The 123,244-nt window shown below is 41.3% G+C and overlaps 6 protein-coding genes and 1 pseudogene across 6 annotated transcripts; 5 read left to right on the top strand and 2 right to left on the bottom strand.

Annotated features, from left to right (window-relative positions):
* Positions 1-2,748: 2,748 nt before the first annotated feature.
* focad (focadhesin) lies at positions 2,749-49,063 on the top strand. Its single transcript, XM_061066400.1, has 44 exons — positions 2,749-2,793; positions 9,655-9,726; positions 13,001-13,075; positions 14,903-15,057; positions 15,558-15,656; positions 20,440-20,541; positions 21,589-21,814; positions 23,075-23,284; positions 23,422-23,509; positions 24,011-24,204; positions 24,706-24,966; positions 29,199-29,303; positions 29,561-29,662; positions 29,767-29,894; positions 30,956-31,082; positions 31,625-31,759; positions 32,122-32,172; positions 32,597-32,680; positions 33,158-33,299; positions 33,865-34,053; positions 35,560-35,681; positions 35,770-35,862; positions 36,487-36,575; positions 37,193-37,234; positions 37,572-37,680; positions 38,294-38,410; positions 38,669-38,907; positions 38,996-39,085; positions 39,542-39,689; positions 39,861-39,980; positions 40,566-40,688; positions 41,276-41,353; positions 42,233-42,304; positions 43,508-43,610; positions 43,849-43,929; positions 44,047-44,175; positions 44,272-44,387; positions 45,414-45,674; positions 45,937-46,026; positions 46,286-46,463; positions 46,760-46,857; positions 47,323-47,574; positions 47,782-47,857; positions 48,754-49,063. The coding sequence occupies exons 2-44, from the start codon at positions 9,673-9,675 to the stop codon at positions 48,825-48,827; spliced, it is 5,427 nt and encodes a 1,808-aa protein (XP_060922383.1). The 5' UTR covers positions 2,749-2,793; positions 9,655-9,672; the 3' UTR covers positions 48,828-49,063.
* Positions 48,444-53,866, bottom strand: hacd4 (3-hydroxyacyl-CoA dehydratase 4). The gene is made up of 7 exons (XM_061066404.1): positions 53,605-53,866; positions 52,397-52,503; positions 51,662-51,789; positions 51,458-51,567; positions 50,722-50,828; positions 50,220-50,324; positions 48,444-49,316 (listed from the first exon to the last, which is right to left on the bottom strand). Coding segments are annotated over exons 1-7 (642 nt in total). The 5' UTR covers positions 53,607-53,866; the 3' UTR covers positions 48,444-49,233.
* A 10,882-nt stretch (positions 53,867-64,748) lies between these two features.
* Positions 64,749-69,392, top strand: c22h4orf54 (chromosome 22 C4orf54 homolog). The gene has a single exon (XM_061095628.1). It carries the CDS (start codon positions 64,749-64,751, stop codon positions 69,390-69,392), a length of 4,644 nt encoding a protein of 1,547 aa, XP_060951611.1.
* Positions 69,393-72,743: 3,351 nt separating this feature from the next.
* LOC133028861 (zinc-binding protein A33-like) lies at positions 72,744-74,150 on the top strand. Its single transcript, XM_061095888.1, has one exon. It carries the CDS (start codon positions 72,744-72,746, stop codon positions 74,148-74,150), a length of 1,407 nt encoding a protein of 468 aa, XP_060951871.1.
* Positions 74,151-79,578: 5,428 nt separating this feature from the next.
* Positions 79,579-80,983, top strand: LOC132996343 (zinc-binding protein A33-like; annotated as a pseudogene).
* A 5,201-nt stretch (positions 80,984-86,184) lies between these two features.
* Positions 86,185-91,418, top strand: trmt10a (tRNA methyltransferase 10A). Its single transcript, XM_061066240.1, has 7 exons — positions 86,185-86,620; positions 87,746-87,917; positions 88,485-88,556; positions 88,635-88,709; positions 89,220-89,369; positions 89,507-89,612; positions 90,867-91,418. Exons 1-7 carry the CDS (start codon positions 86,469-86,471, stop codon positions 91,052-91,054), a joined length of 915 nt encoding a protein of 304 aa, XP_060922223.1. The 5' UTR covers positions 86,185-86,468; the 3' UTR covers positions 91,055-91,418.
* Positions 91,419-104,186: 12,768 nt separating this feature from the next.
* slc1a1 (solute carrier family 1 member 1) lies at positions 104,187-121,024 on the bottom strand. Its single transcript, XM_061066182.1, has 12 exons — positions 120,771-121,024; positions 117,264-117,404; positions 111,599-111,691; positions 111,357-111,471; positions 110,733-110,775; positions 110,493-110,588; positions 109,877-110,061; positions 108,631-108,738; positions 107,530-107,652; positions 107,123-107,317; positions 106,733-106,867; positions 104,187-106,634 (listed from the first exon to the last, which is right to left on the bottom strand). The coding sequence occupies exons 1-12, from the start codon at positions 120,868-120,870 to the stop codon at positions 106,394-106,396; spliced, it is 1,575 nt and encodes a 524-aa protein (XP_060922165.1). The 5' UTR covers positions 120,871-121,024; the 3' UTR covers positions 104,187-106,393.
* Positions 121,025-123,244: the final 2,220 nt, after the last annotated feature.

Below are 123,244 nucleotides of genomic sequence, written 5' to 3'. Positions count from 1 at the left end.
GAATGCTTCCATACTGCTCCTGTGGTGTTATCCAAGTGTCTATAAGCCCGACATTCGAATTTGACACGAAAAAATTGCAAATTTACACCATGTTTTTAGGCTAAATGTCCGTCTTGATCCTCCTATGGAAACCCCAGTCGACTCAATTGTATTGGATTTGGCTGCAACTCTGCTCAGTGCTGAAACTCCAAAAGGGTTTTGACGACCCACAACTGCATCATAATGAGTGTATTTTCATTTTTGGGCGAACTCTCCCTTGAAAGAATGTTTTGTTTAAGCAAGATGTTCATTATTCATAAATGTGTGATGACTTCCCATAGGTTTAATTATGGCGGAGCCGTGGCCAGGATTTAAAAGACCACCTTTGAATATTTCACATTTATATTTGCTGTGGCGATGATTTCATTGCCTTAACACTTTTAATCTTTAGATGAAATTCTATTGTTATTTATCATCATCTACCGACTAAAATTCAAATGCGTTTTTTGTTTATTGCTGCTATTTTATAATTTTGTGTTCCGCAATTTTCCGGAGAAATGTAGAGGACTCAATGATTTGGCTCAGTTACTATTTTGCTTGTCTGTTGAGCTTTATGCTTTTATTTTGAACTAAATCAATCTACTTCCGTTAACATCTGGGTGTAATTCTGCCGCCTTCGCGGCTTTGAGGTGTAAAGCGCACGCGCAGCCTGGTGTACCCGCCGGGGCCGTAGAATCAGCACGAGACGGAAAGGTACCAATCACAGAACAGTGGACACACGGGCAACCAATCAGGTGACAGCGACTCTCTTCTGTTGCCTTCAGGTCCCGGAGGAAAACCGGCAAACGAAGCATGTGCGAGCAGTTTGAATGATATGGTGAAACTTGATTCTGCAGTCAAATGCCAGCATCCGTGTGCAGTCAATGGGACCAAAGTTACAACGACACATGATGTCGACTTGACTTAAAACGATTGAACTTGCCTATCTTGCCATTGTGTAAATGTCCTATCATAAATTTGACATTTTTTGTATTTGTCTTCCAATTTCATAGGCTATTTGTAGTGGTGACATTACCAGTAAGTGACACTAAAGCCTTTTGTTTACTTACATTATTTATCACCTCATTAGCAAAATGAGGTGATTGCCATCTTGTGAAAACAAAAACAAAAAAGAATGACTTGATTTTTATAATTGTAATTCTGTTTAAATGAGCAGACTTACAACATTGAATGATTAACAGCAAATATATATACTCAATTTGCATACTCACATATACCACACCATTATTGGTTATACCTCTACCATTGCAATTATCATTACTGCTCCCGCCATCGCTGTCAGACTTTTTCTTTCGTAGAAATACTTCAAACATTGATACACCTCTCCACTTATATTAGACACTCACGGATGTTGTAAATATTGGTATTTTGTTGATGTTCTCAGTTACACGTCACATCTATTGCACCTCTGTCCGTCCTGGTAGAGGGATCCCTCACATGTGGCTCTCCCTGAAGTTTCTATGGGGCTTTTGTCCAGTTAAAATGTTATTTGGTGAGTTTTTAATTACTCTTGATGAGGGACATTTCACCTTTTTAGGCCTAATGATAGGATCTATATTTATATAATGGGCTCCTCTAAACACACTCAATATTTTTCATTATTCATAAAAATAATATATAATAATATAGATTATAACCCAGATATCGGTCTCAATGTCATAACAATTACGTTTGAAGACAGGCAGTCATCGCCTACCAAAGGATCCTATAGACAATAATGAAGGATTTATTAACCCACTGCTGTATTGCTGGAGTGCTGACTGGAATAACTTTAGGAGCATTAGTGAACAATAGATTGGGAAACTTAATATAAATGTGAATGTATGTTTGCAAATGAGTATCAATACTCATCTGCAACTTTTTACATTGCATTGTTTTTTATCCTTGTTTAGTTTGAGATTCTATTGTTTTATTTCATTGTATTTATTTGCAGCTTCTAATTAATCATTAGATTCTAGTGTTCTATTTCTCTGCTTCTATACCTGGACCTCAGTACTTAGCTTTGTTCCCTTTTATCTGCGTCGTGTTTTGGAACGACAATAAATCCCCTTGTATCTTGAATCTTGAATCTCGAGTCTTGAATCTGGTCAAGCTGTTCTAGAGGCTGCAAAACAGTCCATGCAGAAGATGGGCGGTAATCACCAAAAAAGTTGATTGTACTTTGGTGGACAAAGGAATGTGTAAATCTAGAAATAAAACTTTTTAAGCACTAAAAAATAATCACAGTTTTCAGAAGCTTAATATATGGATATATAAAAAGCTGCGAGCGAATGTAAGGAGGATTATAAAAAATACAACAAAATAAATTTTGGTGAAGTGTTTGTGACTCAGTTGGTACATAGGAAGACAACAATTGATTCGATGATGATACAAAATCATGAATGAGATTAAACGAGAATTTGGGTTTCCAGTTTTACATTGTAGTGAAAAATGAGGAGAAAGCAGATATGTTGGCAAAACATAAGTGAAGACAGTGAAAGGGGAAGAGAAGAGGAGGATGAAGATTTATGACAGCCAGAGGAAGATTCTACTGAACTGTTAAACAAGCTGTGCTGTTAATGTCTGTTTATGTTAACATGCTATCAAAAACGTCATTATTGGTTTTGTATTTACATTTTATTGGCTAAACCAAGTTACACAGTGACTGGTACATTTCAGAGTAAACATCACGGCGCGCGACAGTTTGGTGTTTTGTCCCTTTTGGTCCTCGGCGCTCGCCGTAGATCCACGCTGCTTCTAAGGAGGATGAGTGAGGTAAAGTTTTTTGCAGCAACACGTTGAACTGTGATTAACATTTAAATGAGATTCTAATACACACAACACGCTGCTGTGAGGCTGCAGTCCACCTGTCTTTAGTGTTACAAACGATCTGTTAGATAGCTTCTTTCACTAACTCCTGGTTGCTATTATTAGCCGGTGAAGCTAACTTACTTTGCTAGCTTGCTTGTGTTTAATCGTTTTATACTTAAACATTATTTCTGGACGCAGAGAGTTTGAGTTCAACGTCTTTGTGCTGAAGTTCACGTGTCACTGACGTGGACTGAACCGCACGCAGACAGCAGCAGGTGCTCGACTAGCGTGGAGGAAAGCCAGTTGAAATATCTGTCAATTTAACATCCGTTTGCTCTGTAACAAGATATCGTGGCAAGCAAAACGCATTTGGAAGCAGGGTCCGACGGATCAGAACGTATTCTTTAATTCGGCACGAATAGAATCCACCAGTCGGCTGGTTTGAGGGATAGAAATGACATAAATGCTGCGGAAATGCAGCACAGTAGGCGGCTAAAGCAGCAGCAGCAGCATCATGGTGCTGATGTGAGATCAGCTGGCTGGAGTCCAACTGAGTCATGTAGTACATAACTCATTATATACTTTATTATACCCCAGCACAAAAGCTCTGGAGTAAGTGTGATTGTTTTAAGGCTACAGCACTTAATTTGGTATTTTTGTTAAATGTTTGAAGTGTTTTTAACACTGCAATTGTAGGTTCCACAGAAATGTGCGTGTGAAAACTTGCTGTGCATCTGTCTTTACTTGTCTGATTGTTCATGTTTTTCACTTTCATGCACAGTCAATGGCTCACATGATGGTAAAAACATAACTTCTTTTTTTTAAAGATAGATACATTTTTGATATAAATTCCAAAGAAAGACCCATTTTCTCCTCTCCCAAGCTCACAAAGCGTTTATTACTGAAATAATGCCTAGTAACATCAGAGTAATAAGACTATAAAAAGTGGATTTATCATTAAGTTCAAACATTTTAAAAGCATAATTTACTGAAAAATTAAAATTCACTCATTATCTACTCACCACTATGCCGTTTTTGATTCCACAAAACACTTTTGGAGTTTCAGGGGAAAACAGCGTTGCAGCCAAATCCAATACAACTGAAATAACTGTGACTCTTCAAACGTCCCAAAACATCAGCCTGGAGCCACGTTCACACTCTGCACAAGCTCGCACCTCTATGCTCTCGCCCAAGGGGCACGTGACGACAACAGTGATACTCCGCAGTAATTGGTACTAGGGTTGCAAAACTCCGGGAATATTCAAAGTTGGAAACTTTCCATTGGAATTAACGGGAATATACGGGACTTAACGGGAATAAACAGAAAATTTTGTGGATAATTTATACTAACTGTATTTACCTTGTCATATACAGACATAAATATAAACCTTTTGTTTTGTTAAAGGCTGATTTGAGCCCTGAGCAAACTTTGGGCACTTGACTATACGCTTCTGCATCTTTGTGTCATTCTTAACATAGGTCTTTGCACAGTATTTGCAAATGTACACAGCCTTTCCTTCTACATTGGATGGGGTGAAATGTCTCCACACATGAAAAAGTTTGTAAAAAAACACTAATGCAATGGCAGAGATATAAATAGTAAGCCAAACAATTGGAATCGTCTGTGAAAATATTTTACAATTGATGGATAAATTAATGGAAATAGGCTAGATGAACAGATGAACAATCCTCAATTAGCATGCTAATATATTTTCCCCAGTAATATCATCGAAACTTATCTGACTCGTCCTGAACACTACAGCAGGCCTCAATAGCCCTGCTGTAGTGTGCAGGATGCTGGGAGTTATCTGTGCATGTGATGGAAGAATGAACAGCTGAGGGTTGAAACTCAACGTGCAGCGTGTGCTGCATTCCATACATCTTTAAAATAGAGTTTTGAATGATGTTTTTATTGCTCAGCCTTTAATTTGAGTAGTTTGTTTTTTTGTCAAAATTCCCAAAATTCCCGAGCTCAACTTCCCATGGAAAGTTTCCGGAAAGTTTCTGGAAATTTACCGGAAACTTTCCGCCCCTTTGCAACCCTAATTGCTACTCGAACTAGCGATGCAACCGCGCGCACCCCTTAGATGAGAGCTTGTGTGGTGCACATGGCTCCAGAGGAGGATCACAGAAAACTAAACTAAACTAAAAATATGGTGAAAATGGCACTGTTTCGAGTCAAATTTGAATGTCGGGCCTTACGGACACTTGGATGACATCACAGGAGCAATATGGAGGCATTTTATTTTTTTCAATTGTATTGAATTTGGCTGCAACACTTTTTTCCCCTGAAACTCCAAATATGTTCTGTGGACTCAAACCCTTCACCTGACCCTCCAACGGCACAGTGATGGGTAGATAATGAGGGATTTTTCATTTTTGGGTGAACTATCCCTTTAATCTGCAGATGAGCAGTCACACAGGAACCTTCCCTCCATGAAGTTCAGCCTCAAAGCCTCATGGGACTTTTCAGCAGTCCGAGTCAATTCCACAAAGTGTCGATGTTCTTTCTAACCTCGCCTCCGTTAATGCAGAGTGGTGTAAATAATCGGAAACCACGAACCGGCGAATATATCACCCTAAGAGATCATTTGTGTTGTCAGATCACCACGGTAGTATAAATATAAGTTTAAGGTTTTCGTCATCTGGCTCAGACAGCCCCTATAATATACTGTCAGGAACAGTTTTCTCATTATCTCAAAGGCCGTTTTCAGACATTTAGAATAACGTCCGAACTTTCTCCGCAGTTTGCCTTTTTACACATGAACACCTCAGCGGTAGATTCTCCCTGAGATATTTGTTTTTCTAAGTTTTGCGTCGGTTGCTTGTAAGAAGCGCCATCACCCCCCGACCCCTGTTGTTGTTCATCTAACATTTTGTCGTAAGCTTTTATTTTGAAATCTACGTCGGCAGGACTGCATCCGTGAAATAGACGGTTGTTGATGCTCCTATCGGATAATAGCGGTGGGGGAAAAAATCGATTCTGTTCAGCATCGCGATATTTTGCGCCCGCGATTATATCGATATGTAGCACAAAGTATTGCAATATTTTTTAATACTTTATTTACAATTATATATGTAACAGCCCCTGGCTGGCAAAGCATGACGAGGAGAGTTTCAGAGTTTAAAAGATAACTAGTGTGTATGCGGAAAGGATGTTCTCCACTGCAGGAGATATAGTAACGGCCCAGAGGAGCACTTTAACATCTGAGCATGTTGACCAACTCCTTTTTCTGAACAAAAATGCCAATATTCCCAAATGAATTTAACATTTTGGGTCATGACCTTGCAGCCAACTGGACTGGACTCTAGTAGTAAACATTTGTTTATTTTTCTCAATTTGATTGAAGCTCTAGGTTACTCTTATTTATATGATTATTCTCAGGTTTATGTTACTCTATTATGTCTGCTTGATGTTACTCTATTATGTCTGCTTTATGTTACTGTATTGTATTTAAATAATTGTAAGTTATGTGCTGGGAGCTCAGCGTTCATGTGAGAGGTCTCCTATTCAGAAAATAATTGCAAAGGTCCTGTGTCCTGAATGTTCAAGGACAAAGTTTTTGCATTACCCTTTCTTAGTTTTTGCACTTCAGTTAATGAGTAGAAGACAATGTTGTTCACAGAAATGTGACATTTGAAGTGAGTTGAGCAGTCTTATTTTCCTCATTTTTTGTAATGCCTTTGAATAATATAGGGGACATGAATCGCAATATATCGCAGAATTGAATCGCAATACTTGCAGTATCGCAATATATCGCAGAATCGCAATACTATTGAATCGTGGCCCAAATATCACAATACTATTGAATCGTCACCTTTTTGCCAATTCCCACCCCTATCGGATAAATGACTATAACTACTAACAGATTGCTGTCGATCAGTTTTGATCTTGATTGATAAATTGACTAACTGACTTATTGTTTTGTGACTCACAGCCCCGATAAGATGTGTGTGTTGGGGCGTGAAACTGAACCAATGAGCAGTTTTATTAAAAAACCTGCTGAGGCACCTTTCTGTGTGGTACGTCAGCTGTCTGGGTCCCGTGCTGCCACGATCTCAGGGCCTCCCAACGTGGCCGGGAGGGAGAAATCCCACGTGCCCGTCCGGCATGTGCAGCAGCAGCAGCAGTGTCACACAGTAAAGCCTCACCGCTGTCATTTCTAAAGCACTGTTGGCTCAACACTGTTCCCGCATTGTCCTCACTTGTATCGCTAGTGCAGAGCTGGCAGTACGCGGCCGCCTATATTGTTTTTTGCTGTTAAGGTAAATGTGCCGCGGAAACCACTGGAAACGGTTTGCCGTGTGGACTTCTGGAGGTTTAGCTGAACACAGGTAGCATTTGAGTCAAAGTCGAAGCCGGTTTTTGCAAAATCACAAGCACAGCACACCAAACAGTTGCTGAATCCTTAGTTTCATCTTTGTCAAACTCCTTCTCTCTGTTAATTAATTTTAAAGAGTGTTTTAAGACTATAAACAGCTCGATATATATATGGAGTGCCAGTTCTGTTTGTCCTGATCAACACCTGTAAATAATCTCTGGATGAAGTTGCGAGTCAGTTGTGAGCAGCTGACTTACCTGTGCATGTGTCAGTGGGAGCTGCTGTCAAGTGAGAGCAAGCAGGGCGGCGCACAGGGAGGGAGGGCAGGCGGGCTTATCAGTTAGATAACAGCAGGGGGGTTTGGATTGGTTGTCTGTGTTTGGGGAGGGGGGGGGTGCTGGTGGTGGGTCAGGCTACATGAGGCTCATACCCCCCTTTACCATGTTTATGCAATTGTTAGAACAATAGATCAGTTTAAGCAAACACTATCTTGAGTCAGGGAAGTTGAATAAAAGGAGTAAAATATTCTCATTTCGGTTCTTTTCCAAATTTGCAGTGATATTAATCTACTGAAGTTTTTTTTGTGGCTTTCCCCACAGTATCCCAGACTTTAAACAGCTTTTTTAAAAGTAGTAATAATAACTTCATCTATTGAGATTTTTTCAACAGACAATATTAATAATAGTGGTAATACAATAGTAGAGATAAAAGAGCAATAACAACCTAGTACCCAAAGTAAATTCAGGAATATATGCAAATTCAATTTTCTATTTCCTCAGGCAGAGTCTTGGGGCCCTGATGGCAAACGCTCTGCCCCATACTTTTCAGTGTAGATTCAGGAAGTGATAGCAGTCCCTTGCTCGAAGATCACAAGCTGCACAGTGGTAAATAAGGGAATGAAAGATCAGCGATGCAGCCTGGAGCCAGGTCATGACGAGCCTTAAAAGTAATCAATACAATTTAAAAATAAATCCTGAAACAAACAGGAAGCCAAGGTTTAAAGGATGAAACATCTGAGGTGATCATATCGCTTGGTTCTAGTTAAAAGAAGAGCTGTTGAGGTTCGGACAGAGTGCAGTCGTTTCATGGTTTTCGGATCAGACCCAGAGAAAAGACTGTTTGCAGTAATATAGACGTGAAGTAATATAAGCATGTATGATAGTTTCTGCATCTCGATAACTTAAAATGGGTTCACATTTCCTGAGATAGCAACAACAAGAATGGACATCAATCTTTTTTTGATTGAACAAAAGTCCCAAAAAGTCCCAAAAAAACAAAAACCTTGTTTGGTTTTCTTTATACATGACTTGACTGACTTACAGACACAGACACAGACACACACACACACACAGACACACACACACACACACACACACACACACACACACACACACACAGTAATACACTAAAATTGAAGTCAGGATGCGGAGCCACAGAAAGTGCAGATAAGTCTTGGTGGCCACTGAAAGTACTTTACTGTACAGTTTTTTCCATTCACACACAGCACAAACTTGTCAGGGAGGTTGTTTCAAGCGTCTTGGGGAATGTTTCACAGCTCTTCTGTGGATTTAGTCCGTCTCAAATTCTTCTGACTCCATGATGCTGAGACGAGATCGGGACTCTGTGGGGGTCAAACCATCTGCTGTAAGACTCCTTGTTGTTCTTGTCTCTAAAGATAGTCCTTCAGGTCTCTGGATGCATGTTTGGGCTCACTGTCCTGCTGCAGGATGACCTTAGGCCTGGTTGGCAACCGATCCTCTCAACTCACGCTTAGAAGAGGAAGCCAAAGAAAGGGTTGCTCACTAAAATATCTATCTATTCTAAATTTCTATTTCTCTAAACCTTGTGTTCAAAGTATGACACCTGAATTTGCTACACATTCAAAAAGTCATTTTTGATAGCTTGCTTTTAGAAATAGAAACATGTCTAATAAATGACGTCCCTGTTGATACCCGTCAATGGTCAAATCTTCCCAATGCCTCGGAGCAGCTGTGGAGTGGAGCCCATGGACAGCTGGCGCCTGCACACCACAGAGTCAGGCCTAATGAGACAACCTGAGATGTGCCGGTGCGCCTGCTAGGTAACCTGTGAGTCAGAGAGCAGGGAGCTATACATGTGACTTGTTAATAATTCAGAGCAAAATTATGTCACGGCTACAAGACGATAATGTCAGGTATCGTCTTCCAAAGGGTCGGGCTCTGAATACCTTCAAGCAATGCTCCCCCCCCCCCCCCCGCCTCCACAATGTGTGACCCATTAGTGCCATGAGGCAACAGGTGGCTGCATCACTGTGCTTTTGTCTGAAACGCTGACCTCAGCACAACGGATATGTGATATTCTTGAGGTAAACAAGCTCACCAAGCTGCCCCTCGAAAAAATGTTCCTTCGTAGTATTGTCTGACATTGATTTATTGGGAGTTGAGAGAACAAAAGTATTAGTACTAACACTGTCTACCCGTAGTGCGTTTTGTACGCTGACTCTAATTGGGTTTCTATCTCTCAGGTATGACTTGCAGCCGCGATGGAGGGTCTGAAGATACGGTTTGATTTTCCCAGCCCCGTCGTACAAGCACAGGTAAGCTGCTGAGTCATGGACCCCGTACACCTGATATCAACACGTGGGTTTTGTGATCCATTCACAAGTGGACAACAACAAGTACAGGTGTGAACACACCTGCAATCCGATCATGCCAGACCACAGTCGGAGGTAATCTGTGCCACGTGTCCACGTTATTTTTGCTGTGTGTGTGAACGCGAATGTGTCCTTGGCCACAAATGAATGGCCTCCTGCTCAGCTGGCGTCTGCTGAAACACAACAGTAGAGGGTTGGTTATGAATATTCGAATATTCGTCATTAAGAATTTATTCGAATAAAAATCCAAGCCTAATGAATAATCGTTCTAGTCCCGCGCATTATGAGAACAACATCTTCTGGTATCTTGCGGACTGACAGTGAATCAACTGCGCACACATCTTACCCCACAACATGTGAATATGTTGATGTTCATGAACAAGAACACATAGATGGGCCTGTGATAGGTAATCCATGCAGGCAGTTGTTTAATAGCCTAATGTTTGTTAGCCATTTCTCAGAGCCTACAGTGGAGTAGCCTGTAAGGTAGCTATAGCCTACATCTCACTAATAAGTTGCCATGACTGTCAGTTTAAAACAATTATCTAATTTGGCATTAAGCCAGGTTCTGTATTATTCTTGTGTATTTGTGTCCAGTCTGATGACCAGTCACCTTTGCTCATAGTTTTACGTTAAGTAGCGTAGGCTAAGTTAAAACTCCAATTACTAGGCTGCCGCCAGCGTCGGGAAGCCTGACGTTTAAAAGGATGGATGTAAGTCATTAGACTGTGTTTATTTCTTTTTAAAATTATTTTCCAATGTTATTATTATTTATTCATTTTTCAAAGGTCTATGCTGTAGCCAGGCAGTGATGCGTTGCAATCGCTACCTGTTAAAATCCTGTCGGAAGTGGAGATTGTTAATTTTAATATAGCATATACAATAGATATAAATTTAGGTATGAGGCAAATAAGCGACATTAGGCATAATGTCGCTAACACATTTTCCAGTCTCTGGTATGTAGATTATTATATTGATCCTGCTTTTGCTTGAAATTGAATAACAACATGTTTCTGTACAATCATTGCTGTTCCATCATGTAACCCTCGCTTCCCGTAGAACGTTGATGCGTCCATTTAGTTCTGCCGTCAATAAAGGGCAGAAATTGCATTTATATCCTAGCATTATATTTGTATTCTGTTTTGCACATAATTCAATGTTGCACACTTACTCTGCACAAACAGTTGTACATAGTCTGTATATCTGCAAAGTTATATTTATTTTGGTTTGATAAGGACAATGCACAGCTCCTTAGCAGTACCAGAGTAAGCTATAATCCAATTTTCATCTGTAGTCCCTGGGTATTATACATTATTATATATATTATATATATTCGATGAACCAAACATCAGATTTACAATCATATAAGAATACTTATACTTATATTCTTCAAAAAATGTGAAGTATATGCACAGGAATTATATTTTATACGATATTTTACCTAAAAAAAAAAAGTCTATTTTTAGCCCCAAGTGCCTGATGTAGCGAATTCGCTACAAACCGAAATCTGCTAATTACATCATCAATTTTCATCACATGCAGTCTATTTCAATATATATTAGCATAAGAAGCAACCAATGAGCTGGTATGTATTTTTTATTTTAGCACAACTTTGTGCAACTCAAATTTGCTCAAATCCCCACATGTAGCAGGCTAAATCTACACAGTCTCCGGAGCTGCACTTCCGGTTTCCTCCACCGGATGTATTATCCACTCCGACCACTAGAGAGCGGCAGAGTGGTTCCAATACCTTCCTAGGTATGTGTAGTATCTGCACCATCAGGCATTAGTGGGATACAATCATCACCTCGGCGGCACTCAGACCGGAAGGGGTTTGAGGCGAATTCGCGACATACGTCCTTAAGGGCTTAATAAAGCTATTTTTGAGAAATATCAGTCCTGTTGTGTGCGTGTTTGACCTAAAATGCGTGTGGGGGTGATGGGTGGGGGAAAAAACATGGGGGGGGTCATGAATATTCGAATAATTGCTCAATAACGTTATGAATACTTGAACATGAAAACTCCTGTAAAGTCCCATCCCTACTACAGTATCACTATCCTATCATGATCCTAGTTTTGCTCTTATTTGTGTCCATGGGACTGATTTGTTTGTTGCTATTGCTAAAATATCAACAGACCACAACATCATGACTGATACTTTTCTTCAATTGGTAAGGTCAGATTGGGTCAAAACAACACAATTTGGTCTCAACTTGCACACATGACACGTGTTGATTTGCATAAAGATGTCAGGCTGAGCCAGGAATCAAACCATTGACATTCTGGTTTGTGGACGACCTGCTCTACCTCCTGACATACACAGAGGACGAACACGTTAGTTTTGTCTTCTTCACAAATTTTTACACTAACCAAGCTTATTCACTTTGACTCAGCTTGATTCTTTCAACACTTGCAAGAGATCTGGCTGTGAAATCCTGTCATGGTGATGTGTATTCTCTTAATAATCAATCAACAATTTTCCACTATTTAGCCCTGTTATTAGTTGTTATTTTTGTCAGTAAATGAATGGTCTGTCACCAGGATAGACCCTTTCAAATTAGTTTTTACCATAGTAACCATGGACATGGTACCCGTGTCTTAGGATGGGAAGAAGCAAACGCTCACAGTGCAGGTGCCCCTTTAGTGTCACACTGGAGAGGCAAGTCACTTAATTAACCTAAGATCGTGATTATAATTTGTTACCTCATAAAATGTTTACACCTGTAGTAACTTTTATGAAAGTTCAATGAGGGTTAAATAGGCGCTGCGAGCAGGAGGACCTACCGAAGTGGGCAGTATAAAGCAGTGTTAGCTTGATGAGGATCTCTGGCCCTGTTCAGACCTGATATTAACGTCTGTCCCGATAGATCCCATCACACGCAGACAGCTTCATGTCTGTTGGGTCACATGTGATCAGATCTCAAAGGCGTCTTGGATGCATTCACACCGGTACTTAGAACTGCGTACTTGTGATCGGATCACTCAGCATGGAGTGTAAACCAGATCTGAACAGGGTCCAAGCTTCTCTAAAAGCTTCTTCTATGAATTTTCTTCCATCATGATCTAACCAGCTCACAGGTTTCTTTCACAGTAAGCATCTCCCCATCGTACTCAGGCAAAGGTGCTGTGAGGAATCGCAGCCCCTGGGAAGACTAAACCGCACGTTTGCTCAAAAAATATTTTAACTGTACATTTTGGGCGTCGTTTTGTTTTCCAGGCGGTGAGAAATCTTGTTGCTGCTGTGCTGAAGGAGAAAGGGCAAAATGGGCAAATCACACAGTCGTCCCCTCAGGTGAGTTACTCATCGAAAAATTGTTTGGAGGTGGTGAACAGATGGGAGTGAATCTTGGGAGGATTCCATCTGAGTTTTTAGTTTTCTATATATATCAGCTTGTGGAAGTAGGACAGAATCTGTTGAAGCAAGTGTAAAGTAATTGTTAATGCAAAGTAGATCTGTTAAGTAACATCAGCAACCAAATAAATATCCACATTGTGGTGCCTTTAAGCTAAGCCTTGTACGCTCCTGATCAAAATCTTAAGACCAGTTAAAAAATTGCATGAATTTGCATTTTGCACTGTTGGATCTTAGGAAGGTTCTAAGTAGAGCTTCAAAATGCAAAAAGAAGAAATGGGAACAAGAGACCAAAAGTTGTGAGCAGGCAATTTATTGAAAACAACAATTTAACACAAATAGGCTGTTCATCAGCTGATCAAAAGTTTAAGACCACAGCCTTTAAAAGCCAAAATCTGTGCAAAAATTTGGATTCCATGTAATTTCCTGTCAAGTAATCACACTGTGAAGATCTCTTGATGGCAAAGGCAAAAAAGTTCACCGTCTTTGAACGTGGTAGGATTGTTGAACTGCATAAACAAGGCCTCTCACAACGTGCCATCGCTGCTGAGGTTGGACGCAGTAAGACAGTCATTTTGCATTTCTTAAAAGATCCTCAGGGTTATGGAACAAAAAAATCAAGTGGTAGACCCAAAAAAATCTCACCGGCGCTGAGCCGGAGGATCCGAATGGCTGTCCGTCAAGACACGGGACGATCCTCGTCCCAAATTAAGGCCATTACTGGTGCTGACTGCAGCCCAATAACCATCAGAAGGCATCTGCGAAGGACGGGCTTCAAAAACAAGAAACGTCTTCAAAGGCCACGTCTCCTTCAACGCCACAAAATTGCCCATTTAGACTTTGCAAGGGAGCACCAAACATGGGACATTCAAAGGTGGAAGAAATTTTTATTCTCTGACGAGAAAAAATTTAACCTTGATGGTCCTGATGGCTTCCAACGTTACTGGCATGACAAGGAGATGCCACCTGAGATGTTTTCTACGCGGCACAGTGGAGGGGGCACCATCATGATCTGGGGTGCTTTTTCCTTCAATGGAACAATGGAGCTCCAGGTTCTGCAGGGGCGTCAAACAGCAGCTGGCTATGTGGAGATGTTGCAGCGGGCATCCCTCATGACTGAGGGCCCTCGTCTGTGTGGTAACGACTGGGTTTTTCAGCAGGACAACACTCCAATTCACAATGCCCATCTGACCAAGACTTTTTTCCAGGAGAATAACATCACTCTTTTGGACCATCCTGCGTGTTCCCCTGATCTTAATCCAATTGAGAACATTTGGGGATGGATGGCAAGGGAAGTTTACAAAAATGGACTTCAGTTCCAGACACTGGATTCCCTTCGTGAAGCCATCTTCACCACTTGGCGCAACATTCGCACTAGCCTTTTGGAAACACTTGCATCAAGCATGCCAAAACGAATTTTTGAAGTGATCAACAATAATGGTGGAGCTACTCATTACTGAGTCAGTTTTTGACACTTTAATTCCTGTTTTAGGAGGTTTTTTTTTTTTTTTTTGAGCTGTGGTCTTAAACTTTTGATCAGCTGATGGACAGCCTACTTCAGTTAAATTGTTGTTTTCAATAAATTGACTGCTCACAACTTTTGGGCTCTTGTTCCCATTTCTTCTTTTTGCATTTTGAAACTCTACTTAGAACCTTCCTAAGATTCAACAGTGCAAAATGCAAATTCATGCAATTTTTTAACTGGTCTTAAGATTTTGATCAGGAGTTTATGTAGACCTTGGTTGACTGTGTTGTTGTGTGGATCAGGGCCCGGCGCTGGAGGCTCTGTGGCAGCAGTGCTGCAGTGACTGTGCTCTGGTGCGCTCGTCCTGCTGTGATGCCGTGGTGCTGCTGGTGGACCAGGGCCACGCAGACCTGTACTACATCCTCAACTGTGTCCTCAACCTCCTGCCCTCTGCCAGGTACACCAAACACACCCACACCCGGTCTCGATCGCATGATCCTTTACAAAAGGGAAATTCCCATTAATGTACTGACAATACTGGGTTCTTCAATTCTAAAGATGATCTCTAACTACTGATTCCACAAATGTCTGTCTGCGGGTGAAGATCTCTTCCATAGCAACAACGTTCACATAATGACTTCCTGTTAGATCAATTTTCCTCAAAGTAAAAGCACAACATTTTGTTTTGCTCTTCTTAGGGTTAGGGTTATACTATTATTGGGGAGATTGAGATTGCGATTTTAGTAGAAGTAGTTTTTTTTTACATTAGACATGTACTGTGCTAGCTTTCCATTAGTTTTGCTAAGCTGCACTAACCATGTCCTAACTTCAGCTCTTAGAATTCTCTCAGCTTTCTCCAGAGAACAAAGAAAAAACATTACTGTTCTTCTCAAATTATTCCTTTTTGATTTGATAACCTTCTTCTGTTTCGTGTTTTTGTACTTGAACTGTGAACAGAAATGTCCAGGGGCTTATAAAGGTCATCGGACAGCTACTACAGATGCAAGCAGACCAGAGAGACCGAGAATCCCACTTCGCCTGTCCTTACTCCATCAGGTCTGTCGCTGTCATATGATTTTGTATTGATATTCTTTGTAGCATGTTAAGCTGTGCACACACATGGGGTAGCTAAGCTCAACCCATTAATGCACAACACACACACACACACACACTCCCCCCGCAACCCATTCATGCCGAGCCTTAACAATTCACATCTTACGCCTAACATTAACCACGACCTGAGAAATAAAGTTTTTCCTCATTAGGACCAGGGTTTGGTCCCCATGAGGTCTGCTGGTTCTGACAAGGTCAGTATGTGTGCTGGAAAAGGTCCTAAAATGTAACAAAAACATGCACATACAGTATAATTCCAGTTTCTTTGCTGCAACGTAAAAAAATATATAAATCTTTAATAGCTATGTTTTTTGGCTTCAGGGTTAGATAAAGTTCGGATAAAGGTTAGCTCATTTAAGCCAAACCAAACCAGTTAGCTTCAAATTTTCTTTGGAGATTGCATGCTTACATATTTTACGCTAAGCTCGGCTAACTATGTCTGTTAAGTGTTGCACTTGGAGGCCATGAGATTGATTAATTGGTGTTGATCTTCTACTTTCACGCTCAGAAACCAAATAAGCCAATTTCTTAAAATACTATTGAAGAATCAGATGTCACACCTTTCATGAATGAATGAATGAAGGATAATTGGTGCCATTTATTTGTTTTCTCATTATTTGGTTTAGATAGTCTGTCTAATTGTTAGCTTGTTAAGCTGCCTGATTGTTTGACCTGCCCTGTCAGAATTCTTTACCAATTCCAATAACCACATTTCAGCTGTTTGGTGAAACAGTATAAGTGTATGCCTTTGTTACTGTTGGGGTTTTCAGTGCAAAAGAGAACAGGTGAAACTTGACAATACAGATAGATACTATACAGAGTAGATGGATATCCTCAGTCCTGATATAGTGCCGCTCTGTGCTCCTGCTGAAGCCTGTACGCAGCCGCCTCCTCCTCCTCCTCCTCCTCCTCCTCCTCCTCCTCCTCCTCCTCCTCCTCCTCCTCCTCCTCCTCCTCCACCCTTATATCTGCACCTCTGCCAAGATCCTGGGGCCTCCTTAATCAGTTACAGCGGGTGATAAAAAGACTGAGCTGCTTTGTCTGTTTTCTTTTTCTTCCCCCCCCCATGTTTCCCTTCCTCCCTCCTTCTACATGTTTTCTTTCCTCTACCTCTGCCACCCTCTCCTCCCTCTCTCTGTTTGATCCCTCCTAACCTCTCTTTCTCCACAGCTCTATCCCTTCTTTCTCTTGCTCCTTCCTTCCCATTGTCCTTTTCTTTCTCATTCTGTCTTCATCGCTGTCTCTGCTGTCTGCGTCTGTCTGGCGGTCTCTACCTCCCCGGTGGGAAGATGAATGTGTTGTGGGCAGCAGGGTGGCGCCGTTGGCCTGGCAGTCTGGCCCACCATTGGTTGTTGGACCTGGCACTGCTGGGTAACTGTAAATGCTGCGGGATTAATGGAGGATGCACACTGGTGCCCATTGTTGACCGTCTGCTTGCCGCTGCCCTGTGCAATCTGCCACGGAGACTCTGAGCCACTTCAGCACCCAGCAGGATCAGGGAAGGTTCAGGGCTCAGTCCGCCACACCAGCTCATTTCTCATGTGATGTTGATCTAGCTGTAGTCGTGAAGTTGTCCCTTGTTGTCCCCTGCAGGCTTTCCCAGATACTCTGTGTCCCTGGCCTGCCTGCTCAAGTACAGTGACAAGGTCATCGCACATTTGAAATGAAATAAAGTTCCCAATTGCTATGCTGATAAAGCCTTAGTTCTTTGGAACGTTTTAAAGAAGGTACCACGTATTTTGGTTGGTTTATAATAAGCCTAGGTAAATAGCTTGAGCCAGAATATCACTCGCAGCTAAACAGACAAAGAAGAGGTCACACACAGAAACTCAACTTTGAATAGACAATCCTTTGTCTCCACTCCATAGTTACCTGACTAGGCTGAGAAATGCCTTTATCAATATTTGACTGTTACAAAGTTTTAATATCAATGCAGTATATCAGCTGATATTGGTAAACTTTCTTGACCTAAACATATTTAATAAGGCTACAGTCAGAAACCAGGTCAGTTCTGGCTCTGAGTCAGACATTTTACAAATCAAAACATTTTGTGGCTTTCTGGACAAACTACTGTATGTAACTGTGACACTTTCTAAATGAACTCTGCCGTGTTCATCTGCAGCCGGAAAACACAAACATTGTTTCAAAGATGCTCTGGTTCATACCCAGTCTGGAACGTCACCCTCTCATTCTGTATATACATTGGGTGAGCTGCATCTTGAAAATATTAAAGGTCCAGTGTGTACAATTTAGGTGAAAGGGATCTATTGGCAGAAATGTAATATACAAAATCCAAGTGAAGTTTTTACTAGTGTGTAATCATCTAAATTGTATGAATTATTAACTTTAAATTACATTACATTACATGGCATTTAGCTGACGCTTTTATCCAAAGCAACTTTACCCTAGAATGAAACTCTTTATATTTAAATACTTTATATTTACATCAGGAGTGTGTCCTCTCTACGGAGGCCGCCATGTTTTTTACAGTTTTGTAAACTGGACAAACTAAACACCTTTTAAGTTTTTATGACAACTGAGGCTACTACAGGATCTCTTTCATGTTTGGAAGGGGAGGGTGAGGTGAGGGGGGTTCAGCTGCAACATGCAACTTCACAGCTAGATGTCACAAAATTCTACACACTGAACCTTTAACAAATCAAGGATGAGAATTTTATTTGGTAATCAGCCTTAGTCAACACAAAAGTTGGGCTTTTAAAATACATACTTATGCTTTTCATTTAGATCTTAACTTCCTGGTGGTTCAAAGAATTAAAAGATTAGAAACAAGAAGATATTTTAATTGTGTTTGCCTGCTGTCATGCTGTCAGATAATGAATCAGGTCTGTTGTCCAACCCCAGCTTCCCCTAAGAGATCGGTGTAACCTGCAGACATCCACAGGAAGCTCGGCGTTTCAATAGATTCTACCTGGCTCATTTGTCTGCCAGCACTTTTATTCAGCTGTGAACTTGGAGTTGAACCAAAAGGAGGGAGGTCTCTGTCTTCCCTTCCTGCCTCTTCCTTTGTGTGGCGGCTGAAAAGTAGTGAACGGTGTGAGAGGCTGATGGATGGGAGTTGTATTGAAGCCGAAGGTTTGAGACGGCCACGGGGAACCTGAGGAGGCGGCGGGGCGGGGGGGGGGGGGGGGGGGTTAGAGATGGTCAGACAGATAACACCATATTCATGTGGTGTTATCCGGGAAGACAGGAATCCAGCTCTTACTGCAGGCTGCCACAGGCACAGACAAGCTCAGTCACTGAACTTCCCTCCCACACCTAAACATGATGATTGATGGAACACACTGGTTAAGTGGAGCTGATGGTGGTGTCCACCCCCCAACACGCTGAACCTCTTAGGTAACCTCTGGCCTGTCTGTGAGCTGGATTCTTAACAATACGCTCACACTTCACCTTGGATTTGACCCCAGTGTTTTGTCTGGACCTAATGGGTTTGCATATATTCAAGAATAATGGAGGCTATCGTTCATACTCACAGGAAAGCTCGAGACTGAAAGCCTGGTACAGGTGGGACTGAGGATTTTAGGGTTAGGGTTAGGGGTCTATTTTTAAGTCCTATTTAATTGTCAGAAACATAAACTTCCCTTTGCAGTTATTTTCTTCTTGTTATTAATTTGTCTGAAATGTTATGTTTATATGTCCAAATTAGGCACTATCTAAGTAGATGCACTGTTTGAATCAATAGCCTCAACTGACATGTAAACATTAGTGTTGGAGTCAATGTTATTTTTATTTATTGATATTTTTTTACAGAAAGGGTTTATATATGTTTGTTTATCCTTCCATAAATACGAGGAAAAAAAACTATTTTTTCATGTGCTTAGAACTAAGATGTTTTATAAATCAGCCTTTGAGTCACATACGAAAATAAAAACTTGTGATATGTATTAAATTTGAAAAGCTACAAATGATAAACAAAAATATGTTTCCATAGTTTCCACAGCACAATTATATACATATAGTAAATCTTAGGCAAATCAATCAAATCTAAAATTGTTTTCCATGGTATATTGACATGAATTGAAAACATGTCTGTTTAGGAAACAAAGTCTTTGGAAAATACTTATTAAAATGTTATTTGTTTAAGGGCTAAGAGATGCTATCCACTGACAAGCCATTCAAGACGAAGGGGGCTTTAATCAAGAAGGGTAATGGTTTTCCATGATATGACCATTACCAGAAATCCGTAGACTACTTTCACATAATGGTGTCACACTATCACATGTATTGTTTCAACTTGAAAAATGGTCCTCTGTTTTCATACTTTGTCTTTTCAGCTGTTTGTCACATGCTCTGTGTTTATATAAACCTGGACCTAAGCTTTACAACACTATTCTCCTTTGAGCTTTCCAGCCTGAGCATGAATGGCTTCCGTGAACATGGTTTATGGTCGCTAGAGGATGAAACCTGTTGTTTTATTGTTGTCAGGTCAAAATGTTCCCTTTATAAAACTTATTTTAAAGTTTGCTACTGTATATTATGATGTCTCTTAAGGGTCAAGGTCCCCAAATTACTTCGACACACCTTTTTAACATTTAGCATTCATGCTCCCCTCAGAGTGAATGGTAGTAACTCGAGTGATTACTTATCTTTTTACCTGACACAATCTGGTAACGTCGGTCACATGCACGAGAATGAAATCAGACCTGGGACACTGGATCTGTCTGTGGTGTGAATATGCTCTTTGCTGTGTCCTGTTGTTTTACAGGAACAGCCCTCACCCGTACATCACGGCCCTGGAGAACCGAGTGGACTGCTGGCCAGTGCTGCTGCTGGAGATGGATGATTTCATTCAGCAGGCTGCTGACAGGTCAGCCGCAACAGAGGCCTCGAGTCTCCCACTCCTTCAGTCAATACCTTTCAGAGTCTCCATCCCAAATCACTCATCACACCACTGGTAGCTGTTATTGTGCATTAATGACAAATACATACAGATACGACCCACAGCACCTACAGTATGGAAAATATTCTAACATTCACCAATGTTTCCTTATCTGGGATTTGTTCTTATTTAAGAACAGCATCCATGCAATATTAAGATTTTTTTTTCCTACAGTTGTATAATAAGATTTAAATTACTAAAATATTTTATTATTTTTATCTTAAAAAAAGACAGACCAAGTTACAGTGCACATTTAAATTGGAATTTTTGAAGAGGAGGACGCACACACAGATAATATTTGGTCTTTACTGCAAAAGACAAATTTCTACCACTTTAATAAGTTCAACAGTATAATCAGGCTATTTTCAACACTACATACTGATGGTGGTACAGTGGTGATTTACTTTGCTTTGTCGTCTCACTGTGGTTGCATATTGTACATCTGGAATGGTTTCACAATAAAACTAAGGGTTTCTGTGGTCTGAAATAATCAGAAACTGTTACAGGAAGTGTTCTGTTTGTATTAACAACGTAATGGGCAAACTGGAGCAGATCAAAAGCAGACCCTCCAACTGCAATATGACCAATTATATTTATCAAACCGAGGCCTGTTGAGGAATAAAAGAACTTGGTCACTGTTTGAGGGTATAGAATACCTCCTATTTTTCACGAGGTTTAATGAAAAGAGCATCTGCATATGCAGGCTCTCAGTCAAAGACCTCCACTGAGGCATGACCAGGTTATGAGTGAATGCAGCAGCACTTATTTTAAGGTGTCTGACAGAAAAGCTTTTAAAGGATTTTTTTTTTTTTTTTTTTTTTTTACAGGTTTGAATGTATGGGTGCTCCTTTCATTAAGATTTGCTCCAGCATCTTTACTTGGTCTGACACCAGCCGAGCAGTGCATTGATTGATATAAGCCAACGTTATGTGATGCTACTGATTATGTCTCATTATGTTTATATATGCACCACAGAAATGAACCAGCCTACATTACCATGCTGGCCCCCTTCCTGCAGTATCTGTACTGTGAACCTCAGCAGCAGCCCCAGCACGCCCTCCTCCGACACAGTCTCCTGCGGGTGCTGCTCTCCGTACATCCAGGAGCTGCATCGGTCCTCCAGGCAAAGGAGGAGGAGAAGCCCTGCACGGTGTCCGACAGCCTGCTGCACCTCCTCTGCCAGCTGGTTCCACGTATGCAGGTGACGCAGGGATGGTGGAATCGTGTGCATTCAGTCAGTTATTCACGAGAGTTTGTTTTGATTGGTTTGTTGAAGTAAAGCGAGAAGCGAAAGGTTTCCTCTTAGTCACATCACCTGTGTCGACAGAACATTTACTGAATTCAAAATTAAACTTGGTTTTAAACAATTGCACCAGCCTTAATAATAACAATGCAGTCTGTCTCTTACTTTTTTGAAAAAACACTGGTGCTTTTTAATGATATTTTTGGGGGATTTGTATCATCAGTTTAATGGCATCTCTCAAATATTGCTAATTATGAAAACTTTCCAGGGAGAGCGGAAACAGATTAATTTCTAAGTGTCACCTAGCATTTCACAGTGGTATTACTGACAGCACTTGCTACGGAGGTTGATGGTACAGTTGTCTTTTATGATTTGGTTTTGATGAAACTAAAAAACAATGATACCTCAAAATCCTGCGAGAATTAACAAGTTTTATTTTGTAGAATCAACAAATGAAATCTGCTCAGTTCTTCTGAATTAACAAAATAATCTGCTGCAGCAAAGACCAACTCATTCTCTGTTCTCAATGCTTGGACAAAGGTTGGTAAAACTAATAAAGCTCCAATAATACATTGGTTTTGAACCTCCTTCTTCCTCTAAATATTTTCCTTTGCCTCCCCTGACAACAGTTATTTTTCCATGTAGTTTCCAAAGCTACTCCAGTGGATTCCCTGTCTCTGCTATCTGGGGAAAGCTAGTGATAGCTACCAGGGGAAACAAAAGCATTATCATCTTCCTCTTCTGGTTGAGCAACAGCAGATGCACTTCTTTTGTGCTGTAAATTGAGCCGTCAGAATCCCAGAGAGATTTCGCACCTGGTGGCTAGAAAAGCATGGCAAAATCAAAGTGACTTTTATAGGGAACCGATTTAAACATTAATGGTATAATTATTATTATTTATTTGTTTAAAAAACCTTTTCCATTACCACTTAAAAGCACTCGGGTGTAGGCTTTAAGAATCTCCAAATTTGGTGACTCCCAGTGGAAGTTTCAAAAATCATCTTGAAAAAAAGCAGTGATTTTCTTCAAACAAATCTCATGCCATTAAAACAACTAAAAGGATGCCAGATACAATATTGTAGTTTTAAGAATTGCCCCGAGAAAAAATGTTGAGTGAAGAGAACCTTTTTGTGGAATTATTGGCCGATAAATAAAGCTTGACCATCATTTCTAGTTTTGTCTGATCTGGTTATGGAGGTGTTCTTTCTGTGCTGACAGGTAAACAGCGTGGAGGCGGTGCTGGAGCTGTGTGGATTTATCAACGCTCTGCTACAGGTTCTCCTTCGGGCCCCGGAGGAGCAGTGGAGGACTGAGAGAGCCCGGCTTCTCCTGCAGCTGCTGTGTGCCTGTCAGCGCTGCCTCAGGTTAAACAGAGACTGTCGGCCGCTTCTCAAGCTGCTGCTGCAGCTCCTGCCCGCCTGCCAACAGGTGACATTGCAACGATCGCTCTCATAATCCAGAATTTATGATAATTGTTTGGACCCAGCTATAAATATCACTGTCTCAACTGGTAGTGTGTTCAGAATGAGTACCGTCACTGTCTGAAGTTATTTTGTAATGTGTAGGAGCTGCCATTGGACGAGCTGATGATGGGTGTGGCCCTGCTCCTGCTCGAGGCCCCTGCAGCTCAGCAGACCAGCCTGCTCACTCTGGGTAAAACTGTCTTCAGCTAAATGAATTTGTGTCTTTTGAGCGGCGAAGGGTGACACATCTTATCACTGCACAGAGGATTATAATACTCGCAGCAATGAGTTTGAAATTGTGCAATATTATCACAACAGTAAAAATAATTATCTTTGATAATGTCAGTCACGAGCTAACCAGCAGAATTATAGCATTCGTGTTAGAAATGTATCTGCCAAGAGAGTGCTAACTGGGCAACGGTGGCTCAGGGGATAGAGCGGGTTGTCCATGAACTAGAAGGTCGTCAGTTTGATCCCTGTCTCCCCTTCTCCACGTTCCAAAGTGTCCTTGGGCAAGATAGTAAACCCAGTGCACGGGTGATGTATGATAGAGAAAGTGCTTCAGTATGAATAGATGCTCTGTGTGAATGTTAGTGTGAATGAGTGGATGGCAAAACTTTGAGTGGTCATGAAGACTAGAAAAGTACTGACTATTGACTTATGAGATTTGTTCTTGATGTCTTCTTGTCAGCGCTGAGTTTGGCTCCTGAGCCGGCTGAGCTGTCGCCCTGGTTGAGTCCAGTCCTGGTTCTTCCTGTGCTGCAGCTGCTGTCCTGTGCAGAACTCACTGAGCCTCTGGCTGATCGGAGGACACACAAACTCAACCACAGCCTGGCACACAGCCTGCTCCGCAGCGTCAGCAAGCAGACGAATAAACCCCGACAGGTAACGCTGAGCAGTTGTCATTGGTTACAGACAAATGTGTTTTTGTCTCTGGGCGAAATATCTTTGTTCGCCACAGTCCAGCCTCTCACACATTTACACAGGATCAGGTGCAGTCAGTTACAACAAATCAATCGCAGGATATGTTGGGAAAATTTGAATTATGGCTTTAAATGAAACGGCATGAGAAAAAAAGGCAGACAGTGAAAGAATAAGGAGGAAAGGTAGAAGACGTTGCTAGTTTTGCTGTCGACAGAGGACTCCTGTTTCTGTATTGTTTCCAAACTGTTGTTTCTTAAACACTTTTTATCGTATTTTTTAAAAATCCTCTTCACGTCCTCACTTTAGATGGAAGGAACTCCAAATACATGTACCTGCTGTCATTCAGATTTTCCATTTTCATATTCATTTACAATTCTGAGATATGGGAGGTTGAAGTGTAGAATTGTACTTATTTGCATCAAGGAATGTTCAAATTTTACTCTTTCATCCTCTTCTCTTCAGCCTTGTCCACCATTGGCTCTTCCTCTCAGCTCCTGGTACAGTGAGCTCAGCGTGGCTCTCTCCATACTGCGTAAAGTTGCAGATGATCCAGCTCTGGCCACTGAATGGCTGCTGTCTGTTCGCTCGGCCGTGTCGTCCACCCAGCGCCTGCCCTGCTCTCTCACCCTCATTGTGACCTATCTCATCCTCACGGGCCGGGAAGACGTCTGCCAGCTGGCTTTGGACGCAAGCCAGGCCTTCGCTGCAGCCGACCCCTGCCAGGTAGCTAATCCACACGGCTCAGTTCATTACGAGGCGACACCTCAACTTAAAGTTGTCCTCATAAGCTTTTAAACAGACTAAATATTTGACCACGGTACTTAAAAAAAACTAAAATACACCTAAAAACAAAACAAATGAGTAATGTCCTGCTTTTCTCGCCTTTTAAAAATACATCAAGCATGAACCCAAATACTTGCGTCATCTGAATATGTAAAAGTTGGTGATATGTGTTGGGACAGATCTGATTGTTTGTATGGATAATTGGGCTTAGTGGAAGCAAAAGCAGGGAAGTGAAAAAGACATTACAGTGTACGTCAATTACAAACCTTTGTTCATTATGCTGCTGCAGACAATACAGCCAGTTTTCTCTGAGACTTGGAAATCTAAAATAAATAAGAGGAAAAGTGAATATATTTAGAATTATACAAAGGTCAAAATATAAGCTATATTCAGGTTTGAACGGGAAATATCTACACACACATTATTAATAATAACAATTTAATAATAGCTGATGTTTTGCCGTGGTTAATTGAGGTTCATGAAATCAAACCCTGAGACTTTTTTCAACTGCTGGATTCTTCAGCTATTTTAGTGACAGAGAGAGAATTATTACTTCTAGCTCTCGCTTGTAAGTGACATGTGGAAACACTCCCCGATATCACCTCAAGACCTAAAGAAGGAAAAATCCTTCACAGACCTCTTTTTGAATAAGAGTGACTTACAGAACTGCCACTCTAAACACCCATGGTCAGTTCAAGATAACCATCAAGAAACAAAAACAAACAATTAGGCATCATTTGTCATTATTGTGTAGATCAGCAACAAAGAGACATCATACAATCAGTAATGCATACTTAAAAGTGCAGTAGGTTAAAAGGTCAGTAGAAACATATCTGTTGTTGTTTTCAATTCACACAACCTCAATGAAAAGCTGCACTTTCTGCAGATTTTTTACATTAAGTCCAGTTTTATTAAAGGGAACTACTGTAATTATTATCGTGATAAGTGTTAGTTACACACTGCTTATTTGTAAGCAAGCTATCTGCTAAGATACCAATAACCAAGGGTTTTAAACCACCTAAAATAAGTTGTTAAACTCCTTCACCATTGCTAGTAGAAGAGTTTGCCTCTGCCCCCCCCCCTGCTGTCTTGCCAAATTAATGCGTTCACCCGGGTGTCACGTTTTCATCACTGCTGATCGGAGCCGATAAAACCCCATGTCTGCTGTATAGTCATTGAACCCGAGAGTGATTGATGATTGAATTTATTCCCACTGCCGACAAAAGCCAGATGTTATCAGGTGTTAGTGGGTTATTTGACCAGTGGAAAAGGGGATCAAGATAACAAGTTTAATATACAGATTAACGTAGTGGCAGAGCTCATAGGGATTCATTAAACTAGGTCTGTATCCATCCATTCATTTCTTACACCCCTTATGCTTTGAGGGTCACAGAGAGCAGACTGGAGCCAATCCCATTTATGCAAGACATTGGGATCTCACTGGATATCACAGGCCTGACACATGTTTTAACACTTCCATGTACTGGCAATTTTGAAGCAGCTAATTAACCTGCATGTCTGTGGAAGGGATCCAGCATACAGAGGGAAACCCCACATTGACCAGGGGAGAGCATGCAAACTCCACGTAGAAAAACCATGGAATCTGTTGTGAGACGACTGCTCCACTGTGCCGCCCTGATATGTGCTTAACTTGTGCTTCTTTATTCCTCATGTGAGCAATAATCTTACTAACAACTGGACACATAACAGACAATTGGAAACAATATAACAAATAAATGACGGAGCTAAGACACAAAACGACCAATATGGCTGCCGCTGATGAGTTCTGTTAAATCCGCTGCCGTGACCGCATTCAGCAGTCTGGACGGTATATTTTCTCTAAATGAAGAAACAACAAATGCACTATGTGGGTTTTCCACTGACCAGCAAGTCGCTGGTTCGATGCCTGGCTTCTCCAGTCCACATGCTGACCCTGGGCAAGATACTCTGTTCTATCACATACAGGAGTCAGAAAGGAAAGTAGGGAGAAAAGGTGACCTAGTGGTTCAGAATGGATAAAATATCTTTTTAAATCTTTGAGTTTGGTAGGTATTCTTACATTCCTTGGACATAATTTGCTATTGATATTAACTTTAAAATTCAGCCCTCACCTGCCTTCAGCTGCTGGATGTTCAGCAGTTGTATAAAGACAGAGAGAAAGAGAGAGAGAGAGAGAGATAGAGGTTTAAACTGACAGACTACCCTGTGGCCCTGTGGGACTGTAAATGGAGTCACTAGCTCCAGAAGATGATGTGAAATATCACATGGTGTTATGGGCTCCTCATTACTCGGGCTTGTTAGACGCCTCGGAATATTCCCCCCGCTGGTCTAATTGCTCCCAGAGTGCCTCTTTGTGCAGTCGTTTAATGTGTTGGTAGAAGGTTATTGGCATATTTGAATCCATTGAATTTCCCTCCTCACGGTATCACATCCCTACACATCTGCCTTCTGGCAACCACAAGCACTCCAAGCACATCTGCAGTGTCTCTTTGTTACAGGAGATGGTGCCAGTAACAAAACTAATCGAACTTTAAGAACAATATATTCTTAAGTTTGTATTATGATGTGTTAGAAAATCATTTCATTGATTTAGTATCAGTAGCATACCTTTCAGGGATTCAACTTGATGAAAAATCCCCAGTTTCCTTCCTCTCTGCCCCTCCCTCTTCCTCTCGAGCCGTGCAGGTGAAATGGTTGCTATGCAACAGCCAAGATGCAGGGCAGCAGTAAGTGCATTTTGTTAATTTAAGGCTGTGGCACTGCGGAGATGTTTGCTGCATGTTTCCAAGGACCCTGACTAGTTTGTTTTTTGACACCAGCACTAAAGGGAATTATGTAGTGTTAACCCTGCGTGGCTCCTCATTCCAACTTGTGTCTGTAAGGATTTCATTGACCAGAGTGTTGTGAGCTGAAATGAGCGGGGGGCTCAGCAGACCATGACCGAGGGTCAGACCATCAGGGAAAAGGGAGGGGGGAGAGCCCATAACCTGGGGTGGTAAATCTCTATACCTTGATGCAGTCTCCACAGCTCAACCTGCTGGTCTCTGTACATAAACATACCAGTCTGTGTGCGTGTGCACACGTGCATCAGTAAATATTATTCTCTTTATTATTTAAACTGCTATTTAATGTGTGTGTCTGTTTGTGCACTCAATTTTGTTACCTCTTAAAGACCCCTTCCAGCATAAAAACTGATCGTGTCAGCACAAGTAGACCTCATGGAGACCGAAGCCGGGTTCTATGTCCTGGTAAATGTGGTTAGGTTAAATTTAGGGGTTCAGCATTAGTTGGTCAAAGCTAAGGTTATAGGGAAAAGGTTTTGGTTAGACCAGCCACAGTGAATGGAAGTCAATGCAGTTAAAAGGATTGTAAATACAACACTGGCATATTATCCTCCTCATAAACTAAGCAAACATCTGGCCATATACACATCCAGCAGACAGAGCAATATTAACATTCATTTTAAGTCTCTGATGAATATTAAGTCTTGTATTTTCATTTTTGCTCTTGTTTAGTCTCCACCGACTCCTGCTAAAAGCTCTGAGGGTTCACGCTTGTTGCTTACCTTTTCTGACTGTTGTCTGGTGCAGAGCAGTAGTGGACATTGGCTTTCTCAGCTGCCCGTGACTGTACTGACCACACAATCCTAAACAATGAGCTTTAAGAGGCTGTAAAGCTCCACTGAGCCAAAGAGTTGTTTGATATTTCCCCGTGGGTTCATCACTTTGAATCTTTAACACCTTCTCTGAGGAAATATATAGATTTTTTGAATGCAGTACATAAGAAACAGAGAAATTGTCAACCTTGATATAAGACCTGTAACTGAAAATGATTTAACAGAAAAATGTAACGAGTAAGTGAAGAAAAAACTGAAGTGCCAGTAAACCACAGGCTAAAGGAAAAGTCTTGAATCCCTTCAACTCCAGGACAAAGGACCTTTTTTTTTGGGGGGGGGGGGGTATTGAAAATTAAGATGGCAACCTTGCCTCTCTTGTATTGTGTTGACTGTAATTGGCTCCTGTTCCCATCGCAACACTAATAGATATAATTGATGGATGGAAGACGCTGGTTTACAAATATAGCGTATTGGGATTTAGGAGGCTCCTGGAGAATCCTTCCCCGGTTTAATTTTGATGTTTCCTTTGTCTGAACAAGTGGGTTTGTGTGTGCAGGTCCCCTCCCTCATCCCTGTTCTGTTGTTCAAACTGGGGAAGGACAAGAATCCAAACGTGGCTCATGCTGTGCTCAACTGCCTGCCAAACCTCGGGACTCACAAGGTACCGAGCACCTCTGGCCTTTACAATGAAGATGACATGGCAATATAAACCACTGCACTTCCACATCTCTTTCCTCTCCACATACCACCATTATTCAATTCATGCATCCTCTTTGAAGATTCTGATTCTTATTAGAGTGTAGTTCTTATTCAGAAAATACAAAACAAAAGAATCCTTGTATGTGCAGATGTGAGGATATGCAGAAATCTTTGGATAATCGTATCCACTAACACACACCATGTGCTTGAATGTTCCAGCTCTGTGTCCCCATGGTGCTGCAGACTCTCCACATGCTGGCCAGCGCCCCCAAGCTGAGAGCGGTGGCAATGCGCCTCATGACTGCTCTCTGGAAGAAACAGGTCTGTGATAGTAAATGATCTCTATATGATATTCATATATTTAGACCATCTTTATATTTCCTTCCTAGTCTTACTGACACCTCGTGTGTATTCCTCCCTGTAAGGACCGGGTTTACCCGGAGCTGCAGCGTCTGCTGGGTCAGCAGGACAGCAGGGTGGTGGTGGGGAGGGACGCCCAGTGGGAGCAGATCCTGGCCAGGGCTGCCTGCCTCAGGGACATCTGCAGAGAGAGGTGGAACACCAACACATGCATGCACACACATGATGAAGTGGTACTTACATGGCATTAGGGTCTAGTTCAGGGTCATTTATAGGTGGACCGATTTGGACACAGACGCTGTCCTTATCAAACCCAAACCTGTAACAGATAAATCATTGGGAATTGTCAAATATCGAGAGATTGTTTTTATTATAACTGGCGCAGGTTTTTTAGACTTGGCGACACTGGTTTAGCGGCACAGAAAACTCACAGACCGATTGCATACGCTGTAAATCAACTATGTGACGTCACTCAGCCGATCAAATCAGTGAAATCAAATTCTGACCATACGTGTGTGTCTCACCGAAAAGGGGAGAGGCAGAAGAGGAAGGATGTACAGTGTTAAGTGAGACAGAGAACAGTGAGGAAAGCCACTTCACATTGTGTGATCCATAAAGAGAAACATACACAGTGAACAGAGTTTTTTTAATCAAGACTGGAAAGACTCTAACATGTGTATTCCACAGACGTTTAATCAAAAACACTCATGATCCGAGACCATGGCGATTGTTAAAAGCAGCAATGTGAAAGAATACTACACAGCTCTAGCCCAGATTTTAAATCCTGGCAGGACAAACTAAAACTCACTGAACAAGAAAAGTTGTGGTTGGACATAAGAGGAGAAGAAAGGAAGAGAATTGAAGCAATTTAAGCTGTTCAGTTGTTAGGATGGGTTGAGATTATAATAAGATGAATTTGGGAAACTTAATTGAACCTTTTTATATAAGCTTTTTTCTCAAATTAAGCACTTTATTTTGCACATTTTTACCCTGTTTTACGTGATTCTCATGTCACGTATATTTTATTACCCCTGATTGTAAATATTATTACAATATTATCGCTTTGTTAACTTTCTATCTTTCTTTGACTTGATAGTCAGTTGTTGACAACACATAGACGTTGATCCATCTCATATTTAATATATATTGCACTGAATCATAATGCCAGTTAGACATTATGATACATTTTCTCTATCTGGACCTCCTCATTTTAATTGAATACCACTGATCTGTGTGGGCGTGTGCTTCTGTTAGGCCGTACCAGCATGGAGGTGACATGTTGGCTGCTATTACGCAAACTCTGAACCAGTGCACCAGACCAGATATGGCAACCCCAGCTGCTCTCGCCCTGCAAGGACTACAGGAGCTGTGCCGGGCAGAGGTCGGACACACACACACACACACACACGGACACACACACAACACACCATTGTGCTTGGATAGCACCATTTAAAACAAAAGGCAATTCAGAGTGCTTTACAGATATAGGACATTAAAAAGGCATTAAACTTGCACTTGAAAGACAATAAAAGCAAAAGTAATAACAAGATAATAAATGGCTAGAGATTATGAGTGTAATTTTTGGGTTAGCCATAAAGAATATATTTTAAAGCCCTGGTTGAAGTGAGCAGACCGTTTCTGCATGTATTCAGGAAGCTCGTTTCACAGGTGGGGTACTAAAAGCTGTTTTTTTATTTGTTTATTCAGCTTCCATAGGATGGTTCTCCAGACTGTGTGTGTGTGTTTCCTGTTAGTTGTGTTGCACCTGTGCAGAACAACTTGTTCCTTATATCCTACTTTAAATTAGTATTGTGTTTTCAAACTGTATACACTGTTTCAATAAGCTGATCTAACCTTAGCTGAGATTTTACCAATATCATTATTAGCTGCATTCCACAGAATTTAATTAGGTTTATTTTCCAGGTCGTGGACATCATCTCAACATGGAGGCGTCTCGGGCCAGAGCTCAGCTGTGAATCCCGTCCACTGATGGTCAAAGCTGTAGCTGAGCTTCTGGCTCTGGTTCCTCAGCTCACTGTTAAATCAGAAGAGTATGAGGTATCTGATCTATTACATTAAAAGTTCCTTTTTTTCTAATAATTCTTTAATGCACGTCCAGAGCTTTTGTTTGTGTGTTTGTGTCTTTTTGTATATGTGGGCTTCCACATGTTGGTAATCCATAATTAAAGTAGTTCTGTCTTTTTCTTGACATTAGTTGACATGTATATAGTTTTCTCAAGGTTTTTCATCTAAAACACTCTACGCGACACTGCTATTCCAGTTACACCCTGACCATTGGATAAGTGGCTGTCGAGAAGATGTTAATAGTTGGATATCAGACTTTTCTGTGAGCCACGATTAGAAGATGAAACTAAGAAAGTTACAGTTGACTTAAACACTCTTTTTTATCTTTTTCTCAGAAACTGAAAGAGGAGGTGGTCAGCTTTCTGTGGAATTATGCTGTGAGCAAGGTCTGTGTACTGAAGATATCTGCTGTGTGTGTCTCTGTGTGTGTGTGTGTGTGTGTGTGAGAGAGAGAGAGAGAGATAGAGGAAGTGTTCTGAGGTAGAATATTTTTGCCATGATTTATGCAATTTTGCAAAACTTTTTTCTCTACTTTAACTCCACATATTGTGTCTCTTATTTTGATGGTTACAAAAATGCTGATGCTAGAAACGAAATTGAAAAAAATCTGCCAAATTGAAATAAAATGGCAGAAGTAAACATGTCCACAGGTTTAACAAAGGCAAAGACTTTCTTGAAGCTGCACTTATCACGGTCTTTATATCAACACTGGGTCAGAAGACATGATCATTTAAATCCTGTTGCTCCAGGAGACATACCCACTCTGTGTGTGTGTGTGTGTGTGTGTGTGTGTGTGTGTGTTTGTGACAGGATCCAGAGGTGGCCAGCTGTGGCTACAAGGCTTTGGCAGAATTTCCTGAAGCGGCTCACACAATAATTCTCCTCCCTGAGGCAGTAAGAACCACTGCTTCAATCTCTTGAGTCTATTAATCAAGATTTGCCTGTAAATTATATTTCTGCACGTAGGGATCACCTGCTTTTCCTTCCTAGAATTACATGCAAAGCATTATATGACAATTTATGTGAAAAATGATTATCATATTATACATTATAGTGCCTTGTAAAAAAAGGCCAAAAGATGTTTTACATTGAATTATCAAAATGTCCAACCTTAAAAAAAGACATTGAAATCGTAGAAAAAAAATTCAAATTTACCAGTAAATAATGTGAACGTGAGTTTGTTTAGCTTTAGAACACCGGCTAAACTAAGTTAAAGATGAGTGATTTGATTAAATTAGCAGCAGATTCATGGTAGATGTACTTTTTTCTCTTCACCGTGCAGTTGTTAAAATGTGTCACAGTCGTAATGATCTTTTAAGCTTGTTTTGACATGGTCTTGTTGTATCTGCTGCTCCTCTGTCTCATGTGAAGGCCAGGCCAGCTATAAAGCTCCCTGAAAAAGATGAGGATGAAAAAGGGGAGGAGAAGGAGGAGGAGGAGGAGAAGGATCTGTCCATCCCAGGATCATCTTATGTGAAACTGATGGCTCTCACTCCTGTATCTGTTCTCCCAGGTGAACAACACTGAAACTCTGCTCAAAGATACCTCATACATTTCAATTATGTTAAAAACTTTCTTCTAATTAATGTTGTTAATATTGTTATTTTGTTTTTGCTGCATCTTTTGCACTTCTGTTTTTTCTGGGAGAGCGATCCCTCACATGTGGCTCCATGAGGTTCACCCTATTAATAGGGTTTATTGGTAATTTTTCCTGACTCTTGCTGAGGATAAGGACAAATGAGTTTGCACAGTTTTAAGCCCTATGAGACAATGTTTCATGAATATGGGCTATACAAGTACAATTTAATAGATTGATTTATTAAAAAATCATGCGCCAGGATGATGCCATAGTGTTTCCTGCTATGCCCGGCACCCCATTAAACACAATTGCAGTGTATGATGGGAAGCCAGTGAGGGTTTGTGTCAGAGAACGGATTGTGTGAATATTTGCTGTTCTTTACCATTGCCATTGTTTTTACCTTACAATACTAGAAAGGTAACTGACGGCACTATAGTTTTACCTTAAATGTTTAACTCCTCCATACAGATATTTATCTTGATGCACTTTTTCTTCTCAGCCTTCGAGCTATTCTTGACATCCCTGGTGAAGCAGGAGATGAGCAAGATGCCACGGGGGGTGTACTTCTCTGCCCTGAGGGGGGGGAACCTGCGTTCGGACCAGGGTAAAACGGTGGCTGGAATCCCCGCGTTCATGCTGAAGACCTACGAGAAAAACAAGCAGCCTGGGCTGAAGCCTGGACTAGCAGGTGATTCAATCCGTCTGCTCTACCTGTGTGAAGCCCAATGTGTTACATCTTTCAGTTGACATGAGTAGCCGTGTTGATTATCCTTTGTTTATGTTGGATGATGTATTCATATTTGTTTCCTTGATTTTGCCACATGAACTCTCTCCTCTGTGTTTGAGACTCTCGTCCATAAGCAAATAGCTTTTTAAGTCACTTATCTGAGATTTTTTACTAAAGCCTCCTAAAGTGCAGATTTTACCTTCCACATGCCCACTTTTGCTTTGTGAATATCATAGTACGCTAGGCTGTTTTGAAGTGACTACCATCAAAGGAGAATAAGAATACTCTCAATTTTCTTTTCTGGTATTTAATGAATCGTTGATGTGAACGTTATTGCCATCTCTTGGCCCAGCAAGTTTGTAGAGTATTTATAGTCGTTTTTGGTTTCTTGTCTGGACGGAGATATTTTGTGACACCATGTTCAAGTGGAAAGTAATTATTTTTAACCTCATGAGTGTTTGCCAGGAAACTGATGTCCAGATGATGTTATTATTCTATTTAATGAAACATTTATCTGTATCGGCCGTAGACTACACACGTTGGCTGATAAGTAACAATCATTGTTACTGAAACAACCTTTGAACAACTGCTGATCTTTTAGAATCAGCAGTGCCAGTTTCTACTTTGTCCACCAGAGAGCACTGACATTTATTTTTCATCTTAAACAGTACTTACAGTATCATTGATAATCTGCCATTATCTGAATTGCATCAGTGTTGGTATATTGCACATTGGTTGCACAGATTCCACATTTGATTAATTTATGTTTTGTTTACGCATCAAGTATGTGTTTATGCAAATCAGTTGCTAATGAATCTTAAAATGAAAATGAAATGAATCTTATATAGATATTTTCTAGTCTTGATGACTACAATGTTTTTGCGATTCACACACACATTCAGACAATTCATCTATATGCAGCACTTTCTTTATGGTACATCAATCACACACTGACGCCACAGCTGTCAGGGGCAATTTGGGGTTCAGTATCTAGGCCAAGGCCCGTGGAATGGGGGAGACGGGGATCAAACAGCCGACCCCTATGGTTATTGGACGACCCACTCTACCTCCTCGGCCATTACCTCATAACCACAGCCACTTTGAAAGCTAATCCTTTATTCCACTTCATTTTGTGTTTTCCATTTTGCATGTACCTAAATGAAATTGTGTTCATAAATTTGTGTTATTTTTTTTCACACACAAAAAATGCTAGACATTTAATGTGTTCACTTCACTTGATGGGGCAGCAGAGTTATACTAGAAGTTGTAGTTTGAAACTACAGTGTAGCCCACCCTGACTCTGTGTGTGTGTGTGTGTGTGTGTGTGTGTGTGTGTGTGTGTGTGTGTGTGTGTGTGTGTGTGTGTGTGTGTGTGTGTGTGTGTGTGTGTGTGTGTGTGTGTGTGTGTGTGTGTGTGTGTGTGTGTGTGTGTGTGTGTGTGTGTGTGTGTGTGTGTGTGTGTTACAGCTGGACTGCTGCTCAGTTATGAGCTGCCTGTGCAGACGGACCGCACCGGCAAACCCATTGATCGCTTCCTTATCAGCCGCTGCCGCAGCTTCCAGCAGACCCTGACAGCCCTCATCCACGAGGTACACGCAGCAGGAACCTGTCCTTCCTCTGCCTCCCACACCTGGAAAAAAAAACTCAAACTTCATTCTACCTTATTCTGGTGTGTAGGTGAACATCCAGCCGTCTGAGTGGCACAGATCCCTCCTGTTACCCCAGGCCTGGAGGGGTTTCATGAGCCGAGCGTTCCATGCTGTCTTGCAGGTGTGTGCTTCTGCCAACTGACAGACTGATTACATATCAGAACTGACTGGATAGGAAATGTTCTCCAGGCACTGTTAATTAGAGGTGTATTAAACAGATGACTGGAAAATGTGTATTATAAGAACTGGCTGCAGAATTGAAAATCCAGTAAAGTTGTTCCCTCAAATCGTGAAATGATCATTTAAACAGACCCAGAATGCAGAATATTTAAATAACCATTACGACTCCATTGTCATTTTAGCTTTTTTCAAAGGCCATACAGAGCATATACAGTGGGAACTGCAGACTTTTCCACACGTTTTGTTTTTTACTTCTCAGACTGACCACTATCACATTCACATTATGAATCGTCAACCATGAAGAAAAAAATTGTTTTGAAATAGTTTTTTAACACACATGGAAAATGGAGATGATATTTCATGACATACTGCTGTGTAACAGTTTATCTTTGCGTTACTTTTACTGTTCATGTTTTGGAATATCATACTGTAATTTAAAAGTTTGCCTGCAGTGTTGACACACAGTGTGTTGACTGCACGTGTTGACTTGCATAAATCTATAACTAATAAAAACAATGTTTTGTTATCTATTGTTTCCTGTGGTTTTGTTTGTGTTTGTGTTCAGGGTCGACGTGCTGACATGGAGATGCAGCAGAAACAAGGCAAAGAAAATCCAGAGGAGCTGCAGTACAAACAGCACTGTGCCTGGCTGTGGTGAGAATCACTTACACAGACAAACTGCTACACACACACGCTTAGTATTAAAAAGAATCTAACACAGTCAGGTGGAAAATCCAGAGGATGGCACACTGTGTATCTGTTTCAAATTAAAATGAATGAACTGTACATTTGTTAGAAACAAGTACACAATGAATTCTCATTAATACAATAAATACAGAATTTAGCACTTTGCATCTTTTGATGTCTCTTAAGGCACAATTATTCTGTGCACTACTCACCTGTAAGGAATGAGGTCTCATTTTTTTTAATTATAAATGTTTGGAATGGAAATAAATGATTTTAAGAAAATGCAATTTTATGTATTGATTCAGAGCATCAGTCGAATATAAATAAATATACTGTACTACTATCAATTGAACTTACTGGCCTTAGCCTTCAAATTTGTCAAAGTACGTCAGACATCTTTGAAGAACAAAGCACTGCCAAGTGATGGATGTACCTGAGATGAAAAGTGCGTTTGTGCGTGTGCGCGACTTTGAACACATTCTGCTCTTCATTCATAAGTACATTAGCAAAACATCCTGTCCTGACAATCAAATGAATGTTTCTCTCTTTTTCTTGTTTCCTCTTCTCCTTTTCGTCCCTGACAGGGCCAGAGATCAGCTGACAGACGTCATCAAAGTCGCTACAAAGTGAGTTATCTTGCTTGTGATCACTGCTATTTTAGATCAACAGAAAGGTACTGTGATGTATAACCTGAGGCACAGTGTGAAGTTAAAGCAGAAAACCAAAAGTATTGGTATATTATTTAGTGACCATTTACCACATTGGCCACTTGGGTTCACATACAGATTTCACCTTGCCATAGCACTGCACGTTTGCACATTTGTTTTTGGGGCATTTGCTATTTTACAAGCGGGAAACTTTAGGTCAGAACTGCTGCATCATTGTCTGAAGTGGCTCACATCTGTATGCTGTTTGTACTGAGTGTCGAAACTAACAGTGGGACACGTGCTGTCTGTTCTTCAGGGACAGTCCTGTGGTTCAGGGAAACTCCATCCTGGCTTTGAGCGGCCTGGCCGCTGTCCTCGCCAAGTATGAGAGCAACCTTCCTGTTGACAGCGACGGCAGCCTCGGGGTGAGCGACTCAGCATCTTACTTTTATAGTATCTCTGTCATTGTATAACCACCAAATGTGAAGTTTTCATCAGGTGGGGCAGGGTGTTTACTGGTGAGTTTGTTTTGTCGAAATTAATTCATTTTTTCATTTTGCCTGTGTTGAATTGTTGAAGTCATATTAAAATAGCCAATCTATATTTTAATTATTAGCCAAAGAATTAGTATTATTAAATAATTTAAGGATTAGGACCTATGCTGCAGCCAGGCACCAGGGGGTGATCAAGATGGTTTGGCTTCACTTTAAGAAGCTGCCATGCCTCCATGTTTATATACAGTCGAAGAGGGTTGTGTCTTCACATTAGCCCTCAGGTAAGTTCCTATGGAAGCCCAACTTTCATGATGAGAATTCATCACGTGGCACTGCCCTGTTCGATTTTCCTCTGTGTATCTGCTTTGGCAGTGTCTCTAGAATGAGACACTTTTCATGAATTCATTATATCTCTGTCTCACCAAACAAACAAACAAAGAACATGGTTTCAGTAGGAGGTTGTGCAGGTAAGTCTACGGGGTCATCCAGTGGGGAAATTACAAGGATGTAAGGCGCCCGACAAATGTTGTTCCCTGACTTGCAGGCTGGACCAGAGTTTGTGCCGACGGCCAGCTGGTTGTCCATGGTGCTGGAGACGCTGCTCAACATCATCAGCAGCAGCTACAGAGCCAGGGGACAGGTTTTCCCATGGTTCATGCATGTAAGTCACTGGATGTTGTAGTATCTTTTGACTTTCATAATAATAATAATAATAATAGTAATAATAAAACCTCTTTTCTATAGCACTCGGTTTCAGGTAGAAAAAGTGCTGAATATAGAAGCGCTGTATGAATGGGTTGATGTGACTGGTTGTGTATTTTAGAGCTTTGCCTCCTCCTTTCTGACTACATGTTAGTCGTGCAGTCTCTTGTAAAGCACTGAACCAGTAACAAACATTTGATATCCTCCTCTTCCTCAGCGCTCCTATTCAGGTGAGAACACAGCGAGTGCCATCGCTCGCTCCTGTGCCAGCCTCGCGTTGTCCTTGCTGGTTCCCGTGCTGGTGGTGTGGCAGAGGGACGGCCTGGTCCAGGTGCTGACCGCCCTGAAGGCCGGTCTGCCGGGCTCAACCACTGCTGACGACTCGCAGGCCGTCCAGTTCCACTCTGGCCTCGCACTGGGCATGGTGCTGACCAGTCTGCACCACCAACGCCTCGGGTAGGGAGTGAATGCTGAGAGCACTGATTCAAACACACTGTAACTGACTGCTGTGCTTGATGAAGGTCTGTCTGTCTCTGTTATTCAGTGACGTCTCCGTGCAGAAGGACACTGATCTTCTCCTCAGCTCTCTGGATGCTCTAAAAGGCTGCTCCTTCAACTCCGACCTGGAATACAAGTCAGTGCTTTGTCTTCAGACGTGATGTACTTGTGCGTCCTCTTGGAAGAACAAAGAATTCAATTTTTTTCAGTTCAGATATTGAATCAATGCCATATTTGCCTCAATTAAAATATAATGTGGCCTTTTTGTCTAGAGTCTGGTGTAAATGATTATTTTGGTCATTTAGTTAAATTCATTGTGAACTACCTTGCCACTGCTCTTGTAGCCGATTTGCTACAACAGCATGAATAGGAAGTGGACAGTCACTGTAGAATTGCTATGATATTATAAAATGTTCGGCTGTAAATACAATCTATTTATATTGTATTAAAAGTAATTGAGTAATTGAAAGTAAAAGTATATATTGAGCAAGGCTAAATATTTTGCCACAATTTGAATAAAGAAGATTTGATAGCTCATTTTTAGTTTCATGACCCATTCTTCTTCTTCTACTTCTTCATTCTTTCTCCTCAGTACCGGCTGCATGTTGGGTCTGGGCCTGGTGCTGGCAGCTCTGTGCAGCAGTGAACAGAAGGACCAACACGTCCATGTCACCCAAACTCTGGACAAACTGCTCTCAGGCCTGCAGGACAGCAGTGGGCAGGGGCGCATGATGCAGGAGGTGCAACAGCCGCACACAACAAGCTTTATTTTGCTTGAATAAAGCATAATGTAACAAAATCCAAGGCCAAAGGCCAAGGTTTCATCTGTTCAGCAACAAAACTGAATAATGTTTTTTTACTAAAATGAGTTGCAGTTGTGGAAAAGTATTGAATATGAGCTGTTGTTGCAGGTCTTGGCGTATGCAGTGGCGTGTGTGGGTGTCTCGGCCTTCAGTGGAGGCCTCATAGATGCTGCCAAAGCTGAGGAAGTCATGAACACTGTGCGTACCCTGACTGAGGAGAGCCAGCAGGTCAGTGTGTGGTGTCGTGAGGGGTTAGGAAACAAAAAATCCATGTATTCATGAACACACATATTAGTTAGTGTGTTTTGGATTGAAGATTCTTCCTGTCTATTTTTATACCTCCACTTATGCCTCCACTTCGGCGACAGTTCTCAGTTCATTCTTGTCGTGAATGCGATATCCCAAGAAAGCCTTACAGGAATCCTTTCACATTTGGGACAAATATGCATTTGGACTAAAGGATTATCTCATTTGGTTTTTAGTAGTCCAAGGTCAAGGTCATGGTCGCCTCCCAAAGTACCTTTATGTTTTTCTTAAATGTGATATCTGAAGATCAGCTTGAGTAAATGTCTTCAAACATTTTCTCGGACGCAAAGATAAACTGATTAGATTTTGGTGGTCCAAGGTCCAAAGGTCAAGTGACCTCACGTTGTTTGGAATATAACAGGAATGCCGAAAGGGAACTTCATTACATTTGGGGCAAACATTCTTTTGGACGCAAGGATCACCTGATTCTTACATGCTGATCTTGTGTAACAGCCTGTTATAACATCCACTTTATCACTGACATTAAAATAAAAACTCTGTGTCCAGACCCCAGGGTTCTCTCTGGCTCTAGGGCTGGTGGTCCATGGCCTGTCGCTGTCCGGTCACGGTAAAGCAGCGGACATTCACCCTCGACTCCTGGCTGCTTGGATCAAGATCTTACTGGCTGAGGTACTACAGTTTCTTTCCTGATTATACCTGCATTAAATATTTATACAACACTAGCAGGGTTTTTCTTGGCCGAAAATGAGGCGGGGGTGGTAGGTCCGGCCCGGGGCAAACACCCAGGGAGCCATGCACAGCTCCATTGGCTGAGGCCGAGCAGACGGAGTCGGGGAGCTGACCCAGGGACCCCGGGCAGCGCCACCAAGCCCGGGGTAGACGCCTAGAGAGCCATGCACAGCTAGAGGGATCATTTTGAGTCAGTGTGCATGTGGCGCTGATATCTCTCCCTCAAGTTCTGGGACTATCACACAGAAGCTATGCAATTATTTTATAGTAATCAACCACTTATACACTTATAGTGATGAAATTTGGCCCATACGTTTCCACTGTCGGAAAGATTTTGTCAGCAGGCGGCAGAAAGAAATTTTAAAGAAAAGCCTTGTCCAACCCATCTTAGTTTAAATTAAAATGGAGTTTGTAAACGTAAAGTCATCACTGTTGATGTGTATACCTTAGATTCAATCTTCTTCTGGTGCAAGGAAAGGATTTGCACCGAGTGACAAATAGATTTGAGCTGAGTCCTTGTGTTTCAGGGTTGTCCTACTATGCAGCGACTGGCTGCTGTGAACGGCCTGGTGGCTTTAGTGGGATCTGAGAGTTACCTCATTCAGGTAAGAAACCCCCCCCAAACCTCACTTGTATTGTTGATGAGAGCAAAACAATAAGAGTTCTGTTGATAAGCAGATGTTACTCACTTGTATGAGAGATTACCGCTTGCAGGCTTTTTTCACAAAGACACTTTGACTGTATGTAAAGCACTGGTGTGAATAATAAAATAAATGTATGGCTGAATTACATTTAGCTGATTCAGGTTCAGGGTGCTGGTTCGACTTACAAGTCAAAATGTTAGTAGCTGTAATATTTTATTGAATCTTTTCTCCATAAACACTTATTTCTATGAGGGAATATAGAAACCTAGAGAGGCAAGTTTTTCCAATAGAAAAGTTAATTGTTTTTGACATTTTCTTTCTATATACTGTATACGTATCAAACTAAAATAAGGAAAATAATTACAATATTTCATATTACAAAATATTATTATGAGTGAACTAAGTCAGATGTTGAATTGGGATGTCTGTACCGTGGTCTACTGAGTGAAAGTCCTGTGTTTGGCCCATGTATCCACCACTACCTGCTCAATGTGTAGACGTTCCTGACTTCCTACGACCTCTGTGGCAGAAATTAAAACACAACTCCAGACAAAAGAAAGACATTGCAGTAGTGTTCCTGAAGTTAGACTGGGGTAGCGGTGCACTTCAAACTCTTGTGGCCAAGATTTGCATTAAAACTACCAAAAAAAAGCAGGAGGTAAAAAATACCATGTTTAAGGTTTTAAGGGAAACAAAAAAATATTAAAGGCACTTTCCTCTTAGGGTTTCCACAGGGCAGTAATCTGATTACATCTGATTAATGTGTGTGTTTGAGTGTTTCAATGATTGCGACTATGACTTTTGTTACAGTTTATCCTAAACCTTTGTCTTGTCTTACAGTTCAAAAGTGAGTTGGAGCTTTCCTCCCAGCAGCAGGGCCGACTGAATGAGGTCATTCGAGCCATCACACAGGTATATCATTTATTTTATCAACAATGTAAAATCATCCCAGTGTCATTATTATAGCTGAGCACTCGTCTGTCTCTGTCAACTTATATCAGACTCGTCACTCTACCAAACAGTGATAAAAAACTCTTATTACCTCTGTGAATCACCACTAACTTCACAAATTTCACAATGTTTTTGTTCTGGTTGACCCATCATCGTATTCATTTTCCTCAGAGGATTAACCTTCTGTTCTGTGTTGAGCTGTCGTATAGTGCCACCCTCAGGAAAATGTTGTGTACTCATCCCCAGTAAACTTTGTTATTATAATTAATATTCCGATGATTCTCCCTTTACACCATGTTTCCTACTTACACTCAAAGTCTTGCGTAACATAACTGGATTGTTGACATGATGTTGGCAAAGCGATTTAAAACTTCCCATCAATCTATCAAATTTTATTTCAATAGCTCATATTAACAAATCACAATTAATCTTATATACAAATATGTGACATCATCTGCCCTTGACCCTCAGCAATGAAAAATTGCCCCCAAAACATCTGAAACATCTTGACATCTAGTGGTGAAGTTGCATGTTGTAGCTGAATAGCCCTCACCTCACCCTCCCCTCCCAAACATGAAAGAGAACCTGTGAAAACCTTCAGTTGTCATAAAAACTCAAAAGATGTTTAGTTTGTCAAGCATTGGCTACTGTAAAAAACATGGCTGCCTCCATTGAGAGGACCCGTCCAGATGTAAATATAAAGTATTTAAATATAAAGGGCCCATTCTAGGGTAAAGAAAACAACAATTCATACAATTTAGATGAAACACAGAAGTGAAAACATCATTAGTATTATTTTATATTCAGTCTCTGCCAATAGATCCCTTTCACCTAAATCTTACACACGGAAAAACCTCAGAGAGCCACATGTGAGGGATCCCTCTCCCAGGACAGACAGAAGTTCAAAATTACAATATTTACAACATTCATGAGAAGGACAAGGTCTAACTCAAATTATTACAAACTATTTATATGTAGGGAATTGTCTGACAGAAATGAGAGAGGTAAAGCCACTAACAGTAGTATTTCCGAGTAGCTCCTGTTGTATGCTGATACTGGCACCATGATCCACCATCACGATCCACGATGTTCAATCCACTTTCTGCCTACATTTGTTTTATCGAGTTTTCCCTTACTCTGCCTGTCATGCATCTTGTCTCACAGATCATCACGTTCTCAGGAGCCATCGGTTTACAGTCCAACAGTGCCTGTCTGGTGGGTCACTTGCATTTGGCCCACATGTCCACCAGCCACAGTCACACAGCAGGTCGGTGCAGCGTTCACGACATGAACAGAATTGTACTGTAATCAGCACTTCAATCATCTCATGTGGTTTTCTCACGTTCCTTCTTTTACTCCAGCCCAGCTGTTCAGTATTTCAGACCTTTCTTGTTGAAAAGTCATGTGATGTGTAGAATACCTGAAGCCCAGTTACTGTCTATCCACAGAAAACAGCAACTTCTTGTTTCTGAGATGTGTTTTACTCTTCTTTTTTTCTCTCTCAGTCCCACAGGACTTCAGTTACCTCCCAGAGAAAAGCGTCATCAGATCCATCATTGACTTTTTCTCGGAGGCTGGAAAGAAAGGTTTGTAAACTTTATCATATTTCTTCTTTAAATTTCATCTCGGCAAACTATACATTGATAGTTAACAGTATCTCTGTAATTTTAACTGTCTGAAGCTCGCTATCTTTCTGTTTCCAGGTCCAGAGTTCTCTCCTCCGGCTCTGGTGAGGACGGCTCTGACCTCACTTGCATCGGTTGGAGCCAGTTTCCAGTACCCCCCCATTAACTGGAGCGCTGTGCTGTCTCCTCTGATGAGGCTCAGCTTCGGTAAGAGTTCTCACTGATTTGGTTAGGGTAAGCCTAACCCTAACACTAATTGTGCAGAGTCAAAGCACTGTGTTGAGATGTGTTGTGTTCCAACAGGAGAGGATGTACAGCATCAGTGTGTGGTACTAGCAGCGTGTCAGGCTCAGTCTTCCCAGAGTGCATCTCTCTTTCTGGCCTCCTGGCTGTCACCACCGCTTGTGCACAGTCTCAGTGTAAGTTCCACCAGGATCTACCATTGAATATATCCATACCATAAAAAAACGTTTTGAGACATTAACTCTGGAAAATGTCCACACAAAGTTTGTCTTTCACATATGAAGGATGCAACTGGAGATACCTGTGTCGGATCTTAGAACTATAATCTATTTCCAAGTTGATGACTTTGTCTGCATCTTATATGTGTGACTCCTCTTTTTCATCATGTTTCATTTCTATCCTTTTTGACTCGTTTTTGCGTTAGTCACATGTTAGAAACATCATCAGAAACACCCACTTGTTCACAGAGAAGCCTCCTGCTGTGTTCTCACATAGGCATGATAAAGAGTTTTTACATTAGGGCTGCCAGGAGAAACTCCGGAGAATGTTCGCCACTGACTCGGGACATTTGTGCTCTCACATACAGGCCCTCCGAATCATATCAGGAGATTATATGGAGTTCACTGCAGGTCTGAAAGCAGCAATTTGAAATAAAATAATCAGTTTAAATGAGTGTCTCCACTGAAATTGCAGATTGAGGCTTGTATCATCTTCAGGGAATAACATGATTAGGGACGAAGTAGGCCTAGCTCTGAGTAGGGTCTTTGATTGGTTCATTTTCACTTTCAGGCTCATTGTGGTGCTGCAGATGAACTCCAAACAATATCATTCCTCAGGCTTTTTTTTCCTGTGTTCTTGCAGCATTACTCATTACATATTCGATCTTTAATTAAATTATAAAATCAATTATTTGACATCACAATTTTAACTCAACGTTTACTCACTACTGCATCAACCAAAAACTAAAAGTGTATTCATTAGTTGGGTGATCAAGTTTCTAAACCAATACCAATTTATGAAGAATGATTACTGTGAGAGTTAAAATTATATTTTTCTGCAGAAGTCCTTCGATCTTATATTTGATTCCAGATTTCAATTCTTGACAGTTTTTGATTCTTAGCTTACCAAAATGGAAAAAAAAAAAAACATTCTAATACCAGAGATGTTTTTGGCTTTGAGCTTTACACCCTATTCTCCTGCAGCATCAGACCCGGGCTCACCTGTTTGAGACCCTGGGCATGTGGATGAAGCACGTCGCCGAGGACAAGCTTCAGATCTTCGTGGAGAGTCTGGGCCTGCAGCAGTTCCAGGAGGACCTTCGACCCCAGCGTCTGTCGCTGTGCCGCTCTCTCCTGCAGGGTCTTGCCAAGGCCATGGCCCTCCCGAACCCCCCCAGTAACTGCTGGGCAATCCTCTGCTCCACCACCGAGAAGATCTTCAGCCTCCTGCCCAATGAAATCCAGGTATGACACTTGTTCACACATGTTCATCTTCCCCTGACTGCTGCCTCGGCTCAATCCCCAAACCAACACAACAGTCCACACACTTCAACTGCTTCTAGTGCTCACTCATCAACTTCCACCAAATAGGATAAACATACCTACCCTACCTACCTTTTAACTGAAATTCCAGTTCTTTGCTGTAATTGTACCATGCCCTAACAATGATCTCTTCTTTCTATTGCAATTCATTTCATTTTTGTAATGACAAATTCATCTGTTTTAGGATGATGAAGTGGACCTGTACATGGGAGTGGCTAAATGTCTGTCTGAGATGTCCGATACAGAAATTGACCGAATTGCCCAAGTCACGGAGGTACAGTATGATGAGGGTGCTCATGAACCAAATACATTTTAGTGTCCAAATCCACTTTAATGGAAAAAGGTTGCTGGGTCAGACTTTGGTCCGTCTCCTATTATCTTTAAAAGCCATGTGAGCTCAGCCTACTATGGCCGATTTGCCTTGTATTAAGAGAACACTTTAGATTCATATATATAACACTTTATATTGCCATAATTGGTCAATCAGAATCACATGATCACATATCGGTCTATTTTTTTTGGTCTTTCTTCAGAGTCAGATGGAGAAAACGTGCTTCGTCTTGGCTTACCTGACTTCCCAAGGGAGAGTTCCCCTGCTGGGTCTCAATGACATCATCGCTGGCGTGCTTCGTGGTTGGCCGAGCCGCAGAGTCGGGTGGCTCCTCCTGCAAACGTTTTACCAGTGTCGCCTGGCCTCCGGCTCCAACACAGGTCAGGGCCGAACATAATCGTGATCATATCATATGAGAGAATGGAAAACACATCCATAATCAATCAAATTTACCATAACTGATATTATACTTCTCTGCTCATATAACAAATCATAAAGAAATACTTTCAAGTGACAATAGAGGACATAAGTGGGTACATAATACCACACACAGGTTTCAGCATGCATCATTTGATATTTGAGTTTTTCCGTACATGCAGTATATTAGATGTGTGGCATTGCTCTGTTCTATCATCTGTCCTTGAGTTCCATGTAGATGGTTTGTTCTTCGTCGCAGGCGTCTCCAAACGAATGGATTGGCTCCTGGAGTTGATGGGCCACATCCGAAATGTCGCCTACGGTGTCACCTCGGTCTCATGTGGAGACAGCAGAATGGTAGGTGTCTGAGCCATGCTGACCAACTGTGGTGTATGTGTAGAGCTGTACCCGTGTTGTTGCCACAGATGACTGTGCTGTGTGTTAGGAACTATGGGTTACAGCGGGTAGCTGATAGTTGAGTCTGCTCACCTCTCAGTGCCATTGTTTTGGTTTCATGGCCTGAAAACTTACTGTTTGCCTCACTCTTCAGTCTCATGCCAGTTTTTCAGGTGTGAGGAAAACAGATCTAAAAATGAAAAGGGTAAATATTGGATTTGGATTCACCAGGTGGACACTGAACACCAAACCAATGCTAATATTGCTCTGTGCCTGCTGCATGCGTACATCTTCAATGGTTCACTAACACATGAGCAATGACTACTTTGTACGGTGGTATTGTTACTGGAACCATTCTTTTTTAAATGATGATAATGAACACATCACAGAAAATTCACTCAATAGATTCCAATTATTTTCCTGCAGGCCACAGACTTCCTTTTCCAGGTCTTTGCTGCTGCTGTGGTTTCCTGGGGGGACCACTTCATACCCCTCCTGCTCGGCATCAGGGCCCAGTGGTTCCCGTGGCAACTGGGCTCCAAGCCTCAAGCTCTGCACCATAGTCTGTACGGACAGGAGTCGCTCACTGAGCACGCCCTGCCACAGTGCCTGCTGGGAGTGTCCCACAGCTTGGCTCTGCTTCTGGACAAAGAGCCTTGGAGCAGCCAGACACAAAAGGTTAGTGTTTCCGCTTCAGTCGACAAAACGAAAGTCCACATTCTCAGCCTGGAGCTTAGGGCCGTACCTGGAGGATGGAGAGGCACACAGTTTCATGGCTGATCGGATTGTTTGATTAATACTATTTCAGTTTTAGGATAGTTTTTCTGTGTTTGACGAGACAATGGCAGGATGTAACATTTCTGTTTGCTTCTGTGTGTGTCTCAGTTCATAGACTGGCTTCTGAGCCTCACAGAATGTCCTGAACAGAGTCTGTCGACTGAAACCATCAACACAGCCAAAGGTGAGAAATACAGACGTTAACAGCCCAAACACAGACAGTGCACACCGTAGGGGATCTCATTTTATAAAGGACAACAGGGACTTAAGGGATTTCATGTGACTCTTTTCTAACATGCAATGATGGTCTAAGTTTTGCATTGATTAGACAAATATACATGAAGGCATCCTGTGGAGTCCTTTGTTTGTTGATGAGCATCTCTCAGGTCTATTTGTGTGACACATGAGGACAAAGGTTACAATGCTGCCTGATGCTGTTGATACGTTGAATGGCCAATTGTAGTCCAAAAAGCATTTAGTCACCAAGTGTTCAGTTTGTCAAAGAAGAAATGTATGAAAAATATTCATCGACGACCTGTTTCAACAACAGAAACCCAATATTAAGTTAAAACAAAATCCAATCGAAATTAAAAATGTGGAAAATGGACTAACTTCTGTTGGAAAGTCTTATTCAGTATCTGCCGAAATCTCACATTGTATCTTACGATTCAAAGTACACAGAGAGATGGCGACGGCTGCAACCTGAGAAAGCTTCAAATTCATGAATAAAATCAAGTTTTAATTGAAGAAAACATGTTAATGTTGACTCAAACTAACAATAACCGATTGACATCAAACAAATGCAGTCACCACGTTGGTTAGGACTTCAGGATACACAGTGGTTGATTGGGATGAGAAATGTAAACTCAATGGTAAAACTTCACAGGGGAGGAAATACTGACATTTAGCTTTGTTATGGTACAAGAATCTAGAGAGAACATGAAACACGCTGCACCTTCCTGTTAAAGTAACATCATACATTCAAAAAGAGTATGAAACACATTGTTCGGTAGGGGCAGAAAAAGTCATTGTTTGATTATAAGAGTGGTTTATCAGGCGGTCCTTGTGTTGTGGTTTCAGCTGCCCTGTTGGCCCTGAAGTCCTCCGCTGAGTTTGAGAAGAAAACTGTGTGGACCCGAGCGTACGGCTGGTAGCCCGGAGGAGCCACACCATCCTACGGGAGCTCTAACGTAGAGGCTGCATCTCCCTGAGCTTGTTGGACATGGATACAGCAACGGCCTTGAATGTTTTGAGGCTCAGTGCAGCTCCACACTTTGAGCTCGGATAGAAACTGTCATGCCACTGGAGCTCGGCTTCAGTCTCATATGAGAACAATGCAGAGAGGAATGTGCTCTGTCAAACATTTCTATTAAAAGCCTAAATGAACATATTTTATTTGGTAGTTTCTACATCTTTGAAAAATTTCTAGCAAATCAAACTCAAAAAAAAAAGTAACAGACTTTGATTTTTCAAGTCCTCGTTATCCTCTGAACTTCTGAAGTCTCTGGGAGTCTGAAATTGTCCTTTAGCCTTTTCAGTTCCTCAATGGTCTTCAATGCGTCATCTCCTTTTCTTCTTATAGTTCCATTTCTCCAGTTGGTGTTGTCTCTCCTTCAGCAGCTGCCAGACTGATATGTAGGCTCCTAAAATGACAACACTGCTGTCACAAAGTTGGCAAAAACTAAACAGTGTCTCTTATGTACTGCTGTGTCTATGGCGCAGATCTACCAGCTATAAATAGATGGGCATTGCAGAACTGTCCCTGGAAATATACTTTATGTTTATTAAGTATAAACAGAATGCGAGATGGTAGGTTTGCCTCCAAATGTGCTGGTAGTAAATTGTTAGGTAGTCACTCGTCTTCAGTTGAGACGGTAAGCAACAAGGGACTTTAATTTCTGCCTTTGTCAGGATGTGATCAGTCCGAAAAAAATGTCATGGAAATTCGTACTCTCTTGCCAGGCAATTCAGTGTGAACCAAAGAGTTGGATTAACCATTGACCACTAGTGTGGGTATGTTACGTGTTGGGACTGTTTTTTTTTTTGTCAAACAAGAATGTTTCCATCCACCCTGTAGTTATTTAAGTTTAGGCCGCAAAACTACTGGGTAAGCGTTAGGTGTTGAGGGTTAACAATGGATGTAGAGGATTTTTTTTTAAATGCAGAAGACATTAACAGTTCATAATGGGACAGTTTATCACTTAAATAAGTTATATGTTTTATTATATTTTAGCATTAGGGGTATTATATATTTTTGAGGTCTTGAGGTGTTAATGTTTGTGCAATGTCTAAATATGTCACTAGATGGCCAAAGCATTAAGAAGACCTTTAGCTATTCCAATTTGCACAGCAGGTTTGTCACTGGCAGAAAAAAAGAGCCCACAGAATCCATCCCATGATAGCCACAGAAAACAAATATATATCTGCTGTCTGCACAACTAATCCCGTTGTGATATTTTGCAATATAATTAGGTTGATCCTTTTAAAATCCTGTATGGCTGTGTTTAAATTCTGTTTTTCTGTCATTATCACATCATATATCTTACCAAGAGTGAGAACAAGCAGGTACAGCAGCAGGAAGAAGGGTTGGTGAACGTACGAGTTTAGTGCCGTTGACTCAATGTATGGTAGTGCCTGGTATATGGTGATACCTGAAGAGGGTAAAACAAGGAGTTATTTTAAATACATTGTACTGTTCTGTCATGTCCTGAAGCCACATAAGGATTACTCCTATTGTGACTTGGCTGACAGTTCCAGTGATGCCTGATTCTCTGTTTGTCCTGAGTGTCACTAGATTGTGTTTGTTTGTAGTGAACAGCAGTGCTCTCTCAAACACACACTCAACTGGAGGGAGCTTTCCTCACACACTTCCTGGCATTTTATCATCGGCTCGGCGCTTGCCAACTCATTTCCTGTACGCGCACCACTGTCCTTGCACAACACCAGTCTGTGACTCATTCGAATGAACTGAAGCTTTTGTTGTTCAGAATTTGTGTCGCCGAATGTATCGATGATTCAGGAAACAAACGTCGAAACCAATCACGTCACCTTCTGTGGCGACTGACAGGATGTACAGGGGGATCCAGAGTGTGTAGCGGGTCCACAGCATGGCGACTGAGCGTTTGTCCATGACTCGCAGCATCTCATGTGGGTATCTGTCAGCAAACAGCACACATCAAAATGTTGACTAAGGTCATGAAAGGCCATCGTATTATTAACGATTTTAACATTTTTTTCTTGATGTTTGACAGGACTGTTTTAACGTTACACTTGGCAATGCTTTGTTATTTCAATGGAACTCTTCATCCAGCTGCATATTTTACATGACCTGTGCAACCAGTTTATTTACAGACTTTTAACAAACTTGGGAAGGTTGCTAGTATCGCAGCAACAGAGAGCAGCTGGGAATCACTGTAGAGCATTTAACCACTACATATATATTTTCCAGGAGATGGTGGAGAACAAAGACGGAGCTATAAGGAAATGCTGCTGGCCCTGCTCAATATAATGGCATTTCCCCAAATGTTCTTAAGTCAATATAATTTTCAGTAAGGTACTCTATTCACTACTCATAAATGGACATCCCTCATGACATCATCTATCATTTTATAGCATCTTTGCTGTAAATGAAAAAGTATGTGTACTAAATGAAAGGTCCAGTGGGAGAGCAGCTGGTGTGCCTACATTCTTGACAGTGTCAGTTGACATAAAAAGTTCACCTGTCCTAAAAAGCACAGACGGAATGGGTGAAGTGAAATGCAGAGACAAGATGTGACGCGCCCACCGCAAGAGGTCCATGCTGTTCCACAACACGAACTGGAAACACACAACCGGTTTACTCTGGACCTCCTCCAGCATGACGACCAGGACCAGCAGAAGGTTCTTCTCCATTACCTGAAACGGCAAACGGGGAGCACAGCTCTTTCAAATACATTTTTTAACACCATTAATAATGAGATGCCGTCATGGATGAGCTGTGATGACGCACGTGGATGAAACGAGGAAGGAGTCTGGCTTTCTCAATCCCATCTGCGATGTGGAAAAGCTCGAGGTTGGAGAGCAGCTGGCACAGACTCATCACAAAGCCAACAGAGTAGAAGGTGTCTGCTAAGGCATCTGTAAAGTTAAAAAACATGTTTTTTCATCCAAGCATATTCCCTTCAATGAGAGCTATCCCTGCTGTCCCTCCACTCACCACTATGTAGATGGAGGGGATGGGTGACGTGTTTGAGTCGACAATACACTTTTGGAGTTTCAGGGCTAAACATCGTTCCAGCCAAATCAAATACAATTGAAGTAAATAGCGACCAGTTCCTCAAACATAAAAATAACACACATGACTCCTGTGGTGTCATCCAAGTGTCCATAAGCCATAATTCCACACAAAGAAGTAATTTAAACCGTGTAATTAGCTTAAATGTCCGCTGATAACCTCCTAGTTACTGCAGCTGTTGCAACTTCTCTCAAGTTGGTGGCTTATGGACACTTGGATGACACCACAGGAGCAGTATGAAGTCATTTAATGTTTTGTTTCCGTAGTTTCTTACATCTAAAGAAGTGGTCGCCATTTACTTCGGCTCCAACGTTGTTTAGCCCTGAAACTCCAAAAGTGTTTTGTGCACTCAAACACTTCACCCAAGTAGATAATTAGTGAGTTTAAACTATCCCCTTAAGACTGATCCTGGTTTAGTCGTGCGTGTTGTTCTGTTAAGACAAATCCTACCTTTACCAAACATGAGGTACCTGGCTATGGTATTAGCCAGTATCCATGTGTGTCCGCAGAACTGGAACAGGTTATATGAGAAAATGTAGACAAGCCTTAAGCTCAGCCTGAAAGGTAAAAAAAAAATCACAAATTAATTCTTCATCTGACGTCTGTTTTTTGTGAATTGGGTCTTTTGCTATGTGGACATTACACTGTTTTATTCATTGGAACATTGTTTATCGAGTTCCCTCTCTTCCTTGTAAGCAAAAACTATCTGTTTACTGGACAACACTGATTTACTTGGAACAGAAAATTGTCATCATAGATCATTGACCTGAAACTATTCTGAGTAAATTTAAATTACATAGAAAATACAGTGGCCCAAATACTGTAAGCATGTATTAAAGATACTAATCATTCATCATTATTGATTTCTGCATTCACTGGTTACGTAAAGCAGCAATTATACATTTTGTGTCCCCCAGTGCTTTAGCAGTCACTGAAGATTAGGTGATCAAAAGGGGTTGGACTGACAGAGAGCAGAGACGTTGCAAGACATCAAATCAAAACAATGAGATAAAAGAGGCTAAACGAATTGCAGAGTTGGAGACAATCCCCTGAGGGTTTATCACTGTTTCATATAACAGATTGCATCCAGTGTTGATAGTGATTATTGCAGCTGTAATTACATTTTAATTTATTGTATTTCAATAAAAAAAATATTGTGGGACCACCTTGTCCACGAAAAATACAGTTTATGTCGTATTCCTCGAGGAAAAAGGTATATACGTATACATACTGTATTAAGGAATAAGGGGATAAAGTTCCAAAGTAGTTTCCTTCATAAAACTGGAATACAACTATCAGTCTGAAGGCTTTTACATCTAAAAATAAGCATTTGAAGAGATTGCTTTCTTGCAACAAAATTCATTTTATGGTACACACTCCTATACATCAACAAAGACAAAAGTTCATCATGCAAAATTTTTGATTTTCACCAAAGACTGCAGAAATCTTTTTCAGTTATTTAAAGGAAGTACCCTGGGTATTTTCATATCATGGTGCGTTTGTCTTGTGAGCTTATCTAGAGGGATTTAGTTGTTAGTGACTGGAAAGCTGACTAACCCGTCAGATCTCAACACGCCCTGGAACTACAGAACATTCCTTCTACCCCTGTAAACTCCCATTCTTGCATACTCACGTATTTAAGTTACATACTCACGTACATTCTTCCTTTAAGATCCCTTCTCTAAAGGTAAGCAGGAGCAGCTTATTTCTGTCTTAGTTTGAGGAGATTCATTTTTCCTCGTGAAGTTTGTGGCTCCGTGCAGAAGTTTCCCCTCAGCAAACTCAGACCTGCCTCTTTCTTCATTCTCCTTCACAACTGGAGGCAGAAGAAATGCTGCAATATCTCTGTTTGGCAGCGTTTCCTCAGGCCGATTGTAACAGTCTTTACGTCAACTAGGAAGTGAGCATTCCATGTGTGAATGTAACAGCCCCCTCTGAGAAAACTATGAGCTGTGTGTCTGTCAAGAGCACACAGGTCAGAGGGAGGAGAGAGAGGCAACAGCAGGAGGAAGACACACGCACACACACGCACACACACACGCACACACACGCACACACACTCAAATTACATGTCTACCAGGTTGTATTAACAGCAGGAACAAAATTCAAGTCCTACTGGGATAAAAGTGAAACATAAAGAAGGGAAAGCAAAATTCTGCGAACTTGACAACACAAGTGATGCAAATGTGCAGAGAAAAAATGAACTACAGTTAATCACAGAAAAATTACTCTACAATAATTACTATATATTGTAGCGATCGGTCGCTGTGATTGGACAGCATGGGTGCAAAGGCTCATAGGTTGTTAATTTAGTCACGTTGTGACTTAACCCTTAACTTAAAAGTTCTTACTTGGTTCGAGCCATTTTCTCGTCTGTGTGTTCAGGATAGTTTCAAGTTAAATATGTTTAACTTGAAACTATCCATGCGAAATTAAATATGTTTGTAATGTTTGTGTTTGTAATCACACAAATTATTGCCCACTAGTGTTGTCACGTGTTGACTTAATATATCACATCTACAAGTGTACATATTTATTCATCAGTTCATTGGGAGGTTCTGTGGATAAACACCTATCTGTGTTCACTCTTCACAGTTACAGTAGTAGTAATAGTATGCAGTGTCCTCTAGTGGTGGAAAGTTGTAATTCATCCTGCAGAAATCAGGGTTAATTACAATGTATGTCTACAGATGTTTTTATGTGATACAAACTCTACTGAATCAGATTTAATAATGAGAATGAATAACACAATCATAAAAAAAGTTTTATTGATGAGTTTTTTCAAATCGGATGCTTCAGTGTCCTTCATGTCTGCTCACGGCAGCAGAAAACATACTGTAACAGTAGAACTCCAGTCTGAAGCCCAACACATGCATTAACATGTGCATTCAGTGTCACAGTATGCCTCGGTGTGACGGTCAGGGAAAGTGACCAGGGTCAAAGGGCAGGGACGGTGGAGGCCACGGCAGAGAGGAGGGTGATTGATTACATGCTGAGGTTAACAGTGAGGGTGACTCTTCAGTTAAAATAATACAAATATAAAATCTTGGAAGATAAGATGAAAGTGTCCATAAGTTTTCCTCCTACAAAAATTCTACTCCTTTGTTCATCCCAGTCCACATTCAGGTAAGTCCTGACATTCAAATACGACTCAAACCAACGTCATTTACACCGTGTTTTTAGCCTAAATGTCCTCTGTTATCCGCCTGCGGAGCCGCATTCACGCATTGATCACAGCCGACATATAGGCTAAAAACTTGTCGTAAATTCTGCCGTATCGAAATCGAATTTCAATATCGGGGCTTACATCTAGAAACACCGGCTTATGGACACTTGGATGAAATCAAAGGAGCAGTATGGAGGCATTTAAAGCTGTTTTTTTTTTTTTTTTTTTACATTTAAAGAAGTAGTCTCCATTTACTACACTTGTATTGGATTCAGCTATAACAATGTTTACCCCTGTTGACTCAAACACTTCACCCACCCCTCCATCAGGAAAGTGGGGAGTAGATAATGAGGGGATTTTAATTTTTGGGTGAACTATCCCTTTAAAGTGACATTGAATTTAGGCCTTGTAGCTATGATGACTAAGCTGACAAATAGCCAATCGGAACAGGCCTGAGTCTCCAGTTTAAAAGAAGGAATCGAGAGGATGTAACCTGTTATCATCTGTCCCCTCTCTTGTTGCTGATTAAATGCCAGTGACAGATGGGAAACAGATTAGCCTGCTTCTCAGTTCTCCAGGCCAAGGCTAGTTGTGAGCACTATCATATTCTTCCTGAAATTACAGATGATTTTCTGTATCATATGCTTGGCTGCACTCAAGAACCCTGCACTAGAGAGTGGGATGAGTATGACCTTTCAAGCTAAAATGCAGAGTCAGACACACACACACACACATTCATATTCTGTTGCCAATCTGAAGTCAACTTTGTGATTTGGGAATTGAACATTGGACTCATCCTCCCACATACAACCATACATTGTGTTATAATTTTTCATACTTAACATTTTGATGCTACACTAAGCAAGTAAGCAAATTCCAGCTGCTGGTGAAGAACACAAGATGCCATACCCAAATTGTGACTTTGAGGTTAAAGGTTCTGTTGGCAGAAATTGAATATAAAATAATCCTAGTGATGTTTCCACTTGTGTGTTTCATCAAATTTGTATGAATTGTTGTTTTCTCTACTTTACAATGAACCCTTTATGTTTCAATACTTTAAATTTACATCAGGATTGGGTCCTCTCTACGGAGAACGCCATGTTTTTTACAGTAGTTCAAAATGAACAAACTAAACACCTTTTGAGTTTTTATGGCAAATAAAGGTTTCCACAGGTTCTATCATGTTTGTGAGGGGAGGGTGAGGGGAGGGGTATTCAGCTGCAAAATGCAACTGCACCACTAGATGTCACTAAATTCTACACACTGAACCCTTGAGTTAAGAAAAAAACATTATTCCAAAGTCGAGCAAACTTTAAATTTCATGTTGTATTTTAAAGAGAGTGTCTAAAACTGTCAGAAATTACTTTTCCACATAAATTGTCTGAGCTAAATGCTAACATTAGCATGCTAAAATGCTCATAATGGCAAAGCTAACATGCCGATGCAGGTCGGATATTAGCTAAGTTCACTATCTTTAGATTAGCAGGCTATTTTTACTTGTGTTATTATCAGTATTTTTACCGCATAATAGCGTGACCAAAACTTATGTTAGTTTAGTGTTTGGGAATTTTTTATTATAATTACATTAATTTGTGTAATTTCACATTTCCATCCCCACATTAGTGTGTGGATGGTGACAGCTAACATGAGTTGAAATGAACCAGTGACCCCAGTGATGAGGGAAAGCTTCACCTTAATCCTCACATTGGCACTGACACCGGTGTTAAATGTGTCCTCCGGTGATTTAATATCTCACCTCCATCAAGTTGGGAGACTCCCCATACTGCAAATCCCATGGTGCAACTTGATGATGTGTCTGGTAATAGACCCAGGTTGTAATGCATATTTTTCTGTTTTCGTATTATATGTGGATGCCTTCCACACGAGGAATATAACAGTTTTCTCAAACTGAGTAAACTGATCAGCAGGTGTAAAACCAGAGCTTTAATCCGGATGAGTCTCTATTAGCTGCTGAAGAAGACGTCTCGCTGCGTATGGAGACACACTTGGCTTTTACAAGCTATTTCATGACTTCTCAGAGCTCAACGCAGTAATATTATACATTATATGCAACTTTTTATTTTTGCTGCTGCTATGGAGATATAGTTTCGGACTGCACTAGTTACAGTGGATGATGTTATCGAGGGGAGCAGCGTATTTAGCAGTGTGCTCTTCTCGTCCACCACTTATGTCGCCTTCGTAATCCGTTTTGACGAATGGCCCGACATGATTGACCGCCTGCTGTTTTAATGTGGACTCCACAAGTAACTGTATCTCCTCAAGACCTGCAGACACCAGGCCATCTCACTAAAATAGTGTGCTAAATATATCCTGTTTGTGCGGCTGGGCTTACAGTAACTGACCCCAGGTTAGAGTTTGGACCTGCAAGTGAGGTTCTCATTCTGCTGGGCCCCAGGAAACCCCCTGTTTATTCCCCCTTTTTGTGCAAAAGGCACATCATTTGTTTCTGCACCTTGGTTTGCTGTGTGGTCATTTGATTTAGCACACATTCATTTTAGAGGATACATTTGATTTTGACACAGGCGTTATAAGATAAGGTAATTTATTAATCCCACTCTGCTGACATTTACTATATTAATACAGCAAAAGGGACAGTACAAATAGAAGCATCAGTACAAGTAATTAATAAGTAAACATACAATCAAAACACAAGGAAATGTACAAATATAAAATGATATATACAATGTAAACAGAATATTTACAGTGTAATAGTATTTAATACATATGAAATTGAAATTACACAAATAGAACTGTAAGAAGGTGCATGTAGACTAGTGGGGGCAGGGCTATAAGGTATGACCTGTGATACCTGATCAGTCGGTGGCTGAAGCATCTGCCCAGTGCTGTGATGGTGTCCTGCAGAGGGTGGGACTGGTTCTTAATCATTGATAACAGCTTTGCTATCATTCTCCTTCGTCCCCCCCACCTCCACTGGGTCGAGGGGGTATCCCAGGGCCAAGGTGGCCCTCTTAATGAGTCTGTCTTGCCTCTTCCTGTCAGCTGTACAGATGCTGCCGCCCCAGGAGACCTCTCCAAAGTAGATGGCTGATGCCACCACAGAGTCATAGCTTGTCTTTAGGAGCGCCCCCTGCAGTCCAAAATAACTCAGTCTCCTGAGCAGATAGAGTCTGCTCTAGCCCTTCTTGTATGACAAGTAGGGTTGCAAAGGGGCGGAAACTTTCTGGAAACTTTCCATGGGAAGTTAAGCTTGGGAATAAGAATAGCAATAAAAAAATCATTCAGAACTCTATTTCTATTTTTTAAAGATGTATGGAAAGCAGCACACGCTGCACGTTGAATTTCAACCCTCCACTGTGCATTCTTCCTTCACCTGCCCAGATAATTCCCAGCATCCTGCACACTACAGCAGGGCTATTGAGGCCTGTTGTAGTGTGCAGGACTAGTTAGGTAAGTTTCGATGATATTACTGGGGAAAATATATTAGCATGCTGATTTAGGATTGTTCATCTGTTCATCTAGCCTATTTCCATTTATTTATCCATCAATTCTAATTTTTCAAACTTTTTTCTCATCTTATTCTACAGAACAATGCCACGTGCACTATCTCATGTGTGGATACATTTCACCCCATCCAATGTAGAAGGAAAGGCTGTGTACATTTGCAAATACTGTGCAAAGACCTATGTTAAGAATGACACAACGATGCAGAAGCGTATAGTCAAGTGCCCAAAGTTTATTCAGGGCTCAAATCAGCCTATGACAAAACAAAATGTTTATATTTATGTCTGTATATGACAAGGTAAATACAGTAAGTATAAATTACCCAAAACATTTCCAGTTTATTCCCATTAATTCCTGTATATTCCCGTATATTCCCGTTAATTCCCATGGAAAGTTTCCAACTTTGAATTTTCCTGGAATTTTGCAACCCTAATGACAAGTCCAATCCTGATTATTGTTGAGGTGCAGACCCAGTTACTACAAAATATGAGATAGGATTCCTTGATTGATTCACACGATCTCAAATCAACCGAAATTCCAATTTGTCTTCGAACTGTGGGAGGAGGCCAGAGTACCCGGAGGATACCCAAGTGCAAACTCCACACAGAATGACCTGGCCGAATTCAAAAAACATACAGCTAGGCAAAGAACAGATTGTGCTTTTAGTCATGTTGACATATCAATTCATAATTAAACACACCTAACAAAGTGTTCTGTGTTGCCTCGACATAAAATCATCAGTCATTCTTTTTGCATCCCTACCTGGGCATGTTGGAACAGGATATATGGGTTGCATACTTGTACCCAGTATTTGACACATGTAGAGCAGAGTTTCACCCAGTTGGGCTCCGGCTCCTCTCTGGTTTCCCATTCACTATCTACAACAGTATACAGTGTTGGCAGGAAGGCATGGTAGGGGGGGGATTTTTTGCCTACCAACAGCAACAGCAGACATCACAGACCCTTGGTGAGTTGAGGGTTTGTTGCCAGTGAAACCCTCAGCGTGCCCAGTTATTCATTCCAATCAGACTGGACTCCCTGACGCTGACTCTTACATAAGTCGCGGCGGTGATACTCGTCACACAAATGTCTCATCAAACTGAGACAGATATCTCAAATTAATTCTATAGATTTTCACAAGCGCTATATGAAGCCTATAGCATAGGTTTTTATCTATTTGAAAAATTAGACACTGGGGTAGCATGGATGTGGTGTGGTCAGCTCTGTCGGCTCAAAGCAAGAAGTGGATTTCTTTCTCTGATGACCAGGTGGAATTGTTGCTGGCAGAGTAAACAACACTACAACACTACACTTCTCACACTGCTGGTAGTACAGTTATGACAGATAAGACCCAATCAGAATTCAATAGGCTTCAGTCATGTTAGGGTATAAGTGCATATTAAAAAATGTATAAATTAATAAGTTAAGTGTAAATACACTTTTCCCTTTATCATTTTAGGGAAACAAGTGAATAAACTGCCTTGTAATTTTTCCAGCTATTGTTTTATTATTCCAAGTTTGATATTTTGATTATCTATAATCTGTAAAAAAACAGAGTGATGAGGAAGATGAAAGATTTAAGAATTTCATGATTCTAGCGATGGCGCCCTTGTGACTAGCATCTGTGGCTAAAAGATAGTCATTCATTCCAAAGTTATTCACACCCTACAATAGATTCCGGGCGAAACTGCAGCATCGCCACATCTGTCAACTATGTAACTCTAACTGACACATATGCAGTTTTAGGAGGCTCCACGTGTCGTCACTACTAGGAGTCATGATGACACGACATGAGTCTTAGCTCAGTTGGTTTTCCTAATCCGTATCTTCATCTGCAGGATGTCCAGTAAATCTGGAATGCACAACACCAAGACACAGTTGATGCTGAATAACCCTTGATGGGGAAGCATGTGAGCGTGACGTTACATTTTAAAATTATTATTATTTTAGTTTGACTGTTTTGCTGCTGAGGGACAAGATAAACTGATATAAAGCAAAAGATAGAATTTTGATCAGTTATTTACTGGTTGAAAAAGTCTCCAAGTAAGTTCAGGCTGTATCTCACTGAAGCTGTTTTCAGATCCGCACTGATCTTTGTCTGGAGCTTCTGTCAGAGTCAGTGGCTTTTCTTCGTCTATGTGGGAACATAGCAGCAGCATTTCCGTGTAATTCAAAGCAAGCAAGTGATGACGTTTATATTACGCATCAGACGCAAAACTGAAAAAAACAAAGGAATTCAAATATCTTAGGATGCTTAAGAGGTCCGATACATGTTCAAGACGTCAGACGAGAAGATGTGACAACATTTGGTTACCCCCTCTACCCCCACATTTCCGTGTTGTTGTGAGCGCGTCTGACCCACACAATCACCTGCTGCAGTGAAACACAGGCTCTGGAAAATATCCAGACCCCGTTTTCTGGTGTTCGTGTCTGAAAACGACTTTAGTTTTGCTTAACCTGTCAAGGCTGATAACTTATAGCTTTACCATTCATTATAAGCCCATTCATGAAGACATCATGAAGCCACCAATCATATTTTCCCACAACGCCCATCTGAAGAGAGATCAGAACGACAGGAAACCATGTGTGAGCAGGCCTCTTTAAAATGGCCTTGTCACAAAACAATAAAAGATGAGCTGTCTATGGTGCTGAAGGGTAACTTTGAAACCATGTGTGCTTCTGCCGTTTATCCTCTTCACTTACAAATGGGCTCTAACGAAGCTTGGTCATGCAAACAAAGTTTTAAATCAAGATTCTACTGGAGATCATATAGTTTGATTCCTGGAGTCTGAAAGAGGAGAGCAGGAGGAAGAACTTTCAGCTACCAGGCTCCTCTCCTGTGGAACCAGCTCCCAGTCTGGGTTTAAGGTTACACTTAAAACGTTCTTCTTTAATAAAGCTTATAATTAGCGCTGGGTCAGGTGAGCCCTGAACCATCCCTCAGTATAGGGATAGGCCAAGACTGCTGGGGGAATTCCCCCTCATGCACTGAACTCTCTCTCTCTCTCTCTCTCTCTCTCTCTCTCTCTCTCTCTCTCTCTCTCTCTCTCTCTCTCTCTCTCTCTCTCTCTCTCTCTCTCTCTCTCTCTCTCTCTCTCTCTCTCTCGTAATTAAACATTACAGAAAATTACATAACAAAATAAAAAAATACACACATAGATGATATAAAACTAATTAAAGAAATAAAGTAAATAATTCCCCCCACCCAAAGAGAAAAAAAAAGAAAAAGAAAAAAAAGTTGGTGCATAGGATGACACATCACAGAGAAATACAGCAATGCACAGTACATAATGTAATTCAGAGCTCCAAATAGTTACAGTTGTATAGTACCGTTGGTGATGTATCCATTTTAATAAAATGTTTCCAACAATAATATTATTTTGATGTTATTGTTATTCATGATCAGCATTGTTATTATAATTACTACTACTATTTACTGGTGCTACTATAGTAGCGGAAGAAGGGAAGAAGTAGGATCCACACACTTCTTGCTCTTATGTAATCTTTCAGTTTTATTTATATCAATAAAGGTTTAGGCATTTATTGGAATTTATTAATTGCCTCTCTGAATAATTTAAAATTACAGTTTAACATGGAAAAAATAAATTATCAATCCTAGGTTCCATTTTTAGAACCACAATTTAATTATCAATGTAGTCTTATAGTTTCTGGGTTTGCCAGATGTTTTAATTGTCTTTTTCCAAAGATCAACATTTGACTTCACACTCACCACCAAAATAATAAGAGGCTTTTAGCAGATTAAAGCTGCTGATCAAAGCTGCACCTATTTATGCTTTGGAACCTCTGGCATCTTTCAAAGGCCCCCTTTCACCCCTGGCCTTAGACCGGCCCCCAGTGACACAGACTAACCCTTCAAGAGCTTCAACAGTCATACGTGCACGACGGCTCTCTCCTCACTGGGTGAGTTGCTGCTGAGTTGTCACTTGGGTGTTTATCTGCCACACTGCTTCCATCTGAGGTGTCACAAAACCCTGCGTACACTCCCTCCTGTCCGACATTGCTGCAGTTTTGACATTTTGCCGCGGGGCCTACATTTGAGCCGCGCGTGTATTTTTAAAAACAGCAAGTGAGTCGTCTGTCTGCTCAGACATGTTATCCATGGGTCTGGCTGAAAGAGGCTGTCACTCATCTTCTTGTAATGTCCTAAATATACGCTCATTAGGTTTGTTGTCATGACAACTGATCTGACACACAGGCATTCGCATTAGTTCAATTGTACAATTGTTGATTATTAAAATTAGAAAAAATTCAAACAAGTAAACAAATTTAAACTCAATTCAAGAATACATGCACTCATTATACAAACCTTTAAGCCAACACAAATCCAGGACATTTTGAAAAGCCTGTTCCATCATGAAGGGCCTTCACCCCTTAAACAGACCGTTTCTCCCACTGCCATCAGGTAAATGGTTTAAAAGAATCAGAACAAAGACCACAGGGTTCTGCAACAGCTTCTTCCCCAAGCAGTCGGCCTCCTACACAACCTGCTGCCACCACCCCACCACACACACATGCAATCAACCCCCGGCCCACCCACAAACTTCTACCACCTCCACACACACATATAATGGACAATGGGAATAGTCAATTTAGGGATATATTATAGGAATATAAAATATTTATGTTTTGTATTTTTATGTTTAATGCTGCACTGCTTTTTTTTGCACATTGGCATGTGAGAAACTCCATTTCGTTCAGCTGCATACTGTAAGTGGATGAATGACAATACATTTCAGTTGACTTGATGTCTACTAGGGCAAAATTATGAAGTCATTTCATATCCAAAAGGTCAAAGTTCAGCTTCACTTTGACATAATAAAGTCATGAAAACAAACTGAATATTTAACGCCATGACTCAAGAGCCAAAGGCGAGATTGTGATCATCTTTCAGATTTGGCTGGATTCTGGATCCATGGAAGTTCTCTGGGTGTCCACCTTGAAGGTTGAAGCTGTGGTGATTGTGTATGTGACGCATTCCAATTTCTAGCTTCGTTGTAGCAAAATGCATATTTAAAACACTGTCTCCAGTCGTGGCTACAAGTTTGTTTTATATCAGAATCAGCTTTATTGGCCAAGCATGCAAACATACACAAGGGACTGACTGGTTTTTTTTCAATTAAACATTAATAAAGTAGACATACAGCAGAGGAAGAGCAACACAATCACCATCTGTGCAGAAAACACCATTCTTTGTCCTTCAACTCTAGCCTCAGGTCAGCTTCCCATAATAGACAAAATAGTAGAAACCTGCAAAATAAGGAAAGACATGTCAACAACAACTTGACTGGTCGGCAGAGGCATGTATCCTTTTTTTCAGAGATCCCCTCCGAACATGCCTTAACACATGTGATACACAATCTGCTTCGAATCATAGTTTCTCCAATGTGTAAAAAAAAAAGCTGGATTTGCCCTTTCTCCCTCAATGAAACATCCAGAGGCTATAAACATAAAGATAATGCAGATGTTTATGCCTGCAGCGGCTCCTCTGTTCATTCTGTAAGCCATTCACCTCACTGATCTGTTCTGCAGATATTCCATCTATAAGTTGTGCTCTTCTTCTCAGACCTTTCACCAGTTCTCTGTCCTTTCTCTTATAGCTGCGGTTTGCACGTTCCATATGAACACTGGTATATGTCTAGAGATAGTTCAGGTGTGGTTATAAATAAAATAATACAAAAAATTAAATATGACTGGTTGAAGTTATTTTCTAAGCTTTTCCGCGTTATAGTTGAATTGGTTATTGTGAGAATTATACAGAAGTTGAAATATTCCTGAGGGAACCAAGAGAGAGGAATGCCGTATTGCACAAGGGTCCTCTCAACGACCCCCCTTTGGTCCGCGGCCCCCATCTTGAGACCCATGTAAGCCAGACGGTAGTTGGTAATGTCTCTGTTCCGTTTTAGATCCTCGGCTTTGGCCTTCATGTCACGGTGAGCTGGAATGTCTGGAGCGCCTCCGTGTCATCAGAGTGACTGTCTAACCAGGCAAGGAGCTTTGCGCGCAGCACCATCACTGTCTGGAGGACGTAGGGGGGGACCCTGGGTGGTGTGGTGTGGTGTGGGGGGGAGTCCATCTCTGTCGCCTCTTGTCTGTCGGGACACCAAATGTAAGCTAAAACCTGCCACTCCAACCATGGAGACGGAGCAAAGCTGCGTGGAGACGTCGGCGACTCACCGGGCGATGAAAGATCTGGTCCAGAAACCGGCGCACGGAGGCGAGGGTGTCCCGGTGAAGCCAGACGAAATCGATTACGTCGATTTTGAGTCCGTGGACGTGAAGACAAGAGGGGCAAAAGCTGGGAAAGACTGTTGCTTTGGTTTGAGAACCCCAATGTCTGTCCTTATTGACAAGAGGAGCGCGGGAGCTCCGTGCGCAACGGGACCAACCCATGAGCTGGCGAATAAAGCAGAGATTGATTCTGAGAGGAAAGGGAGTTCCGGGGTTGATAAACGTGCAGGAGCTGTCGAGGAGTGTCTCCCTGATTCATCATCATCATCATCAGTTCCTCCTGGTCTCAACGCAAAGTCAGAGGGTCGTCTCGAATCAGGAGACCCAAGCGAGCGCGCCATTACGCAGCCGGATGTGTCCAAACACGAGGACTTGAGGACAAAAAGAGATGGTGTTTTACACTGTGATGACAATTATCTGAGTGGGAGAAGTGAGTCGGATGATGAAGATGATGATGAAGAGGAGGATGGTGTTAGTTTGGTGCTTTCTGATGACTGCGTCCCGTGCGTAACCGAGGACGAGTCTCACTACATCACCACACACGAGATCCAGCTCTCGGAGCTGTCCGACCACGAGGGGGACTACGACCTCGCAGCGGGCTCTTCCTCCAGCAGCTGGGACCTGGAGGACAACAACCAGGTGTACACCTTTGTCGATTATGCTTCGTTCAACGGAGACGTGGCCCCGGGGGAGAGGGGGGCCGGCGGCCAGCCTCGCTCCCAGGGCGCAGCAGCAACAGTCAGCACTCTGCTTGAAAGTGATCCGTGCGACTCGGCCAAGATCACCAGCTCAGATGAGAGTGTGTCAAAGCCCCAGCGGCAGCAGCAGCAGCAGCAGCAGCAGCAGTGCAGTGGAAACAGCGGGGGACAGATCCACCTGTCAATCAGGGCCACTTCTCGAGCTATAAATGACCCTGGCACGATCCAAGAACATGGGAATATTCTGTATCATACCGGGCGCTCCGGAGACCTGGGTCGCTATGTGTTGAGGGGAGTTGATGGGAAGACAGAGCCGCTGTGTGACAGGGCGAAGTGCTTCATAGCTGTGCCAGGACGCGTGCACTTTGGCGGCAAATTAAAGGGGAAAGAGTTCACTGAGTATTCCAGCGGTGCGTCCAGCAACGTCAGCGAGCTGGACGACGCTGACAAGGAGGTGCGCAACCTGACAGCCAGAACCTTCAAGAGCCTGGCGTACCCTTACTTCGATGCCATCAATTTCAGCACCTCCAGCGAGTCCTCTGCATCCGATCATGGCCTAGGGATAAACAGGTGGTCCACGTTTGTCGACCTGAAATATGGCAACATGAACATGTCCCAGGGACTGGACCAAAGTGTTGTTTCCCACCGAAACTCGACGGCCTCCTTTGAAATAGCGAAAAACAGAGACAATAGAGGTTATAAGGACATTGCACTGGCGAGCATCAAACCGCCACCCGGCAAGATTTTCACTCTGAGTGGAAACCCCCATGGTGCGTCGTCTTCCACCAAGAAAATAGAGCTGATGGGGAAATTCAGCCAGGGTCACAGTGGGGTGATCCGACTCACGGAGACCCTGAATTTCCGATGCAATGTCAAATCGGGAATGCCTGGTGGAGAAACGCGCACGGACTTCGCAGAAAACGCCGCAGGATCACGTTCCACGGATGAAGTTACCAACAGTTTGCAAAGCAGCCAGAGGAGAGGGGCCAGCAAGCCGCCCTCCAAAACCATGGAGGACACGCACAAGAAAGCCATATTTGCCTCGAGCCTGATTAAAAATGTGATTTCCAAGAAGATGCAGTTCGAGCAGGAGCGCAAGATGGAACGAGGGGAGATCAGCGAGCGGCACCGGGCGCCTTCTCCGGGCTGTGTGCAGCAGGAGGGCGACAGTCACCAGGGGAAGGGGAGCAGGGAGCTGCAGAGACAGAGCTCCAGGTTCTCAGAGAGCAGCTCCGACTACGCCATAATGTGCGTGGATGAGTTAGGGGACCTTGTGGACAGCGGATCGTGCGACACCAGGAGCGACTCCCGGAGACATGACGCGCCCGCTCCGGCACCAGAAACTCATTTGGAGCCGGCAAACGAAGTTGGAATCGATCCTAAAAAAGGCGCATTGGAAGCGTCCCGGAGCACGCTCCTCCGCAGCCAGAATAGCGCGTTCAGATGCTGGAGGGACGAGGAGCTAGAGTTTCATAGGGATCGTAAAAACGATCAAACTCGGGAGGAGAAGCCGCCGGAGGCTCAGGAAAGAGAGGGCGACGGGGATCAGCGCACGGCGGGCAGCGGCAAACCCACTAAAATGTCTCATTTGTTTGTGCCAAGTATCCAACTGCCGTGCGGTGACGGAGAGGTCGGACAGCAGCTGCAGAGCAGGAGTTATTCTCCGTGCGGCGAGGGAGGAGGCGTGAAACCGCGCTCCGACAACACTTTATACGTCGCGGACTCCAGGAGCGTCGCTACCTCCAAATCTCCGGAGATTAAAATCAACCTGAGGAGCGTGAGGGACAACAAAGCGGAGCCGTTCGGCGTGTCCAAGCTCCGCGCTCCTAATATAGGCTGTAACGCGGCCAGCCTCGCCAGAGCAGATGACTTCAAATGCCAGGCGCTGGCTGCAGCTCTGAAGGGTGAGTGCTCAGATAAAGTCCCGCATTTCATGGTCAGAGACATAAGAGACAATATAGGGAAACTACAGACGCCGATTCACCAGGTGAGGGACGTGCGTAAACTACTTAAAAGCTCCTATCACTTTGTTTCTTTGGATAACAATGACAATAAATCTAACACGGCATCGGTTGACAACCACCAAGAGCAGAAGAAGCAAACGCCCAGTCGAAATCCCAATTCTGTGTCCCCCATAGTGATAAAATGTCAGTCCGTGAATACAAACAATAACGGAAAACAGTGTGGTGATATTGACTTGTCTAACCAGGATCCCTTGGACATTGACAGAGCGTCTCCAGAGGGCGCCAAAGGTGCTCTACTGCAGTGGGCAGCAGGGAAAGCAGCCTCAGATAATTCCCCAGAGGGAGACATTGGTTTGAGAATTGAAAGCAGAATGGCTTTAAATAAACAGGAAAAAACATCAGATATTACAGATAAGAAACCCGAATCCAAAATGGCAAACCAGGGGGCTCTGGCAAAACTCCAGGCTGCCGTGAAGACCATGGAGCAGCTCTATGTGTATGAGAAAAATAATTGGAAAAGGAAGAATGAGCTGCAGCCCCTCACAGACAGCCACGTGCTCTCGATGTTAGCCAGCGAGGGACATGGACGACCCGAGGAGGACGGAGGGAGAGGGTCCAACATGTACCAGCCAGTGAGACGAGACTCCTATCCCAACATAACAAAGACACCACCCGCACTAACAGCGTCCCCTAGCGGTGAGAACCTGCTGCGGCGGGAGGACAAAGACTCTATCAAGGGATTTCAGACATTCGGTGGCCGTGATGAAAGGCTGTTTGCTAAGTCAGCACAAACCACTGGCACCACAGGCAGCAAAAACAAGTTCAGCCTCAGCTCTAGCCTCAAAGCTTCCGCAGCCGCTAAGGTGACTCAGTCAAACGCAGCCACACCAACACCTTACAGCCCCAAAAACTTTGTCCCGAAGTCCCCCAAGCTTCCCGTGTCATCAAAAATCTGCCAGCAAAGGGGAAGCGGAAACGATGGAGCTCAATCGAAGGAGGTGGACAGATTTTCACAGGACAATGAGAACTATCTAACCATTCCGGTCAAGTCTCATGCCAGCAGCTGCAAAAAGCCCCCCTGTGCTGATAGAACCTCCGTATATTCATCCGCCGCTCGGTCACACCCAACCACTCCTCCAGGATACTTTGGATCCGGTGCCCGGGGCCATGAGGACCACAGCCAGACCCACAAACGCTCCAGCATCGTGATGGAGACATGCTCACCAGAGATACCCTCTGCTACCATCTACCACTCCTTACCACTGGGCATGTCCCCCAGTCAGCCACACGTTTACTGCTTCTCCCCGGCAATCACCCCCGCTCCCACCATGGACCCCTTCCAGGCCACCCAGCGGAAGATGCTCCTGGATCCCACCACTGGAAACTACTACCTGGTGGACACTCCTGTGCAGCCGGCCACCAAGCGCCTCTTCGACCCAGAAACAGGCCAGTATGTGGATGTGCCCATGCCGCAGGCTCCCATGACTCCGGTGCCCATGCCAATGTCACCATTGGCTCTCAGTCCAGGAGCATATGGACACACCTACATGATCTACCCAGGCTTCATGCCCACACCCTCAATGATCCCGACCCGGACGCTGGTGCAGTCCCAGATGTCGATGCAGCCGGGGATGGAGGGTGGCGAGAAAGCCATGTCCCAGCAGACCGAGGGGATGTACATGGAGAGCCCCTACTACATGGCAACTGGGAAGTCTCCCCAGGCGGCCCCTGGTTCTCAACAGCAGGCCTATACCAGCCGGCCGCTACAGGGCTACTCCGGCGTCAAGCAGCCGGTCATCAGCATTACATCCCAGCAGGGGCCCCGGATCATTGCCCCGCCCTCATTTGATGGGACCACCATGAGCTTCGTGGTGGAGCACAGATAAACAGCAGCTCACCTGGACAGGTGAGTGGATCTGAATGTTTACCCTGTCATCGAGACTAAGTCAGACTGGTGTTGGACTGATTTTAAAATAATCTATTATTGTTTAAATGCATTTCAATATTAAAATCTATCATCTATTAAAATCACAGATTACCTTAAAAGAAATCGTGAGAGGAAACTCTTAGAACCTCATTGGACTTTTTCTACTAAGGATTGTTTTATGACTAATATTCTGCAGTCCTAAATGGAGGTCATGCATGGTGTCCCAAACGTTTTGGCCTGTTACCTCTTAAAACAAAAGTATCAACTTGTCTTGAATATTAGTTTTCAAACAAGTACTATTTGTAGTTATTTGTCTCAGAAAACTAAAATAAATAATGGAAAGAATAAAAAAATATGTGGATAAATATGTAGGTGTTTTCTCTTTCTGTAATACGCCTAAGACAATTTAAATCTTGTGATATAAATCCTGCCTCAGGGTATTGTAACAACTCTGAGCCTTCACCTATGAAATGGAAATATGACAAAATCTAAGCTGATGATCTAAATCATGTCCACAAAAGTACAGGGACAATATTCTAGCACATATATTATTTACAAACAAATCTACCAGTACTATTGCTACCAACACAAACCCTGCTGCCTATATTCCCATTTAGATAAGATAAGATAAGATACAACTTTATTGATCCCACACCAGAGACATTCCCTTGTTACATCAGCAGACAAGTCAGAATGAGGTAGAAAAGAGAATAAAAATGCAAAAGAAGTCAACAGAATGAACATAATATTTATAATAATTCGTCAAAAGACCATTTGAGTAAAACAGTTTTTACAAAAAGATCCCACAAAACACAATTATCTGTATATTGGCATATATTGGCATTATTATTATGATTAGAAGGATATATAGCAGTTCATTGTTGCTCTATTGATACGAGAGAGAGAAAGGGCGGGAGAGAGAGAGAGGGTCTGCACTGCCTTTACCTTCCTGGTTAAAATTGTTCTACGTGTTCATAGTATGAAGACCCCCCCAGTGCTAAATAAATGAATAACACATTTAGCAACAGCCTGTTGTTTAGAAAAAAGCATTATACAAAAGGTAATCTGAGTTTAAAATGTATTTATTTCCCTGTTGTTTTTTAAAGAAGGGTATTTGCTCGGTCTGTTAATTGGTTTGTTTGTTTTGTTGTTTGTTAGCAGAATTTCGAAATTAACTGCTGAAACGCATTTCCATAAAACTCAGTGGAGTGATGTGGGATGAGACATGTAAACCCCCCATTCAGTTTTGGAGCAGATCTGGGAATTTTTTTTTATCAGAATAATCCATATCAGACTAATTCTGATGTCTGATCTCTGTCTATCCCTGATTAAGGGTGGATGGTGGAGCTTGATTTAATTTAAGGGGACTGTGCAGGTATGTGCTCAACCATTTCAGTTGTATATGTTATGTCTGTAATACTTACAACTATTTGTGTTTCATAGAAACCTCATATATTATCCCCAACCCCCCCCCTAAGTACATAGTGGATGGGAGGTGCACTCTCTATATTACAATTTTACATCTTGCCTTAAGGCAAATTAGCCATTTTCATATTAACAGTTTTCAAGTACCATTTCATTTGGATGACGACATACATACGAACCAGTCATACTCTAGGATTTGTCATGCATTTAAAAAGGACAATATATGATTACAAAGTTTTCAAATTGAGCAGCCTGAACTAGTTTATGAATTTTGATACCACAGCATGGATACAGAGGATTATGTTGATATCAGATTCTTCATGGGCTAGGTGCTGTGTGTGTACCATGGTGGACATGGTAAAAGGTCAGGCAGTGGCAGGTGTTTGTTATGCGTGTACACCAAGAGCCTCAGCTGCTGCTGGACATCGTGAGGCTGCCTGGCAGGTCAGAGTCTCAGCAGGGTCAGCCGGCTTTTTATAGGACCAGTCGTTTAAAGACAGAAAGATGGAGAGGCTAGCTTTACCGATCAGCAATTATATAAACATGGCATGCGACATGCGAGCAGATAGTCTCAGCTGCACCGTGGCCGAGCATGTGGAGTTCCCCCTTCTCATCGGAGAATGAGAGCCACATACTGGAGGTCTCAGCTATGTTTATAAAGTAAACAGATCTGGAGTGATGGTTGGAGAGAGGAGAAGGTTGCTGGTTTAAATCCTCCTGACTGGGGGCACAAATGTGTATGGGTAAGTGTCAGTCAACAGAACACAGTCATCATGTTGCCTATAATACACCTCTTTTATCAGTAGAAAGACCCCCAAGTGCATAGAGCTGATTGCATTGAATTCCAAGTTTTACCACAAACAGTACTGAACTGATTTCCATGACATTTGGTGGAGGGATGAGACATAACCCAAAGAGGAATCCATACAATTTAGGTTATAAGTTTATGTGCAGTTTGGTGCAGATCTGGATCAAATGAATTTCAATGTGGCTTCATAAGAAGACTGTTGGGCCTTGTTGGATGTATGCAGCATTAAAGTCTCAAAAATGCCCTTTTTTTCCAATGGCTGTTTTTAATTTACAGTTCCACTTTCACCACAACATATTCATGTGTCTGTGAAGAACAACTTGTCAGAGATTTGTTTGTGACTGAAATCTGTCAGACAGATGAATGCAATTCAGGAGGGCCAACCACAAGCTGTCACTCAGAACTCATGTGTGACTTTTCAGAACAACTGAGTTTTCACTCTAATGGCAAGTAGCATTTAGAATTAAGGTTTGATTAATCGAATATAGCCATAGCACATCGTCCATACCAGGCATGTATGTTTTTGAATATGAAATATGTGGTGCAGATTATGAAACACAGACAGGGCAGGTGAGCAGCAGGTAAAATGCAACACACCCATGGATGGAACTGTGACCTGACCGAGCTGCGTGCCTACCTGTCGTCTGGCTGCCTGGACTTTAACCTGAACTTTATTGATTGTACTTGTCTGTCAGACAAGACAGGAGTCTGAACGACAGCTAAGGCAATAAGGAATACGTGTAAATCGTAAACTGGCCCATTATCTCTTACCAGAAATGCTCTGAAAGGACTCCTCCCCTTTTAACTGTAAGGAAACACAGTTTGTGACCTTCTTTCTCTGAGGTGAGAGGCACAGGAAAGGATAATAGGATTCAAACCCAGAACTTTGTCTAAGACGGAACAGATACAGTAAGAAGAGCTTGGGACATTGCAAGTGAAAATTGAAATGTTGCTGTTTCGGTGCAGCGCTGACTGGTTTGACTGAGGTGGGATTCAGAGTGAAAGTAACTACGACTGGCTGAGTTTGTGATCACTCTGCCTCTTTTTGTTTTTTTTTACTGCAATTTATGACAGAACATGGCTCTGCGATCAGCCGTTGACTTTTCTTGTCCCGTCTGTTTTGAGATATTCAAAAACCCTGTTGTGCTGTCATGCAGCCACAGCTTTTGTAAAGACTGTTTGCAGACCTGGTGGGCGGACAAAGTGGTTTGCCAGTGTCCAGTTTGCAAAAGAAGATCTTCAAAGAGTGATCCGCCATTTAACTTGGCGTTGAGGAACCTGTGTGAAGCCTTGTTACAGGAACTTTCTCTGGAAGAGAGCGCCTATGCTGGTACTGAGGCTCAGTGCAACCTGCACTCTGAGAAACTAAAGCTCTTCTGTTTGGACAATCAGCAGCCTGTGTGTGTCGTCTGTCGTGACTCAAGAGCACACACCAATCACAGTTTCAGACCAATCGATGAGGCTGCACAGGACAACAGGGAACAGCTCAGGACATCCTTAAAGCCCTTACAGGACAAACTGGAGCACTTGATTCAAGTTAAGGTTAACTGGGATTTAACAGCGAAGGTAATTAAGGCCCAGGCCCAACATATAGAGAAGACGATTAAAGATGACTTTACGAAGCTTCAGAATTTTTTACAAAAAGAAGAAGAAGCCAGGATCACTGCACTGAGGAAGGAAGAGGAGCAGAAGAGTGGAGTGATGAGGCAGAGGATTGAGGCTCTGAGCAGAGAGATAGCAGCTCTTTCAGAAACTATCAGAATCACAGAGGAGGAACTGAAAACTGCAGACGTCTCGTTCCTGCAGAACTACAATGCTGCAGTGGAAAGAGTCAAGCAGCGCCATCTGCTGGAGGATCCAAAGCTGGCCTCTGGAGCTTTGATAGACGTGTCCAAAAATTTGGGCAATCTCACCTTCAGTGTATGGATCAAGATGAAGGACATGGTCTCCTACACTCCCGTGATTCTCGACCCAAACACAGCTCAATCAAACCTTTTACTAAGTGCAGATCTGAGAAGTGTACGATGTCTAGAGAGGGAGAGCCAGTCTCCGAATAACCCAGAAAGATTTGATAGTTACACCACCGTCCTGGGATCTGAGGGCTTTAACTCGGGGACTCACAGCTGGACTGTTGAAGTTCAAAATGATGCAGACTGGGGAGTGGGTGTGATAGAAGAGTCTGTCCGGAGGCAAGGAGTTCTTCCGACTGGTCACTGGGGAATATTGTTCTACAATGGTAAACTCGATGCATGCTCTCCACCACAAATCGACCGTACTCTCTCAGTGAAGAACCCGATTCAGAGGATCAGGGTACAGCTGGACTGGGACAGAGGTCAGCTGTCGTTCTCTGACCTGGATACAAACACACACATTTATACCTTCTCACAGACATTCACCAAGACAGTGGTTCCCTTCATGAACACCTCTTCATCGGTGCATCTGAGGGTTTTACCGAGGACAGTCAATGTACACTTCAAGAAGTAGACAGTTATGAGGATGATGACAATCTATTCAATAACATTTTATAACTTGATGTAAGTAATCACCATATTCACAATGTTTTCTAATACCTGATATCTGATTGTGATCTTGACGTAATGTTCCTTTGTCAGGACAACACTTTCCCTCAAAATCAACCTTTGAGTATGGAGTCATATTAGTGGCAAAACTATATGCACAGGGATCAGTCTGCAAGAGGAAAATCTGATATTTGATGATTTTGATATGATTAAATCACCATCAAGTCATGTTCAAAATTTGTTCACTATAAGGTTTGGTCAGTTGGTTATAGAAATACAATCCTGACGCTGTTAAATTAAAATTAAAAGTCTAATTAGAAATCTAATTAAAAGTCTAATTAAAAGACAAAATGGAAGATGACATTGAAATTCTAATTCAACATTTTGAAAATGCATCACTGCCGTTAATTTCAAATCAAATTAGAAAATTGTCATCATTTACAAATTACAACACTTTTAATGCTGCCAGTTAGATTAATGGACCAACTGCACTTTTTAATTTTAGTATTTGCAGATAATGTTCTATAAAATTACATAAAATCAGGATTTATCTCATAAAGCATGGTTTGGAAATCCTGATAGATCTCAGAACCGTTTTGAATCTCAAATTCTTGTTTGGAAAAAGCTTCAGCTTTTGCTATATAATTTTGGCATTAATAAACTTCTATACAGATCAGTTAATGAGGCGTAGTTGTCTAAGGGAGTTGATGTGAACAAACAGTTAGCTGCTTTCATACATGCAATGGAACAGACAAACACAAATTAAAAAAATTTAAGGAAAACAAATATCTCTGGGGAAAAGGTGCTGCCGTACGTGTAGAAGACACTTGTTAAGATGTCAAGAGAGTTTGTCGTCACGTTATCGCCTCAGCAGAGTTAATATGTTACTTCCCTGTTTTTTGCACCCGGCTGCGTCACCTCTCTCTTGAATAACACAAAGGATTTGATGCTGTTGTTGCTGTGCAGAAAACCTCCCGCTGTGTTGTGCATGTGTGAAAGGCAAACTCTGGGTAGACTCCATTGCAAATCCTCTGAGTTTTACCTGGAGGTCATGTTTGTAAACGGCTTTAGGTTGTTTGATCAGAGCTCTATACAGTGTATCTGTGGTATATCTAGCATGAGAATATTTTTTTTGAAACCAAACAAAGTCAAATTGTTTCAATGTCAATTTGTCTCAAAGAACCGTCATAGAGCCAATTAATAATGTGATTAACATTAGCAAGTTGTTGCGGCTAAAACCAGCTGTGAGTAGCAGTTGTGGCCGTCCCTTTAAGTTACTGCGATGCTATCATACTGTGCACAAATTCAACTTTTCCCCAATGTGAATGTAAATACCTGTGGCAGGCTGTTCATGGTGTGTTCACAAGAACTGAGTCTGTTTTGTTTTGTTGGTTTCCTGCAGAACTGAACTCTGGGTGGATGCTGGACTGCTCCGGGTTCCGGGCTCTTCACCAGGCTGCATCCTGTATGCTTTTTTTTACAGTAGCCCAGACTGGACAAACTAAACACTTTTTTGAGTTTTTAAGACAACTAAAGGCTACCACAGGTTTTCTGTCATGTTTGGAAGGGGAAGGTTAGGGTATACAGCTGCAATTTGCAAGTGCACCACTAGATGATTAAAAATAATTGAAAGACTTACTTTATACTCAGGCCTATATTGCACTGACTCTGATTGTACGTAATCACTCACTCCCAAAACTAATCAGGGTTTAATTCTGATAAAAAACAAAAAAATGATGTCAGGATTATGAATATGATGTTTGTTGTGTATTTTAGACAATAAGATTGGACAAGTCTCCAACAGATGGAAACAGTTATGATAACCATCTTGATTCTATTTTTATGCCACGTTATAGCAATTAACTTTGAACTATCTATTACTGCTGGAATTTAAATCATGAAATTAATTAAAATGTCGGTTATATATACAGATATGTCATTTGTGATGCCTTCATGTGCATAATGTAATTTGTGAGTTCAACCTGTACAATGGTAGGCATACAACAGATGTCACACCATGCTCCTGCAGACACGCAGTTTGTGGAAGCCATGATGTATTGAATGGGAACTTTTATGTTTTTATTCAGTGACCACATGAAGGAAGTTTGTGTTTGTGACAAGATCAAGTTTGCTCATTTCCCTGTTTTCACTGGAATGTAAAGAATGTGATTGTGCAGCTGCAGAATTCTCTCCATCAGGCACAGCAAATATAGAGAAACAGTAGCTGTGTGATTTGCAAACTGGTTTTTAATCACCCCCTTTCAACATGTATTTCCATGTGTGTCACTGTTTCTACATGGCGATAGTGAAACAGAATTATTTGATACTGAGTTATTTGTTTGTATGTAATAATTCTCAGACTGTGGACCTGCTGGACAGTCCATGTTTTTTTTAAACTCTGAGACAACATATGTTTTAGAATGGTCGCTGTATTTGAAAAGATCATGTGTCTCATTAAGAAGCGGTATGTGTCAACAGATCCTGTTTTGATTGTATTTGATAAGGGACACACATTAATAAGGTTTTCCTGACATTTGATTTTAGTTTCTGCTGCTGAAATGTTCTGGTTTTCAAATTGATTGTGGACCTCCCCTCCGCCCATTGTAGTTTGCTTCCCCTTGTTGGCCTCATTTGTCAAACACTGGGCTGGAGGCTGATATGTCACCAACTAGACAAATCAAACCCAAACTAGCCCCAGATTTTATGAATTGTATATGATGCACGTGTCCTGATACTATAAACTAAGCTGTAAAATCTACTTTCCCAGTTATTTTGCAATTAACTGATTTACTCACTGTTCTTGCTGACAGGTTGTTCAATCATTTAATCATAAAATGGTAAATCCTTCCATTAGCTTTTATTCTGCCTGTTGCAGCACTTTTCTTGTGATATTTCAGCAGTTTTTGAACAAGCATGATGGTTTACGCTTTTACTTCAGTAATTGCGACATGTGTGTATAAGTGTAAATACTTTTTTTCACAGGTCTCATGAGGAACCTGATGCCATGAAGCATCCCTGAATGATTCTGGGACTTTAAGTGTTTCAGAGTTTTGTGCGGAGTCGGGGTCACTGGACCACTCTGCTGCTTTGAAACTATTATATGAACCTTGTGGACAGACAGTAAATCAGGGTTAAGTAGGTAGGTTTGTCATGGAAAGGAGACGTGAGGATGTTGGAGACTCTTGGAAAGAAGTGGTGAGCACATGTGAGGTGAAGGGGTCGAGAAAGAGAAATGTCCACCTTTATGATGTCTTTTTATCCACTTAGAGGTGTTTTGCAAATGCACAGTGTCGTTCAAAAGTGTGTCACAAATACAAAATGCAATATTACATTAGATGTTGTTGGTTAAAATGTTTGTGCGTCTTTGAAATTGAATAAACATGAGACCCTTTTTCCAAACCTGTCTGTTATTACTCGCTGACTAGATGGAGTTCAGGTAAGAGGGATAAGGACATGCTTAGCCTAGCTTAGCATAAAGACTGCAAATCGTGGAACAGCTATAGCCTGACTCTGTCCAAAGATAGGAAAAATACACTTAACAACAATACTTATAAAACACAGTGCGTTTCTTTGTTGCGGCTCAGGGGGTATCACGGGTCGGTGTTTCGATCCCAGTCTCCACCAGTCTGTATGCCGAAGTGTCCTCGGGCAAGATACTGAGCCCCAAATTGCCCTCCCCAGCCGGCTTTTTATAGGACCAGTCGTTTAAAGACAGAAAGATGGAGAGGCTAGCTTTACCGATCAGCAATTTTATAAACATGGCATGCGACATGCGAGCAGATAGCCTCAGCTGCACCGTGGCCGAGCATGTGGAGTTCCCCCTTCTCATCGGAGAATGAGAGCCACATACTGGAGGTCTCAGCTGTGTTTATAAAGTAAACATATCTGGAGTGATGGTTGGAGAGAGGAGAAGGTTGCTGGTTTAAATCCTCCTGACTGGGGGTGCAAATGTGTATGGCTAAGTGTCAATCAACAGAGGACAGTCATCATGTCGCATATAATACATCTCTTTTATCAGTAGAAGTGCAAAGAGCTGATTGAGATTATATTGAATTTCAAGTTTGACCAATTTGAGGATTTTGTTACCTCGGTCAGGGAGGTGATGTTTTTGTCTGCGTTTGTTTATTAGCAGGATTACACAAAAAGTACTGAACTAATTTCCATGACATTTTGTGGAGGGATGAGACATAACCCAAAGAGGAATCCATAACATGTAGGTTATAAGTATATGTGCAGTTTGGCGCATATCTGGATCAAATGAATTTAAATGTGGCTTCATAAGGAGACTGTTGGGCCTTGTTGGATGTATGCACTCTATGAGTATTATTAAAGTCTCAAAAATGCCCTTTTTTCCCAATGTCTGTTTTTAGTTTACCGTTCCATTTTATCCAAATGACAGTTTTATTTTTTAACAACATTTTTCACCATAACATCTTCATGTGTCTGTGAAGAACAACTTGTCAGAGATTTGTTTGTGGCTGAAATCTGTCAGACTGCCTAGCTAAATGTGGTGTAATTCAGGAAAGCCAACCACAAACTGTCACTCAGCACTCATGTGTGACTTTTCAGACCAATTGAGTTTCCACTCTAATGGTACCTAATTTCTGAAGATTAAAGGATACGGAAAATTGTATTATTGGATTTTAGATTTACACAAATTGACATCTTAGAATTAAGGTTTGATTAATCTAATATAGTCATAGCACATCGTCCATACCAGGCATGTATGTTTTTGAATATGAAATATGTGGTGCAGATTATGAAGCACAGACAGGGCAAGTGAGCAGAGGGTGGAATGCAACACACCCACGGTTGGAACTGTGACCTGACCGAGCAGCGTGCCTACAAGTCGTCTGGCTGCCTGGAAATTAACCTGGAATTTTTTGATTGTATTTGTCTGTCAGAGGAGATAGGAGTCTGAACGACAGCTAAGGCAATAGGAATACCTTGAACACTGGAGATACTGGGCTGTTTCCAGTTTGAGTCAAACACTTCACTTTTTGTTAGTCCTAGTGTTTTGAATTTCATAAGACAGGCTTCTGGATTTTTAAGCTGAGTCATAGTTAACTGGCCCATGATCTCTTACCAGAAATGCCCTGAAAGGACTCCTCCCCTGTTAATTGTAAGGAAAACCAGTTTGTGACTGTTTTACTCTGAAGGGAGAGGCACAGGAAAGGATAATAGGATTAAAACCCAGCACTTTATCTAAGACGGAACAGATACAGTAAGAAGAGCTCGGGACACTGCATGGGAAACTGAAATGCTGCAGGTTTGGTGCAGCGCTGACTGGTTTGACTGAGGTGGGATTCAAAGTGAAAGTAACTACGACTGGCTGAGTTTGTGATCACTACGCCTCTCTTCTGCGTTTTTTTTACTCTCATTTATGACAAAACATGGCTCTGCAATCAGCCGTTGACTTTTCTTGTCCCGTCTGTTATGAGATTTTCAAAAACCCTGTTGTGCTGTCATGCAGCCACAGCTTTTGTAAAGACTGTTTGCAGACCTGGTGGGCGGACAAAGAGGTTTACCAGTGTCCAGTTTGCAAAAGAAGATCTTCAAAGAGTGATCCGCCATTTAACTTGGCCTTGAGGAACCTGTGTGAAGCCTTGTTACAGGAACTTTCTCTTGAAGAGAGCGCCTATGCTTGTACTGAGGCTCAGTGCAACCTGCACTCCGAGAAACTAAAGCTCTTCTGTTTGGACCATCAGCAGCCTGTGTGTGTGGTCTGTCGTGACTCAAGAGCACACACCAATCACAGTTTCAGACCAATTGATGAAGCTGCACAGGACAACAGGGAACGGCTCAGGACATCCTTAAAGCCCTTACAGGACAAACTGGAGCACTTCATTCAAGTTAAGGTTAACTGGGATTTAACAGCGAAAGTAATTAAGGACCAGGCCCAACAAACAGAGAAGATGATTAAAGATGAGTTTATGAAGCTTCAGAATTTTTTACAAAAAGAAGATGACGCCAGGATGACCGTTCTGAGGAAGGAAGAGGAGCAGAAGAGTGGAGTGATGAAGCAGAGAATTGAGACTCTGAGCAGAGAGATAGCAGCTCTTTCAGAAACTATCAGAATCACAGAGGAGGAACTGAAAACTGCAGACGTCATTCCTGCAGAACTTCAATGCTGCAGTGGAAAGAGTCAAGCAGCGCCACCTGCTGGAGGATCCAAAGCTGGCCTCTGGAGTTTTGATAGACCTGTCAAAAAATTTGGGCAACCTCACCTTCAAAGTATGGATCAAGATGAAGGACATGGTCTCCTACACTCCCGTGATTCTGGACCCAAACACAGCTCAATCAAACCTTTTACTAAGTAGAAATCTGAGAGGTGTACAATGTGTAGAGAGGGAGAACCAGCTTCCGAAAAACCCAGAAAGATTTGATAGTTGCACCACAGTCCTGGGATCTGAGGGCTTTAACTCGGGGACTCACAGCTGGAATGTTGAAGTTCCAAATGATGCAGACTGGTCGGTGGGTGTGATAGAAGAGTCTGTCCAGAGGCAAGGAGATATACCGACTGGTTACTGGGCTATATCCTTCCACAATGGTAAACTCAATGCATGCTCTCCACCACACGTCGACTGTTCTCTCTCAGTGAAGAACCCGATTCAGAGGATCAGAGTATAACTGGACTGGGACAGAGGTCAGCTGTCATTCTTTGACCTGGATACAAACACACAATTTGTTACCTTCCCACAGACATTCACCCAGACGCTTTTCCCCTTCATAAACACCACATCCACAGTGCCACTGTGGATATTACCAAGGACACTCAATGTACACTTCAAGATGTAGACAGTTATGAGGATGATGACATCTCTACAATAACATTTTATAACTTAATGTAAGTAATCACCATATTCACAATGTTTTCTAATACCTGATATCTGATTGTGATCTTGCCGTTATGTTCCTTTGTCAGGACAACACTTTCCCTCAAAATCAACCTTTGAGTATGGAGGCATATTAGTGGCAAAACTATATGCCTAGGGATCAGTCTGCAAGAGGAAAATCTGATATTTGATGATTTCGATATGATTAAATCACCATCATGTCATGTTCAAACTGTGTTCACTATAAGGTTTGGTCAGATGGTTATAGAAATACAATCCTGACGCTGTTAAATTAAAATTAAAAGTCTAATTATAAATCTAAGTAAAAGTCAAATTAAAAGACAAAATGGACACATGACACTGAAATTCTAATTCAACAGTTTGAAAATGCATCACTGCCGTTCATTTCAAATCAAATTGGAAAAGTGTCATAATTTACAAATTACTACACTTTTAATGCTGCCAGTTAGATAAATGGACCAACTACACTTTTTAATTTTAATATTTGCACATAATGTTCTAGAAAATTACATAAAATCAGGATTTAGCTCATGAACCATTGTTGGGATTTTCTGATCGATCTCAGATCCCTTTTGAATCTCAGATTCTTGGTTGGACAAAACGTCAGCTTTTGCTAAAAAATGTTGGCATCAAAAAACTTTCATACAAAGTTAATGTTGTCTCAGGGACTTAATGTGAACAAACAGTAAGCTGCTTTCAGACATGCAATGGAACAGACAAACACAAATTTAAAAAATTTAAGGAAAACAAGTATCTCTGGGGAAAAGGTGCTGCCATACATGAGAAGACACTGGCTAAGATGTCAAAGAGTGTGTCGTCACGTTATCGCCTCAGCTGAGTTTATACGTTACTTCCTGTTTCTGTCTGCTCCACCCGGCTGCTCCACCTCTCTCTTGAATAACACAAAGGATTTGATGCTGTTGTGCAGAAAATGTGCATGTGTGAAAGGCAAACTCTGGGTAGACTCCATTGCAAATCCTCCGGGTTTTACCTGGAGGTCATGTTTGTAAACGGCTTTAGGTTGTTTGATCAGATCTCTCTTAAATGTATCTCTGGTATATCTAGCAAGAGATTCTTATTACCAGGGGTGGAGAACCTCCAGATTCCCAGTTGTGAACGGCCTTGGAGACAATCCACGTATAAAATAAGGGCTGTACAGTGTTTCATTATTATGCAATAAATGAAAGTAACAAAGTAGTGGATGAAATGTTTTCAGGCTTCTTTCTGGCTGCACATGTCCGGTCACGGTCAGGGACAGAGACGGTATTAAACATTGCAGGTTCTTTGGTGAGCAAACAGATATAGCTCAGAGGCTTGTTGCAGCTGTGGAGCTGCTGAAACCAAACAAAGTCAAATTGTTTCAGTGGCAATTTGTCTCACAGAACTTTCACAGAGCCAATTAATGATGTGATGAACCTTAGCAAGTTGTTGCGGCTAAAACCAGCTGTGAGTAGCAGTTGTGGCCGTCCCTTTAAGTTACTGCGATGCTATCATACTGTGCACAAATTCAACATTTCCCCAATGTGAATGAAAATACCTGTGTTCATGGTGTGTTCACAATAACTGAGTCTGTTTTGTTTTGTTGGTTTCCTGCAGAACTGAACTCTGGGTGGATGCTGGACTGCTCCGGGTTCCGGGCTCTTCACCAGGCTGCACCCTGTATGCTTTTGTTTACAGTAGCCCAGACTGGACAAACTAAACACTTTTTGAGTTTTTAAGACAACTAAAGGCTACCACAGGTTTTCTGTCATGTTTGGAAGGGGAAGGTGAGGGGTATACAGCAATTTGCAAGTGCACCACTAGATGATTAAAAATAATTGAAAGACTTACTTTATACTCAGGCCTATATTGCACTGACTCTGATTGTACGTAATCACTCACTCCCAAAACTAATCAGGGTTTAATTCTGACAAAAAACAAAAAAAAATATGTCAGGATTATGAATATGATGTTTGTCATTGGACAAGTCTCCAACAGATGGAAACAGTTATGATAACCATCTTGATTCTATTTTTATGCCATGTTATAGCAATTAACTTTGAACTTTCTATTACTGCTGGAATTTAAATCATGAAATTAATTAAAATGTCGGTTATATATACAGAAATGTCAATGGTGATGCCTTCATGTGCATAATGTAATTTGTCAGTTTAACCTATACAATGGTAGACATACAACAGATGTCTCACCATGCTCCTGCGGACACGCAGTTTGTGGAAGCCATTACGTTTTCATTAAGTGACCACATGGAGGAAGTTTGTGTTTGTGAAACGATCCAGTTTGCTAATTTTCATCTTTCCTCTGTTTTCACTGGAATGTAAAGAATGTGATTGTGCAGCTGCAGAATTCTCTCCATCAGGCACAGCAAAGATAGAGAAACAGAAGCTGTGTGATTTGCAAACTGGTTTTCAATTCACCCCCTTTCAACATGTATTTCCATGTGTGTCACTGTTTCTACATGACGATATTGAAACAGAATTATTTGATACTGAGTTATTTGTTTGTATGTTATAATTCTCAGACTGTGGACCTGCTGGACAGTCCATGTTTTTTTTAAACTCTGAGACAACAGATGTTTTAGAATGGTCGCTGTATTTGAAAAGATCATGTGTCTCATTAAGAAGCGGTATGTGTCAACAGATCCTGTTTTGATTGTATTTGATAAGGCACACATATTAATAAGGTTTTCCTGACGTTTAATTTTAGTTTCTACTGCTGAAATGTTCTGGTTTTCAAATTGATTGTGGACCTCCCCTCCCACCATCGTAGTTTGCTTCCCCTTTTTGGCTTCATTCGTCAAACATAGGTAGGTTTGTCATGGAAAGGAGAGGTGAGGATGTTGGAGACTCTTGGAAAGAAGTGGTGAGCACACGTGAGGTGAAGGGGTCAAGAAAGAGAAATGTCCACCTTTATGATGTCTTTTTTTCCACTTTGAGGTGTTTTGCAAATGTACAGTGTCGTTCAAAAGTGTGTCACAAATACAGAATGCAATATTACATTAGATGCGGTTGGTTAATATGTTTGTGCGTCTTTAAAATTGAATAAACATGAGACCCTTTTTGAAAAACTGTCTGTTATTACTCGCTGACTAGATGGAGTTCAGGTAAGAGGGATAAGGAGATGCTTAGCCTATCTTAGCATAAAGACTGCAAATCTTGGGACAGCTATAGCCTGACTCTGTCCAAATATAAGAAACAATACACTTAACAACAATAACTCTAAAACACAGTGCGTTTCTTTGTTGTGGCTCAGGTGGTATCACTGGTCGGTGTTTCGATCCCAGTCTCCACCAGTCTGCATGCCAAAGTGCCCCCCCTCCTCGATGTATGTAACTGATGTAATAGAGTAAAGTGCTGCACATAGATGCACTGTATGAATGTCTGTGTGAATGGGTGAAAGGCTAATCTGTATTGTAAAGTGCTTTGAGGGATCGTCAAGATTAGAAAAGTCTTATATACAGAGCAATTACCATTTGTTTTACTTATGCAAAAATAATTTATTTGTGGATTTAGGCTTAGCTTTCCAGCTGCTGGAAATGTTGAACTTTTCTTTTAAAACCATAGAAGATAATGGAGATTTGAACTACTGCTGATAACCTCAAGCCTTGATTGTCTGGAGGGATCTTTATGAACTTGAATTTATAACCGGACAAATGGTGTTGGATATGTCCAGTTATAAATTCAAAATACACATCACGATATCTCTAAAGCCTTGCGAACAACACAAACAGACAATATGGGTGCATTCTTCGGAGGCTGCATTTGAAAACCGTGGGGTGCAACTTGACTGTCCCATTTTGAAGACTCTTTCAAATATGTCCCTCAATCCAAATGAAATAAAGACTACAACAGGTGGTTTCTCAATTGAAACATAGCTGATGTGTGCAGCTTTACGGTCTTGTTGTCACAGGTTGCCAAAAAGTAGATCCAGCATGTTACCAGCCTAAAATCATTTGTCTTAGCTGTAGAGGCGTAGGCATGTGCATTTATAAACTTGTAGTGAATGTGTATCAGTTTCCAGTCTCGCTATGCTAAGCCAGGCGCTCTGTACCTAACATACAGACATGAGATTTGAGGTTGACCTATACAGACATGAGATTTGATGTTGACCTATACTTCTCCCTCAGGAAGAAAGGACTTCCTTGAATTAATTAAATTAGAAGAAGAATTGAATTATCTGATCTGGAACTGCAGAACTCTCTGGCATGTTTGCATGGCTGAAAGCTGGCTTAGCACTGCTGATGGAGGAATGTGAGCGTTGTGAGCAGTCAGTGTCCAAGGCTGGTACAGTAAGTGGGTTAGCAGGGGACGGAGATGCAGCAGGATCGTGTTGCAGAGCTGTAACTGTACACACAGGCATTTAAACCCATGTTTGTCTGAAACGCATTCCATTACAACCCGATCAGTAACACACACACACACACACACACACCCACACACACACCAACACACACACACACACACACACACACACACACACACACACACACACACACACACACACACACACACACACACACACACACACACACACACATCGTGGACTAGTTTCCATACATGTTGCAATAAATGCCTTGCATTAAGGGTTCATATGTACTTATTAATTGTTATTTCCCCTTCATTAAGCACTTAATTAACTTTATGGCTAATTAGAAAGTGAAAAACCCAGGACCAATAATAAAGCCATTATATACAACTTAATAAACTTTAAAACTTTAAGAATGTCTAAAGTGTTACAATAGTGAGACTATGTTAAATATATAAAATACCTCCTAATTAAATAGAAACCTGTGGTGACACGCCACTAAATTATTCAATTTAATTTAGAATAGTCATATTTTTAGTTTAATTTTACTAAATTAAATCTGTCTCAAGTTCTTTGATTTATTCACACAATATAATAATTATAATTAAAAGAAAACTTGCTTAAATGTGACACTTTACGTTGAAATTATGTAATACAGTTACATAAAGTTTTAACATGTAGTTGTTATTCATAAAGTCAGTGTTTTAGGCCTTATATAGAGTGATATGGTTTCATAATTTTTTGAGCGCATGCCATTAATAAAAAAGTTCCGCAGTATTTCTGGTTGCATTTGAATGCAGCTGACGCCGTAAATTGACGTCACTTATGCGCCATCATCACAGTAGATGCATGTGGATCAGTAGTGTGTAGCGTGTTTACGTTGTTTTCCAGGTGTGTATGTGTGAGACTCGTGTAGTTGCGTGTGCGGGGGATGGAGAAGCGTTACACGGATCAGACTCTGCAGTGAAGCGGTGGGAAACTCCGGCTCGTTGTTAAATGCAGCCGCTTGGCTCTGTGTACAGCGAAGCTAACAGCAGCTAACAAGCTAACGGCAGCAGCAGCAGCAGGTCGCGGGAAGGCGTTACAGAGAGGCGGGCAGCGCTCAGCTCTGCTCGGTGCTCATGGCCGATGACGGCGAGAAGAGGGAGAAGTCAGCCCGGGAGCACGGCGAGCAGCATGGAGAAGCTGCCGCGGAGAACCAGGCGCTTTCCAAACGGCAGAGGAAGAAGCTTCTGAAGCAGCAAAAGTGGGAAGGGGACCGGGAGCTGCGGAAGTGAGTGAGGCCACACGGGGGGCAGCAGCTGATCTGCTAATAAAACTTGTGTTCTAAACAGGATTGTGTCATGACAAAACGTGACAATGGTTTTATTTCTATTGTTTACTGGTGCTACAACACCCCCCATGTGTTTTTATATACCAAACCACACGTGTGTACAAGGCTGCCAAGTTGTGAAAAACCTAAATAAAACCGTTATAACGGTCCAGTGTGTAAGATTTAAGTAAAAGGGATTGATTGGCCAAAAGTGGATAATAAGTAATCCTAGTGATGTTTTACTAGAGGATAATCATTTAAATAGTATGAATTATTGTTTTCTTTACCCTAGAATGTGCCCTTTAAGTTCAGATACTTTACGTTATCAGGAGCGGGTCCTCTCTACAGAGGCTGCCATGTCTTTTTTTTTTTAATTTATTTATTTTTTTACAGTAGCCCAGACTGGACAAACTAAACACTTTTTGAGTTTTTAAGACAACTAAAGGCTACCACAGGTTCTCTGTCATGTTTCAAAGGGGAAGGTGAGGTGAGGGGTATACAGCTGCAACATGCAACTTCACCGCTAGATGTCACAAAATTCTACACACTGAATCTTTAAGGAACCTCCATATCAAACAGTATCAATACAAATTGAAGTCTTGTTTTCACCATCAATAACAATATAACAAAAGGTCAGTATATATTAATTTATGCTTATGCATTGTCTTAACATAGTGAGGATATATAACTTATACTTTTGTTATAATCTACCTCACAATTGCAAATGTTTAACTTTTTATTCAGTGTTTGTCATTCTCTGCTCAAATATGAGTTTAAAACCACAACCTTCACTTAGGAGCTAAAATCAGTCTCCAAACTTTATTACAGATATTATATTGTTCATCAATAATGACTTATATGAAAATTATTATCTTGACTTAATATTTTGTCACATCATCCAACCCCATCTCTATGTAAATAAGGTAAATATTTCAAATAAGTTAGTTACTTAAAATGATTCAAGGCCTTTTTACTAATCGCTATTAAACGACTTGGGCTTTTGAGCATTTAATTACAATGTGGGGGTCTGCAGAGTAATACCATGTCCTGGTCCACATCTCTGTAACTGGCTTGTTTGCACTGCAGGCAGAAACGAAAGGAGAGGAAGCAGCAGCGTCGCGTACAGAGGCAGAATTGTGAGGAGGAGGAACACGGGGATGATGCCCAGAGTTCCAGAAAGCGTCTCCGCAGAGACATGACGCCCAGCTCTCTGAGGCTGGTGGTGGACTGCAGCTTCGATAGCCTCATGCTGCTCAAGGTAAGCAGCGCCCGCCATATTGATAGCTGTTGGAATTCTCTAAATGATAAGTATAGGAGCTTCGGTGCTTCCGAACTCAGCATTAGAAAATTTGGACGATCCTTAATGAAAGAAGAGGAGATAGTGTCCTCCCACAATTCTTTACAGCAGCAAATGCTGTTTTACTCTCGTGACTCAATCTAGAACTGTGTAAATCCTCACAGAATCATCTGAGCTGTTTGGGGTTTTTTTTCGCCAATAAAAATCTGTTTTGGTGTTTCTTCCTGTGAGAAACTGACGGTTAATTGTCCCGTGTGTAGGAAAATCTTATCTTAGGATGTGTCAGTATGTGTAAACTATTCTGTAACTGACAGCACAGTATACTGTATATTTTATCTTATAAAAAAAGTTGGAGTTGGATTTTCTCTGCATCGTTGTACTTTTTTCCTAATTCTTCACATCTTTACTTTTTTTCCATCTGGGTCAAGGAATAGTGGTTAGGAAAGGAGGTTATTTTCTGACTGCAACTCTATTAATATGTACTGAGGAACCAAGTCATGCTGATCACAAATGTTCTTGTCTTCTCAGGATGTGCGGAAGCTTCACAAGCAGATCCAGCGGTGCTATGCTGAGAACAGACGTTGTGTTCATCCAGTGCAGGTAAGTGATGACTGGCCAACGAATGAGCGAGCACAAACAATCCTTTCCGACCTGTAACCAATGCTCTCGCTTCTCCAGTTTTATCTGACAAGCCTGGGGGGACAGCTGAAACAGGGCATGGATGAAAAGGATAAAGGATGGGTAAACTGGAAGGTAAGCAGATCTGGAACAACTACTCAGGTCTTCTAACAGTTGGTCACAATTAAATTATATCCCTCTTAAGTCTATTTCCAAGCAAAAGGGCCAAAACATTTAGATTGTTCCAGCTTTTGGGCTTTGGACTGTTGGTCAAACAAAATAAGACGAAGTGTTATCCCTAGCCTGGGATTTTATTTTAGCACCTGTGGCGGCAATACTTTTGAACGTAAGGGAAACACTGAAATAATGTCACACTGTTCCCTAGGATACTGTGATGGCCATTTTATATTATGTTTTATTGACCGAAGGATTAATTAAGAAAATAATAATTATAGGTGTCAATGTGGTATTGAAGATAATTAGTTTTAGCTTCCAAGGTAAAAATGACCTTGCTTTTAGTTTTTACCACTAAGCATATTTCTTCCAGTCTGTGCAGTCTGGCTTTTCTTTCAGGCTGTAAGGTCTTTAAATAAACGTTTGTTGGCATTGTGTGTTTTAATTGTCTCCTTCTGCATCTGTGTACAGGACGTTACCATTAAAACTGAGCACTACAGTAAAGTTGTGGCTAAGGAAGATCTGGTGTACCTGACGTCGGACTCTCCCAATGTGCTGGAGGAACTGGACCAAAACAAAGCCTATGTGATCGGAGGCCTGGTGGACCACAACCATCACAAGGTTGGTCTGACTTCAGTGCCGCTCCTTTTAGAAACATGTGAAGCTGAGTAGTTTTTGGAGACATATTCCCCTCTGGTTCATCGTGTACCGCTTCATGATTTGACCCGGTTGGTTTTCTGTCTTGGCATCGTTTGCAGGGGATAACCTTTGAGAGGGCGAAGGAGCTTGGGATCGATCACGCTCAGCTTCCTCTGAACAGCTTTGTCAAGATGAACAGTAGGAAGGTTCTGGCAGTCAACCATGGTGAGTACATACATCCGACCAAAACAGGAGACTTATACGCGTGGTTTTTAGCAACTGCACAAATTGTCACTGACCGGTTTTAGTCATGATTGAGCAATGCTGTTCATTTTAACCTGAAATAAACATTAATCTTATATGTATGTATTATCTTAGCATTAGGGCTGCTGGATTATGGAAAAATCATAATCACGATTATTTTGGACAAAAAACGAAATCACGATTATTCAAACGATTATTAATATGTGCCCTTATTTTTTTTAATGACTAACCGGAAGTACCAGTCACTTCCGGTTCCGGTAAACACCGATTACGGCTGCGTGTCTTATTTCTCCGTGAAACCATGCAGGATATCGGTGCCTTGTTATTCAAACCCTTAATGATGGCAACATTCTCCATAAAAACACTTTGTAACTGAGAACTTTGAAATTTCCTCTCATTATTAAATGTCCCCATCTGCCCCCCCCCCCCCCCCCCCCCCCCCACTACAAGCACACACAGAGAGAGAGAGAGAGAAAGAGGGGTGGGGGGGGGCTATGAGGACCATCATCATTTACCCCCCCCGAACCCCGACATTGAACGGGTTCCATACAACAACAAGCGGAGAATCACGAGCTGACCCGCGAGGGTCCGGTGAGAACAGCCGGCGGCTGCGCGCTGGAGAGTGGAAGCAGCGCGGCCGCTACACTGTGTGGTGCTGCTCGTCGGATTCGAAGAGTCGATCAGACGGGGCTGCCCTCACTCTGCCGTTTTCCACTCGCGCTGTTTTTTGAATACCTCCGGTCACCACACACACACAACTCGCCTCCTTCACTTCACAGCTGCTTGAGAGTGAGTGCCGGTCAGTGGGGCCGCGCTGAATGCTTTGGGGGAGGGACTGTAATGCGCATGCGCGTCTCTTTAGAAAAAAATGCCAAATAATCGTTTCAACTCGATTATAGTAGTTTGGAGATCGTTTGACCACGATCTAATCACGATTATATTTCGATTAATTGAGCAGCCCTTCTTAGCATCATACGTTGGCATTATTCTGTCTGTGGCCATTGTATATTACTAAATCATGGAGCTACCTAAAACTCATTAGATCCACAAGTAACAGTAATGAGCCTGTTCTTGTAGACGGCATACATGCAGTGCTGGAACAGATGAAGGACTGGTAAAGCTGCTGACCAGTCTTATTTCTGGCTGTTTGAGGATGTTGGACGAGTCATGCTTTGCGTCTCAGGTGTGTTTTGTGTGCTTTCATTCCTCTCGCAGTGTTTGAGATCATCTTGGCCTATCTGGAGAAGCACAGCTGGCAGGAGGCCTTTTTCACCGTCCTGCCTATGAGGAAAGGAGCTGTGGCCGTCGACAAGGATGGAACCGCTGTTCAGGAAAAAGAGGAGGAAGATTCAGGCTCAGAACCGGACCCGGACCCACCAGAGCAAACTGAGAAAATAACCTAACACTTTGCCTGAATGGACAATTGCAATCAGAGTTCTAACGTTGAAAAGAAGAGTTAAATGAAAGTGGTTGGATTTATATTGGAAACTTTCTGTCTTTCAAATTTCAAAATACTTTTTTTGGTTTTTACTAAATATTTATTTAAAATTGTATTTTGTTCCAACTGTCAATTACACTGTTCAAGTTAATGAACTTTTGACAACAGTTTTATTTTTGACACCTGTGCCAAATGGAACTTTTTCAAAGAACAGATTTAATACAAGACGAAGTAAACGCTTGACCTCTGTTTTCACTCTTTAAGATTCCTGGAGTTTTTGACTGTATAGTATTCTATATCCCTACAAAATATGATACGATCAAACTTTATTGTTCCTACGCTGTGGACCTTCATTTAATGTGTTTGTGCTTTAGTCAGTGTTGGGGAGTAACGGAATACATGTAACGGCGTTACGTATTTAGAATACAAATTATGAGTAACTGTATTCCGTTACAGTTACAAATTAAATAGATGGTATTCAGAATACAGTTACATTGTTGAAATCAGTGGATTACATGACGGTACTTCTCTGTTTCACGAGTTTAATCACTGTCTCGTAAATCCACCGGAGGCAAAGCCCCCAGGAAGCAGCTGGAGACCAGGGCTGCCGTAAGAGCGCCCGGGACCCCGGCGGCGTGAAGAAGCCTCACCGCGACCGGCTCGGGACCGAGGCTCTGAGAGAGTTCCGTCGCTACCAGAAATCTACGGAGCTGCTGATCCGCAAGCTGCCCGACCTGCGCTCCCAGAGCTCCGCTGTCATGGCTCTGCAGGAGACCAGCGAGGCATGCAGGGTTCACACCGGACGCTGAAGCGACGCTAAAATAATATCACCCATTGACCCAGTAGTATAAAAGCATATGGTCACTTGTTGCTCCAACATTAACTGCAACAGCGTCCCAATTTAATGTCATCCATCTTCAAGAACTTCTCCGCTGTTTGCTCCGTTCAATGTCGGGTGTCGAGGGTAAATTACGTATTCTCCGCCCCCCCCCCCCCCCCCCCCCCCCTCTCTTTATTTAAAACTCCAGGACAACAGAAGGGGAATACAAACTATGGGATGCATGCTTTATCATTTATATCATATATAATATGTCATCAATATCGTTTAAAATCCTTTTTCAGTGTGTTTCCTGGAGCGATACGCTCGCGTCAAGCGCAAAAAATAGACCCGACGCCGAAACGATCGCTGCACGGCGCGAGGCAGCCTTGGCGCAGGGGGGGGGTTCAGCCTCCGGTGGGACCGGCACAGAGATGGGAGAGGATGGGAGCCGGACATCCAGCGGGCCCGCAGCATCGGCGGAGAGAGTTTAAACTGCTGCTGCTCCACTGACTATAACAACGCCGCAATCATACACTTAAAAAATGCAATACAAACCGGAAGTATTCCAAGTATTCAGAATACGTTACTCAGATTAGTTAATGTAATGGAATACGTTACAGATTACATTTTTGTGCATGTATTCTGTATTCTGTAACGGAATACGTTTTGAAAGTATCCTTCCCAACACTGGCTTTAGTATAGGGGATATTGAATTGGATTTATACATATATATGTGCATATATAGACTATTAAATATATATAGGCAGGTATGTATCCAAAATGAATGATTACAAAATGCTATGTGCGATATATTAATGGATATAAATTAATTTAATCCTTTCTTCCATGCATTTTTACCATTCATCCATCCATCACAAATATATATATATATATATACAATATGAATATGAGACTGCGAGAAGATATTTATAAATGGGCAGGACAGCCGTTGTTGCTCTTGCAACTAATCCCGGAAGTTAAAGTAACCATGGTAACAAGGTAAGGAGACGCTGACCCGGGAGAGAAGCTGTGGCTCAGACCGGATGCGCCAATGTCTCGAAAAGCTCTGAAAGTGGTGGTTGAATTAAAGTTCAGAGCGGTAAGAGTCGTCTTTTATTTCTCACGTATTTAACTGCTCCCGCTGTAACCTTAGTGGCTCTACGTGGCGACACCTGCGCCACTAACACCAGTCTTCATTCTAATCTTGTCACTTTTGAATTCGCCGTTCAATTATCAAACATACTCTGTTGTGAGAGCCCGACTGACAACTTTGCATTAAACTGTAATAGTCCCACTACAATTCGGCGAATATCTTATACAGCGAATAGTTGTACAACTTTTAGATTTTATTATATAATCTCTGATCACCGCCATAAGACACTGACGAGCGGGTTCTCCATTCAAACATCTGAGCGATAAATAACCTATACTGTTTAAATGTTACAATATTTATGATAAAGAGCGATACTAATCACGTAGGCACACTCAGAATACCGTATCAATTTTGTTGTAAACACAGTTATATGTCTGATCATTTTCTAAATCCTCTAATCAGTAATGTTTGGGAACAATTACATTTACACCGGTAGTAAATAACTCCTTTCATTTTATCTTAATTTCTTTCTTTGTGATATCTTGTTACATTTGGCCCAACACCGTTATATATTGTTTGTATGTTGTGGGAACAAGATAAATAAACTGTGAATACATTCTGTGTAGTAAAGTAAAAAGAAAATGTGCCCCCCCCCCTTTTTTTTTGTATAAATGTACATAGGGACAAAGACTAAAGTGGGAACAGGATTAAGGATTGATGCCCAAGTGAAAAGTTTGAGCCTTCAGTTGTTGATTTATGTTGACAAAACAGCACTGTTCTTGTGACAGAAATATGGAGCTAGTTTTTACAGTGAGGATCTGATTTTTTTCTAATCGTAAACTGACTGAAGATTATATTAATATGTGGTAATATTTTGTGGTAATCCATCCAGCAGTTCTTGCATTATATTTCTACTGTATCTCCCACTTAAACAAATGTACTCCTTGGAAGAGGTGTTCAGGTGAATCTTCTGGTGTAACTCAATCAGCCTCTGTGTTGGAGCTAAAGACACTGACGACATTGTTCATTTTTATTGGCCGCAATGACAAAATTGCTGATAACCCTTTTGAATGAAACAGGTTTCCTGTCCTGGGGTTCATCTGCCAGCCAAAGATGACATCTACCTCAGCATGTGTTTCATGGGCCATTACCGTCAGTCTGAATGTCTCCCTGCCGTCTTCCCTCTGCTGTTTCATGAGAAGATGACCTTCGAGAAGGCAAGTCGTGACACATCTGAAACGCTATACATCAAATGGGTTGCTGCATTTTTTTTTATTGAATAAATCAGTGACGACTCATATGGAGTTGTTTTCTATATAGTCATTTTCTATATATTCATCCTTTGTTGCATGCCTATACCTAGTGACTACATGTAGCTGTGTAAACATTATCCAGGTCTTCAGACATGCAGTGGACCCCGGAGACATAGCTGTGATGCTTGAGTGTAAGTAATTGTATTTACTATATAGACTCATTATTAAGATGTATTGAAATGTATTGAACTAATTTGGTTGGCCGATCATATTTTACTTCTCCATGCTAAATTATACAAGCTATCTCTTTTTCTTCAGACAATTAGTTCAATGTTATTTTTACATTTCCCATTCTTATACAGTATTTATTGTAGCTGTGCAAAAGTTGCCCAGTCTGTTGAAACAAGATCAAAGGTTTGATAAGATGATGTTAACTCAAATTGCATGGTCTTCCTCAGTAGATGGAGTTTTTACAGCTTTCACAACAATAATCATAACTATAATTATTATAGTTATGATTATCGTTATTGTTGAAACATACCATAAAAGAACAAAATTAAAATTATATAAGTGCACTAAGCTGCTTTGATAGCAATGGCCCAACACTAACTAACCCTATACAATTTGCAATCAGCACTATGCTGATACAAATTGTAGTCCATGTCTGCATTTTCTCACATTCAAGTTCCAGGGTAAACATGGTGTCACATTTCACTATCTGAAGCAAGTTCTATGTTACCTTTAAAAGATATTTTCAGGTTTTTCCTTTTTATTGTGTATTTGAGAGTCTAATCCTAAATATCCTCACTGTACATGGTCTAAATGATCTGTATTTAGATAGAGCTTTTCTAGTTGGGATGACCACTCAAAGCATTTAGCAGTGTTGTTCTCCATTCACACTTATGTTCATACAGTGCATATGAAGCACAGTCTCTATCATACTTCACCCATAAATTGCTGACACAGCTGTCAGGGCTAATTTGGGATTCAGTATCATGCCAAAGGACACTTCAGCATGTGGAATGTAGGACACTGGGAATTGGATCGAACCCGCTCCTCCTCCTATGCAGCTGTGCATTTGAGATTTCCCTTTCTGTGATGATTCTGTCTGTTTCTTACAACTTGATGTATCTTCTTCTCAGATGAGACGGTCAGAGTTGAACTGGTGCAACTGGCCCCTCCTGGTGAGACTATTTCTTTCTTTTTTTAATCATGGGTATTCGTTGTACACTGCAGAGCTGTGGGATCTTTAAAGCAGATTCCAGCCAGAATGTTTTAAAGTGGTTGTGTTACCGTTGTGCGTTTGTGTTTGCAGCGGGGGACATTCTCGCCTGCTTTGAGGAAGATGCTCGACGGTTTTTATTCCCAGAGCCCAGACTGGTTCCCTCCTTCTCCGGAGTTGACCGAGAGGTTCTCATGACCCGATCACCTTACTTTCATGTAGGCCCCAGCTCTTTTTCAAATTGTACAGTATTGTTCTCCATGTTCAGCACGTGTAGCCTTTTCACATGAAAAAATCCTTCACATTCTACCGCCATATAAATGCTACCATCTCTGACATCATCAAAACTGTAATGCTAATGCTGTCAGAAACAAAAAATGTACTTTTTGTTTGTTTATTTTTAAGATTTTTCTTTCGCTGAATTTTCACAGTTACATACAAGAGCATATTACATATATATACTTATTATGTGTGATTTGGTCACATTTGTGTGTATACAGCTCATATTCACAAATCACAGTTTGGTTCATGGGGCTTAACAATCTGTAACAGATGTGTTATCCCCTCTCCGGGTGTGAGGATAAATTACCCAAAAAACGTAAATGGAGAGATGTATCAATGTGTCAAGAATGTATACAAAGGAAATGTCGGGAAGATATGAAGCGAGCAGCCATGACGATTGTAATGATAGAGGTATTACCGATGTTTGTAGTAGACGTGAGTAGGCATATTGTATATCAAAGCAATCTAGTTGTAATCATAATCCAAGTTTAGATTAATACGATCATGGAACAAATGTTTGGTCTCTTCTGTTTTTCCCTCAGGGTATTTCTCCGAGGTTGGAGTTCTCCACCAAAACCACAATCATTGAGTGCTCAGCTGATTCTGAGATCAACTTTCACCCCAATGTACTCATGGTAAAGATGATATATATATAAGCATCATTCCTGAGGTGGCTACATTAACTAGCAACAGTTTTCTGGGATTGAAGAGTTCCTTGAATTCAACTTGTGGCCTTTATACATACAGAGACAATGAGGATATTCAGAACAGTAAACATTTGTGTTACATTTGGGATTTTTAAGACAACCACTGTCTTGTTCCCAGAGACCAGCGATAAGGAGGAACTTGATGCGCTCCAGCAGACCCAGGACCTCCTCTCCTCAGAGGAACCAATCTCAAACCTCTGCAAGGAGACGAGGTGGCAGGACAGACCGAGAGAGACACGGCACAGCCGGGTCGCTGTCACGCATTTCCAGATCCCAGTCCCCGCAGAGAAACACCCAGCGTCTGGCTCGGCTCAGCCTGGACCCTGCGGCTCCCAACCCAACCGAGGTGAAGGCAGCCAGCACCTCCCGACCTGTGAGTACACCTGATTCATCCTTTTATTTATAAAATGGCCATCATCTGCAGCCAGCAGATGGCAGAGGAGATCTCTCATCTAATATCTCCCCTGTGGTGGTGACCGTTTGGAGAGCCAGTGTCACAAATCATTCTGAATTACTTTGTAGTCAATAACTAACAGAGGTGGTAAAACTCCACATATTCCTTACTCATGTAGAAGTACAGATACTTGTGTCAAAAACTACTCCGGATAAAGCGTTAGTACTGATTCAAACTCTTAACTCAAGCAAACACATCAAAGTACAGACTCTGAAAAGGACTAAAAGGAGCCCACTTCTCCCAGATGTATCTGTGCAAAGCAAACTGAGACTCATATCATATTAATTCCTTCAAAGACTATACAACTGAACCCCCTCTTACGGCAGATCATATGAAAGGCTACACACTACTTACAACGGTTACAACGAAAAATGATTTGCATGTTTGATAAAACTGTCCAAAAGGAATTTCTTAATTTGAATAAGCCAGGGATGGGGAATTTTTTGTTGCTCCACTTCCTCATCAATGATGTCGGCTGATTCTTCCCTTTCTTCCGTGTGGTAACTACTTGTCACGAACACATCTGAGTCTCCCTCTTTTGTCTGTTTGTCTTAACACTTCTTTTACTCTGTGCAATGTGTGTCGATAATGATGAGCACTGATAGATATCAGAGGATAATGGCCAAAAGTTCCTAGTTCACTGTTGTCACTGCCATTTCATTACATATTTCAGTATGAAGAGAAATAATGAGGGCCTTAACATGACACCTGTATTCATACAATTCTGGGGCCCATAGCTAAAATGTAACTTTAAGGCCTTTGTTATTTAGTCTACATCTGGCATATTGCTGGTTAAAAGTTAATTACTGCCGAATACATAAACAGGGGTCATTATGTCATTACGAGTTAATATTTCACCCATGATCCCCTGAGGTTAATCCAAATAAGATAAGAAAGATACAAACAGATAAGAGATTGGATGTCGGGAGTGACACACTTGATGTGATGGCTCCTGGCTGAACTCTACTTCCTGCCAAAGTTTCAACAGTTGTTTTGTGTGAGAGGAGGAGTAGCACCCTTTTCCTTATCACAGTAAAAGGGCCTAATCTCTTGTAATTGGTGTGCAGTGGCCTCAGGAAGTATTCTGACCCCTTCGCGTTTTCACACTTTATTGTGATGTATTATTTTAGATACTATGTGATCTACTCTCAGATATGCATCATGACAAAGTGAAAACATGTTTTTAAATATTAGTGTTTGCTCGTTTAAAAAATAATCCATCTGTGAAAAATTTAATTGATTACATGTAGTTAAGAGAGGCACAAACCTGTGTGTAAAAGATACCACAGGTCACACTGCACATCAGGAGAAAAACAAGTCCAAGGGATCTTTGTGTTTTGCAGAGATGAGAGAACATGGTGGAAGCTGTCGCAGTAGTCTCCAACATGAAGGTCTTTATTGCTTTGTAGCGTTTATGACACTATCGAACATCTGCAAAGCTACCTTAAGCTGTCAGGTCTATGTTTACACTTTATCCTTATCGAGTGTAGATTTAAAACTGAATCTATAATACAGAAAAAGGTGTAAAGATTGAAAATGTCAATCATCAGATGCTGGCTTCTTGGCCGGGAGCCAGACAATGGGACTCACCCCGTGTTTCTGCAGTGTTGACCAACTCCTCTTCACCTTTGGTCAGGTCGTCATCAGCAGGTAGACATCCTCATATAAACCTGTGTCATTGCTACTGAAGTAGGTCTCAAAACAACTTATCATAACTTCCTAAGAAATATTCTGGCATAGTCATATTGCTTTGTTGCAACAGTTTACTTTAAAAACAAGAGTTTTATTACAACATACTTATAGTCAGCTGTTGTGCTGTAAACCACTTACAGTCTGTGATTCAATGTTTACCCCTCTTTTTGTTGTTTTAGTGACATTCTCTCCAACTAGCAGAAGAAAATCCAATGGTTTGGTAGGAACATAATTTTCTCCCTTTTAAAAAGAGAGCTATTACTATGTGGTGATGAGCTTTATTTCATTTATTGTTTTCAATAAACATATATAGAAGAAAAAACATATATATATACACAATATTCTTATTTTACTCCTGAAAACACAGCATATAATCAATTTTCAATGGGACCTGCATATAGACAAACTTTAACAATCCACAACTTAAGTTTGTTAGTCCAAAATGTATTGATTTTTATGGGGGGACCTACCACAAAGTTTAATTAAAATGTAACCCTAAAACAAGGTTGATGGATGGATGGCTTAAGCCTCTAAGAACTGCAAATGAGGCCAGTATTCATAGTTGAAATAGACAAATGAATTGTGGAGTTTCTAGATGTGTCAGTGAGGTATAGTAATCTCAACAATACAAAGGAAGGTTGTCACTACTTCCTGCTTCTGTTTGTAGGTTGAAGAGACATCTGAAGAGGACTCCGGCTCAGAAACAACTGACCCTTCAGCGTTGTGGCAGACTGACAAAGGAGCCAGGCACAGGTCAGTTTCTTGCAAAGGAAGAGCCATTAATATTCATTGTAAACCATGCGCTTCACCTTCTTTTTATATTAAAATCCAAACGTCTAGTGAGCCCTAATCGCGTAGGGCAGTATTCATTCCATTTGACCAATTTGAATAAGGTATCAGGTGTCAGTTTTACACAGCCTGTTCAATGAGGAAGTGTAATGTTACAGCAGCTTAATATGATGTCTCTAGTGTTTGATACTAAGAGGAAAATAATGCTGCACATTTCCAATCGGTCATTAAAGAAGTTAGTGTGCATTAGCCTGCAGGACACTTGTCTTATCTACGTATTTTATGAATGTTTCTGTCACCCTGAACGCCCCGAGGAACATACAAGCACATGGAGATGACACTGGGATGTTCATTTTTTAATGATGGCTTCTAAGAAGTGTCTTACTGTGGCTGGTCAGGTCTCCATCCAATTCTCACAGAGAATGGGAAGAAGTCCATGAGCGCGTTCGAGGACTCCTTACGACGCCAAAAGCTCTACGCCGACTTCTCTGCGTAAGTAATGACAAGCATCAGTATAGCTACTTTCAGACATGCACAGAACTCTGGAGAGTCTCCAGACATTCTCCACAGGGGCTGTATGGGAATGAAGAAAGTCTGGACCCAATTCTCTTAAGGTTCATGTCTGAAACTGCTCATGTGTCTCAGTCGATAAGAATTTTTCCACTTGCTAGCCACTCCTCATTGTAGTGGGGTCTTATTTCATCTGAGTTTACCTGAATAGGTATCAATTTGGACATTTATTCTCTAGAAATAATCTGTATTTGAATCGTACCATAAATTGTCTAATGTGCTCCCATTTAATTGGCTAACTCAGCACTTTCCGCAACACTAACTGCACCAGTGTAAAAACAGAGCTGCTTTCAGTCTCTCTGCTCAGCAAAAAAACTGTGTTTATTCACAAATATTTTGTCATTATTCCATGATTATGTCAAATTTGCTACTAAATGAAACCTAACCTGTCTTCCACAGTAAGAATATTCAAAAATAAAAAGAATATTGAAAATAACTTGTAAGTTTGTAATTATGCATTTAAACCAAAATCATAAATATTTTACAACTCAGAGTAACAACCTGTGTAAAAAGATATATTTTTTAAATGGCTATATTTTTATTTTGTAGTTTTTTTCTGAATGCCAATGTGTTTCAGTAATAGCACAGCTTTGCCACGTATATGTCACTAGAAACGCACATAGCATTACATATGTGACAATGTAACAAAATGACAGAGGCGGTGGTTGTTGTGTTTCAGGGGGCCACAGTCTCTGAGGTAGACCGGGTTTTGGCCAGAATATCCATCTCTCCAGGCCGCCCCGATGACCTGGCCAGGCTCCGAAAAGGTGAGGTGGACCTGCCGAGTTTCAAGAACTTTTAATTTGAAATACGCTCCTCCCTTGGGGTGTCCTGGTGACCTAATAATTGGAAAGCATTCTCATTTATCAGACCAATGTCCTTCTCGCCCCATGTGTACACTGTTCACTATCAAATACAAAAAAAACAAATGCCCAGAGCACACACCTCCATGTTGGGGAATTTGTTTAAATATGAACCTGTTTAAGCTGTTACATTGTCATAAAATGTTTGATATTGTGTATTGTTATGCAGTTTTCAGGACCATGAAATACTAAGTAATACATGATGGTGCATTTTCATAGACGGAGACATGTTTTCCGAAGTTATTTCGATGTCATTTATATTGATGTCTTGTTTCAAATCAATAAACTAAATGTGTATTTTAACTTTGAGGTGCGTAAATCATTTAGAGGGCCCCAACAAACTCACAGCTAAGTCACTCATAACCCCCTTGTTTCTTGTCTCTTCTGTACTTGCACCCACTGCACTACGGATGCCAGGTCAGGACAATCTTTGCAAAAGACTGAAGCAGCAAAAGTAACAGCAAATTATTTTTTCATGTGTGTGATGTGAGACATCTGCATTTCTCTTCTCGTGCAGAGAAAGAGACGACCACCTTGCCAATAAAGTCGTCATATGTCATGACTCTCCTGGTGTGTGCATGTGTGCAGAGCAGAGATATAAACCTTGGTGAAATTAAAATCTTACATCTCAGTTTGAACGCGGCCTGGAGGCAGCAGAATCGGTTTGACGTCACGCGGCTCTACATCGTTAACCTATCAAGCTGATATTGTCTCGTCCTCAGATAAATCACCCAAAGGCCATTACAAGCAAATTGTGTCTATGGCGATGCAGCTCTGTGTGAACTACTGTCATATATCAGAGAGCTGCTCACTATGACTGTGAGGCATTAAGCACCGGCTCTATCAGGAACATTGTGATCTACTGCAGAATGGCTGTGTGTCATGTGGCAGTGCAGAGCCTTTTTAGTGGTGTGGTTGGTCGGTTTTAACAGAAGTCCATGAATAATGCTATAAATAACAGACGAGTTAAGAACTAGCAGAGGCAGCTTAACTGCAAAGACAGTGAAGGTGGTGGATGATCGAAAGCTTTAGCCGGGGTCTATTTCAAGGAACACATTTTTTCAGAATGCAGCAGAGAAGGTGACGCCTTTTGATAAATTAGGGCCCACAGTACAGTGTTCATATGAGGACATCTTCAGGTGTTGGAGGCAGATGTCAGAAGAATAGGCATCAGGTCTCGGGGAAAGACTATGATAACTGACAAAATGGCCTTGAACAAAATACAACATTATTCTTGTTATAGTATAACTTAATTCTAATGAAATCATAACATTATCCTTGTTATACTACCACATTATTCTCGAAACTTCTCCCAAAGAAAATCTTCAATATTGCCCTAATACAGGGTGAGTATGGTGTGAGATAGTTTTACATGAAGCAATTTTCTTAATAACAAACAGACATGTTCAATAATTATTTGAATCATGAATCCCAGAGTAGGACACTAGGGTAAAGTTCTAGTCATGTGGAATCACAGTAAACCTTGAACGCCATCATTTTATCTTTTATCTTCTGAAAATAGACAAGGTTTGAGTTTCGGACACTATGGTACTTGGTTCAAGATAAAGCTGAAGGTGACGCAGCATTTTGCAGCTGCTTATTTTTATGTACAAGGACAACGTACCTTTAGCTGTGATTTGAATATTTAACATTTCACTGTGATGGGGACCACTAAACTGATTGTTTGAACCTAGCAAGGACATTTTTTTAAGAGCAGTGTTTCCTAGCTACTAAAAGCTGTTGTTTTTATGGAGTGGTACTTCACACCAACCAATGATAATTTCAAAGGTGTTGTGATCAGATTTCTACCAGCATGGACCACTAAAAGTTCATCTCAACTTTTAATGGATCATCATACAGTGTGGTATCGTGCTGTGAATTACTCTGGCAGTTTCCTTTCTAGCACAATCTGAGCAATAAATTACCAAGAAGCTTGTAGGTGGCTGAAGGACAGGAGTCGTAGATCGGTTGAGTCTGTTAGTTGAGATAATCTCAGTTTGCACGGCATGAATAACTGCAAGTAGAAGGAACATGAGCAAGTTGTGTTGCAATGAGTATTGAGTTTTCGAGGAAAAGGCTCAGACTTGTGGGATGTTGGAAAGATAATGGAACATTGTATTTCAAACTAGTATCAATGATAAATATTATCATGCTGGGAATATTGGTCATAGAACCAACCATGGCAAACATATATGAATCACATAAATGGTACAACAATATACAATAGCACACAGTAGTTACTCATACACCCTTTGCACCAGGTTCCACCTAATTTCGAGACATTTTCAGCATCAAAATATAATCAAAAAAAATAACTTTGTATGGAAACTCTTTAAAATCTGTAGAACCCAGAAAGTAGCTAAGTTTTTCAGAGTAAATAATTCTGGCAGTCGACTGGTTTGAAAGAGAGGATGAAGAAAGTAACAATAAAAAAGGTTTGTGATGTTTGGACTCGACCTAAAAGACCTTCAAACAGTTTTACTGTGTTTGTGTGTGGAGAAACGTTTGACTGGTGTGATAAAAGAAGAAATTCAGACCGTAAACATTGTACGGAGAATGGAGGATGTTGCTGTTGCCCCAGAGGCTAATTTGTCATCAGACGATAGCCAAAGAACTCCGGGATTGCCATCAAGTAAATTCTATTTGTATTCGTTGTGCATTTTATGTATGACCCTCCATTAATGAGGCCTCCTGGATTACAATGGTTCTGTACAAAATTGCAGGAAATGTGGGTTCATTGCAGAAAGGTTCCAAAAATCCTGAACGGAACTGGTTCAAGAATAAGAACTTATTTAGTGTAAGACGGGTTATCAGTTATACGGAGCATTACACAAGTGCAGACGTTTGTGCCATTTACTTGTGCAGAGGTGAGAGAGTTTATTCAAGCATGTCTTCTTCTGAAAAAACATTAACTGTCTCTTTGTCCTGTCATTGGTCACATTCTAAGAATGGCAAAATCCACCCTATGTTGTTTGTTTTGCTCATCCCTGTAGTATTATATGATGTTTGCACAACGCAGTCTATGGACTACTATCTAATTTTTGTTTTATAGCCCTATTTCTTAGCCTTTGTATTTGTGTTGTGGCCGTGCAATCTGGGGTCAAAGTAGACAAAATGTATAGTAGCATCAAAAGCATTAGAAAAATGTGCAGAAATAAAAGAATAGCAAAGCACTTTGACATTGTTTTTAGCTTTGCTGATTAGATATTCCGATTTCTCTTTGTCACTTCCCCATAGCTGGAGTCTTCAGCAGAGTTGAATATTCATATAGAGTATATGTGCAGCAATATTAGTTTTTTTATCACCTCTCCTGATGCTTACTAGCAACTCACAAAAATACGGCATAGGCAGGTTTATTTACTTGGTAGGTGACTACCAAGGAATTTATTAGCTTAGGCACTGATTACATACATTAAAATTAAAATCCAGATGTACCTCAGACAGAGCCTGTTGATTATTCCAAAAAATCAAATAAATATTCAGTGTTTCAGTGAACCATGGTTCAGTTGGTTTGCAGTGTGAAAACATGGTTTCGGATGGTTTGGGCTTTCACACCAATTATAATGACTTCAGACGGCATTAAACATATAGACATTAAAACTCCAAGAGTTTAATGTTGGAATGATGATGATGTTCGTTTTTCTGGTAGTTAAAATGAAATTAAAGTGGCAACGAAGTTAACCAAATGCACGTGTTGATTTGTTTTCTCCATTAAAATGAAAAGCCAATTTTTTTATTCCAAAAATGTTTGCTAATACGACGGCCGAATTGACAACACGCCGACCTCAGTCACATGACCGTCTACATACCAATTTCAAGTAGGCCTATACAACCCAAATAAGTAATGAAAACAGGACGTATAAATTACAATGTAACTAACCAAAGACGTGAAGCTCGGTTCAGACCATCGTCCAGACTTTCAGGTGTGAATACCAAAATCCTCATAAGAAAGTCTTGCCACCCGGCAGCCATTTTTGCAACAACCCTTTGCAGTTATTTCAGGACAACAAGACCAGGACCATGGTCACTTTGACATAAATACTCCTTTGTCCAAACTTTGTACTTCTAGTGCACACAAACAGTTTCTCAACTCTTGAACTAATGCCATTCTTATTTATCTTACAGATACAGTAAATCAATATTTAAGGAATACTTCCCTCTTTGTATATTTGAAGTAACCATGTCAGTTGAAACTGTTGGGAGCGTTGACCGTGTGCTTGTGTAAATGTGACACAACTAGCTTGATGTTCAAGTGTGAAAGTATGAATGCTACTGGCTTTTTAGAGATGTGTGTCAAACAGCCAGCATGGTATTAGAGACTTTAAACCAATGGCTCTCTATATATGTCAAACATGCCCCAGGTCAAAAATTTCGAACATTAAATGTTGAGAGAATTCCAGTTAAACTATAATGTAATAATGGTTGGCACAATATCTAAATCACACGTGAGAGTGCTGCTGATCATCCCAGCTCTGGGAAGAAAAAAGTATAATGTGTATATCCCAAAATGTCAACCTATTCCTTACCCGACCAAATGTACTCAAAGGTTTTGTCTTGTTAAACAAAAATGTTTATAACCAACTTCATTTTGTTCAACAGATGAAAGCTCATCATGCATCTATGTGATAGGAGAGCTGCCAGAGCATCTGAACATATTTCAATCCCACAACATGGTCAAAATGAGATAGCGCCATTTTCAAAAGGAACATAGAACGATAAACCTTGCTAATCAGATTATTGACGTATAAATCCATGAGCTGACAAAGAAAATGGTCCGGTTACAATCAGCCGAATCCAATAGGTTTTCCCCACAATATGATATTTATGATTATTTTTTGTAACGAATCAACAGATTTAAGCGATTTGGTTCTGAAATAAAAAGTTTCACAGTGTTCGTTGACTTCATAAGCCTTTGTGGACCATCTCCAGTCTCTGTGAAGTCTCCATAAAAAAAAACAGTCTGCAGCCAGCCACCCCCCTTTCTTAACATATTGCCTCATGCAAGTCGATGTAAAAACTCTTTATATGTTTGGCACAGTTTAAATATACAGATAGCTATACAAGCAGTGCATCATGTGTAATAGACATTTCACAACAGCCACGCGAAGATCATTCAGACATTTTAGAGAATCCATGTCTTATCAAGTAGCAAAAAAAGTACATGAATGAATTTATATATTTGTTTTAATATACACACATTAGATACATCCTCATGCGCACACACACGCGCACATAACACACGCACACACTCACACACAACCTTTAAGTGCATCTTTGCATGAAGGAGACACTTATTCGAAAGAAGACTGACTTTTCTTAATCATGGCACACTTTGAGTAAGAGGGAAGCACTTTAATCTAGTCATGGTTGCCCAACATGAAGGGTGATCCTCTCAGATAATCTTAATGGAGGCTGCTATTGCTGATGTCTGAGCTTGGATGGGTCTGGCTGGATCGTTTTTCCTCTCGCCTCAAGGTGCTGATACATGATGGAAAGCTCTCTGCTTTGCATCCCCAGCAGAGTGCCACTTTCTCTGGCCCCCCCTGAGCCAGCCAAAGGCTAAAACTGGGAGGTTTCAGTGAAGGAGATTGCATCCGTCTTGTCGACGGTGAAGCCTCCATTCACGTAGGATTTCTTCTCGCACTCTTCGTCATCCAGCGTGGCTTCCAGAGCAAAGGGGTTGGCGACGTCCACGTCTGATGTCAGATCCATCCTCTCCAGTTCCCTCTTGGATAGTTTCTGGACGATACCGGCTCCGTAAGCGTCACCCAGCACGTTGATCATAGTACGAAACCGATCCCTGAAAAACACCACTCAGGATAAATCTACAGCAGAGCTCTTGTTTGAATTTAAACTTTCAAAAGTAAAATAAGATTGAGGGACTGCAGATAAACTTACAGGAGCCAATCCACAGCCACAATCAGTGTGACATCACTTGCGGGTAAACCTACAGCTGTTAAGACTATCACCATGGTGACAAGGCCAGCGTTAGGGACTCCCGCTGCTCCAATACTGGCAACCGTTGCTGTGATACTGGAACAAAATCACACTATGTCACAAATAGTTTTCCTAATGACTTGTCGAAATTAAATATCAGAGAATATTTTTAATTGGTGGCCTAAAATGTCAACAAGAAGACGAATGAAGAAACTGAGATAGAATATTACAAGCAAAAAAATTGGTACATACACAGAAATAAAAGATAATAATATAAATAACAATTGATCTTGTTATGGTCTGACACAGATTGCAGCTGTATGGAACCCCAGAGTAGTAACCAAACTGTACCTGATGGTAACAATCTGGCCCACATCTAGCGCATAGTCATTCAGCTGGGCGATGAAGATGGCAGCCACCGCCTCATAGAGTGCCGTGCCGTCCATGTTAATGGTGGCCCCCACTGGGAGGACGAAGCGTGTGATTCGCTTGTCGATGCGATTGTTCTCCTCAGCACATCGGAAGGTGACGGGTAGAGTGGCAGAGCTGGAAGACATTCATTAAACCCAGTTGGATTTGTCACTGTATGGCTTGTGGTGGCCTATGGTCACACTGTGGTTACCCTGCTGCCCTGAATCCAAGTACATAACTATTCATATGTGGTTTAAGGCAATGCATGCATGAGTGACGTTGGTGCTGAAATATATGGGATATGATTTGGCTTCAGAGGCACAATGAGGAGCTTGGAGGAGTCTGACCTTGAGGAGATCATGAGCGCTGTCACCAGGGCCTGAGCCATTCCCAGTGAGAATGTGTACGGGTTCTTCCTCACGATGACAAAGTAGATGAGTGGAAGACAGACGATACCGTGGATTGCTAGACTGTCGGGCAGAAGCACATTAACATTAGACCGTCACTGTTCACACTCCATATAATTTAGATAGATAGATTGATGATGGAGGGAGGGAGGGGGGGATGGTAGATAAGTAAGATGTCTGTTTGGATGGAATGGAGGGAGGGAGGGAGTGATTGGTAGATTGGTAGACAGATAGATAGATAGATAGATAGATAGATAGATAGATAGATAGATAGATAGATAGATAGATAGATAGATAGATAGATAGATAGATAGATAGATAGATAGATAGATAGATAGATAGATAGATAGATAGATAGATAGATAGATAGATAGATAGATAGATAGATAGATAGATAGATAGATAGATAGATAGATAGATAGATAGATAGATAGATAGATAGATAGATAGATAGATGTACCTTTAATTAATACGACTGCACTAGTGCACATGTTTTTTTGTTTTTTCACAAAGATACCTTGTAAAAAATGACTTGTTGACATGTCACATACTTTTTGGTATAAATTTAAATCATTGTTATAAGATATCAAGTTATAGTTGTGCTTTCCCCCCCCACAATTTTTTTTCAGTACAGTGCTTCAAAAGTATACATGATGGAAACTCTGAGGGTCTTGACTTAATGGGGTAAAGATTCAAAAATCAGTCGACTGAACTAACTGAATTAATGGATTATATAGAGTTCAAATGATAAATCGCTGTTTGAAAATATGAACCCGATGTCGTAACAGCCATTCAAAGCAATGGACTAACCCTGTGACCTAACCTCAGGGGATTTTTAGTGCAGTCACTTAGATTTAGAGGTGTGAGCATAGCTTTCATTACTGCATCTGCAGGCTGAGCAGTTTTAAATGTCCTAGTCCCTTATCAGCACCCACACAGAGCTCATCTTTTACTGTATCACTGGGGGGAGAATCGGCCCAAATGTCAACCATAAATCCGAATGTGTGGAACAGGCGGATACAGACAAATGGTGCAACTTACCCACTCAGCACCGTTACCATGTAAAGACCCATCTTCCTGAAGATCTCCCAATCGTCCACCTCAATGATCTTAGCAGCAATTAGGAACAGGATCCCTATTGGCATGTAGCTGGAAAAAAAAATCAAAATGTACCGTAGTTTGAATTCTGTAGGGTATAGAAGTTAATACTACAGCAAATATTTTGTGTTTGGTTTGCAGCTGAAGATACATGAATAATCAAAGACATTATCAGCAACTATTTTGATCGTTTAAAGACAAGGTGCTTACGATTCCCCTGGGATCTGGCAATTAGGTTAGATGTTAATGACAAATAAACACCCTCCGCCTCAACCTCCTCCTGTGGTTGCATTAATTTAATGTACTAAACAAAAGTTAAGGCCCTCTCTAGAGTGAGGGTTTAGTATGTCTATTCTGGGCTACTGTAGAAATGCAACATGGCGGATTGCACTGGGGATGAGCCGCTCCTCTTGATATAAAGGTCTCATTTTAAGGAAATTAAAACACAATGATTCTCAGTTTCATGTGATTATACACTAATGAAACATCAGTACAATTATAACATTTCATTTCTGCTTATGGATCTTTCTGAATCTGACAGACTGGACTTTTAATATCTGAAAAAATGTAAGTCCCAAACATTCAAAATGGGAAACCTTGCTTTTTCTTGTTATTCTATGGCTTCTATGATATAATCAATGCATTTATTGTGGTTCTCAATTTGAAAATGTCCTTTTGATTAAAAACTGACATTTTACCAGTTCACACAACTGTTGCTTGTCATGAATGGGATGTTTGTTTGGCCTGTGGTGATACTGGTTGCAGCTTTCCTTCTGAAACTGTCAAAGTCACCTGCAGTAATAGAGCTGCAGCAAGTAATGACCTGCAGCTGGAATCAATCCAACAAAAGCCTGAAACTGCATCACTGCTGCTGCGCAAAGAGCTGTTCACCTGTTCATTCAAAATTCTATAAAGCTGGACTCAGAAAACCACAAACTGGAGAATGAGTTGTAGTTAGCGTTGTCGTGAATATGCTATTGTCGTGATCAACAACTTCACTTTGATGAGTCCTAGCCGCTGCTACGGAGTGTTAAACGCCTATTTATTAAAAGTTTATAAAAAAGTAAATATAAAGGGTTATTAAAAATATATAGTCCCTTTAATAACCCTTTAATTGATGCTTGCTGTCAGTATTGTATGCAATTTGCCCTTGAGCACCACATTATATACCTCATTCTTTTACACATACCACATAATTATATGGACCAATTTCATAGTTGCTTCATTCAGTGCATCGAAAAATTCCAGGAGGATCCGTCCCTTTTCACCCATCTTCCCGATGACGAGGCCAAAGGCGACGCAGAACACGATAAGCCCCAACACGTTGATTCCGTCCGAATATGCCCCAATGATTTTATAGTTCTTGGTGATATTCTGCAGAGAGAGGAAACAAGGAGGGGATTCATTCAGTTGGCCAAGACCAGGCCAGGAAGCTGCTCTCACAGCCACATTAGTTCACTCCAAAGACCCATTGATACCCTGTGCAAATGTTTCCTCAGCCCACTGACCCGTGGGTACTTATGGCTCATTATTGGGCCTTGCGATGCATTCAGAGCAGACGCTGGTTGCCAGGTGCAGAAACATGAAACGTAATGCGGAACCGATGCATCAACAAGGACATACTGTTGTCAGGTAAAGATCAAAACTCTAACAGTCCTGTTAATGGATGTTCCCAACATAATACACCAGAGAGCTCTGGTATAAATGTACCTTTGCTTGCTTGACAAGTAAGACGATGCATCGGTAGCATTAAGGTTTACAGTGACGGCTGTTGTTGAACAGAGTAGAGCAGTGTGAGCACTCACCTCTACTGCCTCCATGACGGAAGTCGTGAGAGCTGGAATACTGGTTGGGTCAGGTGAAACTTTCGGAGGTTCCAGCTCTTTGCGTTTCGTCTTGTACTGGTGTAATTGGTCACATTTTGCCATATTAGATTCACATTCACATGGTGTCATATTGTAAAGTCTGACATAGTTTTTAAAAGACATTTGAAACATATACATAGGACGGAATGGGAACGAGTGGCGGATGCACCTGCCTCTTACCTGCTGAAAACAAGCCTGTACTAGATTTTCTGGAAACATGTTTCTGTAAATGAAAAAGGGAGGATTTTCAGGTGAATGAAGAACACAAAAGGTACTGATGTGTACTTCAAATATTCCTTGTTACATTAATCACTCTAACGACTCATCATGCAAGTCAGAATCCAGGAAGAACCTAAATTCTTCTGAGGCAGTGGAGCTAAGACATCTGTCTTTTGCGGAGGGAAAGCAAGATTTTGTTAACAAAAAGTACTAGATTACATTAAATTACCTTTTTATTCAAGAACTAAAGGTTGAATATATCAGGAAAATGAAATATTAATATCATGTTAATTATACACATATTATAATATCTCTTAAATATTCTAGCACATCCCAAATCTTTTAAATTAATATTTAAAAGTTACTTTCTAGTTTAACAATATTAAAGATGTATATCTTAGGCGTGTTTGTGTGTGTGTGTGTGTGTGAAAGACTTCAAATTTATCACTTCTTCAAGAGCCTTCACATTTGATGTGTTCAGCTAAATGGAACTCAAGATGACTGTTGAAATTTGTACATTTGTATGATTGGTTGTTTTCAAGGATGGAGGTGCATTGGGATTCAGTCTAGTGACAGTGAGGTCACCTGATGAGGTCCAAGAGTGTGTCCACTGTGGTTACATTGGGTGTGGTCCCGGCTCTGTCAATGTGATCCGCTGTCTGCGATACTCCTGGTTTGATCGTCATCACCAAAATAATTCCTGCAATGGATGCCACCACAATGGGTTTTCAGATCAGAGCAGGAACCGACACAAATGTTCCAACAGTATCACTATCATCCTCCACTTTGACATAACAGCATTTGATTGACCTCTTAACTGAGCTCACCGAGAATAACTGCAATGATGGTTGTTGAGAAGTAATAGATAACGGCTCGCAGTCCGATCTTTCCTGATACCTCAGAGTCCAGCGCTGCTACACCTGTGCACAAAAAGCACAATGGTTACTTCACATCCATAACAAAGGTTCAGCCATACCACCGACTTTCCAAATATTAGTTTTCCACTTCAACCAGACTTCATTTCATTGGGTGATGAGAACATTGAAAAAAATGGTATGCGTAGAGACAACACTGTAATAATACATCCTGAGGCCTAATCAAGAACTTTGTAAAGACACTTTACAAAAATCTAAGGAGATGGGTGGTCTAGCCCTCCCCAGCTTCTTACTCTATTACTGGGCAACAAACATTAGAGCCATATTACACTGCTGCTGCTCCAATGACCAACCCCCACCCTGGCTACAGATTGAAGAGGCCTCATGTGGTTCATCATCTTTGATGTCCCTCTTGTGCTTCCCCACAACTACTTCAGCATATGTGCACTCAGACAGTGTTGTTGTGAAAAAAGTCTTAAAATCTGGACACAATTTAAACAACATTTTACATTGCAATCAGTACCTGGTCTGGCTCCTGTTTACTCTAATCCCCTGTTCCCTCCATCCATTATGGATAATGCTTTCTTAATCTGGAGAGACAAAGGAATTTTATCCCTCAACCATCTTTACATTGATGGGAAATTTGCTTCCTTTGGTCAGCTAGCACAGGCTTATAGCCTACCTTCAACTCACTTTTTCAGGTATTTGCAGTTAAAAGATTTTGTACGTAACTGCTTTCCCAATTTTCCCATTATACCGTCTCCCACGCTTATAGACACCATCCTTAAAATGAACCCTTACCGGAAAGGTACCATATCAAGGATTTACTACACTCTTCTTGCGCACCAATCCTCAACCTCTGATGCCCTGCGTACTGCATGGTCGTCGGATCTTAATATAGAGATAGACCCTGCGGTATGGGAGCATGCTTTGAAATGGGTCCACTCATCCTCTGTCTGTGCCCGGCATGGAGTCTTACAATGTAAAGTAGTCCACAGGATCCATTGGTCCAAGAGTAAACTGGCTCGCATATTCCCAGACGTAGACCCACGCTGTGACAGGTGCCATTTAGGTCCGGCCAGTCTTGGCCACATGTTCTGGGCTTGTCCTGTACTTGCGCCGTTTTGGAAGGGTGTCTTTGACACTCTTTCAGCCGTCACTTCTACCAATGTCTGTCCTTCACCATTACTTGCCCTGTTTGGTGTCTTACCTTTTGGGAACTCACTACCATCTTACTTCTGTGAACTTGTGGCCTTTCTCTCACTTTTAGCGAGGCGTGTTATCTTGCTACATTGGAAGAACTCCTACCCCCCATCCCACTCTCAATGGCTTAAAGATGCCCTTCATTTTAAGACATTAGAAAAAATTAAGTACTCTTTGCGTGGCACCTCTACTAAGTTCTGTAAGGTCTGGGAACCCTTCTTAGATCATGTCAGGTCTACCCAACTAGATATGGCCACCATTGATTGATTCGCCCCAACAATGCACCACGCCTTGTTTTAACTATCCTTATCGGTAGCACATATTAGCAGCATGCAGCATTATTATTTTTGTATATATTTATTATTTATTTTATTTTATATATATATATATTTTTTTTTTCCCTTGTATTATTTATTGCAATGTATATGTTTTTGTCTTCCTTTTTTATATTCTTTACATTGCTCAATTAATGCAAGTGGATGTGCTTATGTGTGTGTGTGAGTGGATGTGAGTTAGAGAGCTGAAAGGTAGAGAAGGTGGGATAGTAAGAATGAGCATAAGCATATGTTTCTACAATATTTCCTGCCACTGCAAGCATCTAACAGCCAATTGTTGTTGTTTTTTATTTGCTTTCATGATTTTCTTTTCTGTTTGTGTATCAAATTGCTTTAGTTGTATATTTGTTTTGGGAAGGGGGTGGGGGGGGCTGTAATGTACATTAAGTCTTGTTTTTGAAAAAAATCTTTACAAATAAATCATATATATAAAAAAAAAAAAAAGAACTGGAAACAAAGATACGAGAGGGTTAAATAAATAAGTGAAAACAAAATGAATATTTAGAATGGTTTTAAGAGAGAAGGTAATATCAATTCTCTGTCTCAAACTTTGCCCTGGAAAATATCTAAGAAAACGAGCTGGGGTGAGGAGAAGAGTGAAGATGGGGCAAGGCTGCTCAGTGACATCAAAACCTGTTGTAAAATAACTTCTCAACACCACGTTTAACCAGTGAAATGAGGCGAGCAAAGGTAAAATGTGCTCATATTTGATAGTCCTGATTCCTATGAGAACCTTAGCTGCAGTACAAGTTAATCGGCAGTTGATAGATTTCTAAGGCAGTCTTCCAAATAACAAGCTACTGTCACAAATTCACCTTCCTATTAATGTTTCTACTTGTCAGATTTCCAATTACTAATCCCTGTGTCGTTTCAGAGTCAGCCACTCCTCTCCTGCTCTGCACATCCACACTGGCTCCACCCACATACGCACCTGTCTCTAATCGACTCATTAGTTACCACCTGTATATCTGCCTGCCAGTTTCCTTTGTCCTCTGCCAGATTGTTAGTGTTTCGTACCTTACCTTCCAGCGTTTACCTACCTTACTCATCGCCTGCCTGACCTCCTTGTTATCTACCTGCCTGTTCTCTGGACCTCTCTCTCGCCTGCTCCCTGTCGGACATTGTTTGCCTTTGGACTGACCACCTGGCTCCTGACCTTGGCTCTGTTTTCTGGATTCCCCTGTCGCCTACTCCCTACTGGTTCTGTTTGCTTCGGACTGTCTGCCTGGATCCTGACCTCTGCTTCGTAATAAAACCAAGAACTTTGCTTAATCCTAGTCTGCTTCTGTGTCGTTGCTATTGGGTCCACGCCTGCCATTTCTGCCGGCCCTGACAGCTACAGTGATAAAGATGGCTGACAAAAGCAGGATTGAGTATTACTGCATCACTGTATGAAATAAATAGTCTAATTTTGGCCATATTCTTAATTTGAGCTTCAATGATGGTGATTTAATTGAAATATTTAGAAAAGTTCTTGCGTCATGGCTGTGCTAGAAACCCAGGAAAACTAAGATCTGGCTCAAAATATCACTCTGACCTTTGGGTCATAGCACCATTGTTTAGCATTTACATGTTAGTGGACCTCCAAGATCTAATTTGTGAGTGAGGTCAGTTGGAGTTATGGATAAGTAGAGTTGTGTACCATCTGCATAGAAATGGAACAAAATATTGGAGTTGCAGATAACTTGAGCCAGTGGTCGCATGTAGATCAGGGGTGGGCAAACATTTTGATACGCGGGCCACAATGTGTTCTAAAATTTGACAGAGGGGCCGGGCCAGGAACAGATGGATGGAGTGTTTTTGTGAACTAATATAAATGACATGGAAAAATCATTACATGAAAGGATTTGGCCTTTACCAAGTAGCAAAGCACTTATTTGCAAGGCCATTTAACAAAAACTCGCCTTCAGAGAAAGGCTTGCTAGCCTTTGCTATTTCGAATGCCCCCCAAAAAACATGCCTTGGTAGATGACTCTTTGATCGCAGTTTGTCTGTGAAAAAAAATGTTGCTCAGTCTGTAAATTAGTCGCCAACCTCTGAGCTGCAGCCAACCGTTCTTGCGTTGACTGCTTGCTAGCGTAGTTAGCATGCTTCGTAGCAAAGTGACAGCTGATGTTGTACTCCATGAAAACTCGACATATCAGGCATACAGCCTTCGATTGGACTTCAGTGAAAAAGTATTTTGTTGTCGACTCTGTGTTAAACACTCTGCACTCATTGTCCACTATTCGTTTCCTTGATCCTCTCATTTTACAGAAGGGCTCACAGGGTAAAAGGAAAAAGTAAAGGGACATCATGTGCCTTTTCAAGCCCTATACACCGCACTCCCGGGCAAATTTAATTTAGCTGACGCTTTTATCCAAAGCGACTTACAATAAGTGCATTCAACCCTGAGGGTTCAAACCCAGAACAAGAATCAAGAAAGTACAATTTCTTCAAAAATAAAGCAAAACTACAAAGTGCTATAAGTACGTGCCATTTAAGTGCTACTAAATTGTTAGTTTAAAAAAAAAAAAAAAAAATTCTATTTTTTTTCTTTTTCTTTAATTCTTTTTTTTTTTTAATTATTTGGACAAGTTTGGCTGGCCGGATTAAAAAGCCCAATGGGCCGTATACAGCCCGCGGGCCGTACTTTGCCCATGTCTGATGTAGATGGTGATCAGTGAAGAACCAAGAATTGAACCAAGAGTAGGGCTGCTCGATTATGGAAAAAATCATAATCACGATTATTTTGGACAAAAACTAAATCACGATTATTCAAACGATTATTAATATGTGCCCTTATTTTTTAAATGACTAACCGGAAGTACTAGTCACTTCCGGTTCCGGTAAACACCGATTACGGCTGCGTGTCTTATTCCTCCGTGAAACCATGCAGGATATCGGTGCCCGGTTATTCAAACCCTTAATGATGGCAACATTAACACTCTCCATAAAAACACTTTGTAACTGAGAACTTTGAAATTTCCTCTCATTATTAAATGTCCCCATCTGCCCCCCCCACTACAAGCACACACAGAGAGAGAGAGAGAAAGAGGGGTGGGGGGGGGCTATGAGGACCATCATCATTTACCCCCGAACCCCGACATTTAACGGGTTCCATACAACAACAAGCGTAGAATCGCGAGCTGACCCTACACTGTGTGGTGCTGCTCGTCGGATTCAAAGAGTCGATCAGACGGCGCTGCCCTCCCTCTGCCATTTTCCACTCGCACTGTTTTTTAAAAACCTCCAACAACAGTCACCAGGAGGATCTTCTTCTGAGAGACAGAACCAAAGTGCTGATCTCACCTACATTGTCTAGCAATACAAATAATTGGGATTTACAACGAGTTAATCTTTAATCTCTCTGACAATTCATTGACAAATTGTTTAGTCATTAACATGTGAATCACGAGTTCCCAGAGCCCAGAGGGACATTCTTCAAATAGTTGTTGTTTCCCTTTTCACGGTATGATCATATCAAACAAAGGAAAGCAGCAAATTCTTCAGCATTTTAGCCTTTTCACTTGAAAAAACAACCTAGACCACTGATACTGATCAAATATCAAAACCATCTCAGCATTGGGTTTCATTCCATTGTTGCTTTAATCCTATGGCCAAACAGGGACTGACAAATCTGCCATAACGTGGATTACAATCAATGACAATATTTTTGAAAAGAGACCCTCTCTACACCTAAGAATAGGCCTAAAACCTTTCTTTTTGGTAAAGCTTATAGTGACAGTTGCTTCAGGTCTGTCTTGGACCAGCTCTTGGTTATGCTGCTATAGGCTTGTCAGGGGACACATGACACATGGGTAAAGGGCAGAGGATGTCACACCTTGTGAAGCCGTTGTTAAGGGGCAAATTGTTGTTTGTGAATATGGGCTGTACAAATAAAAAAATATATTGTTTGATTGAAAGTCAAATGCACACATTCCCACCATTCACCACCCTGATGTCAACACTCCACTCTGCTAAATAAGGGCACTAGAAACCTCAAAAGTATGTATTTGTAAATGGACACTTTCGTCTATTACTATTATTATCATTTCAAGACTTTCTTTTGCTAATGCAGTAATCATATTATAAGTTACCTGTTATCATGCTCGAAATGATGAGAGGGAGGATGACCAGCTTCAGCATTCGCATTAGGATCTCCCCTGGGAAGCCGAAGTACTGCTTGTGGAGCTGGGAGAGCGACGCATACTCTCTGACCACGACCCCCAAACTGATCCCTGAAAGATCAGGAGAAAAGATAAGGTTAAAGATGAAGAAAAAAAGACAGAACAAACATTGGGTCAGTGGTGTTTTATCATATGGAGTTTACGAGGCACAAATCACATTAATGTAAATCAGGCATGCTATATTTTCCAGTTATAAATGCCACATATATACCTCGTAGTGATGCACTGCAAGACACAATCTGTGTTATCACGCATAACAGACCCCCTACTGTTGGGCTGCTTGTAAAAGACTGGGATGACACAGCAAATTGGAGCTGGATGACACAAACACATTTATTCAGGAAAACATGACCCAGTATAACTGACTCGTAACTCACACAATATTGTATCTGACTCCGGATTCTTCACAGGCCGAGCAGCTCAGTCCTTCTGCGCCACTGACTTTCGGACAGTCCTTTAATATTCTAATAACAATACTCATGCTTCTGGCTGTAATATCAAATGTTCATTTTTTTTAATGAATTTTTGCTGACACGTCCTCACCATTGATGAGCCCTAAGGAACGAGAGGTTTAGAGGTTTTGCATCTCTGTATATATCTAGACTAATTGTTGTGGTTTTAAATGTCTTCGTATTGGTTCTTTTGAATTTGTTTTGGTGTGGTTTTGTGTCATTTTGTTTGTTATTCTGAGGCTTTTGTGGGTTTTTGTAGCAATCCCAATCACCCTTTTTTAATTTTTCTAAGAACAAATAAAATCACTAAATCGCTACCCCTCACTTAACTAGCCAATCATGGAGGACACACAGTTTCCCTTTTCTATCCATGCTGTGCTGGTGCCTCATCGAGAACCGATTCCACACCTTGGCTTTTCAAATCTGTGGGTCAGAAAGTCAGAACCACTGACGTCGGAGGCTATTGGCGCGGCCACCGCAACACATTATTTGTCATTTTGAGAAAACGCAACTTTTAATGACTTATTAAGGTAGCACATATACATATGAAATATAGAACTTAGTACTTTTCTTGTTTGGTTGCTCAGCTGCAGGTGGAGGGGATTGAGCTAAAATCAAGGACAGTGAGCCTGAAGACATTTGGGATGTTTGGAGAAACTGCTTAGTCAAGAGGACAAAATCATGACCTTTGAATGTAATACTTTTTCATTTCTTATTACCAGGAAGAAGCAGAAACAATTTATAGTAATGCAATAAAATATGCCCTTCAATAAACTGATTTATAGCCTGATAAACCAAACAACCAGGAAGAAGTTAATTTTAAGCGTGACTTCATCAAGGTAACTGAACAACAAGGGATGAGAGACTTGCTGCTGTGTGACATTTATAGTTTGTTTTTGTTTTTCTCTCAAAAAGTTGTGATGTACAGAGCAGATATATGTGTAGCAGAAATTAAAGTGTTTATTTATACATAACTACATTAATCTCACACATAAATAAAATGAAGACCGCTAAAAATCACAAAGACCACAACTCATAGAAATATAAATAAATCAGCTAGCCGAGTCCCGTCCAAAGATCAAAAACTTCAGACACCCACTGACGTCTACACAGCTCAGTGATTAACAAATGATCTCCTGTGCTTCAATGAAACACAAACAAAACATGATAAAAACACGATTGGTGAGTTCAATGCTGGGTCTGTTTTTTTAGGGGGAAAAGCAAATCCCTGCTTATTCCAGTGACTTTCTGGAGGCAGGTTGTCACGGTGACGCTGACCAGTTTGATACCACAGAGATTGTACAGAGAATAAAATGCGCTCATAGAGCCAATCCATGGCTTATGTCAGTCTGTTCACTTTACATATTCTGTTGTATAGAGTATTTCTCGGCCATTTATGTGTTTTAGACCTTTTATATTCCCTTGCATTTATATATTACTTTCCTAAAGTCACATTTTTTTTGATGTTGCTCTTTGCTGCTACTTCACAGTTGTGGGACTAATAAATATATTATCTTATGTTATCTTATCTGAAAAACGGCACCAAAAAAAGCTTGCAACTAATTGGTTGATTTCACATTTTTGGTTTGTGTTTGCAAATGACAAAAATTATCTATATCAGAGTCTCAGGTGAGAACGGCCCCTTGGTTGTTGGCAAGGAGGTTTTGAGCTAATTTGCTGTGTACCTTTGGGTGCTGTTGGGTTGTCCAACAGGTAAACTGGTAAATGAATCAAGTCTGTGAAAGCCTGCTAGGATTAGCTCCAGCCCCCCTCAAAGGATGAACGGTATAACTGATGGATCGGTGAGTTGAAGTGATATTGGTTGCTGTTTATTCGACCTTTGGAAAGAGCCAGGTTAGCTTTTTAATGCATGTCACTAACTTATATTCTGACCTCATTTCTATCTATACGACTGAAGTGCACCTCCTGTCCTCATGATCCTGCTGAGCACCCACTACAATTACCATTTGTTTTACTAGAACTTGTGTTTTGTTCTCTCTCTCTCTTTCTGTCTTGTCCTTCATCTCTCAACCCAACCGGTCGAGTCAGACACCCCCTGGAGCAAAAAACCCTTTTCCTCACCACCAGCATATGCGAGGATGTTAACGGTTGGAATGATTTCTCTCTATAAATCTTATAATGAAGTACAGCCTACACCCGAGATAACTTTGATCGGGATTTGAAACTATAAGAAAAATTAACTTCACTTGCTGAAAACATGTTCACCATTCCCCCCTGTGTCTTACCAGGCAAACTATGTGATTACAGCTCTGTACTTAGCCGACTGTCAGTGACTTAGATATCCATCCTCAGGTCTCCCTCCCTGAATAATCTTTTAATTATTAAATCTGAACTTGTTCAGTAACGTAGGGAGGTACGAACATTTAACAGAGAACGTAGAGCAGAGTCAAAACACAAAATCTAACAACTGGTTTAGAAACATTTGAACCCTTTTCGAGCCTAGATTTTTGAAGATTGTACCTTCAGATTGTATGTCGTCCATGCACTGTGCCTCCTCAGTGCTGTGACTCCTAGCACAGACCCAGCAATCAGCTGTCACCTCAGTCTGGTCACGTTTGACTGAGACACGTCCAGACACACAGGAGAACACAGCTCTCTGCCCCTGGAGGACAGAGGCTGTGTCTCCATTAACATTCACTCCGTACTCATCCTCCTTTCTCTCGTGAATCACAAAGATGAAACATCAGACATGGGGCTGGATTCCTGAACACACATGTCACATTTCTGTTGCTGCTCAGTCAAGCAGCACAAATCTGATGCAAAAAACAAAGCAGGTTTATTTCCACAGTGACAGCAGCAGAAGGCAAGGTTGAATGGTAAATCAAAGAGGGTGGGACGGATGTGTGAACAGCAATGAAGATAAGTAGAAAAATGGCACCAGTGAGGGTGAAAGTGTCTCATTCTCTCAGCACACATGAGCAGACATTAAGGGGCTTCCACGTACCGAGCAGCACTGATAAAACCGTGGCAATCAGAAGCCAATTCCTCTTCAGCAAGCCTTTGAAATTCACGCCTCGCCGCTCTTTGTTGCCCATCATGTCCATGGTGTTGCGTTTGCTCCAAAGAGGGAATAGACAACAATGGACCCTGCAGAGACACAAAAGGCTCCTGCAGCCGGGTTGTCAGATGCAGGCGAGGAAGGGAGGGATGGAGGAGCAGCTGCGTTGCTACAGCAAAGGATGCAGCCGTCAGACGCTGCTGATGGCCAGCACTGGTGTGAGGGAGGGAGGGAGGGAGGGAGAGTGTGGAGAGAGAGTAAGGAAAGGTGGGAGGGAGGGAGACAGTCGCCTTCTCCCTCCACCACCCTTCCCCCACACAAGGTGTCTTTGACATTTCCCTCTCAGTGGTGAGAAGGGGTTGGGAATAAAAAATTTAAAAAAGAATCATAGCAATTTGCCCCGAAACAATCCAGGAATCATCAAAGTCCTTTACATGGACTTTACATGATGACATCCCCCACCCACCCTAGTTGCCCCCCACCAGAGTGAAAAGGGGATATGCTCATTAATATCATGGAGGGATTTCCGAATGAGCCCGCTGCAGGTACAGGCTGAAGGCTCCTTCAACAAGCCACTTTTCTTCATGTTTTTGATTGGTTATTGCAAAATAACTACATAACAGGGCAGCACTGGCCCCAGCCGAACTCTAACTGGCCCCTGAAAAGCCCCTGTCCTATATAAACCTGTCACTTACTCACCACACTCACAATAAATATGACAATTTGTCAAGAATTTCTAAGCTTTTTAAAGTAAGCAATGTGCTATATCAAGGGACAACTTTCAAAATATATGTCATGATGTGTGGCTTTGCTCAAAGCTATAGAGAAAACAGTTAACAAGAGATGAGCTAAATGTGCACCTTTGTGAATCAAGAATTGAGCATGGATTTTGTACGTATAATTGGCCCCTCTGTGTAAATTGTGGCCCCTTTTTGTTCACTGATTTTGAAAAATCCTAGATCCGCCACTGCTAACGACCACAGAGACCAGCCTGGTACCACTTCACGGTGTATGAACCACATATATATATTTATTTTTCTGGTTCTCATGTATCATTTCATGCATCTTAATATACAAGTGCATTCGATTTATAATAACACAGGATTTGAAAAAGCGACCACTGTCACACTGACTGGCTAATCTTAACACGGGGTGTGATGTCATATAATGACTAAATCCAAGTTATGTAGCTTTTCCTGCTCAAAGTCTGTTTTGGTCAGAGATGTTTGTTTAGATTTTGGTTAAGGGCCAACCCCATGTCAGGGCCCTCTGTTCTCCTCATTGCTGTGTAAACCTGTTATGTGGCTTTGTTGCCATCCAAAAACTAACACACACACACACACAAACACACACCACACACACACCCGCACCCGAACACACACACACACACGCACGCACGCACCCGCGCGCGCACACACCCGCGCGCGCACACACCCGCGCGCGCACACACCCGCGCGCGCACACACCCGCGCGCGCACACACCCGCGCGCGCACACACTCAGCTGCAATATGCAACGTCACCAATAGATGTTCCTAGATTCTAATTCTGAGTGTGCAACAAAAAATGATTTAAGTTGCATTATGGGAAATGTAGGTCAAAGACAGTCCTCCCTTGGACTCGGCTTCCATGTTCATTATTTAAATAATTGTCTCTGACATCAACAGTCAAACTTATAATTAAACAGAAGTTAAACAACTTCACACACATAATCTGTTTGTAGAGATTAGGAAACATTGAATTCTCACACAGAGCTCTCAACTTTCTCTCTGAGATTTCTACTTTCTTTTTACCCTGTTAAAGGGGATTTTGGTCGTTTTTCCTTAACCTTGTTGAGGGTTAAGGGCAGAGGATGTCAAACCTTGTTAAAGCCCTATGAGACAAAAGTGATTTTCTAATATGGGCTATACAAATAACATTTGATTGATTGATTGAACTTTATGGAGGTACAACACTCAGGTGCTGGAATATCAGTGGGATAGTTTTACTGATTATCACTAACACATATAATCTTCTTTATATATGCAGTATATCAACAGAAAGACTTTCTATGAGTTTTTGGGAGTATTAGTGTACTCATGATCTAGATATGTTGGTTGCTTCTTCCACACGTCTTTATGAATGTACTCTCCTGAAAGCACAGTTTATGTGTAGAACAGTTAACCCCTCCCTCTCTTACCTTTCCTGAAGCCTCGTGGGAAACGAGCGTCTCTTACAGATGTTACAGTAGCACGTTGGAGGCCCAGCACAGGCCTCAGGCTCGAGTCCTTTGACCGATGACCAGGGTTTTTACACACAAGCTTTTGTTTGCGTGTTTGAGATTGAACTGCAAATACACAAGGAGACAATCAGTCAGAAGGGTTGTGTTTGTATTATATGATGTTTGTTCCTCTAATACAGTGGTTCTCAAAGTGGGGGGCGC

The sequence above is a fragment of the Limanda limanda genome, chromosome 22 (genome assembly GCF_963576545.1).
Source record: "Limanda limanda chromosome 22, fLimLim1.1, whole genome shotgun sequence".
In the NCBI taxonomy this organism is placed as follows: domain Eukaryota; kingdom Metazoa; phylum Chordata; class Actinopteri; order Pleuronectiformes; family Pleuronectidae; genus Limanda; species Limanda limanda.
This window is presented reverse-complemented; position numbering and strand designations above follow the sequence as displayed.

Excerpts from the sequence above, each read along its gene's own strand:
- focad (XM_061066400.1), top strand. The coding sequence starts at position 9,673 with ATGGAGGGTCTGAAGATACGGTTTGATTTTCCCAGCCCCGTCGTACAA. Across the intron at positions 9,727-13,000 it reads GCCCCGTCGTACAAGCACAG|GCGGTGAGAAATCTTGTTGC; the intron begins GTAAGCTGCTGA and ends TTTGTTTTCCAG. Across the intron at positions 42,305-43,507 it reads TCATTCGAGCCATCACACAG|ATCATCACGTTCTCAGGAGC; the intron begins GTATATCATTTA and ends CTTGTCTCACAG.
- hacd4 (XM_061066404.1), bottom strand. Across the intron at positions 51,568-51,661 it reads TCCTTCCTCGTTTCATCCAC|GTAATGGAGAAGAACCTTCT; the intron begins GTGCGTCATCAC and ends TTGCCGTTTCAG. Across the intron at positions 49,317-50,219 it reads CCTGCTTGTTCTCACTCTTG|GAGCCTACATATCAGTCTGG; the intron begins GTAAGATATATG and ends TTGTCATTTTAG.
- c22h4orf54 (XM_061095628.1), top strand. The coding sequence starts at position 64,749 with ATGGAGACGGAGCAAAGCTGCGTGGAGACGTCGGCGACTCACCGGGCG.
- LOC133028861 (XM_061095888.1), top strand. The coding sequence starts at position 72,744 with ATGGCTCTGCGATCAGCCGTTGACTTTTCTTGTCCCGTCTGTTTTGAG.
- trmt10a (XM_061066240.1), top strand. The coding sequence starts at position 86,469 with ATGGCCGATGACGGCGAGAAGAGGGAGAAGTCAGCCCGGGAGCACGGC. Across the intron at positions 88,557-88,634 it reads GTTGTGTTCATCCAGTGCAG|TTTTATCTGACAAGCCTGGG; the intron begins GTAAGTGATGAC and ends TCGCTTCTCCAG. Across the intron at positions 89,613-90,866 it reads GGTTCTGGCAGTCAACCATG|TGTTTGAGATCATCTTGGCC; the intron begins GTGAGTACATAC and ends TTCCTCTCGCAG.
- slc1a1 (XM_061066182.1), bottom strand. The coding sequence starts at position 120,870 with ATGGACATGATGGGCAACAAAGAGCGGCGAGGCGTGAATTTCAAAGGC. Across the intron at positions 111,472-111,598 it reads CATCATTGCAGTTATTCTCG|GAATTATTTTGGTGATGACG; the intron begins GTGAGCTCAGTT and ends CATCCATTGCAG. Across the intron at positions 107,653-108,630 it reads ATGGTAACGGTGCTGAGTGG|TCTAGCAATCCACGGTATCG; the intron begins GTAAGTTGCACC and ends TCTGCCCGACAG.